Here is a 136,942-nt window from a genome sequence, read left to right on the forward strand (position 1 = left end):
TATAAATCAACATTTTTTTTTATAATAAAAGACAGAGAAAAAAATTCATCTCTACATCTATAGATAAATATATTTTATAAATATATACACATACCTGATCATTACCAACAGACGTTCCTCTGGTGACACACTGTTTCTCATATTGGTGTCCATGGATGCCAGACCAGGTCATACTTTTTCTAAGAGCAGATCAAATGTAAAAAAACTTGTCGGGGTAGGTACGCAGCTGCACATACATGTTTGTGTAATATCCAACAGACATTCGCTGTCCCATCAACGGATGGGTCCAATATCGACGAGCTCTGACTCTATGTGGAGTCACTTTTGTGCACAGGTCTTCTAACATTGTAAGGTGTTTCGTACATGAATGTGTTGTCTGTTTTTTGGTCAAGAAGTGTCTAATTTGGTTGTAATTCCTTTGTGAGATTTGTAATGATTTAATATCTCCATTAAGCTCGTCCCTGGAGAGTATTTTCCCATTTATAAAGAAGTGTTTGGTTAAAATTTGTTTGTGAGGCCAACTATGTGTAAAGTAGTTTTTGTCTAGACCTGGTGGGAAGTTGGGGGTGTTGCTGAGTGGTGTGAGGGGGGCTTAGCCAGGGTGTTGGATTGGTAGCTTTGAATGCTTGTCGGAAGATTTCTAAGGTGGGGCCTATTAAGGGGTGTGATTTGATGTCCTTAGAGTGAAATTTGGGGTGAATCCAAGGTAGAGATTTAATTTCATGGAGGAATTGGATTTGTTCTAAGGTTACCCAGTCTTTTACTGTTTGATGGATATTCCAATCCACTATACGTGTTAGGAGGGTTGCCTGATGGTATTTCCTGAGATCAGGGAGCGCTATTCCACCTTTGTGTTTGGGTAGGTTCAGCCTGGCGAATTTTATTCTGGGAGATTTATCCTTCCAAATGAAGCAGGAGCAAGCTTTCCGAAAGGCTGCGAAGAATGAGGGTGGTAGTCTAATGGGGATGGTTTGCATGACGTACAAAAAACTGGGTAGAATTGTCATTTTTATTAGTGAAGCTCTTCCAAATCAAGATATATTTAAAGAATTCCATCTCCTCAAGTCTTCATGTGTTTCTTTCAGAATGGGTAGATAGTTTAATTGGTAGAGATTATTTAGATTTGAGGGGATTTCAACTCCCAAATATGTGAAGCTTTGTTTAGCCCAAGTGAATGAATTTTTTTTTTTTGCATAGTTCAACTGTGTCAGGTTGTAGTGTGATGTTGAGTGCGTTAGATTTAGAGTGGTTTATCTTTAGGTTTGAGAGCAGGTGAAATTGACCTAGATCCTTTAGAAGGTTGGGTATAGATATGTTTGGTTCAGAGAGAAAGAGGTCGTCGGCAAAGGCTGCAAGTTTATATGTATTGTTTTGAATCTTGATACCTTTGATGTATTTGTTGGCTCTGATTTTGTTTAGTGGTGGTTCCAGGGTTAGGACAAATAAAAGTGGGGATAAGGGACATCCCTGTCTGGTGCCATTTCATAAGATGAAGGCGTTCGACAGGTGGCAGTTAACTCGGACTCTTGCTGTTGGATTAGAATATAGTGCTTTTATGTAAGCTCTCATCAGAGGTAAGATGCCTATATGTTTTAGAACTGCATCTATGAAATCCCATGCCACCCTGTCAAATGCCTTTCCTGCATCTAGGGAGAGGAGGAAACCTTGTTTTTGTTTTGAAGTTAACCAGTGGCTAATGTTTAGAGCTTTAATTGTGTTATCCCGTCCCTCTCTACCTGGTATAAAGCCCACTTGATCTAATGCAATAAGGGAAGTCAGTAAAGGTACAATTCTGTTAGCTAGTATTTTGGCATATATTTTAACGTCTACATTGATTAAAGAAATTGGCCTATAATTTGTGACTTGCGTTGTGTCTTTTCCCTCTTTGGGTATCACCGTGATGTGAGCTTCTAATAACTGTTTCTGGGGTTTTTTTTCAGTGTGTAGTGATTGGAAAGATTTCAGAAATCGCGGTTTCAGTATTTCCGTGAATGTCTTATAATTTTGAAGGGGCACTTCATCAGGGCCTGAGGCTTTTCCTACTTTCATCTCATTTATAGCTTTGTCGAATTCTGGGGCTGAAATTGGTTCCTCAAGTTCCTGTGCTTTGTTTTCTGGGATTTTGGGTGAGCTATATTTTTCTAGGAAGTCTTGGATGAGGTTGGCTCTCATGTCTGAATCTCGTGGGCTTTTGGGATTTGATGGTATGTTATATAGGGAATGATAGTAGAGTTTGAATTGTTTAGTGATCTCCTCATTCGAGGACTGCAAGTTACCTTGTTTATCCTTTATTTGGTGTACTGTTGCTGAGCTTTTCTTGTTTTGGACTGCTTTAGTGAGCAGTTTACCACTTTTATTTCCTTGCTCATAGTAGATCTTGTGCCTTAATATATACTGTCTTTTAGTTTTTAAGCTTAATTCTTCCTCAAGGAGTTTTCTCGCATTGGTTAGGTCTTCGAATGTGGAGATCGCAATAATTTTTTTTATGTGAGGCTTCTAATTTGTGGATAAGTTCTACCAGTGACTTTATTTTGGATTGTTTTTCTTTCTTGAGTTTGGCTAGTTTTTTGATAAACTCCCCTCTAATAACACATTTGTGTGCCTCCCATTGTGTAATTGATGAGGTTTCTTAATTTTCGTTTCGTGAGAAGTAGTCATTTAATTTTTCCTTATATTCCAATACATCTAGGAGGTCTTTTAGAACAGTAGTGTTAAGTCTCCAAGTTTTAGTACTAGTATGTTTCTCTGGAAAGGTAATTGACATGGTAATTGGGTGATGCTCTGAAATAGTCATTGTTTCGATTGTAGAGTTAGTTAAGAGAGATAGGTCTGGTTGTGATATGAGAAAATAATAAATTCTTGAGTATTTTGATGGGCGTTGGAAAAGTACGTGAAGTCTTTAGTCCAGGGGTAGGGAACGTCAGCTCTCCAGCTGTTTTGAAACTACAAGTCCCATAAGACATTGCAAGACCCTAACAATCACAGGCATGACTCCCAGAGGCAGAGGCATGATGGGATTTGTAGTTTCAAAACAGCTGGAGAGCCACGGTTCCCTACCCCTGCTTACTCTGAGGGTAAAGGGTTCTCCAGGTGTCATGTAGCATTAGATCTTGTAGCTGGATTTTAATTTGTTTCCGTGCTCTGTATGGAAGGCTTGATGCTCCATTCGATGTATCTATGGTGGGGTTCAACGGTATATTGAAATCCCCTCTTAGAATGAGAATTCCTGAGGCAAATGTTGTTAGAGGGTCTTTAATTTTGTGAAAAAAAGCTACCTGTTTTGAATTCGGGGTGTAAATGTTAGCAACGGTTATGGGGCGATTATTTTCCCCTTATATAATATGTATCTGCCACCGGGATCTAACATAGTGTCCTGTAGTTGAAATGCAGTCTGCTTGGATATCAATATTGAGACACCTTTTGTTTTCCCTTCTGGGTTTGTGGCATGGAATGCTATTGGGAATCTTTTATCTTGCAATTTCGGGATTTTTTTGAGCATGTGTTTCTTGAATGCAAATTAAATTAGCTTTTTGTTTGTGAAATTCATTAAGGAATTTGGATCTTTTTTCAGGTATGTTGAGTCCTTTACTGATAATAGCTTAAGCGTTAATGGGATGGTTGATCGTGATTGGCCATCTTTGTGCTATAGCTCTAAGGGGAGCGGTACCTTGTTTGTCCTTGAAGGGGGTTCTATTTTTTAAGTGAACCTGATATGAGGAAAAAGATGAGAGGAAAAAAAAAAAGTATTTCGGGGGTAGATATAGACTTGCTAGTCTACCCTAATAGAGATCCGGTAAAGTCAAAGGGTAAAAGAAAAAAAAAAATAATCTCTTACCCTTTTTGTGGAAACGTGGTCTAATCCGGATGAAATGGAGTTACCTTTTCTTACCTTAATAAAAGGTTTTTTCCTTTCTTATAATTTTCTCTTTTTTCTTTTTCACTCCCCTTTCGGTTCTTTTTTTTTTTTTTTGTTTCACAAGTTTTTATTGGTTGAAAAAGTGGATAAAATACAACTTAAAGTAACAAAATACATAGAAGCGCATATTGTATATGTAACACATGTCGGGTACAATTGCATTGTTACAAATGGACAATATTCAAATAGGTAATACATTAAGTAAGAGATCGAATAGTCATAATAATAAACCGTATTAATGGGGAATAGCTGTTTGTTAAATTGAGTACAAATAGATAGGGAAAGGGGGGGGTTGGGGAGGGTTGAGGAGAAAGAAAAAAAAAAAAAAAAAAGCAATAATACTGAAATTTACAGATACAATTTCGTTAATAAACGAGTACATCTCCTAAAACCTTGCTTCATTACTGAGTAATAGTTGATTTATATTCTTGAGAATTCTTGTATTCTATCCATTCATGCCATGTTGCATAGAATCTGGTGATTTTTTCCTGAGAAATACTAATAAGCTCTTCAATTTGCTCTATCTTATTTATTCTCCGAAACCATTCCTTTTTCGTTGGAACGGATTCGGAGCGCCAGTGGAAGGGGATACAATGACGTGCAGCGTTGACCATAAACATTGGTAATGATTTTAGATATTTTTTCCTAGGGATATCGTTTACATGAATGAGGTACTGTGCGGCATTAAAGCTCAGGGGTTCTGAGGATATCTTGTTAATGGTATCATGAACCGCTTCCCAGAAAGTCTGGATTCAGGGGCAGGACCACCATATGTGGATCATCGACCCTTCCTCTCGGTTGCATCTCCAGCATTTTTCTGAGATTGTGGGGGAAAATTTGTGTAAGATGGAGGGTGTCCTATACCATCTGGATAGGATCTTATAGCTGCATTCCTGAGTAGCTACATTTAGAGACCCTTTGTGTGCATAAATATGTACTTTCTCCCACTGTTGTTCGGAGATCGAGATGTCGAGGTCTCTTTCCCAGTTTTTGCATGTTGTACTGGCTAAGTCTGGTGCACCCTCGAATAGTGAGTTATATATGATTGAGATGAGGTGTCTATGTGGTGTATTTTTCGAACAAAGGTCTTCCACTGTCGTTAGGGGTTTTGTCCAATGATGTGTTAACTGTTTGTTGGTTAGGAAATGTCTAATTTGGGTATAAGACCAAGGGGGTATTTGGAAGGGTGCTATAGTGTCCTGTAGGTCTTCTCTAGAGAGTAATTTCCCATATTTAAAGAAATGCTTGGTGAGGATTTCCTTATATGGCCAGTTCTGTTTGAGAAAATTTCTTTCTAGACCTGGTGGGAAATCAGGATTGTTTGCTAGGGGGTGAGGGGGCCATACCAGGGGGTAGAGTTTTTGGATTTGAATGTACTGTTAAAGGTTTCTAAAGTGGGTCCAACTAGGGGATGTGTCCTAATATCGCTAGAATGAAATTTAGGGTTAATCCACGGGAGTGATTTAATTGGTAGGGGAAATTGGGATTGTTCTAGCGTCACCCAATCCTTTACAGATTGATGAATGTTCCAATCCACTATACGCGTTAAAAGAGTAGCTTGGTAATATTTCCTAAGATCTGGGAGAGCTATGCCACCCTTGTGTTTAGGGAGGTTTAATCTGGCAAATTTTATTCTGGGGGTTTTGCCTCTCCAAATAAACAAGGAGCATGCTTTACGGAAGGCTGTGAAAAAAGATGAGGGCACTCTGATGGGAACTGTCTGCATAACGTAAAGGTATCTAAGTAAAATTGTCATTTTTATCAGTGAGGCTCTGCCGAACCACGAGATGTTTAGGGCATTCCATCTTTTCAAGTCTTCTCGAGTTTCTTTTAAAATGGGTAAAAAGTTAAGCTGGAATAGGTTTTCTAAGTCCGAGGGAATTTCAATGCCCAAATAAGTGATGCTTTTGTCTGCCCAGGTAAATGGATGGTTTTTCTTACATAGTTCCACTGAGCTCGCCTGTAATGTAACATTAAGTGCATTTGACTTGGAATGATTTATTTTGAGATTAGAGAGAAGATGGAAATGTTCCAGGTCTTTAAGGAGGTTGGGTAGGGATGTGTGTGGTTCTGATAGGAAGAGGAGCATATCATCCGCAAAAGCTGCAATTTTGTAGGTGTTGTTCTGAATTTCTATTCCTTTGATGTCATTGTTAGCTCTGATCCTATTTAACAGTGGTTCTAGAGTAAGAACAAATAGGAGTGGGGAAAGCGGGCATCCTTGACGGGTGCCGTTTCGTAAGTTGAAGGCGTTCGATAGGTGGTTATTTACGCAGACTCGTGCTGTAGGATTGGAATAGAGCGCCTTGACGTAGGATCTCATTTGGGGTAGAATCCCTATATGAGTTAATACTGCGTCTATAAAATCCCATGCCACCCTATCGAACGCCTTCTCTGCATCGAGGGAGAGAAAGAATCCTTGTTTTTGTTTCGAGGTTAGCCAATGGATAATGTTTAACGCTTTGGTCGTATTATCTCTACCCTCTCTGCCGGGTATAAAGCCCACTTGGTCTAATGTTATTAAGGATGTTAGTAAAGGTAAGATTCTGTTTGCTAGGATTTTTGCGTATAATTTTACATCTACATTAATTAATGAAATTGGTCTATAATTTGTGACTTGGGTTAAATCCTTACCTTCTTTGGGAATTACAGTTATATGTGCTTCTAATAATTGTTTAGGGGGATGATTTTCCGTATGTAGAGAATGGAAAGAATTCAGGAAATGAGGTTTTAATGTTTCAATGAAAGTTTTGTAGTATTGTAGGGGTAATCCGTCAGGGCCTGGGGCTTTTCCTATCTTCATCTCTTTTATTGCTTTATCTAATTCTGTGCCAGAAATCGGTTCTTCTAGTTTTTGGGCTGTTTTATCTGAAATTCGGGGCGGACTATATTTACTTAAAAAGTCCTGAATGAGGTTGGCTCTTAGGTCAGAGTTTTGTGGGCTTTTGGGATTGGAGGGGATATTGTAAAGAGATTGGTAGTAGAGTTCAAATTGTTTTGCAATCTCCTCATTTGAGGATCGTAATTTACCTTGTTTATCCATTATCTGATGGATCGTTGCTGAGGACTTTTTGCTTTGTACTGCTTTAGCGAGTAGTCTCCCACTCTTGTTGCCTTGTTCGTAGTAAATTTTGTGTCTTAGTATATATTGCCGTTTGGTTTTTATATTAAGTTCCTCTGCAAGCTGTTTTCGTGCGTTTGTAAGTTCCTCAAATGTTGAGACTGCAATAGTTTGTTTATGCGTTTTTTCCAGATTGTGGATGTGGGATATCAATGAGTTTATTTTGGCTTGTTTTTCCTTCTTTATTTTGGATAGTTTTTTTATAAATTCGCCCCTAATAACACATTTGTGAGCCTCCCACTGTGTGATTGAAGAGGTCTCCCCGTTGTCGTTTCTTGTAAAGTAATCTTTTAATGTGTCATTAAACTCGGAAATATCTTTGGGGTCTTTCAGTAAGGATGTGTTCAGTCTCCATGTTTTGGTGCTGGTAATTTTCTCTGGGAAGGTCAGTGTCATGGTGATTGTATGATGGTCGGATATCGTCATCGGTTCAATAGTGCTGTTGCTCAAAAGGGGAATGTCCGGTTGTGTTATAAAAAAGTAGTCAATTCTTGAATATTTTTGGTGAACATTGGAGAAAAATGTGTAGTCCCTGGATAGGGGGTTAAGGGTTCTCCATGAATCATGTAGCATAAGGTTTTGTAACTGAATTTTGATTTGTTTCAGTGCTCTATATGGGAGACTCGATGTTCCATTTGAGGTGTCTATTGCGGGGTTAAGGGGGGTGTTAAAGTCTCCCCCTAGAATAATAATTCCCGACGCGAAGGTTGTTAGAAGGTCTATGGTTCGGCGAAAGAAAGCTACCTGCTTAATATTAGGGGCATATATGTTAGCAATGGTTATGGGATGATGTCCTATTTTGCCTTTCAGAAAAATAAATCTGCCTCCAGGGTCTGTCATAGTGTCTTGGAGTTGGAAAGGTGTCTGTTTGGAAATCAGAATCGAGACCCCTTTTGTTTTACCTTCTGGGTTTGTGGCATGGTATGCGAATGGGAACCTTTTGTCTTGTAATTTTGGGGTTTTTTCAGATTTGAAATGTGTTTCTTGGATACAAATAATATTTGCTCTGTGCTTATGAAGCTCATCAAGAAGTCTAGACCTTTTTTCAGGTATGTTAAGACCTTTGGCATTAATTGAGAGAAATTTAATCGTTAGTGGAGTTAGTGTTTGTTTGTAATCAGGCATCTTGGAGTTTTGATGTTCAGTTCCAGATACAAAAAAAAAAAAAGGAGTGGGGATAGGGTGGGAGGGGATAGGGGTATGTGATTGGTGTTAGACCGGGGGTAGATATAGACCTGCTAGTCTACCCAACGAATAATCCGGTATGTTCAAAGGGCAAAGATAGTTGCCCTTTGTGTGAGTTCGGGGTCCACTCGGGGTTCAATGGATGCTAATGTTTGCTTGTTAATTATTGAAATATTAATCAAAAGGAAGTGATTTCTTTTAACTCTTATTGTACTTTTCCTTTCTTTTCTTCCTTAAAGATACTTTTTCTAACAGATAGTAACTTCCTGCACTTGGGAGAAGTCATTTAACATAAAATTGGGTAGTTCAGGACATTTATCAATATTGTAGGCCAGGGAGAGGGGGGGTGTTCAACCTCGTATCAATTGGATGGCTTTAGAAATGATATGTTGTGTTACAAACTTATGTGTATACCTGTAGAAACATATTTGGAAGCTTGTTTTTTAGATGTACCAAAACGTATACCTTTTAACGATGCATTCTTGTATGACTAGCGCCCTAAGGGGATTAATAAAGCGATAAACTGGTCTTTGGAGTATGGCTATAGGTCCGGTCTAAAGGATGGTTTCACCAGATGAATATCGTGATGAAAACAAGGAGCCCGCTTTAAGCCACTCCAGTGACCCATATTTGTAATCAACGTAATAACATTAGGAACAAGTGTTTGACCATATCTTTGTGTTTATTTTAAAACATTGGAGATGGTGTGTGTTGTGTAATGTAGTCACAGAAATTTTTACCAAATGCTAGTAATAACTGTCCAAAATGGAGAAACTGATTGTGTTGGCTCCGTTCTGAAAGTAGTGTCGCTCCTGGTGGAATACAGGAGGGAAAAAAAGGAAAAAAAAAATGGATTTGGGTTGCTTTCCAACGACTAGTGGAACCGCCTCCATACTACCTAGGGGGCAAGTCGCACCCTCGGGGTTACCACTATTAGAAACAACTCTATTGCCATTTCGAACTGCACAACAATATTAACCCGTAATAACATTGTAAACATCGTAAACAACTTATACCCAGTTTTCTTAACTAGATAGTCTTAACTTTGAGATAAAGAGCGTGTAAGAAAAGAAAAAAAGAAAAAAAACATTTCGTAAAAAGCAAATATATATCTATTAATTTGTAAGCTGAGCGATATGTTCTTTAACCTTAATGAGTGTGGTACTGCACACACCCTCCCTTCTTTTTTTTTTTTTCTTTTTTTTTTTTTTACCTTTGTTTTCTTCCGTTAACCCTAAAATAAGGTCCCTGAGGGTTAGTGAGAATTGCTGACATAGCAATAAGGTAATCTAATTGCCTTAGAAATCTCTGTATTCCCTGTTTTCCTTATTCTCCTTGCCCTCCTTATTTCTTTTTGGTATCATAGCATACCATTAAGCATTGGTTATCTAATCTGGGGTTTGGCACGTCTGGGTTGTTTAGATAATTATCTCAACTACCGGGGTGATTATTACCATGAATGATCGAAAGATCCACATCAGATGGAGGGGAGGGGATGTTTCTAAACTAAGTTAATGGGGTGATCTAAAACCACATTTAATCAACGGGGATCATAACAGTTAAGTAAAGAAGATATGCCCTCACACTTCCCCTCCGCCTCCCCCTTAAGAACCTTTGATCCCTTCCCAAAGTTTTTTACCAGTCGGTGCTTAAGGAGTCCTTCATAGAGAGAGGGAGAGAAATGAGAGGAATAAGCCAGCACGGAGCTGAGTAAGGAGCGACAAAGTGGAAATATAGCAATTAGAGAGAAAAGAGGTGAGACTTAGTAGCGTGAGGTGAACAAAGTCAAAGTTATTAAGGGTTTCTAAGAGTAAAACTTATCCTGGGAGGTAAGTATTCAGGTGTCCATTTGCTCTCGGTGATCTATGCGATCTCTGCGTCTGGGTGGAGAAATTCCGGGACTTCTTTGGTGAGCGTTTCTTCTGCTGAAGTGTGGAGACGGTGATCTGCGACGGCGGTCTCTATTCCTCTGGGATCTTGGAGTGAGGTTGTTAGAGATTGCAATCCAGGATTCGTTCGGAGTGAAGGTGTTGTACCAATCCGGAACTTCAATTCTGGGAAGATCTAGAGTTTCAGAGAAAGTCTGGAGGTCTTCTGGTGTGCGTAGTAGTGCTGTGTGGCCCCTCCATGTAGCTGAGAGGCAGAACGGAAATTTCCATCTGTATGGAATGCCTCTGGTGCGCAGTTGTTCTGTGATCGGGCGTAGAGCTTTGCGCTGCTGTAGCGTGATATTTGATAGGTCTTGGTACAGTTTGATTTCATTTCCATTAAATATGATTCTACCTTTTTCTCTGGCTTTCTTGAGGATTGCTTCCTTAAGGGGAAAATTAACAAGGCAGCATATTATGTCTCTAGGGGGATCATCATCTCTACCCCTGGGTCTAAGAGCTCTGTGTATCCTCTCAAATTCAATAGGGGAGTCAGGGGGTCTGTCCAGGATGTCATTGAATAGAGCGGCTGCCATTTGTTCAACTGGGTTTTGATCAGCCATTTCAGGGACCCCTCTGATTCTAATGTTGTGTCTCCTCCCCCTATTGTCCAAATCTTCTATGCGACGGTGCATATCAATAATGTGATTGAGATGGATGTCTGCATGTCTTTGCACCTGCTTTATTGCTTCTGCCTGGTGAGCTGCTGTTTGTTCTATTGCTCCTGTCCTGGCTGCAATGCTCTGTATGTCAGATCTGATGTCATTAATAGCAGCAGAAAAGGAGGCTTTTATGTCCATTGACATGGCCTGCAGGTTGGTCTGGAGGTCTGCTAGGGTGAACGAGTGTTGTTGATATGCCCCTTGATTTTGAGCGCCGTTCGCGCTATTACCGGCGTCCGCGGAGGCCGCGGAGCCGCCGGGCGGCATGGGCGGTTTAGGCGAGGCCGCGGCTTTGGGGCCTTCTCCGTGCGCTGTCCGGAACATCGCCGGAATGCTTACCGGCGGCTGCTGCTGCTGCTCCATCTAAGCCTGGGGTGCTGGGGGACTCAGATCTTATGTTCCCTGGCGTGGATGCTGCAGGATTCGCCCTGATTGCAGAGGATTGTACTCCCGAGTGCCGGAGCTAAGGGATCAGGCATCCATCTTCGTCCGGAGTTAGGCCACGCCCCCCTCGGTTCTAAATTAATTATCTTATATTATTGTAGATAATAGGGAGGTGTTATTCAACAGGTTTCTTTTGAATTATCTAGCACCCCGAAGAAACTAGCTAAATATGTTATTTTATGATTACAGGGTGTTTGTAAGGTGAGGTGGACTCTAGAAAGGGTTGAACATTGATCTGCAGTAGATTAAATAGTGTTAGGCCTGGAGTGGAGTGATTCGAACACATATGGAGCAATAAGAAAACATGCTGGTGCAATTCTTATAAAAGTCAAACTTACAGTATAGGACATTAGAGGTACCTGAGTAGTTCATTGAGCTGTAATCCTCCTGTATTAGAATAGTTTAGCCACTATAGAAGGCCTAAGTACTAATGTATTATGTAAAAAGCATGGATTAGTGTGTATTAATATAGAAACCATTAACATAAACAAAGATTGTACCGTTAACCAAGGTAAGTATTCAGAGTACTAATAGAGATAAAAGATATTCTTCACCTCTATTTTTGCATTCTTACTTCTGATCCGGTTTTCAAGCATGCAAGGTACGATGGCCTGTGTGATCATACACCGTGTAATTTTGTTTATAAAGTTAGGCAAACTTTGACTATTTGGTACTATATCTTTAATCAGAGCTTAAAAGCCTGTCTGTAGGCTATTGTGGTGAATGCGATTCTGATTAACCACTTGCTTACTGGGCACTTAAACCCCCCTCAGTCCCAGACCAATTTTCAGCTTTCAGTGCTCTCACATTTTGAATGACAATTACTCAGTCATGCAACACTGTAACCAAATGATTTTTTTGTCATTTTCTTCATACCAATAGAGCTTTCTTTTGGTGATATTTGATCACCTCTCGGTTTTTTATTTTCTGCGCTATAAATGAAAAAAGACCGAAAATTTTGAAAAAAAATGAATTTTTCTTCGTTTCTGTGACAAAATTTAGCAAATTAGCAATTTTTCTTCATAAATTTTGGCCACAATTTATACTACTACACATCTTTGGTAAAAATAACCCAAATTTTTGCATATTATATGATCTGTGTGAAATTTATAGAGTCTACAAGCTATGGTGCAAATCATAAAGATTTGCAAAAAAAGATCACATCTGATGTACTAAGGCCTATCTCCATTCTTGAGACCCTAACAAGCCAGGAAAGTACAAATGCCCCCCAAATGACCCCTTTTTGGAAAGTAGACATTCCAATGTATTTAGTAAGAGGCATGGTTAGTTATTTTAAGTTGTCATTTTTTCCCATAATTCTTTGCAAAATTACAATTTTTTTCTTTTTTTTTTCCCACAAAATTTTCATTGTAATAGCTTATTTCTCCCACACGGATTGTGCATACCACAAATAACACCCCAAAATACATTCTCCTACTCCTCCTGAGTATAACAATACCACATGTGTGAGACTTTTACACAGCCTGACCACATACAGAGGCCTAATTTTGAAGTAGCACCTTCAGGCATTCTAGGAGCATAAATTACACATTTCATTTCTCAACCACCTATTACAGTTTTGAAGGCCCTGGAACACCAGGGCAATGGAAACGTCCAGAAAATGACCCCATTTTGGAAAGCTAACACCCAAACGTATAATCTATGAGGCATAATGAGTCTTTTCAATGGTTCATTTTTTTCCAGAAGTTTTTGGAAAATGTGGAAAAAAATGAAAACGCATTTTTTTTTACACAAAGTTGTCCGTTTATAAGATATTTCCAACGCATAGCATTTACATAGCAAAAATAACACCCCAAAATACGTTCTACTACTCCTCCTGAGTATAACGATACCACATGTGTGAGACTTTTACACAGCCTGACCAAATACAGAGGCCTAATTTTGAAGTAGCACCTTCAGGCATTCTAGGAGCATAAATTACACATTTCATTTCTCAACCACCTATTACAGTTTTGAAGGCCCTGGAACACCAGAGCAATGGAAACGTCCAGAAAATGACCCCATTTTGGAAAGCTAACACCCCAACGTATAATCTATGAGGCATAATGAGTCTTTTCAATGGTTCATTTTTTTCCAGAAGTTTTTGGAAAATGTGGAAAAAAATGAAAACGCATTTTTTTTTACACAAAGTTGTCCGTTTATAAGATATTTCCAACGCATAGCATTTACATAGCAAAAATAACACCCCAAAATACGTTCTACTACTCCTCCTGAGTATAACGATACCACATGTGTGAGACTTTTACACAGCCTGACCAAATACAGAGGCCTAATTTTGAAGTAGCACCTTCAGGCATTCTAGGAGCATAAATTACACATTTCATTTCTCAACCACCTATTACAGTTTTGAAGGCCCTGGAACACCAGAGCAATGGAAACGTCCAGAAAATGACCCCATTTTGGAAAGCTAACACCCCAACATATAATCTATGAGGCATAATGAGTCTTTTCAATGGTTCATTTTTTTCCAGAAGTTTTTGGAAAATGTGGAAAAAAATGAAAACGCATTTTTTTTTACACAAAGTTGTCAGTTTATAAGATATTTCCAACACATAGCATTTACATAGCAAAAATAACACCCCAAAATACATTCTACTACTCCTCCTGAGTATAACGATACCACATGTGTGAGACGTTTATACAGCCTGGCCACATACAGAGGCGCAACATGCAAGAAACACCGTCGGCGTTCCAGGGACACATAGCCTGCACATACCAAGAATTACACCCCCAAATACATTATGCTGAGCAAAGGGTAAAGAAAAGATTACCTGTGGTTTTAGAAGCGCAGTTGTCCACAGGAGGATATCACTGGTCCAGGCAGCAGGCAGGGACTTGGTCAGCAACAGCGAACACAGTTTTTCAGGCAGCAGGCAGGGATACTGTCCATATTACAGTCCAGGGTTAGTGCAGAGATGTCAGCAGTGCCAAAAATATTGGTCCTGGTAGTAGGCAGGTCCTTGTGGTGTGGTCAGTGCGGCATGATGGCAGTAAGTCCTACAGGCAGCAGACAGAAGTAGAGCCTCGTTCAGGACAGAATGGGGATAGGGGTAGAGGCTTCTCCCTTCCAAATCTCTTTGAAGCCTCCGAGTCTCCAGACCCTAATCTAGGAATAAGAAAACAAAGAAAATTGTTTTCTTCTTCCAGAAAAACTATACTGGAGCCCCTCACATATGTGAGACCCCGTGTTGAATCCCACTAGTCCAGTTGCAGAATACAAGATCAGTCCAAGAGGCAGGCAAATATCGTGGTCAAACAGTCCAAGGTCAGTTCCAGATCAGGCAGAGATATGTACAGAAGCATGGTCGAATAACAGTCCAGGGTCAGTTCCAGATCAGGCAGAGGTATGTACAGAATCGTTAGGCAGAAGCGTGGTCGAATAACAGTCCAGGGTCAGTTCCAGATCAGGCAGCGGTATGTACAGAATCGGCAGGCATAAGAGTGGTCAAATAACAAGCCAGGGTCAGTTACAAAGCAGGCAGTGGCATAAGGGGTGTGAAGGTGTATGAAGGCAGGAACTGAGGATTATGTTTACCATACTTCACAAAAAATTTATTGAAGTATGGTAACGCCGAAAACAGTCGCCTATACAGAGGCCTGGTTGGGAAGGACATTGTGCACAATAATAAGATGTGTCTCCTGCTTTGGTACACACCTTACATCTTTTTTGGCGTCTTTTGCCTGTTGGTGTGGGGGGAATTTTATCTGGAAAGTGGCGCTCGGAGAGTCGACTAACAACGTCTGATCTGATATTTTCTGGTGGGCCGTTTGGGAAAATAAGGGCTGTGAAAACTTCCTCCTGGTAGCCAAAGAAACGTTTGGGGTTTTGGGTGGCGTTGCGGTAAATTACATATGAATTATAAATGGCCAATTGAAAAAAATAAATTGTTACTTTTTTGTACCAATGATATGTCCGTCTTGTGACCAGATATGGTTCCATCATTTGGTCGTTGAAGTCGACTCCTCCCATGAACAAATTATACTCGGAAATACATTTGGGTTTCTTTACGGGGCCATTCCTTCTGGGGATTTCCACGAAGGTATCGTTGTGGATAGAAGACAACATATACACATCCCTTCTGTCCCTCCACTTCACTGCCAGAACCTCCTTGTTTCTTAGACTTGCGGTTTCTCCTTTCCGCAGCTTCTTGTTCACCAGACTTTGAGGAAAGCCCTTCCGATTCTTTTTTACAGTGCCACATGCTGGCGTCTTTTTCCGGTGAAGGTTGTGGAACAGGGGCAGAGATGTGTAGAAGTTATCTACATAGAGGTGGTAGCCTTTATCCAGTAGGGGGTATATGAGGTCCCAAACAATTTTTCCGCTGGATCCCAAATAGTCCGGACAATTACGGGGCTGTAGCTGGGTGTCCTTCCCTTCGTACACCTTGAAGGAATATGTGTACCCTGTGGCTCGGTCACATAATTTGTAGACCTTCACCCCATAGCGGGCCCTTTTGCTGGGCATAAATTGCTTCATCCTAAGCCTGCCACTAAATTTAATAAGGGACTCATCCACACATATGTGTTGGTCCGGGGTAAACAATTTGGGGAATATTTCTGAAAAATAATTTAGTATTGGTCGAATTTTGTAAAGGCGGTCATAATTTGGATCATTTCGTGGAAGGCATTGGGAATTGTCACTGAAATGTAAGAACCTCAGGATCATCTGATATCTGGTTCTGGGCATTACCGCGGAGAAGAGCGGTGAGTGGTGGAGGGGGTGGGTTGACCAGTAGGTACGTAATTGTTTTTTTTTGTTGAGTCCCATATTAAATGTGAGGCCTAAAAAAAGCTTGAACTCCTCCACCGTTAGGTCTCTCCATTCGTAGGGACGGGCATAATAGGAGGTCGGATTTTGAAAAATAAATTGTTGTGCATACAGGTTGCACTGGGCCACAATTGACGCCAACATGTCCTCCGTAAAAATTAAATAAAAAAAAACGAGAAGGGCTAAAATTCTCCGTGTCCACCTGGACTCCTGGCTGGGCGGTGAAAGGGGGAACATTGGCCTCTCCTGAATTAGGAGGAAGCCACAAGGGGTTCTGAAGGGCATAGGGAAGGCCAGCATGGCTCCTAACCCTTTGGGGCCTTTCTTGCTGGGGCACTGCGGTGCTGGTGGACGGCACTGTGGTGCTGGTGGACGGCACTGTGGTGCTGGTGGACGGCACTGCGGTGCTGGTGGACGGCACTGCCTCACTAGAACGCCTTCGCTTGATGGGCCGGATATCTTCCTCCTCGGATTCATCAGTCAGTGTTTCACTGCTGAGGACTGGCTCATAAGTTACGTCGGCTTCAGAATCCGAATCCAAAAAGGAATCGGAAGAGGAGAGCTCCCCGTTGCTCTCGTTGGCCGCGGAAATAATTTGGTACGCCTCCTCAGCGGAAAAGACGCGTTTAGCCATGGTAGCACTGATGGGCGCTTTTGAGGTGGCACAGATGGGCGCTTTTGAGGTGGCACAGATGGGCGCTTTTGAGGTGGCACAAATGGGCACTGATGGGTCGGCACAGATGTGCACTGATTTATTGCACGGCTGGGCACTGCTGAGGCGGCAGATGGGCACTGCTGAGGCGGCACAGATGGGCACTGCTGAGGCGGCACAGATGGGCACTGCTGAGGCGGCACAGATGGGCACTGCTGAGGCGGCAGATGGGCACTGATGGGTCGGCACAGATGTGCACTGATTTATTGCACGGATGTGCACTGCTGAGGCGGCAGATGGGCACTGCTGAGGCGGCACAGATGGGCACTGCTGAGGCGGCACAGATGGGCACTGCTGAGGCGGCACAGATGGGCACTGCTGAGTCGGCACAGATGGGCCCTGCTGAGTCGGCAGATGGGCACTGATAGGTCGGCACAGATGTGCACTGATTTATTGCACGGATGTGCACTGATAAGGCAGCAGATGGGCACAGATGGGCACTGCTGAGGCGGCACAGATGGGCACTGCTGAGTCGGCACAGATGGGCACTGCTGAGTCGGCAGATGGGCACTGATAGGTCGGCACAGATGTGCACTGATTTATTGCACGGATGTGCACTGATAAGGCAGCAGATGGGCACAGATGGGCACTGCTGAGGCGGCACAGATGGGCACTGCTGAGGCGGCACAGATGGGCACTGCTGAGGCGGCACAGATGGGCACTGCTTAGGCGGCACAGATGGGCACCGATTGGTACAGATGGGCACCGATTGGCACTGGCGGGCACTGGCGGTGCACAGATTGAGCACTGGCGGTGCACAGGTGGGCACAGGTGGGCACAGGTGGGCACAGGTGGGCACAGGTGGGGTAGATCTGGGCACAGGTGGGGTATATCTGGGCACTGGCAGGGTAGATCTGGGCACTGGCAGGGTTTATTAGTATGACTGGCACTTTTTATTTCTGACTGGACTGGCAGAGAAGCTCACTCACTGTTCGCTGTCTCCTCACACGCTATCGCTGTGTGAGGAGACACATTCGGCAATGGGTGATGATCTCATTTGTTTACATTTGAGATCATCACCCATTGGAGGAGGCGATCGCGCTGTAAACGGCCGCTGTGATTGGCCGTTTACAGCGATCTGTGATTGGATGTGTCCAGCGGACACGGCCAACACAGATTTTCCCCGATGCGCGCTCCCGGGAGCGCGCGGGGAACTCTTAAAGGGGACGACGTCAATAGACGTAGTCCCGGAAATTGAGATCCGCGCTGTAGCGTCATTTGACTATAGCGCGGATCTCAAGTGGTTAAACCATCCCATCTTGCATGTTCAAATCCAGACCTTAGCTTTTAGAAAGTCCATCTATTCTTGTCATTACATTTATAACATCAACTGCGTATCTGGGCTATGGATGAACTTAGCCAGTATCAACCTTGTTTGTATATTTATAACCATAAGTTGAACTCAATGTTACAAGCATATAAACTTTGTTCTCTCATAGTGAGAAAAATATCACTAGTAGCGTGGAAAAACGTATTTGTCACACAGAAAATGGTCAGCTATTTTCAGTTCCTTATGGTTCATCTAGAAAAAGCGCTCTCTATTCTCGTTCATTGGTCTTAGTTGCGGTATAGGAGTCAAACTATATAGTAATGGTTCTGTATGACTTAAAAATATTGTTGGGGGGTGTTTATACCATTAGGAAGTTGTATGTATGAGCACCCAATACCTATTCAAAATTCACATTTTCCATTTTGAAGATCTTATTGTTATTTGTCATACTTACAAGTTTCTCACTCAGTTTATGTAAAGTATGCTTACTGTTGTGTTGTAGTCCCCTTCTTTATTTCAGAGTTATTGTGAGACCCTTGTAATGTTGTTCCTGGTTAGGGATGAGCCGAACACCCCCCTGTTCGGTTCGCACCAGAACCTGCGAACAGACCTAAACTTCGTGTGAACTTTAGAACCCTATTAAAGTCTATGGGACTCGAACGTTCACAATCTAAAGTGCTCATTTTAAAGGGTAATATGCAAGTTACTGTCCTAAAAAGTGTTTGGGGACCCGGGTCCTGCCCCAGGGGACATGGATCAATGCAAAAAAAAGTTTTAAAAACTGCAGTTTTTTCAGGAGCAGTGATATTAATAATGATTAAAGTGAAACAATAAAAGTGTAATATTCCTTTAAATTTCATAGCTGGGGGGTGTCTATAGTGTGCCTGTGAAGGGGCGCATGTTTCTGGTGCTTAGAACTGTCCCTGCACAAAGTGTCATTTGTGCAGGAAAAAAAGTTTTTTAAAATCACTTGTGGCTAAATTGTCGGCTCCCCGTAATACAGAGAACACTCAATGAGTGTTCTCTGTATTAGCCGACAATTCATTCATTCATTGATAAAAAAAAAAAAAAAGCGTGGGGGTTCCCCTAAATTCAATTAACAGGCCTTTCAGGTCTGACATGGATATTAAGGGGAACCCTGGGTCAAATTTTTAAAAAAAATTGACGTGGGGGTCCCCCTAAATATCCATACCAGACCCTTTATCCGAGCACGCAACCAGGCAGGCTGCAGGAAAAGAGGGGGGACGAGAGAGCGGCGAGAGTTATTTTAAATGACTTTTTTCGTTAAATGTTATTTTGTGCAGGGACTGTTCTAAACACGGGAAACACGTGACACTTTACAGGCATACTATAGACACCCCTCAGGCACAATATTTAAAGGAATATTTCACTTTAATCTTCATTACAAATAGTGCTCCCGAAAAAACTGACATTTAAAAAAAAAATTTGCATTGATCCATGTTCCCTGGGGCAGGACCCGGGTCCCCTAACTCTTTTTAGGACAATATCTTGCATATTAGCCTTTAAAATTAGCACTTTTGATTTTCGAACGTTTGAGTCCCATAGACTTTAACCACTTTCAGACCGGACCATTTTGCTGGCTTAAGACCAGACCACTTTTTGCGATTCGGCACTGCGTCGTTTTAACTGACAATTGCTCGGTCGTGCGCCGTGGCTCCCAAACAAAATTGATGACCTTTTTTCCCACAAATAGAGCTTTCTTTTGGTGGTATTTGATCACCCCTGCGGTTTTTATTTTTTGGTCTATAAACAAAAATAGAGCGAAAATTATGAAAAAAACGCATTATTTTTTACTTTTTGTTATAATAAATATCCCCCAAAAATATATGAAAAAACATTTTTTTCCCTCAGTTTAAGGCCAATACATATTCTTCTACATATTTTTGGTAAAAATAAATCACAATAAGCGATAATTGATTGGTTTGTGCAAAAGTTATAGCGTTTAGCGGCGATCAGCGATTTTTATTTTGACTGCGACATTATGGCGGACACATCGGACATTTTTGGGACCATTGTCAATTATACAGTGATCACTGCTATATAAATGCAGTGATTCCTGTGTAAATGACACTGACAGTGAAGAGGTTAACCAGGGGGTGGCAGTGTAGGGGTTAAGTGTTCCTAGGGGCGTCTTACTAACTGTGGGGGGCTGGGCTTTGTTTTAGTGAACACTGATCTCTGCTCCAATCACATGGAGCAGAGATCAGCGTCACTTGTTGCTAGGCAGAACGGGGAGAGGTTGTTTACAATGGCATCTCCTCATTCAGCTGCCCCATGAGACGATCGCGTGAACCCCTGCGGCAATCGAGTCCAAGGGACCCGTGACCGGACTCACTGGGGTCCTGACCGGCACGTGAGCGCGCCGTCGGCGGCGCGCACACGATGTCAGGACGGCATTTAAAAATGGACGTACCTGTACGCCAATATGCCTGCCCATGCCATTCTGCTGACTTACATAGGCGTGCGCCGGTCGGGAAGTGGTTAATGGGGTTCTAAAGTTCATGGAATTTTCGGTCCGTTCAAAGGTTCTGGTGCGGATTGAACCAGGGGTGTTCGGCTCATCCCTACTCACAAATATCAGTGTTTTTTTGTCTGTATACAAGGATTTATTCAATTTCATTCACTTCACTGGACTGTTTCTTCTTTATTCTTCAAATTAAAATTTTTGGAGGATTTGTTATTTATTATTTATTATTCATTATTTAATAATCGTATTTAATATTCATTTATTATTCATTGTTATTTATATGGGTTGATTAGTTGGTGGAACATACTACATTTTGTCACTTCACATATAATTTAATTTATTTGCGCAGCTTTTTCCTTTTTCCCAAGATCACTTTGCATATATCTTACAAATTTGAGCTGCAGCCATTTATTTTCATTTTAGTATTATTTTTTAGTCATAGCACAGTATTCATTTCCTTTCAATCCTTTTGGATGCCTAGAGGAGGAGGCAGAAGACGCATGGTGGAAGCCACTGTGATACAGAGGAGGAGACGCCTGCCCACCACCCATCACCTGTTGGGACGCTGCCTACAACCTACATGGGGTAAGGGTGGGGCTGGATGACTGGCTGCAAGACTCCCAGGGGGGAGGGTGACTCAACCTATTGGGAGCAGGGGGTGGAGCCACTGGCCAACCAGGGGGGGTAGTTATTTGCCCCCCTAAAAAAAATACCAGCTGCCACTGCACATCATACTCCCCCCTCCACCAAATGATTTGGACTAGTGCACAAAGCAAGGTCCAGAAATACATGGATGAACACGTTTGGGGTAGATGAACCTGACTGGCCTGCACGGAGTCCTGACCTCAACCCAATAGAACACCTTTGGGATGAATTAGAGCAGAGATTGTGAGCCAGGCCTTCTAATCCAACATCAGTGCCTGACCTCACAAACACTCTTCTGGAAGAATGGTCAAAAATTCCCATAGACACACTCCTAAACCTTGTGGACGACCTTCCCAGAAGAGGTGAAGCTGTTATAGCTGCAAAGGGGTGGGCCAGCTCAATACTGAACCCTACGGACTAAGACTGGGATGCCATTAAAGTTCATGTGCGTGTAAAGGCAGGTGTCCCAATATTTTTGGTAATATAGTGTTTCTTAGTGCTGTTGGCTGATTGCAAATGATAATATTCCGCCCTGACAATCAACTCAGTTTGATCAAATCCTATCGAAATTGATCGGATGAGAGCTTAAGGCTATTAAATTGTTTGTGCACTTGATTGTTTTGATGGAATCATACAAAATGCAGAAAGCTGTACTTTTTTTTTAAATGCGCATAAAGGCAACACAATGGTATAAACAAGGTTTATTGAAATACATAAAAAAGTGCATTTGTACTGTGTTAAAAAAAAAAAAAACATTTGAGTGCATCTGAGTGTTGTAAACAAGTTTAAAGTGATTGTGCACCCTGCACACCCTGCGCACCCTGCGCACCCTGTATACCCTGCACACCCTGTGCACCCTCCACACCCTGTACACCCTGCACACCCTGTACACCCTGCACACCCTGCGCACCCTGTACACCCTGCGCACCCTGCGCACCCTGTACCCCATGCACACCCTGTGCACCCTGCGCACCCTGTACACCATGCGCACCTTGTAAACCCTGTGCACCCTCCACGCCCTGTATACCCTGTACACTCTGCGCAACCTGCACACCCTATACACGATGCGCACCCTGTACACCCTGTGCACCCTCCACGCCCTGTATACCCTGTACACTCTGCGCACCCTGCGCACCCTGCACACCCTGTACACCCTGCGCACCCTGTACAACCACATTTACCTACAGATAAGCCTATATTAACCTCCTGTACCTTTTGTATTGTACTGTAATTGTGTTGTCTCCCCTATACATTGTAAAGCGCTGCGTAAACTGTTGGCACTATATAAATCGTTATTAATAATAATAATAATAATAATAATAATAATAATAATAATATTAAGGCCTACATTAAGGCTTACCTGTAGGTGCTGGGAATATCTGCTAAACCTCCACGGTTTAGGAAATATTTACAATAAAGCCGTGTGCCTACTATGTCTACGGGCAGATTGTGCTGTTTTCTAAAGGGGTCATGCTGTGACTGGTGGCTCCCATGCACAGGAGTCGGAGTTTGTGACACCCGGAAGGAAGAGGGGTGAAGATGGACACTCGCTGCTGGTGGGGACAGCAGTGACATTGCAGGCTTCGGTTTCAGGTAAGTGACACATAATTGGCTACTATGCGATGCGATGAGATGCATAGTAGCTCATTATCCTTTACTTTTGCAGGGAAATAAAGAAAAAGTAAATCCATCAGGGTTTACTTCCTCTTTAACCTCCAGCTCTGTACATGGCCCTCTCGGAGACCACAGATTAGGAAACATGCGATTTCCTGCTATGGGTGTGAGAGAGATATACAAGAGGCTGTTGTAAGGAAGTGAAGCATTGCGAGATTCGTCTGAGCGTGTCACAGAGGTAAGAATTTGTTGTATCTTTCTGACTTTTCAAGTCTGAGATGAATGAGGGATGGAGGGAGAAAGAAAGAAATAGGGAGGGAAGGAGAGAGAAGGGAGGAAAGAAAGAGGGATGGAGGGACAGCATTTTTTTCCTGGGGGGATTCAGGTCTTTCAAACTTAAAGGCATCATTTACACTTTTATGTTGGGGGAGGGAAGATAAAAACATGTGACAGCAAAGTGGAGCCACAAGGCTTTGCAATGCAGTGCAGCAAAAATGATCCTCATTCTACTGGATACAACACAATGCACTGGATAGAAGGCAATGCACTGTATAGAAGGCAATGCACTGGAAGAAGGCAATGCACTGTATAGAAGGCAATGCACTGTATAGAAGGCAATGCACTGGATAGAAGGCAATGCACTGGATAGAAGGCAATGCACCTGATAGAAGGCAATGCACTGGATAGAACACAATGCACTGTATAGAACGCAATGCACTGTATAGAACACAATGCACTGGATAGAAGGCAATGCACTGGATAGAACGCGATGCACTGGATAGAAGGCAATGCACTGGATAGAAGGCAATGCACTGTATAGAACGCAATGCACTGGATAGAACACAATGCACTGGATAGAACGCAATGCACTGTATAGAACACAATGCACTGTATAGAACACAATGCACTGGATAGAACACAATGCACTGGATAGAAGGCAATGCACTGGATAGAACGCGATGCACTGGATAGAAGGCAATGCACTGGATAGAAGGCAATGCACTGGATAGAAGGCAATGCACTGGATAGAACGCAATGCACTGGATAGAACGCAATGCACTGGATAGAAGGCAATGCACTGGATAGAAGGCGATGCACTGGATAGAAGGCAATGCACTGGATAGAAGGCAATGCACTGTATAGAACGCAATGCACTGGATAGAACACAATGCACTGGATAGAACGCAATGCACTGTATAGAACACAATGCACTGGATAGAAGGCAATGCACTGGATAGAACGCAATGCACGCAGTTGTGGTGCGGTAGTGTACTCATTAGTACAGCGTGCTCCTCCTAAGCTCCCTAGTTTTTTTTTTTTCTTAAGCCCACTGAGTTGGAATAAAAAAAAAACGTACTGTGTGAACCAGGCTTTAGATCTCATTCATATGTTCTAATTGGCCATGGAATGGCAAATACACCATGAATACCTACAGCCAGGATCCCAGATGTTCAGATTTTTGTCAGCTGATCAGCCTGTTCACCTGAGTGATGAACTGAAAAGAGCCACTGCTGGTAACATGTATCTGCACATCTAGTGCTCCCCATGTTTAAAGCGGTAGTAAACCCTCCCACATCAATAAGATTTTCACAATATTATGAAAGACATGTTAATTAACCACTTTCAGACCGGACCATTTTGCTGGTCAATGACCAGAGGTCTTTTTACAATTTGGCACTGCGCTGCTTTAACTGGTAATTGCGCGGTCATGCAATGTTGTACCCAAACAAAATTTGCGTCCTTTTTTTCCCACAAATAGAGCTTTCTTTTAAAGGTATTTGACTGACTCGACTGCGATTTTTATTTTTTGCGATATAAACGCAAAAAGACCGCAAATTTTGAAAAAAAATGATATTTTCTACTTTTTGTTATTAGAAAAATCCAATAAACTCAATTTTAGTCATACATTTAGGCCAAAATGTATTCAGCCACATGTCTTTGGTAAAAAAAAAGTCAATAACTGTATATTTATTGGTTACTGTATTTATTTATTGGTTTGCGCAAAAGTTGTCACATCTACAAACTAAGGTACGTTTTCTGGAATTTACGCAGCTTTTAGTTTATGACTGCCTATCTCATTTCTTGAGGTGCTAAAATGGCAGGGCAGTACAAACCCCCCCAAATGACCCCATTTTGGAAAGTAGACACCCTAAAGAAATTGATAAGAGGCATGTTGAGCCCATTGAATATTTTATTTTTTTGCCTCATTTTTTTTTTTTTTTACACAAAGTTGTCACTAAATGATATATTGCTCACACATGCCATGGTTATATGTGGAATTGTACCCCAAAATACATTCTGCTGCTTCTCCTGAGTATGGGGATACCACATGTGGTCGACTTTTTGGAAGCCTAGCCGCGTACGGGGCCCCGAAAACCAAGCACCGCCTTCAGGATTTCTAAGGGCATACATTTGTAATTTCACTCCTCGCTACCTATCACAGTTTTGAAGGCCATAAAATGCCAAGATGGCACAAAACACCCACAAATGACCCCATTTTAGAAATTAGACACCCCAAGCTATTTGCTGAGAGGCATGTTGAGTCCATGGAATATTTTATATTTTGCCACAAGTTGTGGGAAAATTACTAACTTTTATTTTATTTATTTTTTTCACAAAGTTGTCACTAAATGATATATTGCTCACGCATGCCATGGGCATATGTGAAATGACATCCCAAAATAAATTCTGCTGTTTCTCCTGAGTACGGGGATACCACATGTGTGGGATTTTTTGGGAGCCTAGCCGCGTACGGGGCCCCGAAAGCCAAGAACCGACTTCAGGCATTCTAAGGGCGTAAATTTTTGATTTCACTCCTCACTACCTATTACAGTTTTGAAGGCCATAAAATGCCAAGATAGCACAAAACCCCCACAAATGACCCCATTTTAGAAAGTAGACACCCCAAGCTATTTGCTGAGAGGCATGTTGAGTCCATGGAATATTTTATATTTTGCCACAAGTCGCGGGAAAATTACAAACTTTTATTTATTTATTTTTATTTTCACAAAGTTGTCACTAAATGATATATTGCTCACACATGCCAGGGGCATATGTGAAATGACACCCCAAAATAAATTTTGCTGCTTCTCCTGAGTACGGGATACCACATGTGTGGGATTTTTTGGGAGCCTAGCTGCGTACGGGGCCCCGAAAGCCAAGAACCGCCTTCAGGCTTTCTAAGGGCGTAAATTTTTGATTTCACTCCTCACTACCTATTACAGTTTTGAAGGCCATAAAATGCCAAGATGGCACAAAACCCCCACAAATGACCCCATTTTAGAAAGTAGACACCCCAAGCTATTTGCTGAGAGGCATGGTGAGTATTTTGCAGCTCTCATTTGTTTTTGAAAATGAAGAAAAAAAAATAATGTATATTTCTTTTCTTTTTTTCAATTTTCAAAACTTTGTGACAAAAATGAAGGTCTGCAAAATACTCGCCATACCTCTCGGCAAATAGCTTGGGGTGTCTCCTTTCCAAAATGGGGTCACTTGGGGGGATTTTGTGCTATCTGGGCATTCCATGGCCTCCGAAACTGTGATAGGCAGTGAGGAATGAAATCAAAAATTTACACCCTTAGAAATCCTGAAAGTGGTGCTTGGATTTTGGGGTACTGTACGCAGGTTAGGCTCCCAAAAGGTCTCACACTTGTGGTATCCGCGTACTCAGGAGAAGCAACAGAATGTATTTTGGGGTGTAATTTCACATATAACCATGGCATGTTTGAGCAATATATAATTTAATGACAATTTTGTGCAAAAAAAATAAAAAAAATAAAATAATAATGTCTTTTTTTTTTTCACACGGTATTTGCACAGCGATTTTTCAAACGCATTTTTTGGGGAAAAAACACACTTTTTTTTTTTTTAATGCACTAAAAATCACTATATTGCCCAAATGTTTGATGAAATAAAAAATATGATCTTAGGCCGAGTACATGGATACCAAACACGACATGCTTTAAAATTGTGCAGAAACGTGCAGCGGCGACAAACTACATACATTTTTAAAAGCCTTTAATGCCTTTACAGGTGACCACTTTAGATTTACGGAGGAGGTCTACTGCTAAAATTAGTACCCTCGATCTGACCTTCGTGGTGATACCTCACATGCATGGTGCAATTGCTGTTTACATATGACACCAGACCAACGCTTGCGTTCGACGTTGCGCCTTAGCAGGGGGGACAGGGGTGTTTGTTTTGTTTTTTTATTATTATTTATTTTGCTTTTTTATTTTATTTTTAAACTGTTCCTTTCATTTATATATTTTTTTATGATTTTTATTGTTATCTCAGGGAATGTAAATATCCCCTATGATTGCAATAGGTAGTGACAGGTACTCTTTTTTGAAAAAATTAGGGTCTATCAGACCCTAGATCTCTCCTCTGTCCTCAAAGCATCTGACCACACCAAGATTGGTGTGATAAAATGCTTTCCCAATTTCCCAATGGCGCTGTTTACATCCCGCAAAATCTAAGTCATGAAATGCTCATAGCTTCCGGTTTCTTAGGCCATAGAGATGATTGGAGCCATTCTGGTCTCTGATCAGCTCTATGGTCAGCTGGCGGAACCACCGGCTGCATTCTTAGGTTCCCTGTTGGGACAGGAGAGCCTGAGAAAACCATGGAAGATGGTGCGGGGGGGACATTCCCTCCCACTGCTTGTAAAAGTAGTCTAGAGGCTAATTAGACGCTAGGATTGCTTTTACATAAAAGCCGACCGCTGGCTGAAAAGAATGATACCAAGATGATACCTAAACCTGCAGGCATCATTCTGGTATAAGCACTCAAAGTCCCGCAACATACCAGTATGTTGCTGGAACTGGTTGGGCATATATTGTAATTTTTTTTTCATGCAGCCTGTGGGCTGAACGAAAAAAAAATATTGATCGGTGGGTATGCCTACCATTAGATACCACCCTTCATCCATCCACTTCTAATGGTGGGCATACATGCACCATTTATATATGCCGAAGCATGGGGGCATCCTCCCACAACAGGTAGGAGCAGATCGCTCCTCCACCCCTTATGCCCCCATGCTTCGGCATATATGCTCTTTTTTAACTGTGGTGGTGATATCACCTCCGACAGTGCTGGAGTCGCGGCTTTATGTATCGTGGGAGCAAAACGCTGTTGCTGTCAAGATAAATAAATCCGCGCTGCAGCAGAATGGCATACCTGCTAAGCAAATGATGGTTAACAATAAAACAAAGTAACATTACACTATAACAGTAGGACTTACCATACTTGCAAAGCAAATACAAAAAAAATAGCAAAAAATAACACATTTAACACAATCTGTGCCTAAAATATATATATGCCGAAGCATGGGGGCATCCTCCCGCAAAAGGTGGGAGCAGATCGCTCCTCCACCCCTTATGCCCCCATGCTTCGGCATATATGCTCTTTTTTAACTGTGGTGGTGAAATCACAAAAAATGGTTAACAATAAAACATTGCAGAAAAAAATACAGTACAAAGGAGCAGAACAATAGAGAGAGAATAGAGAGAGAGAGAACAATAAAAGGACAACTATTTTTGTTTTTTTTTTATTTTATATATTTTTTTTTTTTACTTTTTATTTTTTTTTTTAAAACTTTTTTATGTAACTTTAACACTTCTGTTGTAACGTTTCCAGTGGTTTGGGTCTCTCAAAATGCGATGGCATCTTGGGAGACCCTGTGAACGTGTGCCTAGCCTGTGCAATGCTGTACCCTACTCTAAAACTCAACTAGTTCATGGTAGCGTTCAAAACATTCACCAATGCAAAGACCAGGATTGTCAGGGCAGAGGGGACAATAATGACGGGTGTCACGCCTATATCCGCGCTTTCTGCAGACACAACATTTTCTTTGGGGGGCTCGTTGGGTAGGGGTACTCGGGAGGACATAAGGATAATGCCTCTCATGCAGCCGGCTTACTGCATCTGGTAGGGGAAGGTGAGGTGGAGCACCGCCTGGATACAGAAGGGCTCTGACGATATCCTCCTGGAATTTAAGGATCCAGTCCGCCCTGAAGCTTTGTGTAGTACATAAGCATTCAGTATAGCCAATTGGAATAAATAAACAGACACTTTTTTTGTACCAGCGTCTGGCCTTACGGGCAACTAGATACGGCGCCAACAACTGGTCATTGAGGTCCACCCCTCCCATGTTAAGGTTATATTTGTGGACACAGAGGGGTTTCTCCACAATACCAGTCGCCGTAGGAATTTGGACCGTCATGTCTGCATGAAGGGAGGTAAGAACGAAAACATTCTTATTATCCCTCCACTTCATAGTGAGCAAATTATTACTGCGCAATCAGGCTCTCTCCCCCAGCCTAAGACGGGACTCTACAAGCCGCTGGGGAAAGCCCCAGCGATTAGGTCGCACGGTGCCACATGCTCCAATCTGCTGATCAAACAAGTGACTAAACAGTGGCACGCTTGTGTAATAATTGTCCACGTACAAGTGGTACTCCTTTCCGAATAAGGGTGACACCAAGTCCCACACTATCTTGCCAGCGCTTCCTATGTAGTCAGGGCAGTTCTCCGGCTCTACGTGACTATCTTTACCCTCATAAACCATAAAACTACGTGTATAGCCTGTGGCCCTGTCACAGAGCTTATACATCTTGACCCCATATCTGGAACGCTTGTTGGGAACATATTGTTTGAATGACAAGCGACCAGAAAACTTAATCAGGGATTCATCAACGCAGACAACTTGATGGGGAGTAAACAAGTCTGCAAAACATTGGTTGAAGTGGTTTATGAGGGGCCGAATTTTGTAGAGCCGATCTTATTCAGGGTCTCCACGAGGACGACAGAGTTCATTGTCGCTGAAGTGCATGAACCGCAAAATCATCTCGTATCGTGCCCTGGACATGGAAGCAGAGAACACGCGCATATGGTGAATTGGGTCAGTGGACCAATATGACCGCAACTCACTCTTTTTGGTTATGCCCATGTTGAGGGAAAGGCCCAGAAAGATCTTGAATTCGGAAACCATAATTGGTTTCCATTGTCTGGCAAGGGTGGACTGGGGAACAGTGGCGATGTGTTGACCAGCGTACAAATTGGTTTGGTCCACAATAGATCTATAGAGATCTTCGGTGAAAAACAGTGAGTAAAAATCAAGTGTCGTAAAATCAACTGTTTCCACGTTAATGCCAGGTTGGCCAGTGAATGGGGGAAGTATGGGTTCTGCAGAAGTGGTGGGCACCCAATCAGGATTGGCGAATTCTGCAGGAAGGGCACTATGGGTACGACGGGCCTGTCTTTGTCTTTGTCTAGGTGGCAGCGGGACACTACTTGTGCTTGCCACCTCGCCAGCTTGAACTGCACTTATGGGACTCGCCACGTCACCACGTGTTACTGCAGTGCTGGATGTACATCCAGGGTGTACTAGGCCGCTGGTGCTTGCCAGTTCACCAGAAGGATGAGCGTCTCTAGTACGTCTCTGCTCCATACGAGTGACCTGCGGTTCCTCCACCTGAACAACAGAATACATTCGGGATCGGGTACACCTGCCCTTAACAGGGACCTCATCTCCGTCGCCAGAGCTATCTGTCATGGAGCCGCTGTCCTCTACAGGATTGTATTCTGAGCCTGAATCTGACAGATGAGTGACGTCCTCTTCACTATCTGTCATGCTCAGAAACATGTAGGCTTCTTCACTAGTGTACCTTCGCTTTGCCATTTTGGGCTCTAAATTTAGGGGTACACTAGTGAGACTCACAGGTAAAAAAGCACCTAGGCTGTCAGCGACTGTATCAAAACGCTACAAAAAAAACTGTTAGCGATGGCAGGGATCAGGCCTGACTCTGCGAACGCTGCAGTTATGTGTGTTGTGTTTTGTAAGTGACAGTGATCGATCGATACTGCACTTGGGTGGGCTGGGCTGGGCTTGGCGGAGGGGCTAAACGCAGGTGCTAGCAGGTATCTGGGCTGATCCCGCTAACAATGCGTTTTGGGAAACCTAAAATGCTGGCAACGCTAATATAGATCTGATCAGATACTATATTACTAAGGGAGGTGTATGCTTTGTGCGTGGGTGTTAGCGGTACTGGCACTAACCTGACGCTGCCTGGGGCGACGCAGACCTTATCTGACCCTCAAACTTATATCACCCGCTGGGTGATCAGGGGGTTAAACCTTTATTAGGTAATAAATGGCGGGTGCCCTGAAACTATAAAAAAATAACTAACCAACCAGCGTCACCTGTAACAGTCATATGGTGATCACTGGTGAAAGGGTTAACTAGGGGGCAATCAGGGGGCTTTATGCGGTAGTATATGGGGGTCCCTGACGCTATAAAAAGCTGCGGCGAACCTAAATACTTACCTGCCTAACTAGCGTCACCTGTGACACTAATACAGCAATCAGAAAAACGATCGCTTATTAGTGACACTGGCGATGGGGGGTGATCACGGGGTTAAACCTTTATTGGGGGGGTTAGGGGGGTATCCTAGAGCTAAAGGGGGCTAACCCTAACTGCCCTAACAGTTATTGCAGGCACAAATGACACCAATGCAATAATAAAAAAAAAAAAAAATGCAATTGGTGTCACTGTGACTGGGGGTGCAGGGGTGATTGGGGGGTGATCGGGGGTGAAGGGGGGGTGAAAGTGTGCCTGGCATGTTCTACTGTACGTGTAGTGTGTTGGTGCAACTCACCGATCCTCTCTCCTCGGTGCTGGAACGAAAAAGACCGACACGGAGGAGAGATTACATCACTTCCTCTGCCTGTGTTTACAGGAGAGGAAGTGATGTCATGCTGCACTTCCATTCGTCAGGAGCGATCGTGAGGGGGTGGCCATGAATGAATGGCCGCCCCCTCATCCCGGATCGCTCCTGAACGGATTCCGACCGCCGCTGGCAAGGGGGGGGTCCCGATCGGGCCCCCCACCCGCGGGAAGGCAGGGACGTACATGTACGCCCATATGCCTGCCCGTGCCATTCTGTCGACGTACATCGTCGTGCGGCAGACGGCAACTGGTTAAGAAACAATTGATCACTGTGTATATTCATAAAAAGTTTATCTTACTGCATTTATAGATTTTTTTTCCACGTTTATCTTGCATATTAGCTAGAGCCATCTCCACTGTGGTCTTCCGCGCCCACAGTACATAATAGTCTCGGTAATCCCACGCATGCACACTAGTAACAAAGCCAAGCCTCTTCTTTGTTTCCGGTTACTACGAAAACGAGGCATAGCAACTCACAGCTTGCTCACAAGGTTACCATGATCCTCTTGGAGATGAAAATTCAGAGAAAGCATCACGGGATGCCGGGCCTGATGTCTACAAGAGGAAATGACGCAGCCCCGACATAGACACAGAATGTTTCCGGCAGGGTCTCGGCTTGCTGGAATTATCGAGGATGCGTTAGACGTAATCACTGTGCAATATATCGATAAGTCGGAAATGAAGCAGGTAGGTAAAAAATAAATAATGGCAATACATTGGTATTATTATAATACTGTATAAAATGAAAATCATCATTTTGAGTATACAACCGCTTTAAGCTCCGGGGGACAAAGAAGAACACATTGGGGTGTGGCCTGGCGGAAACCCAGGCTGAGGTCTCTCCCATCACTACTACATTACCATAGGACTCCGTGCGGCACCAGGGATTGTTTTCTCCCTCTTCCCTTCAGTGACTACAGGATCTGGGATGAGCTCCATCCCTCGCCAGCACTCCTGCAGCACATTCGGTATCCTCTACATTACTCCCCACATCGATTGAGCCTGAGCGACACACTAACAAACCTCAGGTCATAGTGGTTACCGGCTGTTGGGGACAATTTTCTGACCCTGGATGCAGAGAGATTTTATCCAAGGGCAAAAATGTATCCCTACCTGCAGATCACCACTGGATGTCCAGATACAGGTGGATACATGGTTACAGCAGCAGACAGCCTTGGCTCTTTTCATCACTCAGGTGTACAGGCTGAGCAGATATTGGAACATCTGATCCCGGGTGAAGGTACTTGCAGTATACTTGCTGCGCCATGGTTATGTAGGATGTATGAATGACACCCAAGGATTTTAGCTAACCTTACTGGGCAAGTTGAGCAGGTGCAAGGGGCAACATATTGTGGTGGGCAGTAAATTCAGTGATTTATTTAAACCTTAAAAACTGTCCTAAAAAAAAAAAAAGAAATGTTTTAAGAGATAAAAAAATATTGTGCACTGCCTACCACAGGATGGCGCCCTTTGCATCTGGTCAATATGGTTTGCTTTTATTCAGTCTTAAAGTGCTTGAAAACACCCTTACAACCAACTTTAACCTACAGGTAAGCCTAGATTAAGCCTTCCCTGTAGGTCCAAGAAATATTTCCTAAACCTGTACAGTTTAGGAGATATTTATCCGAAGACAGCCACAGGCACCCTGGGCAGGCCGCAGATTGCGGCGATATGCAGTGAGTGTCGGCTCCCGTGTGCATGCGCGGGAGTGACGTCATCGCGGCTCCGGCGAATCACAGCGCCGGAGCTGCAAGACCCGGAAGTCGCTCCGGGATCCATGGCAGCGGCGAAGAGGAAGGCGGAGGACCGCTTCGGGGGCTTCGTTCTCAGGTTATTCATAATGAGCTAGTATGCTATGCATACTAGCTCATTATGCCTTTGCCTTACAGGGTGTGCTTTTAAAAAAAATGCCTTTACTACTTCTTTAAACTGTAGCAAACCCAGCTTTTGAACTTGTACCTACAAGTAAGCCTATAATAACTCTTATCTGTAGGTATAGTGAATATCTCCTAAATCTGGTGGTGTTTAGGGGATATTCACATGGAAAGCAGCCGGTGATGTCATTGGTGCATGCGCTCTGAAGGGACGGCATACCGCTTGGTTGTACTGTTCCTGGGGAGGAGCGCAGTTCGTTCTACACTTTTGTGACCCATTTTTATCCGACAGCCAGCTATAGCCCGTCGTCAGCTGATATCGCTCAGCAGGTCCAGGCTGTGGAAAGATCCTAACTTTAAAGTCAGGATTCACCCAGATGCCTGGTCCAGCAGCTCACTCAGCCTCTCAGTGAGGGACGCAGAGACCCTGAGCCAGCCGCTCCTTCCTCCTCCACAGCCTGGTATTCCAGTGAGTTTGGGGGAGGGGGGGCAGAGCCAGGGACTGACAGTCAACAGGCCTCTTTGCTCACTGAAGGCTGGGAACTGAGTAATCAGTGGGGACAGATGCAACATTGGATCAATGCTCTATCCACCTAGGTAAGTATAATTAAAGAAAATACCTCTTTTAAAGAAAAAAAATCCCCCTCTCCCTCCTAAGAACCCTTTCTCCCCAAGCAAAGATTCCTACTGTAAAATATCTCCCACTCTCAAATATCCCCCCTAAAAAAACTAAACCCCCCTGTCTCTCGCCCGACCCAGCAATGCAAAAATATCTCCCTCAATCAATACCCTCTCCCCCAGTAAATATTTATAATTATGAAAAAATCTCCCTTCATCCAATCAACCTCCCTCCCAGAAGCAAATCCCTGCCATTAACCACCCCCTGTAAATTTCTTTACAAGAAACTCCCCCCTTCTCCAAAATCAAACACACACCCCTTTCCTTAACCCCAAAAAAAGAAACTCCCCAGACTGCAATTCTTACTTCCTCCTTCCAAAAACTTTCCTAAAATTGATGTCTCCCTTATTTTTGGGGGGCGTGACCGGATGGTGATGGCGGCGGTGTGTGAGGAGTGAGTGTGAGAGAGATGTGTGCTCTCACTGCACGCTGACGGGAGCTGGTATCAGCTGCGCCTGTGACATCCCCGTTTGATCTCCCTAACGGAGAAGGCTCTGGCTCGGTGTGCTGGGGAGACCTGTGGTGCCCAGCAGTGGTTGCTGACGGTCGGGAGAGGCAGAGTGTGGCGGAGCGGTGGGATCTTTTGAGCACCGGCGGTGTGTGGAGGAGGGTGAACGGAGGGGAGATCTCTCAGCTCAGCCCCTGGAGGTGAAATCCCGTGAGATCCGCTCGAGAGAGGAGCCACATCACTGAGACTGGGGAGGAGGCACAGCCACTTCCAGGTAAAAGCCAGCTAAACCCAGCGAAGAAATTTAAAGGCATAGATATATTATATATTGTTATGCAGTGACTGTGGAGAGACGTTTTATTTCAAGCCAGATCCCCCCCATCATTGCCCCGTTTGAGTTGATTTAAAGGAGAAATAAGAGGGGAGTTGTTGTGAACGCTGTATTATCCTTGGGGAAAGCGTTGCAGTAAGAAAGAAATATACAAATACATATACTGGAAAAAATAGCTCCTGCTGCTGCTTTCCCTTTAAGAAATTAGTTCAAATCAAATCCACTCATGTTTGAAGTTCTGGACCGACTGCGGAGTAGCTGAAGCCGACCTCTCCTCCTTTTTTTTTTTTTTTTGCCTTGGCCTAGGGAAATTACCCCCCTTCAAAAAACGTTATTGTTTTTTTTTTTTTTTTTTTTCCCGGGGACACTTACGGATCTGAACGATGTCTGCAAGGAGGAGGGGGGAGGAGCATGCCAGGCAGGAAAATGTGGGGGCGCAATCTTTGAGATCCGCCAAAGAAAAAGATAAAGAAAAAGATCCCCAGTTCACTGCAACAACCGCTGGGATAGCTGCTGCGGCCAAGTTGGAAAAATATGCCCATGCTCATACTCCCGATAATACGCCAACCAAGGGGGGACAGGGGAGTCTAGTAAAACCTCCAACGGACAGAAAGAGTCAAGGGCAACTGTCACAAACAGGCGTAAAACAAATAAATAACAAAAACGCGGGTGCAATTGGAAGATCAGAGTCAGATCCCATGCTGGTACACCCAATAAATGGTGAAGAAGAGCCGACGCTGAAGGAGGTCCTTGGGGCTGTTAACGTTTGCAAACAATCATTATTGGAGCTATGCGATCAAACAAGAAGTATTAAAGAAGAGCTGGCCTTTATACGGCAGGAACTTCAGTTAACGGTTGACAGATTAACAGCAGCAGAAGGTAGAATTTCTCAGATTGAAGATGAGGTGTATCCATTAAATCAAGAGGTCAAAGATTTAAAAATACAGATGGGCAAATATGAAGGGAAACTGGATGAATTGGAAAACAGACTCCGCAGGGACAATATAAGACTGGTAGGCCTCCCCGAGAAGTGTGAAGGCTCTGATACAGCTGAGTTTCTGGAAAAATGGCTTGTTGAAGTGTTTGGCAGAGAGTCTTTCTCCCAACAATTTGCTATTGAAAGGGCACATAGAGTTCCGCCTAGAATTATGCATCGGGGGGGTCAGCCTAGATCTGTACTAATCAAATTTTTGAACTTCCGGGATAAGGTTGTTTTGCTTCGGAGGGCCAGGGAGATGGGGAGTGTCAGCTACAAGGGCGCTAAAATCTCGTTTTACTCTGACTTTTCCCCTGATTTGCAGAAGCGCAGAGCGGAGTTTATAGAAGTCAAGCGTAGACTCCAGAAATTGGACATTACATATGCTCTGCTCTATCCGTCAAGGTTACGGGTAGTAGCATTGGGAGAGACTTTATTTTTTGATACGCCTGCAAGGGTAGAAGCATGGATGCAGGAGAAGGGAGATCAGTTATTGAAGAAATGATGTGTTTTTCTTTTTTATATATGCATGTGTATGACCCCCTTTTCACTTCATTTATCCTTTCTTTTCTTTTTTTTTTTTTTTTTTTTTTTTTCTCCTTTCCCCTCCCTCTTTTATCGGGAGAGGGGAAGATTAGCGAAGGGGGGATGTAATGGGTGCACTGTAAATGAAGTAAGGGAAGATGACACACTAAAGTCAGGGTGCAGAGAATGACACACAATATAGTAAGAATTTATGCTTGAGGAAGGGGAGGGTCAAAAGGGGGGGTTGTTGAGTATTGGGGGGGAGCGGGAGGTGGGTGGGGATGGAAGCATGAGAGAAGGAGTGGGGAGGGGGGAGCATGAGGGTATGTGTGGGAGTGTAGTGGTCACGGTAAAAACCCCTAGGGGTAACCTAGATAGGTATGGAGAGGGTAGGGGGGAGGGAACAGGGAAGATGGAAGCATACAAAATTCAGGAAAAGGAAATAGGTAATATTTGCACAGTCATAGATGTTAATTTAAAAGTAATGAGTAAATACGGGGTAATGGTGTGTGTAGATAGAAGGTTTGGATCTCACGCTCACAAGAGGAGACTGAGAAGGGTTGACACTAGGGAGTATAAAAGATGGTATAGCTTTATTAAAGTACTCACTAAGTGGGATTGCACTTTTCTTTTTACATCCCCCCATTGCATTCGCCTCTTCGGCATGAACTATAGAGGGAGAAGCAGGGATTATTTCTGCTCAACGTCAGGGAATTCAAGCAATTTAAATGTTAATTTTGAGCCTTCAGGTTTTACTCTTTTCTCGCTCTTCTTTTTTCTTTTTCCACACTTCCTAGAGTTATGCAGTCCAGAGTTTTGAATATTGGCTCTTGGAATGTCCGAGGGCTGGGAGCCTCTGTAAAAAGAGCAGTAGTGTTCGACACCTTGGAAAAGTGTGGAGTAGGATTGATCTGCCTACAGGAGACACACCTAAGTAAAGAAACTATATTAAAAACTCAGAGTAGGAAATTTCAAGTCCAGTACCATTCAGTCCACACCTCTTACTCGAGGGGAGTGGCCGTGTTGGTAAGGAGAGAGGTGGCGTTCTCCTGTCGGCAGATCAATATAGATAAAGAAGGGCGGTTTATCTTTTTACACTGTGTAATTGAAAATCAGGAGTATGTTTTTGCAAATGTTTACATTCCTCCCCCATTTAAAATGGAAGTTTTATATTATTTGATGGAATTTATAGCGGACAAATCGGGGATTCCTGTTATAGTAATGGGAGACTTTAATGAGGTTATAAATAAAAGCCAGGATAGGTTTCCACCAGGAATATATATGCAAACGGAGGCTGAGACTCGGCTGTCTCGATTTTTGCTGGAGGGGGGCCTGTCTGATATATGGAGAAAGCGTAACCCGGACCAGTTACAATATTCATGTTTCTCAAGCTCATACTCCTCACTCTCAAGGATAGATTTAGTCCTTGGGAATGAGGAGGCAAGCCGTGTAGTAAAGGAAATAGTTTATCAACCTAGAGGGGTGTCAGATCACTCGCTAGTGACAGTTTCGGTAAATCTAGGAGGGATAAAGCCCCCAAGAGTATGGAATATGAATCCAGTGTGGTTTGAGCTAATTGGGGACCCCGAGAGGGTGCTGTTTAGTGTGGCAGAGTTTGTGGAGTTTAACAGCGGGTCTGCAGAGATTGGAGTAATATGGGATGCATTGAAGGCCTATCTTAGGGGTATTCTTATCCAACAGGTAGCGAATGTTAAGAAAACATCTAATGAATGGGAGGATAGGGTTGAAAGGGATCTAGTAATAGCAGAGAGAGCCTATATAGAAAACCCCACCCCAGAGAAAAAAAAAACATGGTTAGAGAAACAACGGGAACACAAGGCAGTGGTTATTAGGAAAATAGAGAATAAAAAACTGTTCCAGAAACAAGTGGAATATGGGGAAGGGGAAAAAGTAGGAAAGATGTTGGCACAGATTGTAAGAAGTAACTCCTCGCCATCCACTGTCCCAGTAATAAGGACTGAGAAAGGAGAAATATCAGCACAGAGCTCAGTGATTACTGATACCTTTAGGGTATTCTATGCCAAACTGTATTCTTCACGGGGGACAGAGGTTGGCGAGGATATGGATAGGTTCTTTTCGAATATCAAAATGCCTTCCCTAACAAAGGAGGAGAATGAGATAATGGAAGCCCCATTAACAATTGAGGAAATCCAGTGCGCAGTAGCAGCAATGGCCAATAAGAAATCCTCAGGGCCAGATGGTCTTCCTTTGGAAACCTATAAATATTACAGTAAAATATTGCTTCCAGAGCTCCTGAAAGTATTTAACTGGGCAAAAAAAGAGGGGAGATTGCCAACTTCAATGACTGAGGCAACAATAATAGTCTTACACAAGGAGGGGAAGGACCCATTGGAAACACAGTCCTATCGACCCATTTCCCTTCTCTGTGCGGATGCTAAAATATTAGCCAAAGTATTAGCCATTAGATTGAATAAAATTATTTCCAGGCTGATACATCCCGACCAAACAGGTTTCATCCCGGGCAGAACTACAAGCACAAACATAAGAGGACTATATCTTAATATGCAGGTACCTATAGAGAATGATGGCAATAAGGCAATAATGGCTTTAGATGTAATCAAAGCCTTCGATAGTTTAGAATGGCCCTATATCTGGCGGGTACTGAGGGAATTTGGGTTTGGCCCTAATCTTATTGCATGGGTAAAAACTCTGTATAACGGCCCTAGTGCTAGAATTAGGGTCAATAATGAATATTCAGATAGGATTTTTCTAGAGAGGGGGACAAGACAGGGGTGCCCTTTGTCACCCCTGATCTTCGCCCTAGCAATAGAACCATTAGCTATTGCAATTAGATCCAGTAGGAATATGGTCGGTTTTCAAAGGAGGACGAGGGAAGAGAGGATAGCGCTATATGCGGACGATATTCTCCTCTTTCTGGGGGACACAGAGCAGTCCCTCAGACAAGGGATGAAACTTATTTCAGATTTCGGGAGGTTCTCTGGCCTGGAGATAAACTGGGAAAAATCAGTTCTTATGCCATTGGATAAAAGTAGGGCCCAAAGCCCAGGGACAGGCGCGCAGCTGGAAGTTGTGGAGCGCATGAAATACCTGGGGATACACATACAAAAAGATCCTAATAAATATATAAATGATAATTTGGTTCCATTAATAGCTAAATTCAAGAAGAAAATCGAAATCTGGAAAAGACTCCCATTATCGAATGCAGGGAGATGTAACTTGATTAAAATGGTATGGATGCCTCAGTTGTTGTATGTGTTACATAACTCCCCGATTTGGGTAGACATAATGTGGTTTAGGAAAATAGAGGTACTATTCCGAGAACTTATATGGAAAGGGGGAGTATCCAGGATAGCTCTACAAACCTTGCAATTACCTACAAGAAAAGGTGGAATGGCAGTTCCACATCCAAGGAGCTATTTTTTAGCTGCGCAATTACAACACCTGGACATGAGTGAGGAGATGGGTGGAGGAATTAATAAGGCCTTAATATTAACGGAGACACCCCATAAGAATATGGTAGAAGCTCTGGAGGCAAATTCATTTCCCAAAAAAAAAATACCCACAATAAAACTAGTAGTAAAGGTGTGGAAGGCAGTTAAGGCGATTAAAGGCCTGGGAGGCTTAACTCAGTACACCCCATTGTGGGACAACCGGAACCTGCAGGAAATGGAAGAAATAGGGGTATATAAAGATTGGGAAGTTAAAGGGATAGATAGGTTGGCCCAGTTATATACAGGGAAAATATTAAAAACATTTAGTGCTTTAAGATCAGAGTTTGATATACCCAAACAATCATTTTATAAATACCTTCAAATCAGACACGCCCTAGGGAAACAATTTAATAGGCAAGGTCCTGTGTGGAATAGCTCCCCTATTTTTACCAGATTAAAGGCCCCAGTGAGGACAAAAGGATTTATAGCGGATGTATATCCAGTCATATGTGAAGGAAGTATAGGAAGCCCAGAAGGGTTTAAATGCAGAAGGAAATGGGAGGAGGAGTTGGGAACATTCACGGATGAACAGTGGAGGAAAATATTGGAGGATGGTTACTCAATCTCAGTTTCGCCCGCCCAGAAGATGTCACACTTAATGCTGCTGCATAGGGCCTATTATACGCCAAAAAGACTGTTCAGTTTTGGACGTAGAGCAGATGATAGGTGCCCTAGATGTCAAGAGTCTGGAGACCTAGCTCACATGTTCTGGCGATGCCCAAAATTGTTTCGTTACTGGTCAGAGATTGTTATCACCTTGAATGAAACATTTGGTGTAACGATCAGAGGTGATCCAAGGATATGTGTGCTGGGCCTGGGTGAAGCAATAGGGAGATCGCGACATACCAATAAAGCAATACTGAGATGTTTGTTTCAGGCAAGAAGATTGTTAGCTCAAAGGTGGCAAGCAAAAAATGCTCCTTCAGTAGTGGACTGGCAGACAGCAACTATGGAGACAATATGGAAAGAGAGGGTGATATATTTGAGAAGAGGAAATTTTAAAGAATTTAAAAAGATGTGGAAACCCTGGCTGGATAGAATGAGATACCCAGAATGAGGTATGGGAGAGGTGAAAGCTGGGTAGAGAGAGAGGAAGTAGGAGGGGAAGGAGGATTATATGAGCAATGAGCGAAAAGAGGGGTTAGATAGAAGAAATATTGACACATCATGGATAGGAATGTTTTCTAAAGGTTTTTTTATTACTCACTAAAGTATTACTGTATTTGTAAAGGTGAAATAAGTGCTACACATGCTATAGAGAATGCTTTTTTTGCTTTTATTATGTAAAAGTATGTTGAAAATGAATAAAGATTATGAAATTAAAAAAAAAAATTGATGTCTCCCCACTTACCAGACCTCAGATTCAGCACAGCACAGAAGTAGGAAAATTTCTGCATCCCCAGTCTCTCTTCAGCTGTGTCATATGATACCTCGAGGAGGAGTCTAGGAGTTCCCTCAACTGTACACAGTCAATTGCCGGTGTTCTGCTGAGAACCGTCCCCCATCGGATAGTGTCCGCCCCATACTGCGCAGGTGCAGCACTTGCGCAGTACAGAGGACAAGGAGACACAGAAAGTATTCAAAGATGAACAACGCCTGTACACTTTGTGCCCTGAGTCCAGGTTCAAGCCCCACCATGCAAGTGGACATACAGTAGATGATGAAACAGCACTTAGTAAGAGGGCCCCTCGTGAGCTCACTTCGCTCGCCATGCTTCGGGCATGGCCTCGCTTCGCTCTGCAATTTTTTATTCTCTATGTCCACTTGGATGGTGGGGCTTGAACATGGACTCAGTGCACAGGTGCCATTCATATTCGGAGACCTTTGGCTTCTCCTTGTCCTCCGTACTGCACAAGCGCAGTATAGGGCAGACACTATCTGACGGGGGACAGTATTCGACAAAACACCGACATCTGACACCTCACAGTAATTTAAGTAGTAATTTAATGCTTTTCAGGGGGGGCCCTTATTAAACTGAGGGGATGGGGCACAATAGAAAGGTGGCTGACTGTTGCACACCAAAACTCTTAATGCTTCTACTGTTCTGATTCTTAAAATCACTGCTCCCAAAAAAACTGCCATTTCTAAAGCTTTTCTTTTTTTTTTTTTGCATTGATACATGTCCCCTGGGGCAGGACCCGGGTCCCCATCACTTTTTATATGCACCTTTTTTCCCTAAGCCTTAAAAATGAGCACTTTTGATTTTTCACGTTCGTTTCCCAAAGACTTTAATGGTGGTTGCGTGTTCGAACAAAAAAAAAAAAAAAGCCAAAACCGTTCCGCCTCCATGGGATGCTCCTGCTGAGTGACACTACTTCTGGGTGACAGTTCTTATATAGCTGAGGGCCGGGCGACCTGGTGATGTAAACTGGTGATCCTGCCCCCTCTGACACCCTGTGTGCTTCCTGGAGGCTTCCTTGCTCCTCTGGATCCCCCTGTGTTTCTCTGGTTCCCCCCGTGCTCCTCTGGTCCCCCTCCTCTGCCCCCCCTCCACTGGTAACCCCGCAGCACTCACCTCCTCTCCCTGGCTAGTTGTGTGCACTGCAGGCTGAATAAAAACATGATCATCATCATGGAGAAGCTCATAATATGATCAGGAAGACAGCCAAACAAAGTTATAACCTTCCTTGGCACCCATTCTCCTGGTCTTTCCTTCCCCGCTCTCCATCTAGATTCCCGCAGCAGCAGATAGGATGGATAGTGGGGGAAGGAAAGACCAGGAAAAGTTATAACTTTGTATGGCTGTCTTCCTGATCATATTATGGGCTTCTCTGTGCTCAGGATCATGTTTTTATTCAGCCTGCACTACATGACTAGCCAGGAAGAAGATGTGAGCAATGCAGGGGTACCAGAGGAGGGGGACAGAGGAGTGGAGGGGGGCATGATCTGAAGAAGGGGCAGGAACCGGAGTGGCAGCTGGGTCAGCTTTGACGGGTATGTACTGATCCCTGAATTTTCCTCCAGGAGCAGTTAAAGGCTAGCGGGAGGTAAAGGAAGAGAAGCAGCCTTTCAGCTGTTGCAGGAGGATCAGTACCAGCTGCAGCACCCCTCTCAATGCCGCACCCGGGGCAGCCTCCCCCTGCCCCCTAGTTTCAGCCCTGGCCAGGAATATTAATAGGTCATGAATAATTATATAAAAAAAACCTTACATATCAGTATACTGTACAGTATAGTCTGGGCTGAAGGACACACACAGATCCCACCCATTAAAGTGTACTATACACCTTTCCCTGACAAAGTGGCCACTAAAGAGACACAAAATTCATTAATGGTGTTTAACCTTTTTATGAACAATAATTACCGACCTTCCTTAAGAATCCACTTAGAAGCATCTTATTATTGAATGGAGGTCTCTGCTGATCACACATCGCTTCTATTTTGAGGTATTCTCATTTTTATTACCTGACCTCTCTGTAGACATCTTACTGGTTGATACTTTGGTGCTGGTTAGTACCAGTCTTGGCTATGAATGGCACAGATTTGTGGAGGGGACACCTAAATATATGAGCCTGTAAAAATTGGGGCCCTTAACAGAGTGACATTCCTTTGTGACCCCCGAGATACCAATAGATGAATGCTGGGATTAAGTTATTTAGTGACCATCATAGTTATGGGCTGTAAATGACAGAAGTTAGTGATGGACGAACTTCCGACGGGACGTTTCGCGAACGCGGACTGCGAACGCGGCCGATAGTTCGCGAACCGGAACGTTCGCGGCGGACCCCATTGACTTCAATGGGAGGCGAACTTCGCAAACTTACAGGTCAAATTTGCAGCCACAAAATAATTAATAGCTGTGCAAACATAGTCCCACCACATGGCCAATGACATAACACATGTATGAGGTGAATCTGGGATCAACAACTACAAGCATTATTTTTTTAAATGGGAAATTGTTGTGACAACTCGGGACTGTGGAGCGCATGAAGGCAATGGAGGAGAGGGAAGGTCAGGGTAGGCAAAGAAGAGGGTGCAGGAGATGATCACCAGCAGCGTGACATACAGCAATGACACCAGCACCGTGATAGAGTGATCTGACACCAGCACCGTGATAGAAAGCACTGACATCAGCAGCGTGACATAAAGCACTAACACCAGCACCGTGATATACAGCACTGACAGCAGCACCATGATAGAGAGCACTGACATCAGCAGCGTGACATAAAGCACTCACACCAGCACCGTGATATACAGCACTGACATCAGCGCCATGATATACAGCACTGACACCTGCACCGTAAGCAGCCCCAGGAGGAAGTCAGCATAGCACAGGGATGGTGGGAGCCCCTCATAATAAGCAGCCCCAGGAGGATGTCAGCATAGCATAGGGATGGTAGGAGCCCCTCATAATAAGCAGCCCCAGGAGGATGTCAGCATAGCACAGGGATGGTGGGAGCCCCTCATAATAAGCAGCCCCAGGAGTAAGTCAGCACAGCACATGGATGGTGGGAGCCCATCATAATGAGCATAGCACAGGGATGGTGGGAGCACCTCAAAATATGCACAGCAGAGGTACAGCCGCAGGAGGAAGTCAGCACAGCACAGGGATGGTGGGAGCCCCTCATAATATGCACAGCAGAGGTACAGCCCCAGGAGGATGTCAGCACAACACGGGGACAGGACACTGGATGAGGGGCAAGCCAACAGTTCGATTGCAAATTGGGCAAGCTCTGGCCAGAGGTCAAGCCTGCCCACCCAGTAGTCCAGGAGTTCATCACTCCTCAAAGCGTCCACATCCGCCGTTAACCCGATGTAGTCGGACACCTGACGGTCTAGGCATTCCCTGATGCTGGATCCTGATGACACCTGTCGATGGGTCGGCTGAAAGAATGACTCATATCTGAAGTCAACAACACATCTTCAAACCGGCCTCTTCTTGCAGGCGCTGTTGGATTGGTACCCGCAACTCCTTCTCTGGGAGTGGGAATTGCTCCTCTGCCAGCGCACGCAAAAGCAGAATGCAGCATTTCTCGAAGCAAGGCCTGGAAGTGCTGCATGCTGACAGCCCTCTGTGATGGCGGTAACATTTCTGCCATTTTGTGTTTGTACCGGGGGTCTAAGTACGTTGCCACCCAGTACTGGTCCTTGACCCTTATGCTTTTTATATGGGGGTCCCTATTAAAACACTGGAGCATGAAGGCCCCCATTTGCACTAAAGTGGAAGCAGTGTGGTGGCCTGGCTCCTGCTCATCATCCAGGATAATGTCGTCCTCTTCATTCTCCTCTCCCCATCCACGCACAACAGGGATCCCAGAAAGGATTAAAGCATGCTCTTGTTGCTCCTCCTCATCCGCCCCGGCACCATCCTCCTCTGACTCCTCTTCAGACTCCTGTTGTTGACTTGTCTCAGATAGAGTAGCCCCCCCCTGGGAATTCATCCAGCATTGCAACTTCCTCATCTTCCCGCTCCTGCTCCTCCACAGCTTGATCAATGACACGAAGCAATGCACACTCCATAAAGAAGGCATAAGGTACCATGTCACTGATGGCGCCATGGCTGCGACTGACCAGTTTGGTGATCTCCTCAAATGGGTGCAGAAGTCTGCATGCGTCGCGCATGAGCAGCCACTGGCGCGGTGAAAAAAACCGAGCTCCCCAGAGCCGGTTCTGCCGCAGAGTTCATACAGGTAGACGTTAACTGAACGTTTCTGCTGGAGCAGCCTATCAAGCTTATAGAAGGTTGAGTTCCATCGCGTCGGGCAATCGCAAATAAGACGTCTGACCGGCAGATTATGTCGCTGCTAAATGTCAGCAAGCCGAGCCATGGCCGTGTAAGATCTTCTGAAATGGGCCGGGATTTTCCTTGCCTGTCGCAAGATGTCCTGGACCCCAGGGTATTTGACAAGGAATCGCTGCACGACCAAGTTTAAGACGTGTGCCATGCATGGCACATGCGTGATTTTGCCCTGTTTCAATGCGCTAAGCAGATTGGCACCGTTGTCACACACCACTTTACCAACTGTCAAATTGAGCGGTGTTAGCCACTGATCTGCCTGTGAACGCAAAGCTGAAAGGAGTGCCGGGTTCTTGGCTTCCAGCACAACAGACGCAGCACGGCATGGCAGCGTCTCACCTGGCATGTCAAATAGGTTCTGGGGAGCTTGGGCGGCGCAGTGGAAGAGACGCTAGCAGTGGAAAAGGATGGAGTAGGAGGAGGAGGAGAAGAAGAGTCAGGCCTGCATGCAATCCGTGGCGGTGAAACCAAATCTACACGGGTGCCACGGGTTACATGCTTGACGGCCGTCAGAAGGTTCACCCAGTGGGCAGTAAAAGTGATATACCTTCCCTGCCTGGTTTGCTAGACCACGTGTCTGTGGTCAGATGTATCTTGGCACCGACACTGTGTGCCAGAGATACATTCACTTGCCGCTGAACATGGCCATATAGCTCTGGGATGCCCTTCTCTGAGAAATACTTCCTTCCTGGGACTTTCCATTGTGGTGTTCCAATGGCCACAAATTTGCGAAAGGCCTCCGAGTCCACCAGTTTATATGGCAGTAGTTGGCGGGCTATGAGTTCTGACAAGCCAGCCGTCAACCGTTGGGCAAGAGGGTTATCCGGCGTCATCATTTTTTTATGCTCGAACATTAGGCCCACGGAAGCCTGCCTTTTTGCAGAAAAACGTGAGCTTGGCGTGATGGAAGGTGGAGTGGAGGACAATTGTGAGGAGAGAGGAGAAGGAGAAGTAGAAGACGAGGCTGAACGGTGAGAGCCTGGAGTGTGGCTTTGTGTGTTCCGTTGCTCCCACTGGGTTCGGTGATGGCTGCTCATGTGCCTTCTTAAGGCGGTCGTCCCTAGGTGAGTGTTGGGCTTACCGCGACTAATGCGTTGACTGCAAAGATTGCAGATGGCAACGCTATTGTCAGCAGCGGACACGTTAAAAAAAGCCCACACTGCGGAGCCATGTGCCGGTGTCCTGGGAGCGCCAGATCTGACCGTACATGGTCGATGACTCTGACCTCTGACCTCTGACTATGACCTGATACATTTGCAGTCTGCTTTGTCCCTCCTGTGCAATGTAAGTTATTCCTGCTTCTCCTCCCTATCTGCTGGTCCATATCTCCCTCTGAACTCCCCTCCTCTTCCTCTCTTGTGGGCATCCACATGACATCACTAGACACGTCATCATCAACGTCACCTTCCCCGTCGCTATAAGTAGAGATCTCGGAGTAGGCAGCAACACCGGGGATCAACCTCCTCCTTGGGCTGATCTGGGTACTGTCGTCAGACTGCTGAGTAGCGGTTGTTGCTGCCTCCTCTTCCTGATGCAATACCAAGAGTGGCTGCGCATCAGAAATGTCTTGATATGGATCGGAAAATAATTCCTGTGACTCAAGCGGAAGGTATGTGGTGGTGGTGGTGATGGTGGTGTTGTTGTTGGTGGTAGTGTCTTTGGGGGTGCACATAGCAGAGAGTGAAGAAGAGGGTGCAAATCGAGAGGATGAGGAGGGTGCAGAAGAGTAAGGCTGAGCGAGCCACTCAACCAAGTCTGGTGCGTCCTTTAAAATAATTGAACGCACCTTCTGCAACTTCCCAATTTGGCTCAAGCCTGTTGCTTCTGCCCTACTCCTACCACCCATGCGGAAGGGCCTGCCTCTTCCTCTGCCTGTCATTTTTTAAATGACCCTGTGACAAAACTCTCAGTCCCTATACCAATGAAGGACTGCTGCAGTATTGGGCAGCGGTCAGCAGTAGTGCACCTCAACCCTATGTATTGTGGACCGATACCAGTCCTTATAGAATGGCAGACTGTACCTCACTCAACCCTATGTACTGTAGTACCCTATACCTTACCAGTCCTTATAAGGACCTTTGTGGACCAAGTAGGTTGTGTGCGAGTGATTAGCAGACTGTACGTCAGTCCCTATACTGCTGAAGGACTGCTGCAGTATAGGGCAGCGGTCAGCAGTAGTGCCCCTCAACCCTATGTACTGTGGACCTATACCAGTCCTTATAGAATGGCAGACTGTACCTCACTCAACCCTATATACTGTAGCACCCTAGACAGACCAAGTTACCAGTCCTTATAAGGAGCTTTGTGGAACAAGTGGGTTGTGAATGATTAGCAGACTGCAGCAGAAGGGCAGCAGTCAAGTATAATATTCTTTCTATATTTGGAAGAAAGAATATTATACGTGTACAAGCCTATTACCATACCACTGATACCAGTCCTGAAAAGAACCTTTGTGGAACTAATAGTAACAGCTACTGATTAAACTGACCCTCACTGCCTCACACACTGCTTCCTGCCTGTCCCTATATAAACTGACAAAACAGAGGCTACTGGAACAATAATTGAAATAGCACTTTTGTGGACCTGATACTAACAGCTAATGACTAAACTGGCTGTCCCTGCAGCACACACCGTCCTGTCCCTTTCTCTAAACTGACAAAAGACACTCAGGCTGCTGCAACAATCACTAGCACAGCACTGCCTATCCTGAACTGCACCTAACACCTATACTAGTCCTGAAAAGAACTTTTGTGTACCAAATAGCTAGCGATTTGGGTCACTGTAATCTCTCCCTGCTCCACATAGCAACCTCTCCCTATAGTGACAGAAGAAAAAATGTAAAATGGCCGCTGGATCGGGTGTATTTATAAGTTAGGGGGAATGTCCAAGTGTCCATGTGCTGTAATGTTTCAATTGGTTGTCCTGTACCCCATGATGGATGTGTCATCATAGGTCAAAGTTCTTTTACACAGTAAACACGGAAGTCCGCCGGGGCGAACGGCGCCAATAGTCCGCCGAACGGGCGGACCGCAAACAGCCGAAATTCGCCGCGAAACGACCGCCGGGTGAACCATTCGGCCATCACTAACAGAAGTCAATTTCAGATCTTCCCAGATTGGACAACTAGACAGCCAATCGTTATTCACATAAGGAAGCAAATTCCTGTTCATTGCACTACAAATGAGATTGTTATTGTTTGGTCTCTTTCCAGGTGATGTCATCTCGGGTCATCTTCTGATGTAATGGGGGCCTATTTCTCCTCATCCTCCTCCCCACAAGGTATGACTGCTGATCCTGACCATCCTTTCCAATGTGTTCCTCCATCTCACATCTCCAGAGATTGGAATTAGAGGATAGAAAGTCTTATGTGTCCGTATTCTGGACATTTCCTGTAGACATCTGGTCAGTCCACCCATTAGAAGAGTTCAGGAGCTTTTCATCAATTCCACCATCACATTCCCATCTCTTCAGATTTTATTTATCATTGATGGAAATGATCTTCTGAGATGGTCCAGTGATCCATAATGACTGGAGGACCCCAAATGTTATGGCTGTTTGTGTAGTGGTCGGGGGAATTCTTTATCTATAACCCTAAGGAGAAAACATCCCTGTGTCACATGACACATACTGCTGGGAGATTTGGGGGTAATCAGAGTTCTTAGTTCACACTGATCAGACACATCATTATTCAGGGGGAAGGTTTCTTAAAGGATTGATAGTTTATTTTAGTTAACTACGAAACAATCAATAAACATGATGTTTAAAATTCCTACATATGCATTAGGAGATATATATATATATATATATATATATATATATATATATATATATATATATATATATATATATATATATAGATATATATATATATATATATAGATATATATATATATATATCTATATCTATATCTATATCTATATATATATATATAGATATAGATATAGATATAGATATAGATATAGATATAGATATAGATATAGATATAGATATATATATATAGATATATACATAAAAATATTATGAGCTTGTGTCATTTCTACAACCATCACTGATAATCCCCGTAATGTGTCTAACAGGTTTACTTCCTATAATCTTCAGCTCCATCTAGTGGCCATAATACAGTATTTTCTTGATATACCTCAACCAGTAATATATGACATTATGGCCACTAGATGGAGCTGAAGATTACAGGAAATAAACATATTACACACATTATGTGAATTATTCATGAAGGTACAGCATCATGAAGGCCAAGGAACACACCAGACAGGTCATGGATAAAGTTGTGGAGAAGTACAAAGCAGGATTAGGTTATAAAAAATATCCCAAGCTTTGAACATCTCACAGAGCTCTGTTCAATCCATCATCGGGAAATGGAATAAGTATGGCACAACTGCAAACCTACCAAGACATGACCGTCCACCTAAACAGACAGGCCGGGCAAGGAGAGCATTCATCAGAGAAGAGCCAAGAGGTCCATGGTAACTCTGGAGGAGCTGCAGAGATCCACATGTGGAAGAAGGTGCTCTGGTCAGATGAGACCAATATTTAACTTTTTGGCCTAAAAACCAAACGCTACGTGTGGCGGAAAATGACCATTTCACATCACCCTGAGCACACCATCCACACCGTGAAACATGGTGGTGGCAGCGCCATGTGGCGGGGATGCTTTTCTACAGCAGGGACGGGGAAGCTGGTCAGAGATTATGGGAAGATGGATGGAGACAAATACAGGGAAATCTTAGAAGAAAACCTGTTATGCCCCGTACACACGACCGGACTTTTCAACATCAAAAGTCTGACGGAATGATTCCGGCAGACTATTCGATCGTGTGTGGGCTGCAACGGACTTTTGATTTGCAAAAGTCTGACAGACTTTAGAAATGGAACATGCTTCAAATTTTTCCGCCAGAACTCTGCCGGACCCAGAAATCCGCTCGTGTGTGTGCTAGTCTGACGGACTAAAACCGACGCTAGGGCAGCTATTGGCTACTGGCTATGAACTTCCTTATTCTAGTCCAGTCATACGTCATCACGTTCGAATCCGTCGGACTTTGGTGTGATTGTGTGTGGCCAAGTCCGTTCATTCGGAAAGTCCGTCAGAACTCTGTCAGAACTCCGTCAGAACTCTGTCGAAAGTCTGCCGGACTTAAGTCCTGTCGTGTGTATGCGGCATTAGAGTCTGCAAAAGACATGAGACTGGGGAGGAGGTTCACCTTCCAGCAGGACAACGACCCGAAACATCCAGCCAGAGCTACAATGGAATGGTTTATATCAAAGCATATCCATGTGTTAGAATGGCCCAGTCACAGTCCAGACCTAAATCGAATTGCAAATTTGTGGCAAGACTTGCAGCTGTCATTGCAGTGAAAAGTAGTTATACAAAGTATTGAGTCAGCGTAATACAAATCCCCCCACACTTTTCACATATTTATTTGAAAACCATTTATCATTCTCCTTCTACTTCACAATTATGTGCCACTTTGTGTTGGTCTATCACATAAAATCCCAATAAAATAGATTTACGTTTTTGGATGTAACATGACACAATGTGGAAAATTTCAAGGGGTATGAATACTTTTTCAAGGCACTGTATCTGCTGTCATGTGTCAGAAATCATCCAATCAGAATTAATTTTTATAGTTGTTGCTTGTTCTCTCTGCAGGGTCGGCTCCTGGTGTCCCGGGAAAGGTCCCACAAACCCCCGGGGATCTTCTCATATATTCTCTGGAGGATCTGAAAGGAAGTGACTTCAAGAGATTTAGGAACAAATTGTCTGATTTCACCTATGGAGATACACGTCCCATCCCCCGAGGAAGACTAGAAAATGCAGACTGGATCACCACCAAGGACCTCCTTATAGACAAATATGGAGAAGAGGCTCTGGATGTCACCATTCATGTCTTTGAAGTCATCGATCTGAAGGGACCCGCAAATGAGCTCAAGGAAAGGAGAGCACAACATGGTGAGTTCCCATCTATAATGTTCATTTTCAACCAATTCCCGATCAATATCTGTGTGAGGAAGAACAAGGAATGTCACCCAGGGAAAGCCAGTGACCAATCAGGAGCTTCCAACTGGATGAACCACTTCCCACTGACAGTACACAAATATGAGGCCTCAGGGAAGTATACATACAGAAGCCATTATATAATAAGTTGTATACACACAGCATCCTCTATATAATGGTATATACATACAAGATATATTATATAATACATTGTATACATACAGGATCCATTATATAATACATTGTATACATACAGGATATATTATATAATACATTGTATACATACAGGATCCATTATATAATACATTGTATACATACAGGATATATTATATTATACATTGTATACATACAGGATATATTATATAATACATTATATACATACAGGATATATTATATAATACATTGTATGCATACAGGATCCATTATATAATACATTGTATACATACAGGATATATTATATTATACATTGTATACATACAGGATATATTATATAATACATTGTATACATACAGGATCCATTATATAATACATTGTATACATACAGGATATATTATATAATACATTGTATACATACAGGATATATTATATAATACAGGATTGAAAACAAGCCAATTATGTCTCTCACAGCAGAGCACGCTATGATTGGCCAAAGCATTCAGGTCAGGTACATACTTTGGCCAATCATCAGACGTCAATGCACTGCGATCTCGTAGTGCATTATGGGGCATTCCGCGGTGCTCAAATTTGCCGTGAACGCCCCATAATGTTCGCTATTCGATGAAAGCGTGAACACCCAATGTTTGGGTCAAACTTACGTTTGACTTGAACCTCGGGCCTATCCCTAGTGATGATATGTACATGTAGCGCACTACTCCCTTGGGAGCTGCTGTGTGTTCATACTTTACTGCTAACTGTGACGGATCTCGGATACTCCTGCTGAGCATCTCCACCAGACCTGTGTCTCCTGTCCTCCAAATGCACACGCAGCCTGCAGATTCGCCATAACCAGCCTTTAACCCCTCAATCACAAGACAAGCCACACAGGTGTTGAGGGTTAAACATCCAGAGTATAAACTGTTTATTAAGTGCCAAATATACACTTTTAACATAGATAGGGACACCCCCTTAGCCTGGTCATAGAGGGGGTAGGGGACAAGGAAGAACCAATGGAAACTCAACACTTGTATATTCAAACAACTACAGTTGGAGCATATGAAGGGATTATGACAAGCAGGCAGCCCCTCCTTACACATCCCCTGCTGAGATGTGTCTCCAGACCAGACCTTTTGTCTACATGCCATGACCCAACACAATTAACACAACAAGAGGGGGGGAGAGAAGGGATGCAGCATTACATTACATTATCTCTGTGGCATCTTGTATATGTCTTTATCAGCTAAAAGTACATTGTTTGTGGAATAAAAGTATATATTTAACCCAGCCGGGCCAATAAGTTTAGGTAGCCAGGAATGACTCCACAAGCCCAGCCACAGATACCACATTCACCCGGTTCCGATGAACTGGCGACTCTGGACACAAATGTCTGGAGGTGGCATCTTCTCCAGGTGGGAGATGGCAAATAACCCTCTAAACCCCAATGTTCTCTGCTGGGCCATAGTCTGTGGGTAGGAGGTGAGCCCACAGCCCCCTCCAAAACACACAGTGACAGTGGGTTCTGTCACACTAACATACCTCCGTTCTTCCACCCCTGCACGATTCACCACAGAAGCAATCAATAAAGGTTGAACAGATAACGTTATTCTTCTTGGTTTCAGTCATTACAAGTGTGTTAAAGGAATGTATGAGTTGCCTCTTCCTTATGGTTTCTTAGAGTATTTAAGTCCCTTTCCCTTAATGAACTGACGATGCCCCTCTGAAAAGCCCCTTGGTATTTGGATGCTGGAAGTCCCAGGCCTCACCTGCCTTTCTTGCCTCCTGCGATCCTCCCAGGTCAGTTCAGGAAAGTCCGGGTTAACATCCTGGTCTACTCCATCCTCCTTGCAGCTACTTCCCGTTTCTTGTAGTTAGAACCATCCCAGCCGGGATGCCTGGTTCACTTCTCCCAGGGTTTCTTTGATGACTTGGTGTAGTTGAACCATCCAGCACTGAGGTCTCTGAACCCTCAGGCCTTCAGATTTGGTTCCTGCTCTCCAGCATTGGGGTCTCTGAACCCCTAAGCCTTCAAGCCTGCTCCTTGGAGTCACATTTTGTCTGTTTCTCTGGACTCAGTTTCTTCCCATCTCCCCCAGGAAGCATGTGACCTCAGTATGTATATCAGTCCCACCCCTGCCCATACAAATTAATGATTGGGCCTGGGCCATATAAACTGCCTGCACTCCAGTCCCTGACCCACCTCCTTTCCAGAACATTTCTTGGAGAAAGCAAAGGAGATCTTTCATCTCAGAGTACAGGTGGTCACACCCCCCTCTATTCTACTACTCCTCCCCAAACCAAATTAACAACCAGACCTAAACAAAAAGGGTAAGGCACTGGCAATTTACCTAACACTTACCTACTAGCACCCACCTAAAGGTGGGGGGCGCTACTTACAGATTTACTAACACGGGTCAAAGTTGCAAAATTGTGTTCAGGCATTAACATTTGTTTTCCCCTCAGTCACCAAGGGGTTAAATAATCTTTACTGAGGGAGTTTACAGAATACAATGTATTTGGTTGCAAAATTGTGGATGAAGGAAAGGCTACAGAGTTCAGGAACAATGTAAAAGGGAAGCGGAGTAACACTTCTCCAGGATGCCGTCAGTCAGTCACCATAACACTATGACATCATTCAGCATGCCAGGCAGAGCAATACAATCACAGCCACTTGTTTATTATACAGAACCTCCATATTTATAGCTGTATTCCTAGGAGACCCTCATGATTGTTACTTGAGGTTCTGAGCCTTGTGCCCCATGTATCTACCTGAACCTCCATCAGAAAGAGGAGTCAAGGCTCCAGATTCTAGGTGTGTGCCTGTAATCCCTGCACAGAGAATTGGGGGCTTTTCTGGTCCCCCCACCATGGTCACATGTCACTGCAATGTGCTGAGATGTTACCAGGCAAAGACTCTCCCCATTACCTGGAGGAGGAGAGACTCCAATCTACAGGGGGTTGGTGGGATGATGGTGTCTGGGAGGATCTGCTACACTAATAATTCTCTTAGTTATTATTTTCTACATTTCAGAGGTTTGTCAGGACTAATCACTTCCCTAATCTTATTTCCAGCCAAACTGAAGAAGACGACACATAGCAAAACATTATCAGGTTAGTAGGACATCCATGTTTCATATGAAATCTCTTCTGGATGAACATTTTGTTTTTATTGTAGTCTGGATCAGTGGTGGAACTACCAGGGTCAGAAAGGTTGCACTTGAGACTGGGTCCTGGCATTCTGCCACTGTAGGGGGCCCAAGATGGCAGCAAGGGGACCCACTGCAGAACATGGGCTCAGTTCACACTGCTGTGATCCCAAAGTTGTTCAACTTGCTTGCAACCTGCTTGTGACTTGCTTGTGATTTTGTGATTTAACATTGTAGTCTATGGCACTCAAATCTTACCAAAGTCACAGAAAAGTATTGCAGGAACCTTTTTCTTTGTTACTGTGACTTAAGTTGCATTGATTAGGACATCACGCATGTGACTTTTGTTGCAAGTCCAATGATAAGTCACAGCAGTGGGAACCTGGGCTTATAAAGGGCTAGAGAAAAGCCCCCCCGCTTCAGAGAGAAGAGCCCCAGTCTTGGAGGGAAGGGCCCTGGGACCAGAAGAAAGGGCCAGGGACTGACAGAAATGGCCCCTGTGGTCAGGGGGCCTTAATGGTTTCTTGAACAAGTGCTTAATACATAAAATAGCCAGCAGCCGAGGACTATAACCCAGATATCGAGCACCAAGAAAAAAACAGCACTGTCACAAGCAGAGAGGGGAGGGACACAGGAGCAGCGAGTAGAGCAGATAGAAGGCTAATGATGGAGGTACGTAAACTGAGCACAGTGTCAGGTCTCAGCAGCCATGATACACCGTGGTCAGTTTACAGAAGGGAGGGCAGAAACTGGCAGGATCAGCCAGGTATTTCAGGTGTTACAAGGGGTCAAATGACACGGGACAAGCACTGTGCTGTATAACATGCTTTAAAGGAGCAGGATCAATTTTTTTGGGTTAACAAACACTTTAAATAAAAGTACAGCGATAGGGAAAAAAGTGCAATTCATGGGAATCACACAACACGCGTGATATGCCGACATCCAAATATGGTATAATAAAGTGCAATTGTGTAATAATTTATACCGTTTGAAATGAAATAAATCATAAGATGTGTACAATATAATATCACAATTGAAAACAAAAAGAAAAGTTCATATGCAGCTGATTTTCATCAGAAGAAGTCCCATGAAGAGGGGTGTATTGGGAATGACGATTGAATGCCCGTCAGCGTGATACCAATCAAATAAAATGAAGTTTTACCAGAAAGCCACCCCCTGAATTTCGCCTTCACAAAGGCACGAGACAGGGTTGCCCCCTCTCCCCACTCCTCTTTAACTTAGCTCTGGAACCACTCTCTAGATATCTCTTAACAGTTGCCCCGCTACATGGCATTCAAATAGGGAACCAAGAGTTGAGGACGTCCCTCTTTGCGGATGATGTCCTCATCTTCTCTGCTGACCCTTCCGCAGATATGCCCACAATAAAATACACTTTTGATTTATTCAGGAAATGATCAGGGTTGCGCATAAACTACTCCAAAAGCGAGATTATGCCCTTAGGATCCCTCCCCCCACCTGCCTGGGTTCAAAACTCCATCTTCACTACGGCCAAGTCACATATCACTTACTTGGGAATCAAAATAGGGAAACTCCCGTCCTCTCTCTACCACCTGAATTACCCCCCACTTTTTACTAAAATCACTCAGGAATTAGACAACTGGATGGATCTGCCCCTCTCGCTCCTGGGAAGATGTCATTTGGTGAAAATGGTCAGTTTCGCCCGCCTGTTATATCCTCTCCAGACAATACCCCTACTGCTAAGACACAAAGACTCCAAATTACTGAATTCTGCGATCTCAAAATTTATATGGCGAAACAAACGACCACGCATAGCTCTCTCAAAACTCCATATTCCCAGGACCGAGGGCGGTATTAGTCTCCCAAGCCTTAGAATGTATAATCTTGCTTGTCTTTTAAGGGTAGGTCTGGACTGGATAACCCAAAAATCCAAATGCTCTAATTACCAATTGGAGGCCGCAATGGTCCACCCCTACTCTCTAACAGCCCTTCTCCACTGTAAGTGGAAATCTCTACCAACACCATATCAACATAACCTTCTGCTGAGAGACACTGCTATAGCATGGAGGGAGGTAAGGAAAAGCCTCCGTCTCTCACCTTTCATCTCCAAATTTCTCCCGATACAAGGCAACCCGAGCTTCTCTCCAGGTCTGGAACATAATCCCTATGACTCCTGGCGGCAAAAGGGTCTCTCCACCTTCTTCTCCCTATGTGATCCTGCTACTGGCCAGGCTCTACCTTTTCATACTCTAGCTACCCGATTCTCCCTCACCGCAACCTCATCGTTTCATCATGGCCAATGTCTCAGCTTTCTCCGCAACACCTGCAGAGATGCATCCACGAGATTCACATCGTCATTCCTCGAGACCCTTATACAGAAGGACTCATACAAAATCTCAGATATCTATAAGCCACTACTCATCCAAACGACGCCTCCCTTGGATTCCTCATCAGTGTCTAATTGGGCTAAAGACTTCCCGAACGACGACATGGTGGACAAGATCCTTCAAGGTCTTCGCACAGTTTACAACTTGGTTCCTAATGAATCCTGGAGGGAAACACAACTCAAAATCGCTCACCGGGCACACATCCCCTTTCTCCATGCCAAACAACCCCACTCCACTCCGTCTTCACTATGCCCTCTCTGCCAACAACCTAAGCCCTCTCTCGCGCATCGTTACTGGACTTGCTCCTTTATCTCGGGGTTCTGGGACCAAATTCTGGCTTTCATCTTTAAGATCACACTGCTGAAGCTACCCAAAGACCCTTTACTTCTTATTTTTGGATATTGGGATGCCACACTACTTCCCTGGTCGAAAGTTTCTGTCCCACGGGACAAAGAATGGGTCCTGATATGCCTCCTGATGGCAAGACGGGCCATACTAGCCAATTGGACATCTACTGCTCCACCCTCAGTCGTGCAAGTTCACAGAGATCTCCTGCATCTCCTATTCCGTGACAAAATTAATGCTAATCTAGCCCACAAAAAGGCCGTTCAGTGCTTCCACAGCAGATGGGACTCTTTTGTGAAATCGCAACTTACTCCTCAGGAACAAGCCCACCTTGATGAACACTCTTTTATCTACAATGGCCAATGGCCCACCGCAACCCCCTCCACTATGGGGTAACTACCCACGTCAAGACTACAATTATGGGCCCCACCCCCCCCTCCTCCTACACCCCCCCCATTCAGAGCCCTCTTGATGATCTGATATATATATTGTTCTTCTCCCCGAGGTTGAGTTAGTGCCTAATTATTCCATGATCCATCCAGTTATTACTACCTCGTTTCTATATGACTGTCAGGGAGAGGGATACTCTCCATTATGTGGTTTATGGGACGGTGCCCTGGCACCAATTGTTGCTCAATGTATTGCTATTATATAACCTGTAAATTTTCAAAAATGAGAAAAATTTTGTACGTACTATTCACCCATTTGTAATGTACCCTTTTCTTTTCTCAATAAAAATTTTTTGAAAAAAAAAAAAAAAAAAAAAAAAGAAGCCACCCCCTTATTCAGGGAGGTCACAAAGCGCTTTGTTGGATCGGTGATCCCCAAAAAAGATCTCCTGACATCTCTCTCCGGTATCCTCAGAAGATATACACCAGGAATGTCAGTCGATCGGGGCGTGGTGTTATAGAAAAGCCTCAGAGCCGGAGTATAAAGAGACACAAAAGACCCCACATAGTATAAGATTGTCTCTTCTTTGCAGTTTATTAGCAGCAGTGCAAATACATAGGAGAGTAAAAAGTCCAAGCTGAGAACATCTCAATGCAAACACTTCCTTCAAATCCAGACAGCGATCGAATATGTGCTATGAAAAGGCTATGCATGGTCTTTTGTTTTTTGTTGAGTTTGGTATCCTTGTGTCGAAGGAGTAGAGGTACCGTCTGAAGAGGATATAATAGGAGTGCAAAACTGATCATTTTGACTAGATGACACCTTCCCAGAAGCAAAAGAGGCAGATCCATCCAGTTTTCAAATTCCTGAACAATTTTGGCAAAGAGGGGAGGATAATTCAGGTGGTAGAGAGAAGAAGGGAGTTTCCCTATTTTGATACCTAGGTATGTGATATGTGATTTTGCTATCATGAAAATGGAATGCTGTGCCCATGCTGGAGGTGGACGGGAGCCCAAAGGGAGTATCTCGCTCTTGGAATAATTTATACGCAATCCCAAGCATTTTATGAATTGGTCAAAAATATATTTAATTGTGGGCATGTCTGCGGATGGGTTGGCGGAAAAAATAAGAACATCATCTGCAAAAAGAGATGTTCTCAGTTCGTGTGACCCTATTTTGATCCCATGTAACGGGGCTACGTTTGACAGATATCTGTAAAGTGGTTCAAGGGCAATGTTAAAAAGGAGTGGGGATAGGGGGCAGACCTGTCTGGTTCCCTTATGCAGGCGAAACTCGTCTGAGAGGAGGCCTGCGGCGACTAGCCTAGCTGCTGGGGAGGTGTACATGGAGCTGATTAGGTGAAGAAAGGGGCCAGAGAAGCCCATCTCGCCCAAAACCATGGATAGCCATTCAAAGTTAACATTTTCAAAAGCCTTTTCAGCATCAAGGGTAATAATGGCTGAGTCACTGTTAGGGTTGCATCTAGCGTGTTCCAGCGCTATCATCACCTTCCTGATATTAATGGTTACTGTTCTGCCCTTGACAAAACCTGATTGGGCAGAATGTATCAGGGAGGGGATGACGTTGGCCAGGCGGTTGGCTACTATTTTGGAAAGGATCTTGATGTTGAGGTTTAGGAGCGAGATGGGCCTGTACGACCCAGGTTCTTGTGGGTCTTTCCCTTTTTTTTCTAGCAGTTTGATAATCGCTTGGTTACCTGATGGTATATAGGGGCTGCCAGACCATATGTGTTGGTAGACATCCGTAAGAGTCGGAGTCAGTAGAGGACCTAAAGATTTGTAAAATTCGCCTGTCAGGCCATCAGGGCCAGGGGCTTTGGAGGAGGCTAGGTTCCAAATCGTGGAGGATATTTCCGAAGGGGAGATGGGGGCATTTAGAGCGTCGAGTTGGGTGGGAGATATTCGGGTCAACTCGACTTTTCCAAGGAAGTCGCGTGCCGTGTGCTGGTCAATAGGGTCTGCTGCATAGAGGGCAGAATAGTAGCGCAGCATAGCTGCATTTATGCCTTTCTGCGTGGCCGTCACATGACCGTCTGAGTCGTGTATGGATGGGAAAACCGTCGGGTGGTAGGGACCTTTGCAAAGTCTGGCAAGAAGCTTGCCAGCTTTGTTACCAAATTTATGTAAAGTAGCATCAAGGTAAGCCCTTTTGGTGGTTTCCAAGGTTTCAGCCCATGTGTCAAAAAGACTGCTTGGCTAAGTGCCAAGCCGTCCGGTTTTCGGGAGAGTCATTGGTGTAGAGTACTGGCTGGGCTTGGTGCAATCTGGAACTGGAGGTCTTGTAGTTAAGAAGGGCGTGTTTTTTAAACGAAGATGCATAGGAGATAATGCGTCCCCTGAGGAACGCTTTGCCAGCATCCCAAAACAGGTTCGGATTATCAGTATGCGTCACATTCATTTGTGTGTAAATTACCCACTCTTTTTCCATGTATGATTGAAAGTCTGTGTTGTGTTGAAGGTAGGATGGAAAATGCCATATTTTGGGGTTGGTGTGAAGGTCGGGGGTCTCTAGGGTCAATGAGACGGGTGCGTGGTCCGATATAGCTATGTCATGGATGTCCGCTCCCGGGAGTATGGGAATTAGGTCGTTTGTACAGAAGATGTAGTCAATCCTAGTGAAGACATTGTGTGGATGGGAGTAAAAAGAGAATTCACGGTCGGTCGGGTGGTGTAGTCACCAGATGTCATGAAGGTGGAGGGAGTCCATCGTCGACGCAAGGCTCGTGGGATTAGTAGGGGCTGAAGATAAGACAGGGCGCAGAAGCGAGGACCTAACGTTGAGCAGGTGATAAGTGGAGTTAAAATTGCCCCCTACAATTTGTGGAAGGTGAGGAAAACACAGGAGCCAGCTAGTTAACGCGCTGAAGAATTGCTTTGTGGGGTTATTAGGGACGTAGACATTAGATATTACAAGCTCTTTGGTCCCTATACAGGCCCGAATAGAAAGAAGTCTGCCCTGTTGATCTGCGTCTGTAGATAAGATCTTACAGGGAAGATTCTTATTAATAAGGATAAGTACTCCCGCCTTATGGCCAATGGCCTCAGAGCCAACCACATCACCCACCCATAGCTTCTTCATCCGGTCAAAGTCAGGTGAAGAAAGATGGGTATCCTGTAATAACGCTATGTCTGTTTTAAGCCTTTTGAGGTGCCTCAGTACCTTCAGCCTTTTGGAGGGGGAACGAAGCCCTTTAACATTCCATGAGACTATCTGAAGCATAATGGAGCATTAAAGGGGACATGACTGGAACGTAATAGTATCATTTGTCTGTTGGGCCTAAAGAGATGCAAAAGTGAGGACGTTACATTATAGAGGGCCGACATGGCCCTCGGTATGGTAACAGCGAGTAAGGACTGCTCGAGAGCAAGCGTAGCGAGAAGGGGAGGGAAGTGGAGGAGGTAGGGGAGGGAAGGGTATGAGTGCCAGGTACATATATAAAGGAAGCAAACATGAACAATTACCAACTTCACTTTTTTCCGCATGAGGGTCACTGTGTAGACCAGCTCCCATAACCAAGCCTCGTGTTTGATGCAGGTACTGCCGCCCTACAAAAAGGGAACGGGGTACGCCATCAATCCAGGCAGGGTCCAGGGCGTGCAAGACGGACTGCACAGAGGAAACCCTAGGGGAAATGCAGGTGCAAACTTGTAGAAACAATTCAAGTAATAAAAAAGGAACAGTAAGAAAAAGAACAAACATCTGAAATGAGGAACAATATGAATTGCATAGGAGAACAAGGTACAAATCAAGATGGCTCAAAGCCCTTTTTACCCTTTTCTGATACTAAGAAGTGTGAAAGGCCCAGGAGGGGGAGGGTTCAAAACGGGTCACTTCATCCAGGCGAGAAAGGGTATGTGTAGGGCCTTAAACCCAGGAGAAAAGTGAGAGAACCTGCAGGGCACTGGAGCCCATCAACGTGAGGTTTGGGCATGTTGAGCTGGACCCACAGCCCTGAAGTGCTTGGGAGAGCCTTTCCGTGGGCTCCTTTGGTCCAGGGCTCGGTTGACTGGAGCCGTCTTGGGTGTGGGGCTGAGATGAGGGCCCGAGCATAGCGATTTCAGGAAGCGAGTTGCCTCATCAGGGTCATGAAAAGAAAGTTGTTCGCCATTAGGTGCTTTGATCCGCAGAACCGCCGGGAACGCCAGAGTGAATTTCAGTTGTCGTTGATGGAGTTCCATGAAGATGTGTTGGAAAGCCTTTCGTTTCTTTGAAACATCCACCGAGTAGTCAGCAAAGATTAAGATTTTGGCTCAATCAATCTGAAGAGATCTGGATTGTCGGTACTGCTTTAGAATGGAGGCTTTGTCCGAGTAGTTGAGATATTTAGCTATTATTGGGCGAGGGGATTTACGTTCCGAATTTAAAGCTAGCACACGGTGTGCACTTTCAACTGTAAAGGGTCCCCCGAGACCCAATGCCTCAGGGATGTGGCGTGCGCAAAGTTCTGACAAAGTAGACTGGGGAAGCGATTCGGGATTCCTACAAATCGCAGGTTGCTCCTCCTGGACCTATTTTCGAGGTCATCAAGCTTTTCCAGCATATTTATTGGTTCTGTCCTGGGCTTGTTCCAGGGACTGTGTCTGATAGAGTTCTTCCTCTAAATTGGAGATGCGGTTTTCAACCTCATTTAATCTAGAAGTATGTTCCCCTAATTAGGCTTGAAATTTCTGCATGCCTGTACTGATAGCTTTTTCCACTGAGGCAGCAATCATAGGGGAGAGGAGAGCAGCCACAGCCTGTGCCAAGAGTTCTGTGTGATGGTCTTGTAATGGTGGGGATAGCAGGGACTGCCGCATGAAGAGAGGTGAAGCAGAGCCAGGCAGATGCGGATGGGCTGGAGACTGTAGGGATGGTTTGTCCCTTGAAGCAGTCTGACCCGCTGCGTGTTCGCCTAACTCCATTTCAGGCACTGTCTCCTCCAGAGGGGCCGCGCAGGCCGGAGCTGAGTAGGCCGAAGCTGGGGCCTCGATTGGCGGTGAGGCCTGCCGTGCGGTGGTGGCCGCGTACGATCGCAGCCTGGTTTTTTCCACAAACCAGTCCATCGTGGAGCCGGTGAAGTGGGTGTGGCTGCCGGTCGGTGTTGGGGGCAAAATCGCCGGTGTAAATGCTGAGTTTCGAGGCCGGTGTGCGGGAGCTGTGGGAGAGGACAGCTACTCCATACGGCGCCGGAACCGGAAGTCCCAATAAACCGTCTTGTGCCATCTGCTGTCTGCCATCCTGGGACAAACCCAATTTGATCCTGGTGAATCAGGGTGGGGATAACTGTGGAAAGACGTTGGGCTATGAGTTTGGCATATAATTTTGTGTCCGTATTGAGGAGCGATACAGGGCGGTAATTAGCAGGGTTGTCCAGAGACTTCCCCGGTTTGGTAATAGTGACCACTAGTGCCTCTAGGGATTCTCTTGGGATGTTTCCCGTAGATGCGAACTGATTATAGGTTTTACAGAGGTGGGGGACAATAAGATTTGCATAATACTTATAATATTCGTGGGGGATGCCGTCAGGACCCGGCACTTTATGTAAAGGGAGCAGTCTAATGAGTTGATGTATTTCTTCAGGTAGAAAGGGGGCTGATATAAAGTCAAGTTGTTCCAGAGTGATCACGGGGAGGGAGATAGACAATGGAAATTTTGTGATGTCCGTTTGGTTTTGGGGGAGGGTCTGTATCCGCGAGATTATAAAGTTTATGGTAGAATTTACTAAATTCCTTTGCGATATCAAGAGAGTTGGATATACAAACCTTTTGGGAGTTTGTCAAGAATGAGATATTTTTATTAGCTAGTTGTCTTTTTAGTTGCTTGGCCATGTAGGCACTCGGTTTGTTAGCCGAGGAATACGATTGAAGTTTGAGGCATTTTATGTAGTAGTCAAATTTAGCTTGGAGGTGTTCACTGAGTTGGAGTCTAAGGTTGTTTAATTCGGCAGGGGCCTTATCCGAGGGGGATTGTTTGTTTGTGTTTTCGAATGTACGAATTTGCTGGAGCAGGGACTCTGTAGCGCCCGCTCTGCTCTTTTTTAAGTGTGCTCCAAGTTTTATAAAGAGACCTTGCAGGTGAGCCTTATGGGTGTTCCACACAATGGCTTGGTCCATAATCGAGTTTTCATTATTCTGGAAATATGAGAGGATTTACAACTGTATTTGTGGCTCAAGCAATGGGTTGTTAAGGAGGGAGGAATTTAGTCTCCAGAGGGTATGTCTGGGTACGTGGGATAGTGGGGCCAATTTGATGGTGACTGGGACGTGGTCAGACCACAAGATTGTTCCTAAGCGTGAGTCGGTTATGGACTGTAACAAATGTTTATTTGTAATGATCAAATCTATCCGCAAGTAGGACTGATGCGGGGAGAGAAGAAGGTGTAGTCTCTCTCCGAGCCATGTGCACACCTCCATGAATCGTAGAGGTCATCCAGTCTGAATAGGGCGGACAAGGAAGAGGGTCTGCGTTTAGAGGGGGATGATGAGTCTAATGAGGGGTCTGTTATATCATTGAAGTGTCCACACATAATTAGAGTTGAGGATCTGTAGGGGGCCAATTTGGCCATGAGGGTCACGAATATTTTTTTTCTGTGCCATGTGGGGGGCGTACACATGGACTATGGTCAGAGGACGGGCGTCAATTGTGATTTATAAAATTATGTATCTGCCCTCTTCATCAATCTCAGAGTGGTGTAACATGAAGCCAACTGAGGCGCTAATGGCTATCATTACCGTTTTTTGATTGCGCAAGGCATTCGCAAAAAAGGAGTGAGGGTAGCATTTGTGAGTGGAGACAGGGGGTCTGCTCTTGGAGAAATGGGTCTCCTGGTCACAAAGAATGCCAGAGCAGAGGGCCAATGCCTCCTTCCAGAGAAGATTGCGTTTGAAGGGGGAGTTGAGGCCTTTTGCATTTATAGTGGTAATTGTGAGGGCCATAGTCATGGGTTATGTAACAGAGAGCGCATATTCAGAGAAAGACCACACCTTCTAGACAAGTCAAGCAGATACCTCTGTACTACACTCTGTTCACAGTCTAATTGTCTTAACTACTTTCAGACCGGACCATTTTGCTGGCTTAAGACCAGACCACTTTTTGTGATTCGGCACTGCGCCATTTTAACTGACAATTGCGCAGTTGTGCGACGTGGCTCCCAAACAAAATAGACGTCCTTTTTTTCCCACAAATAGAGCTTTCTTTTGGTGGTATTTGATCACCTCCTGCGGTTTTTATTTTTTGTGCTATAAACAAAAATGGAGCAACAATTTTGAAAAAAATGCATTATTTTTTACTTTTTGTTATAATAAATATCCCCCAAAAATATATAAAAAACATTTTTTCCTCAGTTTAGGCTGATACGTATTCTTATACATATTTTTGGTAAAAAATCGCAATAAGCGATTATTGATTGGTTTGCGTAAAAGTTATAGCATTTACAAAATAGGGGATAGTTTTATGGCATTTTTATTAATATTTTTTTTTTACTAGTAATGGCGGCGATCAATGATTTTTATTGTGACTGCAACATTATGATGGACACATCGGACATTTTTGACACATTTTTGGGACCATTGTCATTTATACAGCAATCAGTGCTATACAAATGCACTGATTCCTGTGTATATGACACTGGCAGTGAAGGGGTTAACCAGTGGGTGGCAGTGTAGGGGTTAAGTGTTCCTAGGGGCGTGTTACTAACTGTGAGTGGGCTGGGCTTTGTGTTAGTGAACGTTTATCTCTGCTCCAATCACATGGAGCAGAGATCAGTGTCACTTGTTGCTAGGCAGAATGGGGAGATGCTGTTTACAACGGCATCTCCTCGTTCAGCCTCCCCGTGAGACGATCACGGGTATCCCCGCGGCGTTTGAGTCCACGGGACCCGCGACCGGACTCATGGGGGTCCCGACGGCACGCGAGCACGCAATGGCAGGGTGGCATATAGTAATGGATGTACCTGTACACCAATATGCCTGCCCGTGCCATTCTGACGACGTACATTGGCGTGCACCAGTCAGGAACTGGTTAAACAAGTTAAAGAAAAGAAAAACAAAATTATATGTAATGTACAATATGGTATATAAAATACAGTAGAGAACCAACAAATAAGGTTATGAGCAGAGCTCAATTAGAATAAAACCGTGTCAATACGGGTATCACTTGGTGTGCTTAGTACACCATATCCTGGGGGGTGGAAGAGAAGCACGGATTCTACCTTCATTTTTTTAAAGAAACCAAAGCAAAAAGGGTTGCGTGCATAGTGGGATGGCAGGGAGGTTGGTATGAGGATCGGGTGTAATAGAAGGTTAAACATCTCACTCTTGATGAGGCGTCAGCTTTTCAGCGGGAGGTGACTTGGGGTATTTTTTGGTTTGACAAGCATCTCTAGGGGTTAACGGAAGGAGACCCCAGTTGGTTAGCTTCTTGTATCCATCCTTAGGGGTAAGGATGGGGGCCATTTGCTGTTGATAGTTCACCAGGAGTTTTGTGGGGAATGCCCATATGTAGGTGATTTTCTTCTGTTGCAGGATAGAGGTGACTGGAGTGAAAGATTTGCGTTGCAGGGGAGAGATCAATAAACAACTTAATGTTTGTATACGGTGCAGGTAGGGATTTGGAAGCCCTGGCAGTGGAGAGAATCTGTTCTTTAATGTGGAAGAAATTAATCCGGGCCAGAATGTCTCGGGGGATGTCATCAGGCAGATGTGCGGGTTTAAAAAATCCTATGCGCCCGATCGATTAAGATGTCACTAGTGCCAAGGTGCGGTATTAGCGTTGTGAATAATTGCTGCAAGTATGGGATAATATCAGGTGATTTAATAGATTCTGGGACTCCTGTAAACTTTATATTATTCCCCCTGGCGCGGTCTTCCAAATCCACCATTTTTAATTTTAAATGATGAATTTCCTCAGTATGGTGCTCATGTGCGTCCAATAGCTCATTATGGGCTTTGGAATAATCCTTCAAGTTTTCTTCTATGACATCTGTTCTCTCCTCCAAGCAGTCTATGCTATCATGAATCTGAGACATGGAGATTTGCAGCTCTCTGTGCAGATCCTTCTGAAGGGTTAACAGCATGGATTTAAGCATTGCTCCAGATACTGGATTATCTGTGACAGGGACTGCAGCTAGTGAAGGGGGCTTGTTCTGTACTCTGCCCCCCTGCCACTACTGCTGACCATAATTGATTTTTAGAATGGGCTCTTCGCAGGGGGAGTTAGCTGGAGAGGAAGCCAGCCTCTTACCTCTGTCCATCTGAGATGTCCCTGGGGCTGCTGCTGGTGGTTGCAGGGTATCCATGTTTTCGTTGAGGGTGGTGGATCGTCCCTCTGCTGGGCGCTGCATAGCTGGCTGCATGATCTGCTGCGAGGGCCTGGAGACAACGCGGTGTGGGTCCTCTGCGCCGGCGCCATCTTGGGCTGTCTGCATGGCCACGGCAGCAGTATAATAATGAGTCAGGCAGCGCGGTGCAGGCAGCTTCTGACGCTTTTTTGACATACCCGCTTTTTCAACATATTTTGGTAGATTCTCAGCTCTTCCCTTCCCAGGCAGCAGGCTTGGGAGGGAGATCAGTTGCCTCAGGTTACCTGTTCTCCAGCTGTGGAGCAGAGCTTCGGATCTAGGCGGCCATTCCGGTTGGCAGCAGGCCACCCCCCCATAATTTTATAATTTTGTTTATCATTCCATTAGCGCAAGTTTTAGTTTGTATTGTGCATGGAGCCTAATTGATTTCATATCATTCATATTCAGGTTATATTTTGCTCCACAAGATAGCACAGTATATTCTAGTGCCTCTTGTATTGCTGTCTACAAGGGATCCGTTCATCCAGGATGATGGACATGTCATTCCACCAATGACTGCATAGGCCAGTCTTTTTCACTTCACCTATGACTGTCTACTAATGACTGTCCTTGAGTTAATCTTCGACCAATGGCTGTGCTTCCTTGTCTGCCTATTGTAGTTTATTTGGCATAGGTAGAGGTGTGTGTACATACCCCTGATGATGTCATTTATGACAAAACAATCATTGGGATGGATACGTACACACACTACTGCACATATTCGATCGATGTCTGGATTTGAAGGAAGTGTTTGGATTGAGACATGTTCTCAGCTTGGACTTTTTGCTCTCCTGTGTATTTGCACTGCTGCTAATAAACTGCAAAGAAGAGACAATCTTATACTATGTGGGGTCTTTTGTGTCTCTATATACTCCGGCTCTGGGCTTTTCTATCACACCACGCCCCGATCGACTGTGACATTTCTTGTGTATATCTTCTGAGGATACTGAAGAGAGACGTCCGGAGATCTTTTCTGGGGATCACAGACCCAACAAAGTGCTTTGTGACCTCTCTGAATAAGGGGGGCGGGGCTTTCTGGTAAGACTTAATTTTATTTGTGGTGATCGATATCACGCTGCCGAGCATTCGATCAAGTTTTCTTTTTATTTGCACGGTATTTGCACTTATGATATTATATTACACATATCTTCTGATTCATTTAATTTCAAACTTTACCAATTATTACACAATTGTACTTTATTATCTCATATTTAGATGTCAGCACATCATGTGTGTTGTGTGATTCCCATGAATTGCACTTTATTATCTCATATTTACAGTAGGTGACCGCGATATTGTGTCAATCTGGCCGCTTCTAGCGGCCAGATTGACACCCTACGAGCTCCGTCGTGGGAGCCAGCGCCGAGCTGGCTCGCATCGGGAAAGGAACATTTTTCTTTTCCTTTCCTGATAAGCGACAAGCATCGCTGGCCGGGTTGACACTGGTGCGGGGATCTGAATTGCATTCCTGCCAATACCAGGCACTGTGTTTGGTATGAATCCTAAGGGAGAACTCCATGCCAAATGTAAAAAAAACGGCGTGGGTTCCCCCTTGGGAGGCATACCGGGCCCTTAGGTCTGGTAGGGGTCCCCCCAAAATCCATACCAGACCCCTATCCGAGCACGCAGCCCGGCTAGCCAGGAAAGGGGGTGGGGACGAGCGAGCGCCCCCCTACTGAGCTGTACCAGGCTGCGTGCCCTCAACATGGGGGGTGCCTTGGGGAAGGGGGGCTGCATGGCCCCCCACCCCAAAGCACCTTGTCCTCTTGGGCACAAGAACTATTTTAACCCTTGTGTGTTGTGTTTTTTTGTACATTTTTTTCACAGGTGAATGGGTAGGGGTACATTGTACCCCATACTCATTCACATAGGTTGGGGGCTGGGATCCGGGGGCCCCCTTATTAAAGGGGGCTCCCGGATTCCGATAAGCCCCCCGCCCGCAGAACCCGACAACCAACGGCCAGGGTTGTCAGGAAGAGGCCCTTGTCCTCATAAACATGGGGACAAGGTGCTATGGGGTGGGGGGCCACGCGGCCCCCCTTCTCCAAGGCACCCCCCATGTTGAGGGCACACGACCTGGTACGGCTCAGAAGGGGGGGGCTCTCACTTGTCCCCATCCCCTTTCCTGGCCGGCCGGGCTGCGTGCTCGGATAGGGGTCTGGTATGGATTTTGGGGGGGACCCCACGCCGTTTTTTTTGGCGAAGGGGATTCCCCTTAAAATCCATACTGGACTTAAGGGCCTGGTATGCCCCAGAGAAGGCATGCGGGCTTCATGAGTGAGGCGACATTATCACCTCGCTCTGTCTGCTATAGGAAAATTACATTTTCTTATTGCAGCAAGCGCAACGGTATCGCGCTGGTTAGAGAAGCCTGTCACCGGGAACCAGCACGATACTGTCGCACTGGAAACACAATATCGGCGGCACCTACTGTAGATGCACAGCACATGTGTTGTGTGATTCCCATGAATTACACTTTATTATACAATATTTAGATGTCGGCACATCATATGTGGATGGATGTGCATACGCTGCGCAGCTTGTGTCAGATGATGGCCCCAAATGGGCTATTTAAACTGGATCAGTACCCAGGATCAGTGTTGTCTTGTCTACAACGTTCCCATGAATATCCTGTTCCCTGTTGCTCTTCTCCTGTTCCAGTATTTGACCCGGCTTGTTCTGACTACCCCTGCTCTCCACCTGCACCCACCCTGGCTCGTACCTTGACTCCTCTTCTGCCTCCTCATCTGTACCTGATCTGACGCCACGTGTATGACCTTGGCTTGTTTGACCCTGTCTAATTTCCAGTCCTCTTTGAAAAAAAATAGAATAGAAAATAGAAAAAAAATTAAAAGCTCTGCCTCCATGGGAGGCCTCCTGGCAACTGCTGTCTTTAACAGTTGTTATATAGGCAAGGGCGGGGCCACCCTGTGGAGTAACCGAGTGTCCCTGCCCCTTCTGAAGTCCTTTGACATCAGAGGGGGTGGGGTCATCAGGTTAATTCAGCGGGTGGCCCCGCCCTTGTCTATATAAGAGCTGTCAAAGCAAAAACTCAGCAGACGCTGGGAGGCCTCCCATGGAGGCCGAGCTTTTAATTTTTTTTCTATTTTCTAGTTTTTTTATTTTATTTTTATTTTTCGGGTCCTTAAGGCAGCATGATTGATGATGGATGGACATCGCGGGACACTTTTTTTTTAGATTAAGGAATTGTCAAAAACTGTATGTTGTGGTTTTTACTTTTTGACACTTTTTTTGGTGAATGAGTAAGGGTACAATATACCTGATACCTATTCACATATGGGGAGGGATCCAGGGCCCCCCTTGTCAAAGAGGGCTTCCAGATTACAATAAGCCCCCCCCCGCAGACCCTGACAACTACAGCCCAGGGTTGTTGGGAAGAAGCCCCTGTCCCCAACATGGGGACAAAGTGCTCTGGGATGGGGGTACAGAGACCCCCTGCCCCAAAGCATCCATCCCTCATGTTGAGGGTGTGATGGATCTCGATTCCCCTGTATGAGAACCTCCCGCCGACCTTTGTCTTCTGTCCTCCAAATGCACCCGCAGCCTGCAGATTCACCATAACAGCCCTTAACCCCTCAATCACGAGACAAGCCACACAGGTGTTGAGGGTTAAAACATCCAGAGCATAAACTGATTATTGAAAATACAAAATATCCAGCTTTAAAGCAGTTGTATAGTCTTTTTTTTTTACTTTTACCTACAGGTAAGCCTATAATAATTCTTACCTACAGGTAAAAAAAATATCTCCTAAACTTGTATGGTTTAGGTGATATTCCCCCTCGCAATGAGCCGCTGATTGCAGTGGCAAATGCACACCGGGGATTCTCAGCTGAAAGCCCGGCAGGCGCCGGACCCTTCCGGGAAGAAATCTCCTGCATGCATGCGCGGGACTGACGCTATCACGGCTCCGGCCACTCAGCGCCGGAGCCACGATAACTGGAAGACACGCCGAGGGAACATGTCAGCTCCCTCTGCATGGATCGGCCAAGATGTCGGGGCCTCGTTCTAAGGTAAGTATTTCATATTGAGCTAGTATGCGGTGCATACTAGCTCATTATGCCTTTTCCCTTGCAGGTCTGAAAAAAAAAATACCTCAGTGGGTATACAACCGCAACACAGTTAGGGACACACCCCTTAGCCTTGTCATAGAGGGGGTAGGGGACAAGGAAGGACCAATGGGAACTCAACAATTGTATATTCAAACAACAACAGTTGGAGCACATGAAGGGATTATGATGAGCAGGCAGCCCCTGCTTACACATCTCCTGCTTAGATGTGTCTCCAGTCCAGACCTTTGTCTACATGCCATAACCCAACACAATTAACACAACAACAAGAGGGGGGTGGGGGAGAAGGGATGTAGCATTTTATTATATTTAGCCGAGCCAATAGGTTTAGAAAACTAAACTACTCCAGGTGGTGGGAGATGGCAAATAGCCCTCCAAATTTCACGTTCTCTGCTGGGCCATAGTCTGTGGGTAGGAGGCGAGCCCACAGCCCCCTCCAAAACACACAACACTGACAGTGGGTTCTGTTACAGAGGTCATGTGGAAAAGGGTCTGATATGGATTTTGGGGCCCCCCGCAATTTTTTTTTACATTTTGGCATGAAGTTCCCCTTAAAATCCTTACTAGGCCCTTATGGACAGAGGAGACCCCACACAAAATTTTTATTGTGACTGTGACATTTAGTGATGGCCGAACAGTTCGCCCGGCTGTGTAAAAGAACTTTGACCTGATGACACATCCATCATGGGGTACAGGACAGCCAATTGAGACATTACAGCACATGGACACTTGGACATTCCCCCTAACTTATAAATACACCCGATCCGGCGGCCATTTTACATTGTTTCTTCTGTCACTATAGGGAGAGGTTGCTGTGTGGAGCAGGGAGAGATAAATCGCTAGCTATTTGGTACACAAAAGTTCTTTTCAGGACTGGTATAGGTGTTAGGTGTATATAGGTTTGCTGTGCTACTGATTGTTGCAGCAGCCTGAGTGTCTTTTGTCAGTTTAGAGAAAGGGACAGGAAGGTGTGTGCTGCTGTAGGGACAGCCAGATTAGCCATCATCATTAGCTGTTACTATCAGGTCCACAAAAGTGCTATTCCAGTAACCAGTTATTATTCCAGCAGCCTCTGTTTTGTCAGTTTATATAGGGACAGGCAGGAAGCAGTGTGTCAGGCAGTGAAGGTCAGTTTAATCAGTAGCTGTTACTATTAGTTCCACAAAGGTTCTTTTCAGGACTGGTATCAGTGGTATGGTAATAGGCTTGTACACGTATAATATTCTTTCTTCCAAATATAGAAAGAATATTATACTTGACTGCTGCCCTTCTGCTGCAGTCTGCTAATCATTCACAACTCACTTGTTCCACAAAGCTCTTTATCAGGACTGGTAACTTGGTCTGTCTAGGGTGCTACAGTACATAGGGTTGAGTGAGGTACAGTCTGCTATTCTATAAGGACTGGTATCGGTCCACAATACATAGGGTTGAGGTGCACTACTGCTGACCGCTGCCCTATACTGCAGCAGTCCTTCATCGGTATAGGGACTGACGTACAGTCTGCTAATCACTCCCACACAACCTACTTGGTCCACAAAAGTCCTTATAAGGACTGGTAACTTGGTCTAGGGTGCTACAGTACATAGGGTTGAGTGGGGTACAGTCTGCTATTCTATAAGGACTGGTATCGGTCCACAATACATAGGGTTGAGGTGCACTACTGCTGCCCGCTGCCCTATACTGCAGCAGTCCTTCATCGGTATAGGGACTGATGTACAGTCTGCTAATCACTCACACACAACCTACTTGGTCCACAAAAGTCCTTATAAGGACTGGTAAGGTATATAGGGTGCTACAGTACATAGGGTTGAGTGAGGTACAGTCTGCTATTCTATAAGGACTGGTATCGGTCCACAATACATAGGGTTGAGGTGCACTACTGCTGACCGCTGCCCTATACTACAGCAGTCCTTCATTGGTATAGGGACTGAGAGCTTTGTCACAGGGTCATTTAAAAAATGACAGGCAGAGGAAGAGGCAGGCCCTTCTGCAGGGGTGGTAGGGGTAGGGCAGGAGCAACAGGCTTGAGCCAAAGTGGGAAATTGCAGAAGGTGCATTCAATTACTTTAAAGGACGCACCAGACTTGGTTGAATGGCTCGCTCAGCCTTACTCTTCTGCACCCTCCTCATCCTCTCGATCTGCACCCTCTTCTTCACTCTCTGCTATGTGCACCCCCAAAGACACTACCACCAACAACACCACCACCACCACATACCTTCCGCTTGAGTCACAGGAATTATTTTCCCATCCATATCAAGAGGACATTTCTGATGCGCAGCCACTCTTGGTATTGGATCAGGAAGAGGAGGTAGCAACAACCGCTACTCAGCAGTCTGATGACAGTACCCAGATCAGCCCAAGGAGGAGGTTGGTCCCCGGTGTTGCTGCCTACTCCGAAATCTCTACTTATAGCGGTGGGGAAGGTGACGTTGATGATGACGTGTCTAGTGATGTCACGTGGGTGCCCACAAGAGAGGAAGAGGAGGGGAGCTCAGAGGGAGATATGGACCAGCAGATAGGGAGGAGAAGCAGGAATAACTTACATTGCACAGGAGGGACAAAGCAGACTGCAAATGAATCAGGAGCGAGTCATCGACCATGTACGGTCACATCTCGCGCTCCCAGGACACCGGCACATGGCTCCGCAGTGTGGGCTTTTTTTAACGTGTCCGCTGCTGACAATAGCGTTGCCATCTGCAATCTTTGCAGTCAACGCATTAGTCGCGGTAAGCCCAACACTCACCTAGGGACGACCGCCTTAAGAAGGCACATAGGCAGCCATCACTGAGCTGAGTGGGAGCAACGGAACACACAAAGCCACACTGCAGGCTCTCACCATCCAGCCTCGTCTTCTACTTCTCCTCTCTCCTCACAATTGTCCTCCACTCCACCTTCCATCACGCCAAGCTCACGTTTTTCTGCAAAAAGGCAGGCTTCCGTGGGCCTAATGTTCGAGCGTAAGAAAAGGATGACGCCGGATAACCCTCTTGCTCAACGGTTGATGGCTGGCTTGTCAGAACTCATAGCCCGCCAACTACTGCCATATAAACTGGTGGACTCGGAGGGCTTTCGCAAATTTGTGGCCATTGGAACACCACAATGGAAGGTCCCAGGAAGGAAGTATTTCTCAGAGAAGGGCATCCCAGAGCTATATGGCCATGTTCAGTGGCAAGTGAATGTATCTCTGGCACACAGTGTCGGTGCCAAGATACATCTGACCACAGACACGTGGTCTAGCAAACACGGGCAGGGAAGGTATATCACTTTTACTGCCCACTGGGTGAACCTTCTGACGGCCGTCAAGCATGTAACCCGTGGCACCCGTGTAGATTTGGTTTTACCACCACGGATTGCATGCAGGCCTGACTCTTCTTCTTCTCCTCCTCCTACTCCATCCTCTTCCCTCTCCTCCTCAGCTGACTCCTCCTTTTCCGCTGCTAGCATCTCTTCCGCTGCGCCGCCCAAGCTCCCCAGAACCTATTCCACATGCCAGGTGAGACGTTGCCATGCCGTGCTGCGTCTGTTGTGCCTGGAAGCCAAGAGCCACACTGGCCCGGCACTCCTTTCAGCTTTGCATTCACAGGCAGATCAGTGGCTAACACCGCTCAATTTGACAGTTGGTAAAGTGGTGTGTGACAACGGTGCCAATCTGCTTAGCGCGTTAAAACAGGGCAAAATCACGCACGTGCCATGCATGGCACACGTCTTAAACTTGGTCGTGCAGCGATTCGTTGTCAAATACCCTGGGGTCCAGGACATCTTGCGGCAGGCAAGGAAAATCTCGGCCCATTTCAGAAGATCTTACACGGCCATGGCTCGCCTTGCTGACATTCAGCGGCGACACAATCTGCCGGTCAGACGTCTTATTTGCGATTGCCCGACGCGATGGAACTCAACCTTCTATATGCTTGATAGGCTGCTCCAGCAGAAACGTGCAGTTAACGTCTACCTGTATGAACTCTGTGGCAGAACCGGTTCTGGGGAGCTGTTTTTTTTTTCATTGCGCCAGTGGCTGCTCATGCGCGACGCATGCAGACTTCTGCGGCCATTTGAGGAGATCACCAAACTGGTCAGTCGCAGCCATGGCGCCATCAGTGACATTGTACCTTATGCCTTCTTTATGGAGTGTGCATTGCGTCGTGTCATTGATCAAGCTGTGGAGGAGCAGGAGCGGGAAGATGAGGAAGTCGCAATGCTGGATGAATTCCCAGGGAGGGCTACTCTATCTGAGACAAGTCAACAACAGGAGTCTGAAGAGGAGTCAGAGGAGGATGGTGCCGGGGCGGATGAGGAGGAGCAAGAAGAGCATGATTTAAACCTTTCTGGGATCCCTGTTGTGCGTGGATGGGGAGAGGAGAATGAAGAGGACGACATTATCCTGGATGATGATCAGGAGCCAGGCCACCACACTGCTTCCGCTTTAGTGCAAATGGGGGCCTTCATGCTCCAGTGTTTTAATAGGGACCCCCGTATAAAAAGCATAAGGGTCAAGGACCAGTACTGGGTGGCAACATACTTAGACCCCCGGTACAAACACAAAATGGCGGAAATGTTACCGCCGTCGCAGAGGGCTGTCAGAATGCAGCACTTCCAGGCCTTGCTTCGAGAAATGCTGCATCTGCTTTTGCGTGCGCTGGCAGAGGAGCAATTCCCACTCCCAGAGAAGGAGTTGCGGGTACCTATCCAACAGCGCCTGCAAGAAGAGGCCGGTTTGAAGATGTGTTGGTGACTTCGGATATGAGGTCATTCTTTCAGCCGACCCATCGATAGGTGTCATCCGGATCCAGCATCAGGGAACGCCTAGACCGGCAGGTGTCCGACTACATCGGGTTAATGGCCGATGTGGACGCTCTGAGGAGTGAGGAACCCCTGGACTACTGGGTGGGCAGGCTTGACCTCTGGCCAGAGCTTGCCCAATTTGCAATGGAACTGTTGGCTTGCCCCTCATCCAGTGTCCTGTCCGAAAGGACGTTCAGCGCAGCAGGGGGGATCGTGACCTATAAGCGTACTCGCCTAGCTCACGACAGTGTTAACTACCACACATTTCTAAAAATGAATGAGGCATGGATCTCAGAGGAATTCAACACATGTGACCAGTAGACCATGTATATGTCTATAAACAATTTTTTTAATCAAGCACACAGACCTTCTTTCTTCATTTGGCTCACTTCCTTGTCCAAAAAAAGCACACTGTACTATATGCCCGTACCCTCCTCTTTGAAGAGGTTGAGCGGTGTCATATTTCTACTGAGGCTGCATATTATGAGGGGCTCCCACCATCCCTGTGCTGTGCTGACTTCCTCCTGGGGCTGTACCTCTGCTGTGCATATTTTGAGGTGCTCCCACCATCCCTGTACTATGCTCATTATGAGGGGCTCCCACCATCCCTGTGCTGTGCTGACTTCCTCCTGGGGCTGTACCTCTGCTGTGCATATTTTGAGGTGCTCCCACCATCCCTGTGCTATGCTCATTATGAGGAGCTCCCACCATCCCTGTGCTGCGCTGACTTACTCCTGGGGCTGCTTATTATCAGGGGCTCCCACCATCCCTGTGCTATGCTGACATCCTCCTGGGGCTGCTTATTATGAGGGGCTCCCACCATCCCTGTGCTATGCTTATTATGAGGGGCTCCCACCATCCCTGTGCTATGCTGACTTCCTCCTGGGGCTGCTTATGGTGCAGGTGTCAGTGATGTATATCACGGTGCTGATGTCAGTGCTCTCTGTCACAGTGCTGCTGTCAGTGCTGTATATCACGGTGCTGGTGTGAGTGCTTTATGTCACAGTGCTGATGTCAGTGCTCTCTATCACGGTGCTGCTGTCAGTGCTGTATATCACGGTGCTGGTGTGAGTGCTTTATGTCACGCTGCTGATGTCAGTGCTCTCTATCACAGTGCTGCTGTCAGTGCTGTATATCACGGTGCTGGTGTGAGTGCTTTATGTCACGCTGCTGATGTCAGTGCTCTCTATCACGGTGCTGCTGTCAGTGCTGTATATCACGGTGCTGGTGTGAGTGCTTTATGTCATGCTGCTGATGTCAGTGCTCTCTATCATGGTGCTGTTGTCAGAAGACTCTATCACGGTGCTGATTGCTGTATAAATGCCAATGGTCCCAAAATAGTGTCAAAAGTGTCCGATATCGATATGTCTGCCACAATGTCACTAGTGATGGACGAACTTCCGAGGGGACATTTCGCGAACGTGGCCGATAGTTTGCGAACCGGAACGTTTTCGCGGCGGGCCCCATTGACTTCAATGGGAGGCGAACTTCGCAAACCTATAGGTCAAATTTGCAGCCACAAAATAATTATTAGCTGTGCAAACATAGTCCCACCACATGGCCAATGACATAACACATGTATGAGGTGAATCTGGGATTGACAACTACAAGCATTATTTTTTTATATGGGAAATTGTTGTGACAATTCAGGACTGTGGAGCGCATGAAGGCAATGGAGGAGAGGGAAGGTCAGGGACCAGGGTAGGCAAAGAAGAGGGTGCAGGAGATGATCGCCAGCAGCATGACATACAGCAATGACACCTGCACCGTGATAGAGTGATCTGACAGCAGCACCGTGATACAGAGCACTGACATCAGCAGCGTGACATACAGCAATGACACCTTCACCGTGATAGAGTCATCTGACAACAGCACCGTGATAGAGAGCACTGACATCAGCAGCGTGACATAAAGCACTCACACCAGCACCGTGATATACAGCACTGACAGCAGCACCGTGATAGAGAGCACTGACATCAGCAGCGTGACATAAAGCACTCACACCAGCACCGTGATATACAGCACTGACAGCAGCATCGTGACAGAGAGCACTGACATCAGCACCGTGATATACAGCACTGACACCTGCACCGTAAGCAGCCCCAGGAGGAAGTCAGCATAGCACATGGATGGTGGGAGCCCCTCATAATGAGCATAGCACAGAGATGGTGGGAGCCCCTCATAATATGCACAGCAGAGGTACAGCCCCAGGAGGAAGTCAGCACAGCACAGGGATGGTGGGAGCCCCTCATAATGAGCATAGCACGGGGATGGTAGGAGCACCTCAAAATATGCACAGCAAAGGTACAGCCCCAGGAGGAAGTCAGCACAGCACAGGGATGGTGGGAGCCCCTCATAATGAGCATAGCACAGGGATGGTGGGAGCACCTCAAAATATGCACAGCAGAGGTACAGCCCAAGGAGGAAGTCAGCAAAGCATAGGGATGGTGGGAGTCCCTCATAATGAGCATAGCACAGGGATGGTGGGAGCACCTCAAAATATGCACAGCAGAGGTACAGCCCCAAGAGGAAGTCAGCACAGCACAGGGATGGTGGGAGCCCCTCATAATAAGCATAGCACAGGGATGGTGGGAGCACCTCAAAATATGCACAGCAGAGGTACAGCCCCAGGAGGAAGTCAGCACAGCACAGGGATGGTGGGAGCCCCTCATAATATGCACAGCAGAGGTACAGCCCCAGGAGGATGTCAGCACAGCACAGGGATGGTGGAAGCCCCTCATAATAAGCAGCCCCAGTAGAAATATGACACCGCTCAACCTCTTCAAAGAGGAGGGTACGGGCATATAGTACGGTGTGCTTTTTTTTGGACAAGGAAGTGAGCCAAATGAAGAAAGAAGGTCTGTGTGCTTGATAAAAAAATAGTTTATAGACATATACATGGTCTGCTGGTCACATGTGTTGAATTCCTCCGAGATCCATGCCTCATTCATTTTTAGAAATGTGAGGTAGTTAACACTGTCGTGAGCTAGGCGAGTACGCTTATAGGTCACGATCCCCCCTGCTGCGCTGAACGTCCTTTCGAACAGGACACTGGATGAGGGGCAAGCCAACAGTTCCATTGCAAATTGGGCAAGCTCTGGCCAGAGGTCAAGCCTGCCCACCCAGTAGTCCAGGGGTTCATCACTCCTCAGAGCGTCCACATCGGCCATTAACCCGATGTAGTCGGACACCTGATGGTCTAGGCGTTCCCTGATGCTGGATCCCGATGACACCTGTCGATGGGTCGGCTGAAAGAATGACCTCATATCCGAAGTCACCAACACATCTTCAAACCAGCCTCTTCTTGCAGGCGCTGTTGGATTGGTACCCGCAACTCCTCTGGGAGTGGGAATTGCTCCTCTGCCAGCGCACGCAAAAGCAGAATGCAGCATTTCTCGAAGCAAGGCCTGGAAGTGCTGCATTCTGACAGCCCTCTGCGACGGCGGTAACATTTCCGCCATTTTGTGTTTGTACCGGGGGTCTAAGTACGTTGCCACCCAGTACTGGTCCTTGACCCTTATGCTTTTTATACGGGGGCCCCTATTAAAACACTGGAGCATGAAGGCCCCCATTTGCACTAAAGTGGAAGCGGTGTGGTGGCCTGGCTCCTGCTCATCATTCAGGATAATGTCGTCCTCTTCATTCTCCTCTCCCCATCCACGCACAACAGGGATCCCAGAAAGGTTTAAAGCATGCTCTTCTTGCTCCTCCTCATCCGCCCCGGCACCATCCTCCTCTGACTCCTCTTCAGACTCCTGTTGTTGACTTGTCTCAGATAGTCAGATAGAGTAGCCCCCCCTGGGAATTCATCCAGCATTGCGTCTTCCTCATCTTCCCGCTCCTGCTCCTCCACAGCTTGATCAATGGCATGATGCAATGCACGCTCCATAAAGAAGGCATAAGGTACCATGTCACTGATGGCGCCATGGCTGCGACTGACCAGTTTGGTGATCTCCTCAAATGGCCGCAGAAGTCTGCATGTGTCGCGCATGAGCAGCCACTGGCGCGGTGAAAAAAACCCCAGCTCCCCAGAACCGGTTCTGCCGCAGTGTTCATACAGGTAGACGTTAACTGCACGTTTCTGCTGGAGCAGCCTATCAAGCATATAGAAGGTTGAGTTCCATCGCGTCGGGCAATCGCAAATAAGACGTCTGACCGGCAGATTGTGTCACCGCTGAATGTCAGCAAGGCGAGCCATGGCCGTGTAAGATCTTCTGAAATGGGCCGAGATTTTCCTTGCCTGCCGCAAGATGTCCTGGACCCCAGGGTATTTGACAACGAATCGCTGCACGACCAAGTTTAAGACGTGTGCCATGCATGGCACGTGCGTGATTTTGCCCTGTTTCAATGCGCTAAGCAGTTTGGCACCGTTGTCACACACCACTTTACCAACTGTCAAATTGAGAGGTGTTAGCCACTGATCTGCCTGTGAACGCAAAGCTGAAAGGAGTGCCGGGCCAGTGTGGCTCTTGGCTTCCAGGCACAACAGACGCAGCACGGCATGGCAACGTCTCACCTGGCATGTGGAATAGGTTCTGGGGAGCTTGGGCGGTACAGCGGATGAGACGCTAGCAGCGGAAAAGGAGGAGTCAGCTGAGGAGGAGAGGGAGGAGGATGGAGTAGGAGGAGGAGGAGAAGAAGAGTCAGGCCTGCATGAAATCCGTGGCGGTAAAACCAAATCTACACGGGTGCCACGGGTTACATGCTTGACGGCCGTCAGAAGGTTCACCCAGTGGGCAGTAAAAGTGATATACCTTCTCTGCCCGTGTTTGCTAGACCACGTGTCTGTGGTCAGATGTATCTTGGCACCGACACTGTGTGCCAGAGATACATTCACTTGCCGCTGAACATGGCCATATAGCTCTGGGATGCCCTTCTCTGAGAAATACTTCCTTCCTGGGACCTTCCATTGTGGTGTTCCAATGGCCACAAATTTGCGAAAGGCCTCCGAGTCCACCAGTTTATATGGCAGTAGTTGGCGGGCTATGAGTTCTGACAAGCCAGCCATCAACCGTTGGGCAAGAGGGGTATCCGGCGTCATCATTTTTTTACGCTCGAACATTAGACCCACGGAAGCCTGCCTTTTTGCAGAAAAACGTGAGCTTGGCGTGATGGAAGGTGGAGTAGAGGACAATTGTGAGGAGAGAGGAGAAGGAGAAGTAGAAGACGAGGCTGGACGGTGAGAGCCTGCAGTGTGGCTTTGTGTGTTCCGTTGCTCCCACTCGGCTTGGTGATGGCTGCCCATGTGCCTTCTTAAGGCGGTCGTCCCTAGGCGAGTGTTGGGCTTACTGCGACTAATGCGTTGACTCCAAAGATTGCAAATGGCAACGCTATTGTCAGCAGCGCACACGTTAAAAAAAAGCCCACACTGCAGAGCCATGTGCCGGTGTCCTGGGAGCGTGAGATGTGACCGTACATGGTCGATGACTCTCTCCTGATACATTTGCAGTCTGCTTTGTCCCTCCTGTGCAATGTAAGTTATTCCTGCTTCTCCTCCCTATCTGCTGGTCCATATCTCCCTCTGAACTCCCCTCCTCTTCCTCTCTTGTGGGCACCCACGTGACATCACTAGACACGTCATCATCAACGTCACCTTCCCCACCGCTATAAGTAGAGATATCGGAGTAGGCAGCAACACCGGGGACCAACCTCCTCCTTGGGCTGATCTGGGTACTGTCGTCAGACTGTTGAGTAGCGGTTGTTGCTACCTCCTCTTCCTGATCCAATACCAAGAGTGGCTGCGCATCAGAAATGTCCTCTTGATATGGATGGGAAAATAATTCCTGTGACTCAAGCGGAAGGTATGTGGTGGTGGTGGTGGTGTTGTTGATGGTAGTGTCTTTGGGGGTGCACATAGCAGAGAGTGAAGAAGAGGGTGCAGATCGAGAGGATGAGGAGGGTGCAGAAGAGTAAGGCTGAGCGAGCCATTCAACCAAGTCTGGTGCGTCCTTTAAAGTAATTGAACACACCTTCTGCAACTTCCCACTTTGGCTCAAGCCTGTTGCTCCTACCCTAACCCTACCACCCCTGCGGAAGGGCCTGCCTCTTCCTCTGCCTGTCATTTTTTAAATGACCCTGTGACAAAGCTCTCAGTCCCTATACCAATGAAGGACTGCTGCGGTATAGGGCAGCGGTCAGCAGTAGTGCACCTCAACCCTATGTATTGTGGACGGATACCAGTCCTTATAGAATAGCAGACTGTATCTCACTCAACCCTATGTACTGTAGCACCCTAGACAGACCAAGTTACCAGTCCTTATAAGGACTTTTGTGGACCAAGTAGGTTGTGTGTGAGTGATTAGCAGTCTGTACGTCAGTCCCTATACCGATGAAGGACTGCTGCAGTATAGGGCAGCGGTCAGCAGTAGTGCACCTCAACCCTATGTATTGTGGACCGATACCAGTCCTTATAGAATAGCAGACTGTACCTCACTCAACCCTATGTACTGTAGCACCCTAGACAGACCAAGTTACCAGTCCTGATAAAGAGCTTTGTGGAACAAGTGAGTTGTGAATGATTAGCAGACTGCAGCAGAAGGGCAGCAGTCAAGTATAATATTCTTTCTATATTTGGAAGAAAGAATATTATATGTGTGCAAGCCTATTACCATACCACTGATACCAGGCCTGAAAAGAACCTTTGTGGAACTAATAGTAACAGCTACTGTTTAAACTGACCCTCACTGCCTGACACACTGCTTCCTGCCTGTCCCTATATAAACTGGCAAAACAGAGGCTGCTGGAACAATAACTGGTTACTGGAATAGCACTTTTGTGGACCTGATAGTAACAGCTAATGATGATGATGATGACTAATCTGGCTGTCCCTACAGCAGCGCACACCGTCCTGTCCCTTTCTCTAAACTGACAAAAGACACTCAGGCTGCTGCAACAATTAGTAGCACAGCAAACCTATATACACCTAACACCTATACCAGTCCTGAAAAGAACTTTTGTGTACCAGATAGCTAGCGATTTATCTCTCCCTGCTCCACACAGCAACCTTTCCCTATAGTGACAGAAGAAAGAATGTAAAATGGCCACCGGATCAGGTGTATTTATAAGTTAGGGGGAATGTCCAAGTGTCCATGTGCTGTAATGTCTCAATTGGCTGTCCTGTACCCCATGATGGATGTGTCATCATAGGTCAAAGTTCTTTTACACATTAAACACGGAAGTCCGCCGGGCGAACGGCGCCAATAGTCCGCCGAACGGGCGGACCGCGAACAGCCGAAATTCGCCGCGAAACGACCGCCGGCCAAACGGTTCTGCCATCCCTAGTCCCAATTCCCTCCCATACCCCATTGTGGGTTTTTCTGCATTGTAATATTTCATGTGTGTATGAGGAATAAAATATTCTCCTTTCTCTCAAGACATCAGTAAGGAACACAGAGAATCTGAGAAGTTCCAGAGGATTCCAGAATATAATTCCCGTATGGGGGAGACTGTTCATCTACAGGAAAGATTCACCAATTTATTGATGATAAATGGACCCCAGAATAAAGAGGGAAAAGAAGAAGAAATAAGGAGTTCAGGCAGAAGACATCTACAGATCATGGAGAAAAGATCCCCAACCACAATCCAGGCCCTCTTTGACCCTGATAAATATGGGTTCATCCCTAAAATTGTGGTGTTACAAGGACCTGCTGGGATTGGAAAAACAATGACCTCCAGGAAGATCATGCTGGACTGGGCCTCTGGGGATCTCTACCGAGACAAGTTTGATTTTGTGTTTTATCTGAGCTGTAGAGAAATCAACACCATCCCTGAAAACATAAGTCTTGTGGGACTTTTATCCAGAACCTGCAGACTGAGTTCAAATGACCTGGTGTCTATTCTGAAGGATCCTGGAAGTCAGAGAAAACTTCTCACCATAGTTGATGGGTTTGATGAACTGAGGTGGACTCTGGAGGAGAAATCTGAGGGTTGTCCTGACATTTCTATGGAAACCCACAAAGAAATAATTCTCCAAAGCTTGCTCAGGAGACATGTTCTCCCAGAATCTTCTCTGATCATCACCACAAGGTCACTGGCCATGGAGAAACTTAACACATTCATCGATGATTCTCGCAATGTGGAAATCCAGGGATTTACAAGGGACGATCGAGAGGAATATGTCCATAAATTCTATGGAAATAAAGAAGATGCAGACAAGGTTCTCAGTATAATAAAAGACAATGACGTTGTGTACACCATGTGTGCCGTCCCCATCACATGCTGGATTGTCTGCACTGTAATGAAACAAGAAATAAGAAAAGATTTGGATGCAATTCAGTGTAAGACAACGACTTCAATTTATCTTCTCTTCCTGGAGGTTTTACTAACCCATCACAGCAAGAAGGAGCAGTCTGTACACCGGAAACAAACCTGTCTGAAGAAGCTGTGTGCTCTGGCCAATCAGGGGCTTCTGAACCAACAAATCTTATTTGAGAAGAAAGATCTAGAAAGACATGGACTTTCTCTGGATGAGGTGGAGTCTGTATTTCTGAATGAGAACATCTTTCATTGGGACGTCCGTCACCAGACCTGCTACAGCTTCATCCACCTGAGTGTACAGGAGTTCCTTGCCGCTCTCTATTATGGGATGGATGATGGGTCGGGGTCTATGGAAGGTACTTTCCTCCCGGAGATCTGTAAAGGGAAATCACTCCGTGACTTCAGTCCACATTCCTCACATTTATCATTATCTGTACAATTCCTGTTTGGTCTCTTAAATGAAAATCAGGTGAAGACATTTTCAGAGGTCACAGGAATCCCCATCTCACTCCGAGCCAAACCTGCAATCATAGAATGGGCCATGAAGGGCAGTGATTGGACTTTCTATACTCAGACCATCTTCTGTCTGTATGAGACTCAGGATGAGGACTTCATTAGGAGAGTCATGTCGGGTTGTACAGATTTGTTTCTGTGGGGCTCATATACTGATCACTTGTGGATGGACAGGAATTATTCCAAGCAGCTGAACTATTGCTTGAAGACTTTGAAGAGAGAAAGTTTTCAGTCTTTACATTTTGATTCTCTCACTGTGGATCCAGAGTGCGGGAAACTTCTATCTCCATTCCTACATAGGAGTAAGAAGGTCAGGTAAGTAAGTGTGAGGATATCCTAACTGAATTCAGAGAATGGGCAGGAACCTGCATACAGTATAACGGTGATTATCAGACATGTTCTCCATCTACCACACTTGTTAGAAGTCCTGGGAACTCACACTTTCCTCAGCCCTAAGCCCTGCTTCACACTACAGCAATGTTCCAGCGACATTCTGATGACATGTAAAGTCGCAGGTCAGGTGAAAACACAAAGATTTTATTGGGCGTTGTCTTAATTGCTGCGATTTGAGTCACTGCAACAAAAGAAAATACTTCCGGCACTACTTTTGTGTGATTCTTGTGCTGCACGACTCCCATAGACTTCAATGTAAATTCACCAGAAAGTCGCACATTTGTCTGAATCTTTAAGACTTTGCTGAGACTTCTGAGGCTTCTTTACCCCCCACCTCTCCTCCCTGGTCATCCTTGCTGCCTAAAATCTTCCTCCAATCACATCCCAGTCACACCTGAGCGTAGCGCAAACGCACATTCCCACTTCCATTATTTGTGTATTTTTCATGTGTAATCACACATTGTGTATAGGGAGCCCATTCACTGGAATGTTCTGCCCGACATGCAACAAACACCCCAAAGTAGCTCAAGAATCTTCTCAGTCATGGAGCGTCATGCATCTTGGCAGCAAAACATGCGTCTGATAACTGTGATTGGGGTGTCATTAACAATCAGCCGACATTCATATCTGCGTGTTTCCGAATACGAGGCGACCCACACAGAAAATGTGCGCTTTTTCATATGTCTGAAAAATGCACAACAACACACGCCACGCATGCACAGATGTAAATGAATGGTAATGCAAAAGAAATGCTCCTTGCTGTGCTTTTTTGAAACATACTGCAAAGCGCATGTATTCTTGCAGTCTGCCATGCATTCAAAAATGTGCAGAAGCAAATGAATAATAACACAAGTGTGACGCACATTGTCGCACATTTATGAAACGCACAGCAAAGCATGAATTTTCTTACAGGTTGCTGTGCAATTGGAAATGTACAGCTGTGAATGAATGGAAACGTATTTACAACTGACAGCAACCCGCAAGAAAACGCATGATTTTCTGTGTGTTTTGTGTGACAATGCACATCACACTTGTGTTACCATTCATCTGCATCTTCATGTTTCTGAACGCACGCCAACCCATAAGAAAACGCATGCTTAGCTGTGCATTTTGAAAATGTGTGACAACACACGCTGCACTTGCGACACCATTCGTTGGCGTCTGAATGTTTCTGAATGCCCGGCAACCTGCAGGAAAACGCATGCTTTGCCACACGTCTTGGAAACATGCATCGCACTCGCCTTGCCATCTTTGCAGTACAAGCGTGACACACGGTCGCAGCTCATTTCTGAAACATGCGGCAAAGCACACAATTTCTGGCGGTGGATGTGCATTCAGAATCATGCAGATGTAAATGCAGCCTGATTGTTAATGATGCCCCAATCACGGTTATCAGACACATGTTTTGTCATGTGATAAAACACGCTATAAACACGGATCATCAAAGTCACATAGGAATGCTTCTCAGTAAAGTCACTTTGAAGTCGCACCTGGTCGCCGGGAAGTTGTAGAGCAAAGTCAAGCTGGAAGTGGCTGTGACTTTCATGTTGTGCTGTGTGAAACAGAGCTAAATGGTGGTTCCCACATATCACCTTCTACACAACTTCTGGGAACAATCACATCATTTACATCACATTAACCCTTTCCCTGCCCCCAATTATACCATTTATCACACAGAACATTTGGAGGGAAAGCTTTGTGTTCAGAGATGTGGGGGAGGGAAATAATGTCAGGGGTGTGACATCATCATCCCAACATTGGAGGGGCCAATTGTCTGCAGAAGTGGGCGGAGATGGGAATGTCTGGACTGCATTTTATATCTGAAACCAAAGTGGTGTTCCAGGATTTCCCAGAAGCTGAATGGAGACCCCTGTGTAGGAAGGCCGGAGACCCCGTATACATATCAGGGGCCTCCTTTAAGTTTTGTCTGGAGTGTGACTTCAAAGACCACTCATAGCCACCAATGAGAAGTCCTCATCAGGTCCAGTATGAGGCTGTAGAGCCGGAGGGAAGGCAGCCATGTGGAAGGGAAATGTTGGGGGTTACATTGTTATTCTTGGGGTCAGAGGTCATACATTCTTGGTGATAATTATTATCTCATTATTGCTTTTAGATTTTGGTGGTGTAATATTTCCAGTAAAGATTGTCCGGGAGAGGACAAAGCAGAAGAAGAAGATTCCTCTTCAGGATATGAATGGAAGTCGGATTCTCTTTCCTTTCTGATGAACCCGGAGAGTAAAATTCAGGAATTACAGTAAGAGAAATGTGTGATGTGCCGTGATGGGGAAATGTGACGTCTTGTGATTGTTCCCGTCTCTCAGTGTCTCCTTCTATCTCTGGGTGTCCTCCATCCTCACCCATGTAGAATCTTCCATCACCTGTCCTCTTCTCATGTCTTCTCCTCTCTCTGAGGGAATCTTTCTCTTTGTAATCTCATCCATGGGATTTGGGGTTCCCCTTATAGTAGAACAGTGACCAGGCTCTGTACATATGGAATGACCATCCATATTCCTAACAAGCAGGAAATAGGATGGAATAGACCCCCTTAGGACTCGCTCACACGTCTGATGATTATGTAGAAGGAAGCAATGCTCAGTAACACTTCTATGACATTTATCATGTGTCTTCATTGTGTTTATGAAGCTCTGAAAACACTATAAGAATGCTGGAGAAATGTCCGGGGGAGGGGTTGTTCTTCTAGTGGGAGGAGCCTAAAGGGGAAGTGATATAGAGGAAATGATCTCCTCTGATATGTGGATTTCGGATATATTACAATAATTCTATAGAATGAAAACCAGCCGCCATGTCATCATCCTCACTATCACTCTGCTGCCCCCTGGAGGACAGATTTCCCGGTCTGAGGATAATACCCGCTTGGTGACTTGTTACCACATCTGTTTTATTTGTATGTGTCACAATAGCTGGGATACTCGGGTCATTAATAGTTTATTAATAATAACATGTAATATATCCTCACATAGAATCACAATATATCCATGTAAGAATGCACAGAGCGCCCGGCGACCCTCCTCTCCTTCATAACAGTATAGCAGCGGCTCTCCTAGTGTATCTGACAGGCGTGATGACGTCTCCACCTTACACGTTACGCCCTAGGCAGGGCTTCATCATGTATATTTGTGTTTGTTTAAAATATGTAAATATTAACACTGGCACTGTCAGTATTGCCGGCTGGTTGGTGATTTTGCCGGCACACAGAAGCTATTGGAGTTACCACACGGCTGTTCTGTACAACCAGAAGTGACTGGAGCTGCTCTGTCCTACTTCTCTATTATTTCCCAGTGCATTCTGGGATACCGGAGCCTCTGCTGTCTATCCTCCAATGCCCAGCGATTATTGGACATCACCATGAAATGAATGGAGGCGACTGACAAGCGTGGATGTCTCATGACAGCGACATGCGGCTTCATTTATAACACGACACAACGCTACCGCTCCTGTGTGACCAGCACTGTGTGCCGCCATTGTAATATTCATGGCAGGCATGGAAGGCGGTTATCAGGCTTTAAAAATGCTGAATAAATGTCTCATAATCACATGGTACTGACACACGTGTGAATGAGACCTCACTGACCCCTGTAGCTACAGACACCACTGATTAATTCATCCTCAATTTTCACATAATGTCCAGTGAAGTCCCTCTGGTGGTTTTCAGGAATCTGCTCCTCCTCCCCCTCCTCTGAGTCATTCAGTTATGAAGGGAAATTACAGCTTGAGCTACTGAGCTCTGTAAATAACATGGATTGTACAGTGATCCGGGAAGGACAGGCAGGTAAACATGTGGAAAAGAGATTTCAGCTCCACCTGCTGGCTGAAAATGAAAATGCTAATTATTTATATATACAATATTTCATATTTATAAATCTATGAATGGAATGTTTTGTCCTGACCATAATAAAGACAGAAAACATGATCCATTCCAATGATCTCTGGTCTGGACCTGCTGATCGGTTCTGGTGAATGGCAGACTGTCCTCTACATGTGTAATGTAAACACAGGCAGAGGAAGTGATGTAATTTCCCCTCGTGGAGACCTTTTAGTTTCCAGCAAGTGAGGAGAAGACATCTGTGAGTACACCAACACTACTCTGACACCAGGACACGTAGGCACACATTTAACCCCTTGATCACCCCCTGATTGCCCCCCAGTTAACCCTTTCACTCCCTGTCACAGTCTCACCAAGTGCAGTTTTCAGATTTTTCACTGGTCACTATTGATGTCAGTTGTGACACCAATCAGTGTTAGGGCAGTTAGTAGTAGGCCCAGGTAGGTTTAGGGTACTCCCCATTAACCCCCTAATAAAGGTTTAACCCTCTGATTACCTCCCCCCGAGTTAACCCTTTCACTCCTTGTTACAGTGTCACTATATAGTGTACAGATCTCTTTTCTGATCACTGTATTAGTGTCACGGGTGACATCAGTTTTAGTGTCAGTAAGGGTCAGCGTCAATCCCAGACAGCATCAGATTAGTGCCAGGTACACTAACACACACTCACACTATATAGCTCCATTACTAGTATAGTATCTGAATGGATCAATATCTTTGATCTGATCAAATCTATATTAGCGTTCCCAATAGTATAATGTTCCCAAAAATGTGGCGTTATTAGAATCAGCCCAGATACCTGCCAGCACCGGCATTTAGCCCCTATTTAGCCCCCCCCAGCCCAGCCTTCCCAAGTGCAGTATCAATAGATCACTGTCCCTAACAAAACACAGCACACAAAACTGCAGTGTTAGCAGAGTCACGCCTGATCCCTTCTAGCGCTAACAGTTCATTTTTTGTAGTGATTGAAGCAGTCGCTGACAACCAGATGCTCTTTTACCTGTGAGTCACACTAGCTGTACCTATAAATATACAGCATTGAAGAGACCTCGCTGTCAGATTCAGGCTCAATATAGAAACTGGTAGAGAGCACCCTGACAGATAGCTCTGGTGATGGGGTACTGGTCCCCGCTAAGGTCAGGTGTACCCGACTGGTGCGGTGGCTAGCACAAGAAGTGCCCCGCAGCCACCAAGAATTCAAAGAAAAGCCCGTAGAGCCCAAAGTGCCCTTCCTGATGTGTTTGCTAATCCTGACTAGCAGCCCATCATTTCTGCAGTGCCTGTACCTCCCCCATTCATTGGCCAGCCCAGAATTCAGGTGTAAACAGCAGATTGTAGTACCCTTGACTAGGGATGAGCCAAACACCCCCCCCCCCCCCCCCCCCCCCGTACGGCTCTCACCAGAACTTGTGAACACACAGAAATTTTGTGTGAACATGCAAACACCATTGGGACATGAATGTGAAAAATAAAAACTGCTAATTTTAAAGGCTTATATGCAAGTTATTGTCATAAAAAGTGTTTAGTGACTTGGGTCCTGCCCCAGGGGACATGTATCAATGCAAAAACATTTTTAAAATGGCCATTTTTTTCAGGAGCCGTGATTTTAACTGCTTGCCAACCAGTGCACGACGATATACATCGGCACAATGGCATGGCTGTGCAAATGGGCATATAGGTACATCCCCTTTAAGATGCAGCATTGTGGGTGCGTGTGCATCTGCCACATGCTCTGTGCCTGCGGGACCCCTGGACTCGATGTTTGACTGTGTCCAGTGATCATGTCACGGATCGGAAGAATGGGTAGATGCCTACGTAAACAAGGCATTTCCCCATTTTGCCTAGTGACATGACAGAGATCTACTGCTCCTTGTCATTGGGAGCAGTGGTCCCTATCTTGTCCTAGGTAGCCCATTCCCCATAGTTAGAATCACTCCCTAGGACACACTTGACCCCTTGATCACCCCCTAGTGTTTAACCCCTTCACTGACAGTGTCATTTATACAGTAATCAGTGCACTTTTATAGCACTGATTGTTGTATAAATGACAATGGTGTCAAAATAGTGTCAAAAGTGTCTGATGTGTCCGCCATAATGTTACAGTCATGATAAAAATTTGCAGATCACCGCCATTACTAATAAAAAAATAATAAAAATGTCATAAATCTATCCCCTATTTTATTTTAATGGTTTTTATTGAAGAATTACTGATTACAGAAGAATTCCATTTACAATCTTAACAGAATAAGTAGTACAAAAATTATAACAATGAACAGTATGAGGTGGTCTTAATTGTCACGGGTAATCTACTTTCAAGATTTTTTTGCTCCAACATATATTCTGCTTCTTTAGGAATTACCAGGATCTATCCCATGGTCACAGGGATAAGGGCACCCCCCCAGATACCCCTTTTGGGGGCACACTGTGTCTTCAGGGGGCACACTCCTCCCTCTATTATACTTATATAGTCTCATCTACTAAGTACTTACTGAAAATGGAGCCAGGATCACTGGATCTTGAAAGTACCGACACAACAAGGTGAAGTATGAATAAGGAAAAGAATAGACAAGATAACAACAAAAAATAAAAATGAAGATGAAAAGTAGCGTCCGCTCAGTGAAGACTATTTCTGAACAGGTCTCCCCTGGGCTTTGGAGAAATTCTTCCAAGAAGACCAATTGGACTGATATGCTTGGTATGTCCCCTCTCTGCAAGCTATTATATTTTCATATTCAGCAATCATCTTCACTTTAATTGAAACCTCAATCAGTTTAGGAATTTCGCTGGACTTCCATTTGCTTAGGATAGGATAATAGGATAATAGGATATGTGTAAATATGGATCTAATGGAGCAGGGATGATCCGCTGTGTTTAAACTCAGAATGGTTTGCTACAGATTTACACTTACCTTTGTCACTTTTGAAATCAGGTTAAATACATCTGACCAAAATTTATGGAGCAGAGGGCAGGCCCAGACCACATGTAAAAGAGCACCTACCTGCCCCCCCCCCCCCCCTAGCACAGATTGGAATTGTCCCTTGAGAATTTGGCTACAACGTATGGAGTAAAGTACCATCTCAGCATAAGTTTCTGATTTAATTCTTCATAGTTTGAGCATCTAGAGTACTTATAGTTGCATTTAATGGCTTTTTCCCATTGAGCTTCCCAGAAAGTCTTTCCCAACTCTGATTCCCACTTTATTATTGGATTATATTACTGAAAGACATCTTTAGAATGAAGAGAATTATATATTAATGTTATACCTTTAGCTTTGGTGTTGCAGGACTGAAGGAATTTCCATATTTTTTCTATGCTGGGGATATGTGTCACTTTTATGCTTTGAACCAAAGAAGCTCTCTGTGTGTAGATAAAGATTTCTGTGTTTGGGATTCGGAATTTTTGCTGAATGTATGTGAAAGGCCTTATTTTATCCCCTGTGGTGAGATTTGCTATATCACTTATTTTGTTCTCAAGCCATTTATTCAATGCTATGTTAGGGATGAGCCATTTGATGGATTCCAGAGGAATGGGGACTTTGACTATTGGGTAATGTGCTGAACCTTCTAAGCTGATCTCAGGCCATGCCCTACATGCTGCTTGAACTGTGGGGTGGTCTGTGGTTTGGTTAGCTGTAGGTATGACAGAGGCCATGAGAAATGAAAGGGGTGAAAATGATCGAAATCTAGTAAGTTCTAGTTGGCACCATGGTTTTTAATCTGGTCAATAACAAGTGCTGTGAAATAATCCTTCAGTATTGGCAGGCCCATACCCCCTGCATTTTTATGTTTATTTTGTATGAAAGGAGAGCACCTCACCCTGCTTCCCCCCACTCAAAACTCAACAGTTGTTTTTGTATTGTTGTAAAGAAATTAGCAGGTATTTGAATTGGCATAAAGTATTTCTTTCTGGTACATCACGGGACACAGAGACTCAGTAATTACTGGTGGGTTATAGGGTATTACTAGGAGATTGGACACTGGCACACCCTAGACAGGAAGTTCAATCCCCCATATAACCCCTCCCCCTACTGGAGGTACCTCAGTTTTTTCGCCAGTGTCTTAGGTGTTGGTCACAAGTAAAGATGTACTGTGCTGGGCTATGCTGGAATATCCTTACTGGGGCCAGCTATGCGACTGGATCCATTCAAAGTGTCTTTTCCAGACTGAATTGGATAGTACCCGGGCCTCCTGTCCAAAAAAACAAGGTTTTACATGTAATGCTTCTCTTTTTAGAGAGCTGGACCCTGGGATCCAGTATTTGTTTTTTCAACCATATTCCTGGCAGGGTGCTTTACGGGCCCAGAACTGCGGATTCCCCTATTCAAGGGGGCCCCAGTCTCTGAATTGTTTTCCTAACGGAGCCCACCGTGAGAGGTGAAGATTTGGGTCTGCTATTCAGACCCTGCAGCTGGATTAGGTAAGGGAGACTCCTCAAGAATTTTTCTAATTCTAGTAGGTTTTCTCCTTTTAAGTAAATGTAAGCTATGCCTATAGTCACCACCACGGGCTGCCAAGAGCACATACCTTTTCATGCCCGATCTGTCTGCTTGATGTCCACGCTCTATGCTCCTACAGCCTTGCTCCAGGAAGGATGAATCAAGGGCTTTTTCCTTCTGGGATTCTCCCTCCACGGGTTAGGGGGCTGAGACAGGCCTGGGCAGAAAGCGGTAATATACCCCACCACCCACTGCTGTCCACCGCCATTACAGTGGATTCACATCCACCAGCCCTTCCCTCTCCTGTGTCCCAGCCTCTGCTCGTGTGGGTTAAATAGGCTTTAAAGTGCACTCTTTTTCATATGCACACAGCCTATGGAAGGATACAGAGCTGATAGGCGCATGCGAGTGTGGGAGACACAGGCATTCCCAGGCAGCATTTACTTAGGCACCAGACTGAGTCTTAAGTAACAACGGCAGTTGCTGAACTACAGGGCTCAGCAGTCAGTGCATTTTTGTGTGGTACCTCTACCTTTTGTTGCTTTGCACTATGGGTAAAAGAGGCACAAGTACCCCAAAGAATAGGAGCTCTAAGGGGTCCCCTTCAGGCTCTGAGGACCCCCCTCTGCAGCACCTTCCCCCCTGAAGGACCCGGGGAGGCTGGCCAGGGAGAGCCATCGGGGTCAGGAGCTGGAGCTGCTTCTGGCACTTCAGCCCCTGTGTACATTACACAGGAGGTTTTTTCCTCAAACATAAACGGTTTAGAGGAAAGATTAGTGGCCTCAATCGCATCTTCACTCAGTGGAAGAAAACACATTAGGCCCCCCTCTGTCACCCAGGACCCTCAGAGGGAGGAACTCTGGGATAAAGGAGAGGAATCCCCCCCTCAGAGGATCGGGAGGAAACTGATGATTCCACTTCTGAGGAATCTAGTGGAGAAGGGCCCCTCTTTAGATTCTCAGGATGAGAAAATGTTGGTGACTAAAATTTAGTTTATTGGATTTTTCTTATAACAAGTAGGAATATAATTTTATTTTTTTTTCAAAATTTTTCGTCTTTTTTTCAATTATATTGCAAAAAATAAAAATTCCCAGAGCTGATAAAATACCACCAAAATAAATCTATTTGTAGGAAAAATGGACACAAATGTTGTTTGTGTACAGCATTGCATGACCGCACAATTACCAGATAAAGCAGCACATTGCCAAATTGTAAAAAGTTCTCTGGTCATTAAGGAGGTAAATCCTTCCGGGACTGAAGTGGTTAAGGTAAAAAAAAACCTTCATCCTTTACATCCTCTGTAATAATTCCTGTAACATCCTAGTATATCATTATATCTATGGAGATTATATCTGATTGGTGGAGACAATAAAGAATGGGGATGGGAGAATAAAGTGCTTTAATGTGAATTGTGAATGCAGAATCCCATTGTAAATGTGGAATATCCACTATTATAGTACTTGTATCTCTAATATATCCCAGAAATCTCAGCACTAAAGGCTGGAAATGTATATCCACCCCTCCCCCTACATTCTCTATAAGGGACCCTATTCCTGCCACAATCCGGTGATCTTAAATGGGAACTCCTGATTGGTGGACTTTAGGAAGGTGATGCAATATTGGGGTCACTGAGGTATCCACCATCAGAAATTCTGCTGTTTTATTTCATAAACCCCCCAGATCCTTTCCTTTATCAATTTCAGAAGCCCCTGTATGAGACACTATGTGAGGTCCTGCTTAATAACCAGGTACATAAGGGGGTGACTGAGCCGTCACAGCATCCCCTCTTTATACAGTGTAGACATAAGTACTACAACAGCTTCACCTTTATCAGCTTCCCTAATAACAAGATCTTTCCTCTGTATAACATTCTGTATATCCTGATATTCCGCTCTACTGATGTTATGTTACTTTTCACTAAATGGGAATAATTCCTCATATTCATCTTATAATATAATATCATGTGTCTGGATTTGTCTCTGCAGGTTGGTTGGATGTGGTGTGACTTCCTCCGGCTGTGATGATCTCCGATCCATTCTTATCAATAATCGATCCCTCACCAGACTGGATTTATCAGGGAATAATCTGGAAGACTCTGGAATAAAACTTCTATGTGAGGGGCTCAGAGATCCTGGCTGTACTCTGCAGAGGCTGAGGTGAGAATTATCCTATAAATGATATAATATTCTGCAGGATTCTGGTATAAATCTGTATGTGAGGGATCCAGACATGTCACCTAGATGAAAGTTATACAAAGACAGACTTCTGATTGGCCAGTTACACTGGGACTTCCCATCATAGTCCTTCAGGTCACTCGCTGTTATTGGCTTTCATCCCCTCCCCCTCCACTGACTATCAGAGATCAGACTTTGGCTGGGGTCACACTGGAGGTCAAAGCGGGTCACAGCAGGGGGTCCGGTGCATCTCCATTCACCATTTCAGGTCCGATTTCTGCCTTAATTTTGGACTGAATTCGGACCTGAAGAAGACGCACAGGACTCCGTATTCTCTTCATTCAGTGACCAATCATAGACAGATGGTCCTCAATTAGAATTTGGAAGCACAGAGCGAGTCTCTAGACCAGAAGTGATCCCTAGATGACAATAAAATCCCTCCATCCTTGTAGGTATAAAATTGTCACCTCACTGAGCCTCAAAGAGAAGTCCTAGTCATTTAATCTACAAGCCCAGCAGGGGATGAGGCCGATACAGGGAGAAGACCTCGAACTGTCTGCCGGACATTGATTTATATCAGAGATCAGAGGAATCTATTTTATCTCTCATACAAAATAAAATATTGGTTGCAGAGAGATGGAAATAATTGCCCCTGATTGTAGACATGTTGGGGTACATGTACATATAACATTGTATGTGTAGTGAGAATATAATCCAGGAGAACCCCCAGAATGGTTCTATGGGGTCTGATCACACCAGACAAGCACTGATTGGTCTTGTTGGGATCAGACTGACATGCCGCTGTTGGAAATCCAATCCTCATCCATCAGAACCATTCATGGCCCATTTAGCTCTGGTTCCTTCAGAACACAGGACCGGCTTGTGGGCTGGGCAGGGAACATCCCCCAGGGTTGATTGGCTGATGGCTAAACTCCACCCACATCTATAAATTGAGGATCCTGAGATATGGACGGGGTGATTCCCATGGTGCCGGTCTAACCGGTGAATAGCAGATGTTCCTGACTAGGGATGACCAGAACACCCCCCGGTTCGGTTCGCACCAGAACTTTCGAACGGACCCCAAATTCGTATGAACTTTAGAACCCCATTGAAGTCTATGGGACTCGAACGTTCGAAATTAAAAGTGCTAATTTTAACGGCTAATATGCAAGATACTGTCTTAAAAAGGGTTTGGGGACCTGGCTCCTGCCCCAGGGGACATGGGTCAATGCCTAAAATGTTTTTAAAAATGGCAGTTTTGGCGGGAGCACTGATTTTAATGACGATTAAAGTGAAAAAAGTGAAATATTCCTTTAAATATGGTGCCTGGGGGGTGTCTGTAGTATGCCTGTGAAGTGCCACGTGTTTCCCGTGTTTATAACAGTCCCTGCACAAAATTACATTAAACGGAAATAACATAATTTAAAACTGCTTGCGGTTTTAATGTTATATCTGGTTCCTGCAATATGGTTGAAAATCATTGAGAAAAATGGCATGGGTAGCCCTCCCTGCCCATTACCAGCCCCTTTGGGTCTTGTACGCATATTAAGGGAAACCCTGTACCCATATTAAAAAAAGGAAATGCGTGTGGCCCCCAGGCCCTATATACTTAGAAGAGCAGTATACAGGCGGTGCAAACAAGACAGGGACTGTGTAGGTTTGTTGTGTTAAGTTGAATCTGTTTGTAATTTTCAACTGGTACATTTTTAAAGTGTAGCTCCAGTCGAAAAAACTATTTTTAAGCTTTTTGGAAAACATAGGGAAGGGTTATCACCCCTGTATAATTTGTTTTGTCGTCTATCTTTTTTCATCTCACTTGCTGTTGTCTCCTTCCGTTTGCAAGTAGGAGATGTTTGTAAGTTGGATGTTTGAAAGTAGGGGCCTGCCCTATATGCTCTGCAGAAATGGCAGAACAAGGTGTTGGTTTTGCCACAACATTGTAAGCCCTCAAAGTGACTCTTGGTGGGCGCTGGAGCGCCCTGCTGTGAACGATTATATCAAGAATTGTAATTACATGCCATTGTTGAACAGTGGTAGAAAAATTTACCTTTGGTGGTTGTGGTGCTGGTGCCACAACACTATAAGTCCTCACAGTTACTCTGGGTGGGCACAGGAATGGGCCCTCCTGTGAAATATTATATCAAGAATTGTAATTACATGTCCCTGTTAAACAGGGGCAGAAAAATTGGGCCTTAGGCACTGGTGCTGGTGCCACGACACTGCAACCTCTTCCATATACTCTAGTTTTAGTGCAGGAATTAGCCCTGCTGTAAAGCATTGCATCAAAAATTGTAATTAAACGCCCCTGTTAAACAGGGGCAGAAAAATTGGGCTGGTGGCATCACCCAGAACCAAAAATATTCTTCCAACATATCAGCAGAGGAGGAAGAGGATAGACAATCAACATAACAGGACAGTCACTCAGCATCAGCATAGGCAGTCTTGAAGGGATGTGATATTTAAAAAAAAATATTCGGTTACATCAGCTTCAGGTGCTTGGTAGCTGTGGGTGATCAAAGACTGATTTATCTTGATGAAGGTCAGTCGATCAACTGATTCGGTGGACAGGCGCACCCTGTGATCAGTAACAAAGCCACCAGCAGCACTGACTTCACTGAGGTGAAGTCTGACCTTGCCCCTAGGTATTCCTGCACCATGTAAATCAGACGCTGGCGATGGTTGCTGGAACCGATCATACCTTGGGGCTGCGGACTAAAAAATTGTCTGAAAGCATCAGGCAGACGGCCACCTTCTCCACCGCTCCTTCTGACCGATGCCTCAGCAACACGTTGTCCAGGACCAGGAGTTTGTAACCTCCCAATCTCTGGGAATGCATTGCACAGACCTTTCTGCAAGGCCTCCCGGAGATGTCTCATCCTCTGCTCCCTCTGCAATGGCAAGATAAGGTCGGAAACCTTACCCTTGTACCGTGGATCAAGGAGAGTGGCCAGCCAGTAATGGTCCCTCTCCTTGATCCGAAGAATACGAGGATCCTTCCGCAGGCTTTGCAGGATCAGGGAGGCCATGCAGCCTAGGTTAGCTGAGGCATTCGGTCCGGAGTCCTCTGGGTCACTAAGGGCAACATGATCCGCAGCTACCTCCTACCAGCCACGTACAAGTTCACGTGTTTCTTGGGACTGTAAATCATCCCTACAAGATTGCTGCTGCTGATGCTGAGTGCCAGCCTCCACCTCCATGCTGACACAATCATCCTCCTCCTCCTCCTCATCCTCTTCCTGTGTGATGGGTGGCACAGCAGGAACACTGTCTGGATAAAGGGGGCCTTGAGAGGCAAGGAAGTCCTCCTCTTCCTGCCTCTGTTCTGCCTCAAGTGCCCTGTCCATTATTCCAGGCAGCGTATGCTCCAAGAGGTGGGCAAGAGGTACAGTGTCACTGATGCATGCACTGTCACTGCTCACCATCCTTGTGGTCTCCTCAAACGGTGACAGGACAGTGCAAGCATCCCTGATCATGCCCCACTGGCGTGGTGAGAAAAAACCGAGCTCCCCTGACCCTGTCCTGGTGCCGTAGTCGCACAGGTACTCATTGATGGCCCTCTGCTGCGTGTGCAGCTGCTGCAGCATGGCCAAAGTTGAGTTCCACCTGGTGGGCATGTCACATATAAGGCGGTTCTTGGGCAGGTTCAACTCCTTTTGGAGCTCAGCCAGCCGAGCACAGGCATTAAATGATCGGCGGAAATGCACACAGACTTTCCTGGCCTGCTTCAGGACATCCTGTAAGCCCGGGTACCTGCCCAAGAACCGCTGCACCACCAGGTTAAGGACGTGAGCTACACAGGGCACATGGGTCAGTTGTCCCTGTCGGAGGGCGGAGAGGAGGTTGGTGCCATTGTCGCAAACCACCATTCCTGGCTTAAGCTGGCGTGGCGTCAACCACCTCTCGGCCTGCCCCTGCAGAGCTGACAAAACATCCGCCCCAGTGTGGCTCCTGTCCCTCAAACAAACCAGCGCAAGCACGGCATGGCATCATTTTGCCTGCGTACTTGCGTAGCCCCTGGAACGCCTACGGAGCACCGCTGGTTCTGAGGACAGAGCACTGGAAGAGGCCATGGAGGAAGAAGAAGAGGAGGGGGTGGAGAAGAGAGGTGTGTCACAACCAATAGTAGCATTTTGGAGGCGTGATGGCGGAACAACCTCCAACACCACTGCACCTTGTCCTGCATCCTTCCCAGCTGCCAGAAGAGTGACCCAATGGACCGTGAAAGACAGGTAACGTCCCTGTCCATGCGTCAGCGGTAATATGCACCTTACCGCTGACTGCCCTGTCCAGCGAGGCAAGGACATTGCCTTCCACATGCCGGTAGAGAGCCGGAATCGCCTTCCGTGAGAAAAAGTGGCGTTTGGGGACCTGCCACTGAGGAACCACACATTGTACAAACTCACGGAAGGGGGCCGAGTCTACCAACTGAAAAGGCAGCAGTTGAAGTGCTAGCAATTTAGCCAAGCTAGCATTCAACCACTGGGCATGTGGATGGCTGGGAGTGAACTTCTTTCGCCGGTCCAGCAGCTGGGGCAGGGACATTTGCCTGCTATAATCGGATGTGGGTGTACTGCTAGCAGAGTGCCCGGAAGCACTTGGCTGTGACACACCTAATTCTACACCTTCATTCCTCTCAGCGCAGGTTTCAGAGAGGACTGAAGGTCTAGTGGGGTTGGAGATGCCAGCTGATGAGGAGCAAGGAGATGTCCGCTTTGTTCTTTGGTGTGGGTCTTTGAGGTACGCTTGCCAACGAGCTGCATGGCAGGTCAACATATGTCTGGTCAAGCATGTGGTGACATATGTTGCAAATAGCAGCGGTGCGATCTGATGCACTCGTCTCAAAAAAGGCTCACACCAAAGAACTTTTAGAATAACGCGCAGAGGCAGCGCCCTGCACAGGCGGAGCTCTGCGGTGTGATTCAGTCGGTGTGCTGCCCCTAAGCTGGCCCCCGGCCTCCCTCCTACCAGGCACCCACGTGGAGTCAGTGCCCTCATCATCCCCTCCCTCTTCATCGCTGTAGCAAACCGGGCAATATGCTGCAGCTTGTGGAACATGACTGCCAGATTGCTGTCCTTCTTGAGCATCCCCTGTCTCTGCACTCACGCTACTGCCTTCCTCTAGCTGAGTGTCATCATCAGAGGCTACAAAACACTGGGCATCCTCCTGGAGCATGTACCCAACACTGTGCTGAAAGAGTTCAGGAGACTCCTCAGGAGGACGTGGTGGGTCTAGGGAAGGAGTCACTGATGATGACATTGAGACGAGGGAAGACGATGCATTGGCAGCTGCTTTGCTAGTACCCTGAGACTGGGTGAGAGAGGATGAGGAGGATGAAGAGGGCTTGGTCATCCACTCTACCAAGTCGTTGGCATGTTGCGGTTCAACATGTCCAGCTGCCGAAAAAAGAAGGACAAGCGTGTCCCATGGCCACGTGCTGATGACAATGCACCGCGTTCACGACCAGCAATGTTGTCTCTAGACACAGAGCCTGCTGATCTCTTATCGTCTCGCGCCTGTCTGCCTCTCCTTGCTGGCCTTCCAGACATGGTAATGGCCTGAAGGGAGTTGGGTAAAACAGCAGTTGGGTAGTGTATATTGTGCTGGAGGCACACAACACCCACTAACTCCTGCAGATGCCATTATTATAGAACACCAGAGATAAAGGGGTATACTGAACTGGAGGCACACAACACCCACTAAGCCCTGCAGATGGCTCTATTAGAGAACAGCAATAAAGGGTAGATACAGGTGTATATTGTACTGGAGGCACAAAACACCCACTAACTCCTGCAGATGCCTTTATTTTAGAACACCAGAGATAAAGGGGTATATACAGATGTATACTGTGCTGTGCTGGAGGCACACACAACTTCCAATAACTCCTGCAGATGGCAAGTGGGCTCAAATACAGAACAGCTATGTAGGTGGATATAGCGGTGTGTACTGGGTACAGAGCACGCAGACAGCACGCACTATCTCCTAACACTACTGACTGCAAGCTCTATTATAAAAGATAGATCACTAGCTATATAGGTGAGGTGAATATAGCGGTGTATACTGCGGTCAGTGCACGCAGACAACAACCACTACAGAAGAGCAAGATCGAAAATCGGCCGATAACGATTGGTGTGTACTGTGTTGAAGGTACACAGAACACCCACTAACTGCTTCAGACGCCAACACACTACACAAGGCCGCTACGCTGGCGGCCTTATATAGTGTGGGGCGTGTATTATACAGCCTGAGCTATGATTGGCCACAGGCATCCTGTGGCCAATCATGGCTCTCTTCGCTGCTGGCGCTGTGATTGGCCAAGCATGCGGGGTCACAGTGCATGCTTGGCCAATCATGAGCCAGCAATGCACTGCGATGACGCAGTGCATTGTGGGCCGTGAGCGCCACACGAATTTGGCGCGAACAGCCCATAACGTTCGGAATTCGCCGAACGTATGTTCGACTCGAACACGAAGCTCATCCCTATTGCTGACATGTTCCTGTCACAGGATAATCCTCACAAAGTTTATTTCTGTTTTATTCTCACAGCCAGACTGTGTCTGTCCTTTTGTCTTTGTTGTATTTTCTCTCATTCTTTATCTTTCTACATATTTTATACACTAAATAACAAACTAGTGTAGCTCTGCTCTATATTACACAGACAGACAACCTACCTGCAGACAGAGGTAAGTGTTACCACAACCCCAGTGTTACTATACGGCTGTGTAACTATGTAACAAACCACCTAACCACCTGATCCTGATACTTCCAAATAATAATTACACAACAAAAATGATAATACAAAGCAAATACTACATAGAATATATGTCTGCTACTACCACAACCTCAGTGCTGGAACAATGTGCTGCACAATAATGAATTGCTATTAATACACTTTATACAGAAAACTAACAACTTTATCCCGGTAATTGTAGAAATGGAGTCGCTGAGGATTTCCTCTCAGTAGTGCCACATCCAAAAACTTGTTAGAAGCAAAATAAATACCCCTAAGGGGGGCTTTTATGGCACTTGTATATATAAAGTGGTGCTCCGGAGAAATGTGACTTTGTAGATAAATCTCCCCCTATAATCCTCATGATTCATGTATTCTAGTAAAGGTTACGCTGTAATCCAAGGGCCGCTTTCTATTTTTGCAGCATTGATTTCTTACTTCTGTAAGTCCCAGCAGGCCGCCGCCATCTCATGTGTGGGCATCTGAAGCCAGACTGTATCTTTTCCTGTATTCCATGGTTACCCAGCATGCACCTCCAGATCTCGCACATGCTCAGAGCAGCACAAGCCATGTAATAGGTTATAGGTCGGGTCTCCAGAGCAACAGCCATGCCAGAGGAAGTTCCCGCCCCTTAGCTATGGAAACCTCCCCTCCCCCTCCAGGAAGCAGGAAGTTTATCTACATTTACAAAGATTATAAATCTAGAAATACAAAAATCTGCAAAAGGAAATTACTTTATAAAAGATGATAATTGTAAATGATATCCCTTGTTTATGTGCAGATGTGTGTGTGTATATAACATCTACACAGAAAGAGGGATATCATTTACAATTAGCATTGTTTAACCACTTGCCAACCAGCGCACGACGATGTACATCAACAGAATGGCACGGACAGGCAAATGGGCGTACATGTACGTCCCTTTAAATTTGCCGCCCTGCCATCGGGAGCGCGCCGCAGGCAGCGCGCTCCCGCGCTGGTCGGGACTCCCGTGAGTCCGGTCGCGGGACCCGCGGACTTGATCACTGCGGGCATACCCTCAATGGTCTCACGGAGCGGCCAAATGAAGAAATGCCGTTGTAAACAGCATTTCTTCATTCTGCCTAGCAACTAGTGACGCTGATCTCTGCTCCATGTGATTGGAGCAGAGATCAGTGTTCACTAAATGAAAGCCCAACCCCCCCACAGTTAGTAGCACACCCCTAGGAACACTTAACCCCTACACTGCCACCCACTGGTTAACCCCTTTACTGCCAGTGTCATTTACACAGGAACCACTGCATTTGTATAGCAGTGATTACTGTATAAATGACAATGTTCCCAAAAATGTGTCAAAAATGTCCGATGGGTCCCCCACAATGTCGCAGTCACAATAAAAATCGCTGATCGCCGCCATTACTAGTAAAAAAAAATAATATTAAAAAAATTATTAATAAAAATGCTATAAAACTATCCCTATTTTGTAAACACTATAACTTTTGAGCAAACCAATCAATAATCGCTTATTGCGATTTTTTTTTTACCAAAAATATGTAGAAGAATACGTATCGGCCTAAACTGAGGGAAAAAAATGTTTTTTTTATATGTTTTTGGGGGATATTTATTATAACAAAAAGTAAAAAATAATGCGTTTTTTTCAAAATTGTCGCTCTATTTTTGTTTATAGCGCAAAAAATAAAAAACGCAGGGGTGATCAAATACCACCAAAAGAAAGCTCTATTTGTGGGAAAAAAAGGATGTCAATTTTGTTTGGGAGCCACGTCGCACGACCGCGCAATTGTCAGTGCCGAATCGCAAAAAGTGGTCTGGTCTTTGACCAGCAAATTGGTCCGGTCTGAAAGTGGTTATAAAGTACTTACTTTTTTCCAGATGCTGCCCCATCATAACTGCCCCATCATACTGCCACCACCACAATTGCCCCATAAAAAAACTGTCCCATCCTATTGCACCATTAAAATTGCCCCATCAAATTTGCCCCATTATACTTCCACCGTCAAAATTGCCCCATCCTATTGCCTCAATCAAAACTGTCCCATCATACTGCCACCATCAAAATTGCCCCATCATACTGCCACCATCAAAATTGCCCCCATCAAAATTGCCCCATCATATTGTCACAATCAAAATTTCCCCATTATATTGCCCCATCATACTGCCAACATCAAAATGGCCACAATCAAAATGACCTCATCAAAACTGTCTCATCCTATTGCCCCCTTAAAGTTACCCCCAAAAAAAACGACCCCATCATAATTGCCCCATCATACTGCCACCATCAAAATTGCCCCATCATACTGCCACAATCAAAACTGCCCCATCATATTGCCCCATCATACTGCCACCATAAAAATTCCCACAATCAAAATTGCCCCATCAAAACTGCTTCATCCTATTGACCCATCAAAATTACCTGATTATACAGCCACCACAAATATTGCCTTATCCTATTGCCCCATAAAAGCTGTCCCATACTATTGCCCCCTCAAAATTGTCCCATTATACTGCCACCATCAAAATGGCCCCATCATAATGCTACCATCAAAATTGCCCCATCATACTGCCACCATCAAATTTGGCCCATCAAACTGCCACCATCATAATTTCCCCATAATACTGCCACTATCAAAATTTCCCCATCATACTGCCATCATCAAAATTGCCCCCTTAATGTTGCCCCATCATAATGCCACCATCAAAATGGCCACAATCAAAATTGCCCAATTATACTGCCACCACCAAAATTGCCCCATCCTATTGCCCCCATCGAAATGGCCCCATCCTATTGCCCTATCAAAATTTCCCCATTATACTGCCACCATCAAAATTGCCCCATCATACTGCCACCATCAAAATTGCCCCATCATACTGCCACCATCAAAATTGCCCCATTTTACTGCCAGTACCAAAATTGCCCCATCACATTGCCACCATCAAAATTGCCCCATCAAAACTACCCTATCAAATTTCCCCATGAAATTGCCCCATCAAAATTGCCCCATTATACTGCCACCATCAAATTGCCCCATCAGATTTTCCCTATTATACTGCCACCGCCAAAATTGCCCCATCAAAACTGCCTCATCCGATTGCCCCTATCGAAATTGCCCCATCAAAACTGCCCCATCCTATTGTCCCATCAAAATTTCCCCATCATACTGCCACAATCAAAATTGCCCCCATAAAAATTGCCCCATCAAAATTTCCCCATTATACTGCCACCACCAAAATTGCCCCATTCTATTGCCCCATCAAAACTGCCCCATCACAAATGCCCCATTAAAATTGTCCCATCTTATTGCCCCCATCAAAATTGCCCGATTATCCTACCACCACCAAAATTGCCCCATCAAAACTGCCTCATCCTATTGCCCCATGAAATTGCCCCTATCGAAATTGCCCCATCCTATTGTCCCATCAAAATTTCCCCATCATACTGCCACCATGAAAATTGCCCAATCGTATTGTCCCCATCAAAATTGCCCCATCTTACTGACACAATCAAAACTACCCCATCCTATTGCCCCCATCAAAATTGCCCCATTATACTGTCACCATCAAAATTGCCACAATCAAAACTGCCTCATCCTATTGCCCCATCAAATTTCCCCCTTAAAATGACCCCCATAAAATTGCCCTATCATACTGCCACAATCAAAAATGCCCTATCAAAATTGCCCCCATCAAACTTCCCCATGAAATTGCTCCCATCAAAATTGCCCCATTATTCTGCCACCATCAAAATTGCCCCACAAAAACTGCCCAATCATGCTGCCACCATCAAAATTGCCCCATCATATTGCCCCCATCAAAATGTCCTATTATACTGGCACAATCAAAATTGTGCCATGAAATTGCCCCATCAAAATTGCCTCATTAAAACTGCCCTATGAAATTGCCCCATTATACTGCCACCATCAAAATTGCCCCATTATACTGCCACCATCAAAATTGCTCCATCAAAACTGCTCCATCAAATTTTCCCATCAAAATTGCCTCATAAAACGGCCCCATTCTATTGCACCATTATACTGCCATCATTAAAAATGCCCCATCAAATTGCCTGATGAGGCTACACTGATTGGCACCACTGATTGGTGGGCACTGATTAATGGGCACTGAGGGCACATATGAGGTGGCTTTGCATTTCATTTTCTCAGACCCCGCCCACTGATTATTCATTGGATGTGTCTACTTCTGTCCCTCCCTGGAAGAACATTTCACCTCTTTCCTGCTTCTCCCTCCAGTGTTTGGGACTGTAAAGTGACATTACGGTGCTGTGATGATCTTTGTTCCGTTATCTCCACAAACCGAACTCTGACCGATCTGTTGATATCATTGGAGGATGATGAGAAGATGTCGGAGTCAGAAGTGAGACGACGTTGTGAGGTCGTCCGGAATGCCGGCTTCTCTGTGGATAGAGGGTAAGATCTGTTATAATGGAGGTAACACACATACTAAGTCTTAGAATGTGAATAGTAAAATGTAGACAACATTGGATGGGGATGAGATGATGGAGGTGAGATGACCGGGGTGAGATGACAGTGATGAGATGATGGAGGTGAGATGACCGGGGTGAGATGACAGTGATGAGATGATGGAGGTGAGATGACCGGGGTGAGATGACAGTGATGAGATGATGGGGGTGAGATGATGCTGGATGAGGTGATGCTGGATGAGGTGATGCTGGATGAGGTGATGGAGGTGAGATGATGGAGGTGAGATGATGGGGATGAGATGATGGGGATGAGATGATGGAGATGAGATGATGGAGATGAGATAATGGAGATGAGATGATGGAGATGAGATGATGGGGGTGAGATGACAGTGATGAGATGATGGGGATGAGATGATGGGGATGAGATGAGATGATGGAGGTGAGATGATGGAGGTGAGATGATGGGGGTGAGATGATGGGGGTGAGATGACAGTGATGAGATGATGGGGATGAGATGAGATGATGGAGGTGAGATGATGGAGGTGAGATGATGGGGGTGAGATGATGAGGATGAGATGAAGGGGGTGAGATGATGGGGGTGAGATGATGCTGGATGAGGTGATGCTGGATGAGGTGATGGAGATGAGATGATGGGGATGAGATGATGGGGGTGAGATGATGGGGGTGAGATGATGGGGGTGAGATGATGGAGGTGAGATGACCGGGGTGAGATGACAATGATGAGATGATGGGGATGAGATGTTGGGGATGAGATGATGGGGATGAGATGATGGGGGTGAGATGATGCTGGATGAGGTGATGGAGGTGAGATGATGGAGATGAGATGATGGGGGTGAGATGACAGTGATGAGATGATGGGGATGAGATGATGGGGATGAGATGAGATGATGGAGGTGAGATAATGGAGGTGAGATGATGGGGGTGAGATGATGGGGGTGAGATGATGCTGGATGAGGTGATGCTGGATGAGGTGATGGAGGTGAGATGATGGGGATGAGATGATGGGGGTGAGATGATGGAGATGAGATGATGGAGATGAGATGATGGAGATGAGATGATGGAGGTGAGACGATGGAGATGAGATGATGGGGGTGAGACGATGGAGATGAGATGATGGGGGTGAGATGGAGATGAGATGATGAGGATGAGATGATGGAGATGAGATGATGGAGGTGAGACGATGGAGATGAGATGATGGGGGTGAGACGATGGAGATGAGATGATGGGGGTGAGATGGAGATGAGATGATGGAGATGAGATGATGGGGTGGGACGTTGTTGGGAGGTCTTCTGACACCCGGGCTGCTCTGTAATGAAGATGGAAGGACGGGTGACAAACATTCTATACAATTTCTGTAGAGCCCATTGGAGGTCTCTGTAGTTATACAGATAATGAGAGAGATGATTGAGATTTCCTGTGCCAGTCACAGATTTCCCAGATGATGGAGAATTTATTCCTCATCCCAAGTTTTATCATTACAGATGGGGGATGGGAAAATCAGATCCACCAATAATAATCTTAGTCAGGTCCTACAATCTTCCACAAGGTTTTACCTTTACAGAAAAATACCCCCCATCCCCCGAGGTCCATCCAATGTGTCAGTATAACTGAGCCAATCAGATGTGTGTTCTCAGGCTGTACACATGACAGCCCAGCACACCCGGCATACAGTCTGCTATCCCAATGGTTGGATGGAGATGAGTGTGTGGCCCCTGCCATGGTGAGGGCCCCTCACTTTTCCATCATTTCTTACAGAGCTCAGTATGAGCCCCTCCCCCTTCCATCATCACAGCAACATTTCCTCCTCTAACACTCTCATTTTATTCTTCTATGAAGGTATGAAGGAAGAGGCTGGAGTGTATCTATAGAGAGAAGATAAGAAGATGGTGTGTGGGAGCCCCTCCCCCTCTCAGGTAATACACGGATCCGGATATGAAGAGAATGTCCGGAATGGATGATATCAGAGTAAAGTCACATCAACTCTCAGCTTTTATTTTCCCTTTCTGATCCTTAAATATAGAATTCCAGTAATAGTAATTGTGACAGTGGGGTCACTTTGGACACAGGGTGAATAAAAGAAACCCCCGATATGGTCTGTGATAGCCATATTCAAGGCTGTATATACATTGTATATAGATTGGATGTATATTGTATGTGGGGGTTAAGTATCATTGCTGTGAGGAATTAAGTTGTTTTGCATTTCTATTGTTCATTTAAGTCTGTCCTTGTGTGTATTGTAAAGTGCCAGACAGACTGGCTGCCAACCCTTTGTGAAAAGATGTGTATTGGGTGGGATCGTTTGAAGCCTAGCAGACGTCAGGATGAGGTGTTGATTCTTGGGATGTGTGGGTGGAGCTGGGCCCTTGTTCATGTTAAAGCATATGCCTTGAATTGTGTATAAAGTTACAATGTTTCTCAAAAATAAAGTCATTCCTACTACAGAAGAGACAGAGTGCGTCTCGTCTTTTTGTCAGAGGGGTCGGCTCCTATAGGAAAGGGTCGTTTAGCTGTGGATATTGGTCGCGAGTGGATGTGTGTCTAGGAGAGGGAACATCGTAAACGGCGTTAACCCCTTTATATTAGGGGTGCCGTTACAGTAATCTTTCTCTTCTTTTCCTCTTCTAAATGGCGTCATTTCTGCTCAGTCTTGCCCACTTCCTGTGTTGTTGTGTGACCAGTGCCCCCTTCACAGCACTGATCTGATAGGGGCACCCGCGCATGCGCGCTCCCATCTATTGTACTACAAGCCTGCGGTGACACACTGGCTGCACCGCCCATCACATCACTGCTACAGCTCCGCCTCCATTGTCATCTGATTGGAGCCCCACCTCTGCCCCACCTCCTCTCTATGAGTGACAGCGGCCCCCCGCACTTTCAGAGCTGCAGGTGGATTGGCTCCTGCATGATGTTCTGTGACAATGGCACAAGGAACAAACATTACAACAAACTTTATTCATACAAGACACTGTCCTGTTGTGTCAAATTTACTGACAATACATTTTACTGACTTAATTTTCATTGGAAAAAAAGTTTTATTTTAACCATCACCTCCAATCATTCTGTGTCACCCCTAGGAAGATTCTGTGTCACCCCCAGGAAGATTGCGTCACCCCCCCAGGAAGATTATCTGTCACCCCCCAGGAAGATTCTGTGTCACCCCTAGGAAGATTCTTTGCCCCCCAGGAAGATTGCGTCACCCCCAGGAAGATTATCTGTCACCCCCCAGAAGATTCCGTGCCACCCCCCAGGAAGATTCTGTGTCACCCCCCAGGGCATTGTGTGTGACCCATCTATTCTAGCAGCATTACATGTCACCCATCCCACTGAAGAGTATTACATGTCACCCATCCCACTGCAGAACATTACATGTCACCCATCCCACTGCAGAGCATTACGTGTCACCCATCCCACTGCAGAGCATTACGTGTAGTGATGGGCTGAACACCCCCTTGCTCATTCAATATCAGAACTTTTGAACAACACAAAAAATTCGGCCTAAATGGCAAACCCCATTGTCCCAATTTTGAAGGCTTATATGCAAGTAATTGGCCATAAAGAGGGTATGGGGCCCGGGTACTCCCCTGGGGGAGATCAATGAACATTTTTTTAAAAAAACAATCTTTTTTTAAAGGAGCAATGATTTTAATGATGCTTAAAGTGAAACAATAAAAATGAAAAATTCCGACTTCCGGTTCCGGCGCCACATGAGGAGGAGGTGATCACCCTCAGCTCCCGTGTCCCTCCTCGCCAATACTGCTCTAAATTCCGCTACGGACCTCGGAGAGAACCGACCCCTTACCTGCGGCAGGGTGACCCCTCATGGATCGTTTTGTGGAGCGATCCTACGCTAAAGCAGCCTCGGCGGGGCTCCCGCCTGGGGGAGAGACACACGCGGCCAACATGGCGGCCGCGCCGCACCTGACTGAACAGGCCCCGATGCCTTCTGACTCGCCGATTGCCGCGGCGCCACCACAGGCAGACCCAGCATCACCGGAGGGCATAGCTCACGCCGTTGTCCTCCTACTGGGTCCCACGCTCACAGCCACAGTGGATGCAGCAGTCAATAGGGGGCTGGAGCAGCTTCACCTGGAAGTACGGGCCCAGGCTCAGAGACTCCAACAGGCTGAGGATCGTATTTCGGCCCTGGAGGATGAAGCTGCAGGTACCTCTGCTACGCTAAACAGGGTCCTTCATACCCAGAAGGAGATCTGGGAGAAGCTGGACGATTTGGAGAATAGATCCAGAAGGAACAATTTACGCATAATCGGCCTCCCGGAATCGGTTTCCTCGGCCCAATTATCAGCTTTATGCGCCATTATGATTCCCGAACAACTGGGCCTTCGTACGCCGTGCACAGTCGAACGAGCGCATCGTATCGGTCAGCCGTCTGAATCACGCTCCAAGCCCCGGCATGTCATCGTGAAATATCTCAATTACGCCGACAAGACGGCTATTATGCAGAAATTTCGTACTTCACGTTCGTTAGTGATCGACGGGGTCAAACTGCTCCTATTCGCTGACTATTCTGTGGATGTTATGCACAGACGCAAAGCCTTTTCACCGGTCTGTACGACTCTCTACAACCTTCGTGTCAAGTTCTCTTTGGCGTATCCAGCCACGCTACGCCTCCAAAGCAACGAAGGAGAGCAGCTCACCTTTACTACGCCGGGAGCAGCCGAACGGTACGTTGAATCGTTGGGCTCTGCCATGGATCAATCGAACGTGTCAGACGCATCTTCTCCAAACTTAGGGAACAGGTCGACTGCATCTCCTAAGTCTCACCGCAGTACCATTAACCCTCCACACAAGCGCATAAGGGTCACACCCAAGGACGATCGTTCCGGAAACCGCTGACAAGTTCTTCGTTTCGCCGAATATGGGAGGACCTTATGGTGAGACTCTATGTTCAATTGAGCTCCCCCCCCTCTTTCTCTTCGACCCTTTTAAAAAGTCGTGGAACTAGCCTATGCATACGAAGGGATGCCGTCTGAACGCCTAGTGCCCCAATGACGGCTTCATGACTTCAGCCCGCCTTTGATTTTGGACTTGCACTTTTTCTTCTGCTTCTAGTTTTTTCTGTTTCCGCTCTGCTTGGACAAGCAGAGGCTGCATACACCACAGGTTGCCTTGTTGATTGCCACTTTTTACTGTCACTACTGTTTGCTAAAAAGTTGTACGTTTTATGTAAATGGGGATCGCAGTTTTCACCTCGGCTCCCTCACCCTCTACCCCTACCCTGCGAAATTGGGGTTTCATTGCTGGTATATTTGCCCTCCCTAGGGTTTTGCTTCTCCTCTCAATTCACTCAGTCTTGTGTCCCTGTGGGGTACTGGGTACACTCGCTACCCTGTTTATCTTTTGTTTTCTCTTTTTATCACCCTTAAATCCGATTCATTCTCTCTGAGTTCCACTGTCTCCCTTTTTGGCCCCTTTACTGCCATCTGGGGAGGGACGGGACGGGGCTGGTAGCCGAGTCTGAAAGTTGTGACTCATGTGGAAAAAAGGAAAGTTCATATATGTTGGGATGTTACCACACACATTGTGTTCCTTATCGATGCATAGATACCTAGTTTTTGTAGTTGTACACCAGATGCTGACACCTGTTTTAGTTTCTAGACCTTTGAGGCCTGTTGATTGTATATTGAGACATACGAACGCGGGGACTCTTGAGCACAGCAAGACTGTCCTTGCACTAACCACTAGTATTTCTACCCGGCTATCTTTCCTGTCCCATCAATCACTGGTGGATGTGACGTGAAAGTTATCTCGTGGAATGTCAAGGGGCTTAGATCTCCGTGTAAGCGCATGGCTGTACTGAGGCACCTGAAACGCCTCCGAGCGGACATAGCTTTACTGCAGGAGACTCACCTCACGGTAGAGGATTTACAACGGCTACGTAAATTATGGGTGGGTGAGGTTTATGGCTCGCCTGCCACTGGACGTAAGGCTGGTGTAGCCATCCTAATACATAAACGTCTCCCGCACGAAATAGTATCTGTTAAAGCTGACAATGAGGGTCGTAAGGTGACAGTACAGTTGATCATTGACTCAACCCCCATGGCCATCACGAATATTTACGCACCTAACTCTCCGAGTTCGCCATTCTACCAGGATGTCATTCAATGGATTTTAGCCTTCCCTGACTCACAGCATCTGGTTGGAGGAGACTTCAACTCGGTGATGTCCGTCATAACTGACCGTTCTAAGACTGGCACCGGTAGTGGGACTGCACTGACTTCTACTGCACCCAAACCTACTCCATTAGCCCAAGCCCTGTCTTCCATAAGCTTCACTGATATATGGCGCTTACAACACCCTACGAGCCAAGAATATACCTTTTTCTCTCCTCCGCACCAGTCTTTCTCACGCATTGATTATTTCTTTGCATCACCCGCATTGACGCCATTCATTAGAGATTCAGAAATTCTAGATGCCAGGATATCGGATCACAGTCCGGTAGTAGTGCAGTTATCACTCACAGGTACCCTTCGAGGGCCGAAGTTATGGAGGTTTCCCTCCTATTTGGCTGACAGCCCGGACTTTCAAGACATGCTTAGGACTGCATGGACTGACTACTCGACCACGAATAGCGCGCACGTCTCGGATCCTAATCTTTTTTGGGACACGGGTAAAGCTTTCATGAGAGGCAGAATATTATCATACACTGCGCAACTGAAAAAACACAATCGACGCCAGTATGAGGCCTCTAGTAGAGTGCTTAAAGCAGCTCATGAGCGCCTGCTCACACACCGCACGCCGAAGCACATTCAGGACTGGACCCAAGCCAAAAGGGAATTTGACCTTTGGGCTGAGCAACAGGAGTTGTCTCAACTGGCATACTCCAAACTATACTTTCATAGATACGGGAACAAATCAGGCAAACTCCTTGCGAAATTATGCGCGGGACCCAGGAAAACCACTCGCATCCATTCTATGCGAGATTTAGACGGCTCAGTTACATCAGACGCGGATAGAATTAATGCCATTCTTACCAACTACTACTCTAATTTATACAAAGCTGACTTAACTAATATAGATATGGCCGACGCTTTTTTGTCCTCCGTTAATCTACCGACCATACAGGATGACCACCTTACTGAACTCAATGCCCCCATTACTCTCGAAGAGGTCAAACGCACTATATCGATCATGTCCGCGGGCAAGGCGCCTGGTCCGGATGGCTATTCGGTGGAATTTTACAAATCTACAGTGGAATACTTGCCGGATACCCTCCAGACTGTTTATGCGGGCATGTGGCAGGGAGGTCCTTATTTGCCCACGGGTTCGCATGCTCACATAAAACTGATCTCCAAAAAAGGCAAGGATCCCACTATGCCTGGCTCCTATCGGCCAATTTCACTTATAAATGTAGACGTGAAAATTTTATCTAAAATAATTGCCGCTAGACTAGCCAAATTTCTCCCTTCGCTGCTCCACTCGGCCCAATCAGGATTTGTGTCTGGACGTTCTGCTACCCTTAACATTCGCAAAGTCCTTCTAGCCCTTCACTATGCCAAAAGTCACCCCACACAAGACGTAGCCATAATCTCTCTAGACGCGGAAAAAGCATTCGATAACGTGAGTCTACCTTGGCTGTTCAGGGTGCTAGAGCAATTTGGCTTTCGGGGCCCCGTCCTGCAATTTTTACGCCTGATGTATTTGTCCCCCACAGCACGGTTGGTTACCCCAGATTCCATGTCTGACTTCATACCTCTATCCAAGGGAACCAGACAGGGGTGCCCACTGTCACCACTACTGTTTAACTTGGCGATTGAACCTCTCTCTCGCTGGCTCAACTCGGAGGCTGGGATCAGTGGTCTACCGATAGGTCAGCACACACTGCGATCCGCTCTTTTTGCGGACGATGTCCTGTTGTTCACCACTGATCCCACTTCGGATTTTGACAAGCTGCAAAAAACCCTTGCCACCTTTCGGGAATGCTCGGGGTTTCGAGTTAATTTTGACAAGAGTGAAATATTACCCCTGAACCCCAGGATGTCCCATAAATGGATACATTACTCCCCGTTCACTATAGCCAAACATCACATCACATATCTCGGTATACACATTGGACGGGAACCGACGTCGTTATACGGGTTGAATTACCCTCCACTTATTTCCAAAATAGTGCAGGAATTAGATCTATGGACAGCTTTGCCTATATCACTCTTCGGGAGATGCCATTTGTTTAAAATGATATCATTTGCTAGACTGCTATACCCCATGCAAACTATACCCCTTCTGCTGAAACACACTGATGTCCAGAAAATTTACAAGGCACTGTCGGCCTTTTTGTGGTCTCGTAAAAGAGCACGTATAGCTCTCCGCAAACTGTGCCTCCCGAAGACTGATGGCGGGGCAGGGGTACCTAACCTTCGCTTTTATAACCTTGCATGCCTCCTACGTCAGGGTCTAGATTGGTTGTCAGGCAACTCTAGGTACTGCAATGTTAGACTGGAAGAGGCTATGACGGCACCATATTCATTGGCAGCAATTCTTCACTCCAAAATACAGGCTTTACCGTCTCATCTGAAATCTAACCTGCTGATTAGGGATACTGTTGTTGCCTGGAGGGAGATCCGCAAACTACTGGGATTGCCAACATCCGTGTCAAGTTATCTTCCTATTCAGGGGAATCCCATGTTTTTACCGTCCACGCTACATGTTATCTTTGAGCAGTGGAGAATAAAGGGTCTTACATCTACCAAAGCTGTCTTTAACACTGGTTCTCGCAAGTTTAAATCATTTGCAGTCCTATCTCGGGAATTTTCGCTTCCACCGACCCATCTTTTTTACTATTATCAGCTGATTGACTACTTGGGCTCCCTTTGCGGTCCGCAAACGGACCCCTTTCAGAAGTCTTTCATCGATACGGCGGTGGCCTCTGGAGACTACTCGATCACCAATCTTTACTCTCACCTCATTCAACATCAGGCTGACAAATATCATCTCACTCCATTCCGGCAGTGGGCGACCCTTCTGCAAGACGAAGATATTCCAGATAAATTATTGGAGGGATACAGACGGGTACGGAAACTTACCCTTTCTGAAACATGGCGTGAGACGCAATTTAAGCTGCTTCACAGAGCGTACTATCCTGTATACATAGATAAGGATAATGGCAATTTGAAAATTTGTCCTTGGTGTTCTGAGCCTCACCCAACGTTGTTGCATCGTCTTTGGGTCTGTCCTACCATTGATACCTACTGGACTGATGTTACTGACTATATTAGCTCTGTCTCTCACCAACGGATTCCGAGAGAGATTACACTATGCCTATTTGGTTATATTCCTCAAACTGCTCCGCCGGGGGATCAGAGTTGGACCCCAGTTTCAAAATGGGCCCAACTGAGCCTCCTTGTTGCCCGCAGAACCATAATGCAAACATGGATCTCCAAGACACCACCTTCACTATCAATGGTTCAAAAGGCCATTGAATCGCTTTTCTACATGGAGAGACTGGACACCATTACCAGAAATCCTAAACCCACCCGCCACTTTTTTGCGAGGTGGCGCAATTACATGGAAACCACGCTGTCCCACTCAGATCTTCAGGGGGCCATGCAACCGTTTCGCTACACGGAATGGTACCTCCGACACGACCTAACAGATTCTTTGGGTAGACTTAAATTACTTTCAAGCGGAGACCCGGCTATCTTCAAGCCTCCTTGAGGACTTCAACTTTCTACTGTGCTGATATTTGTTTTATTTTGACTATTTTCTATCATCTGTCTCACTTTCTATAACTGTATGTCTTCCAAGGGTTACTCTGTTAACATGTTGAACTGGTGTACGGGTATTGTCAGCTGCTTTATTGTGTAGATTTTTTTTTTTTTTTGTTTCTGTCAAACAATCTGGTTATTTAATGTGATCTTTGTTTGTTTGTAAAACCGAATAAACATTTTTCAAAAAAAAAAAAAAAATGAAAAATTCCTTTAAATATAGTGCCGGGGGTGTCTTTACTCTGCCTGTAAAGTGGCACATCTGTACCATGTATAGAACCTGCTGCAGCAAAACTGTACTACTTTATAAATAAAGAAAATGTAATTTAAATATTTTTTTCCTGCAAGCTTTCTTTTATAAATAATGGCTTGGGGCCAGTCTGTATGATGAGGTCACAATGCAGTGCACTGGGAACAAGATTAGAGGATTGTTGGATACATTCTGGTGTCTCTTTGGCAGACTTTGGATGGAAATAACAAATTTGTTTCACCACTTTGAGCAAGCCTTACTACTCTGCATCTGGTGGTGTGCTGCTGGCAGATGTGCGGACAGACTGAGGTGAGGAGGAGGGGCAGATTTGTGCCCCTTTTATGTGGATTTTAGGTGGGAGGGTAAATTCCTTTGTTAAGCATGTGGTACCCAAATGGTTGGAGTTTTTGCCACGCTCAATGTGCTTGAGGCAAAGTTTGCAAATTGGAACAGTGCGATCGGCTGCTAAAAAAACGTCCAGACATCTGAGCTGTGGGAAGTGGGCCAGGGGATAACAGCTCCACAATGTGATGGAATAGGGCGGCTGCTCTCTACTCTTCCATGATGGCTGCCTTGTTAGGGTTGTGCTCCACCCTCACTTTCCTCCTTTGCTCTATCCGGCACCCAAGTCACATCAGTGACCTCATCATCATCATCTCCTCCATCCTCATTACCACCGGAGACAACTTGGCAATACGCTGCAGCTGGGGGAACATGACTGCCAATTTGTGTACCAGTGTTCTCCCCTCTCTGTAGGCTCATGTTCCTGCCTTCCTCAACCTCAGAACCAACATCTGAATCCAGTAATGGCTGTGCATCATCAAGGAGCAAGTGGCTGACGCTGTGTTCAAATAACTCTGCTGACTCCTCCATGCCTGATGCTGGGGCTAGGGCAGGAATAGATGTGGACAAGGAGGCAGAATAAGCTGCTCTGGCAGCTGCAGGGGACTGTGCACTAGTCTCTGCTAGGGTGACGGAGGATGATGATAATGAGGAGGATGACAGAGGATGAGGAGGGTTTAGTAAGCCATTTCACCACCTCCTCTGCATGCTGTGGCTGGATAGCACGGGCACCATCACTATACAGAGGAAATGATGTCCTGCCTGAGGACTGACCACGTCCACCTTTGCCTGTGGTCACATACGCTGCTGGACCCCTCACAGTGCCATGGGGAACGTCTGCCTCTCCTTGTTGTCCTCCCAGACATGATGGGGAATTATTACCCAAACTTATTATAAACTGGGAAATGTGTGATTGGATGCACTTTATTCAATGAGAAGTGGTGTTTGGTGCACTTTAAATTGAGGACTTCCGCTGACAGAAATGTAAAAACTATAAAAAATAAAATAAAAAAGGGAACATCAACGTCACAGTCAGAAAAACTACAGCTGACAAAAAAGGGGACAGGAAAAAAAAAAACATGCAGCAACCAAGAAGAAGGATATACAGCACTAAATGTTATGTGGTGTTAAACACTTCACTACACAACACTATACTCACACACTATACTAACAGTATACTACACTATACTGACACTACACTATACTCACACTCTACACTGACACTACACTATACTAATAATCCACTCACACTCTACACTGACACTATACTATACTCACACACTATACTAACAGTATACACACACACTACACTGTACTCACACTCTACACTCGGAGTCACAATAAATTAGCACACTAACTCACTAGCAGTAAACTGAGTCCGGCTCTATCTATCGCCACTGCAAAGGCTTCCTATGAGAAGGAATCATTTATAGTGGGGGTGGGACTATGAGCACTGAGCCCTGATTGGAGAAAGTCATCATCACTTTGTCCAATCAGGGCCCTGACAGTGCTGATTGGCAAAGCCTTGCACCTGACCGCTGGCTTCATCCAATTAGGTCCTCTAGAATGCAGTGCGAAGGGCATAGTGCATTGTGGGGCGCTCAGCAGGCGAACATCCCGCCAAGCTAGTTTGGCGAACGGGTGAGCAGGTGATGTTCGGGGGGAACTTTTGCTCGGATAGAACTGTTGGCCCATCTCTAGTGCTGATAAGTCCAGTTCCTGGATCCCGCTTCTCCTCTCTATAAATCTGGATCACTTCCTAACAGAAAATAATAAAACCCGTCCTGGCTGTTCCAGGGATGGGAATGGGGCCGACCTTCAATATTCTGAATACAATCGTCTCCTCAGTCGGCTCTGCTGCTGATATTGGGATCTGCAGATCTTCCTCAGGTCACATGATCCCAATTCTTCTGTGGATGGAAAGTAGCCAAATTACTGATATGACGAGTCCCTGTGTAACATGGAATGATATTCACATCACATTCACATATACAGTGGTGTGAAAAAGTGTTTGCCCCCTTCCTCATTTCCTGTTCCTTTGCATGTTTGTCACACTTAAGTGTTTCGGAACATCAAACCAATTTAAACAATAGTCAAGGACAACACAAGTAAACACAAAATGCAATTTGTAAATGAAGGTGTTTATTATTAAAGGTGAAAAAAACTCCAAACCATCATGGCCCTGTGTGAAAAAGTGATTGCCCCTAAACCTAATAACTGGTTGGGCCACCCTTAGCAGCAACAACTGCAACCAAGCGTTTGCGATAACGTGCAATGAGGCTTTTACAGCGTCCTGGGGGAATTTTGGCCCACTCATCTTTGCAGAATTGTCCTAATTCAGTTACATTAGAGGGATTTCGAGCATGAACGGCCTTTTTAAGGTCATACCAGAACATCTCAATAGGATTCAGGTCAGGACTTTGGCTAGGCCACTCCAAAGTCTTCATTTTGTTTTTCTTCAGCCATTCGGTGGTGGACTTGCTGGTGTGTTTAGGATCATTGTCCTGCTGCAGAACCCAAGTTCGTTTCAGCTTGAGTACACGAACAGATGGTCGGACATTCTCCTTCAGGATCTCTTGGTAGACAGCAGAATTCATAGTTCCTTTTATCACAGCAAGTCTTCCAGGTCCTGAAGCAGCAAAACAGCCCCAGACCATCACACTACCACCACCATATTTTACTGTTGGTATAATGTTCTTTTTATGAAATGCAGTGTTCCTTCTACGCCAGATATACTTGGACACACACCTTCCAAAGAGTTCCACTTTTGTCTCATCGGTCCACAGAATGTTGTCCCAAAAGTCTTGGGGATCATCAAGATGTGTTGTGGAGAAATTGAGATGAGCTTTGATGTTCTTTTTGCTCAGCAGTGGTTTTCTCCTTGGAACTCTGCCATGCAGGCCATTTTTGCCCAGTCTTTTCCTGATGGTGGAGGCAAGTGAGGCCTGAAGTTCCTTGGACGTTGTTGTGGGGTCTTTTGTGACCTCTTGGATGAGTCGTCGCTGCGCTCTTGGGGTAATTTTGGGCGGCCGGCCACTCCTGGGAAGGTTCACCACTGTTCCATGTCTTCGCCATTTGTGGATAATGGCTCTCACTGTGGTTCGCTGGATTCCCAAAGCTTTGGAAATGGCTTTATAACCCTTTCCAGACTGATAGATCTCAATTACTTTCTTTCTCAATTGTTCCTGAATTTCTTTGGGTCTCGGCATGATGTGTAGCTTTTAAGGATCTTCTGGTGGACCTTACTGTGTCAAGCAGCTCCTATTTAAGTGATGCCTTGATTGTGAACAGGTGTGGCAATAATCAGGCCTGGGTGTGGCTAGAGAAATTGAACTCAGGTGTGGACAACCACAGTTATAGTATGTTTTAACAAGGGGGGCAATCACTTTTTCACACAGGGCCATGATGGTTTGGATTTTTTTTTTCACCTTTAATAATAAACACCTTCATTTACAAATTGCATTTTGTGTTTAATTGTGTTGTCCTTGACTATTGTTTAAATTGGTTTGATGTTCTGAAACAAGTGTGACAAACATGTAAAGGAACAGGAAAATGAGGAAGGGGGCAAACACTTTTTCACACCACTGTATATATGTATTGATGACACATTTCATGGAATGTATACAATGTAATATCTCTGTGTAATTGTACAATTATCTCCTGTAGACGGCCAGAGATTTGTCTGGTGATTGTGTCCCGGTGTTGGGTCTGCTGGACCTCTTCCATGTATAGAGGATCTCCTCACCGACACCTCGGACTTCTCTGCAACCCTCTAAAGGAAAGTCTTCTACTCTTCATGGATATAATGGTCGCCTCCCATTGTGAATTCCCTCTTCTCCCCTCTGTGGGATTCCGCACTTTCCAATATTATCAATACTTACTATGATGGTGATGAGGATCCGACTCATTATTAGGACTCATTCATGGCGGGAAAAATACATTTGCTAAAGTTTCTCATTAATAAAAGCTGACTGGAGCAATCACTAATATAGAGAAAGAGATCGCATCTTCCTCTTACTGCTGTCCTACTCCTCTCCATCCTCTTCTCCACCCTCCCCACTCCTCTCCATCCTCCATACTACTCTCCATCCCCCATACTACTCTCCATCTTCTGTCCTCTATACTACTCTCCATACTCCTCTTCATACTCCTCTCCGTCCTCCATACTCCTCTCCATCCTCCTCTCCGCCCTGCATACTCCTCTCCGCCCTCCTCTCCCCCTCCATACTAATCAAAAAAGAAGCTGCAATGAAAAACCATAAAGATACGTGATATACATTCATATGACAAATAATGTTATAAATTATACTGAATTAATTCACTACTAACGTGCCAAAAATACATACATTTTCCACATGTAGTAAGCTATATAGAAAATCATAAATTTAAGTAAAGTGAAATGACAATAGTGAAAACCAAGTGCACATAGTCCACAAATATATGGGAAATCCACAATTAAATTGTAGAAGCAGGAGGATACGGAGATAAAACTTCAGTCCTGTTAGGTGATACACCCTCAAACTGTGAGAAAGGTGCATCAAAGAGAAAATCCTCCACCAATAGATCCACTGAGGCTTACCAGCTGACCAGATCTCTTTTTAAAGCGGAGGTCCACCCTAATTAACAGTCCTAGGTCTACAGTATGTGATCCCCCCTTCCCTAATTGCTAGGTAACCCCCTTACCTTTCTGCTGTCTTCTTCTGTTTTCTTCTTATTTCAAATTTTCTGCCTCTGGAGATTCCGGAAAGGGGCGGAGCCGCTGCGGAAATGGGCGGGGCTTCAATGGCAGGTCACTTCTTCCTGTTGGCCGCAGGGGCTCCTGGGATCGTTGTTTTTATTTCTCAGGAGTCTGTACGGCGCCCAGGCTCGAGATCTCGCGCGACCTGAGTGGTTGTCAGCGCTCGAGCGGATTGATCTGCACATGCGCAAGATCGCAGCTCATAGGGGCGGTGCATGATGGGAGTTTAGGAGGACTGTGCCCCGGAAGACAATGCCTGTGGGCTTCACATGCCCACAGGCAAAATGGAAAACGCCTGGAGACATTTTCCTAAGCAGTTTTGAACAAAGAAAAACACTTGGAAGAGACTCGGACAGCACTTAGAAGTAAAATATTTAGAATACTTAATTTCAAACATTATTGCGGGAAAATAAAAAACCGGCGGTGGAACCCCGCTTTAAGGATATAAAATTGTGCCTGAAATTCATCAGCCTATGGGACCTTTTCTGTTTGTTCTGTCCTAATAACATCCATCAATGTGGCTGAGATGAGAGACATATAAAGGAGGAGGCACACGAATTTGAGCTACCAGTGATTGCATAAAGATCCTGGCTGGGGGATGAGTTTCAGGCATGATTTGTTCTCCTTAAAAAGAGATCTGGTCAGCTGGTAAGCCTCAGTGGATCTATTGGTGGAGGATTTTCTCTTTGATGCACCTTTCTCACGGCTTGAGGGTGTTGTGTGCAGTGTCACCTAACAGGACTGAAGTTTTGTCTCCGTATCCTCCTGCTTCTACAATTTAATTGTGGATTTTCCATATATTTGTGGACTATGTGCACTTGGCTTTCACTATTGTCATTTCACTTTACTTAAATTTATGATTTTCTATATAGCTTACTACATGTGAAAAATGTATTTATTTTTGGCACGTTAGTAGTGAATTAATTCAGTATAATTTATAATATTATTTGTCATATGAATGTATATCACGTATCTTTATGGTTTTTCATTGCAGCTTCTTTTTTGATTAGTATTCTATTGTGTGTATCTCACATTAAGTTGCAGCAGAAATCTTTTCTTTTCCATTTATTATTTTTTTCTGTTCACTGATATTTATTTATTTATAGACAGCGCTGTTTTTTTTCACCTTTCACATCCTCCATACTACTCTCTGTCCTCCATACTACTCTCCTCTCCTCTCCCTGCACTCTCTCCTCTCCTCTCCTCTCCCTGCACTCTCTCCTCTCCCTCTCCCTCTCCCTCTCCCTCTCCCTCTCCCCTCTCCCTCTCCCCTCTCCCTCTCCCCTCTCCCTCTCCCTCTCCTCTCTCCTCTCCTTGGATGTAATAAGGTGATGCGGCTCTATCTAACATATACGGCATTCCCGGCTCCCAGTGTCTCTCTGCAATGTCTTTCTCCATGTTGCTGACATTATCTTGTATAAGAACAGAACCCGATCCATCAGCAATCCCAAGGAGAGACGGAGATCTCATAGCCGGCTCTCTGCTGCCTTATATCAGAGTTTTTCTTCCACAACCAGAACTTTATCCCCCTGAATGACAAGCTTAGCCAAGTCATCCCATTTCTAGAAGTTCATCTTTACTTCTGCCAACTCCCCCATCTCTGCTCTGCATGACTCTCTGCCAACACGGCTACTAAGATTTCATTGTGCCGAGTCCGTTCAGCCGCTTCGCCTTTCACTGACAACTTGCTTCAATTTTTATTATATCATCTAAATGGATTTATCCACCGATTGTTCTGATTACATTTCATGTCTGATATATTGTATATGAGGATCATGTATTATTCCCGGAGGATTTCATGTCATGGATCATTACCCAAAGGGACGCAATTATCCCGATTGATTATTTGGATACCAATATTATTACCTGGTTATTGGAAGGTGTTATTCTCTATAGATTTACCCCATTGAGGGTTTTTACTCATCAATAAAGTTGTGTATATTTTATTAACATTATTCTGCGATGCTGTGATTATTACCAACTTCTCAGCTTGTTCTCCACAACTGATACCCTCTCACCTCTCCCTTCCCCCACTCACCACTCCCTTCCCCCACTCACCACTCCCTTCCCCCTCTGCCTTCTCACCTCTCCCCTCTCCCTTCCTCCTCTCACCTCTCCTCTCCCCCTTCCACCTCTCCCTTCCCCCTCTCCTCTCCCCCTTCCACCTCTCCCTCCCCCCTCTCTACTCTGCCTTCACCCTCTTACCTCTTCCCCCTCTCTCACCTCTACCTTCCTCCTCTTACATCTCCCTTCCCTCTCTCTCCTCCCCTTTCCCCTCTCACTTCTCCATTTCCCTTCCCCCCTCTCTCCTTTACCTTCCCCCCCTCTCTCCTCTCCTTTCCTCCTCTCTCCTCTAACTTCCCCCCTCCCTCCTTTACCTTCCCCCCCTCTCTCTCACCCCTCTTTGCCCTCTCTGCATTCTGTCCTTTCCTTGCACTCTCTTCTCCCTGCCTCTCTATATTTACCACATAATATGTTCCTCTCACCTCTCCCTCCCCCTCTCTCCACTGCCTTCACCCTCTTACTTCTTCCCCCTATCTCATCTCTACCTTCCTCCTCTTACATCTCCCTTCCCTCTCTCTCCTCCCCTTTCCCCTCTCACTTCTCTTTTCATCTGTCTTCCCCATTTCCCATCCCCCCTCTCTTCTCTCCCTTCCCCCTCTCTCTCACCCCTCTTTGCCCTCTCTGCATTCTGTCCTTTCCTTGCACTCTCTTCTCCCTGCCTCTCTATATTTACCACATAATATGTTCCTACCATATACTGTATATATTACATAACATTTGTACCATAAAATGTATGCATGTTTCCTATATATAAGTCCCAAATTGGATGCACAGAATACAGGTGGAGCATTGAGGACACCTACTGGTGGGTGAAGAAATTACAGCCCAGTCCAATCACACCTTGCTATGGGTAGTAAGAAGATAGGTACAGGCAGGAGAAGCAGGAATCTCTTGAGGTCTCTGGTGCAGCACCTTCCCCTTCTATGGAAATATGAGTTGTCAGAGCTGCAGCCAATGCTATAGGTAGGAATAGGGAAGAGATGTCTGTGCTGTGGACAGTTGGAATAAGAGATTGCAAGATATCATACACAAGGTGGAGGGGATGGTATTAGGTGAGGCGGGGTCTCCTCAGGTGGAGGGGATGGTATTGGCTGAGGTGGGGTGTCCTCATGCAGGGAGGACAGTATCGGGTGAGTTGGGGTCGCCTCAGGTGGAAGGGTTAGTATTGGGTGAGATGGGGTCTCCTCAGGTGAAGCGGATGGTATTAGGTGAGGTGGGGGTCTTCTTGGGTGGGGGACGGTATTGGGTGAGGTGTGGTCTCAGGCAAGAAGGACGGTGACAGGTGAGGTGGGTTCTTGGGCGGGGAGGATGGAATCCGGCAAGGTTTTCTCAGGAGAGGATGGTAATGGGTGAGGTGGGGTCTCCTTGTGCAGGGAGGATGGCAACCCGCCTCCTGTATACTCCCACAAAACTAAGGCACACTGGGAGTGGGAGTAGGAGGGGCTATACTGGGCCACAGTTTTTGTTTGCCAGTGTTCTATTGGGGCGGCAGTATAACCCAACAGTCTATAAATTATTGGGCCCCCTCAAAGAAGAAGAAATAAATACAGATTTTGTTTTCCTTGACAGAGAGAATCCAATGGTAATGGAAGGGTCATCAGAACAGCTGAGGCACCTGGAGAGATACAGCACACCAGCCAGGGGCCCACCTAGGGCCAATGATTCCACCTGCTGCTAATGAGACACTGAAAGAGGACATATCACAAATGGGGTATCTATGGTGTCAGCTGGATCAATATTACCCAGATGGGTTCCTATCAGAACACTGGGATCTAGTCATTGGTGGACAGGAGAGGGGCCCCAGTGCAGATCCAGGCCATCTTCTTGCAATCTATCCATGGACAGGTCCTCTTATCTTCACTATTCCTCAGCAATGCCACTGCCTGTCCTTGTTATACATAGAGAAAATATGCATCTGCATAGGAAATTTAGCCATGGAAATATGGGACAGCAAAGCACATTAATAATGTGAAAGTCAAACCCAACAGCAGTAATGTAAATCTGAACTCTGATTTCATTGGAGGGCCCAGGATGGAAGGCCAGCCTCCATCTTTGTCCATCCACAAATCACTGTGAGATGTGATGACACTGGGTGAGGCTCCTTGTGTACTGATTGGCTGGATATAAATTGGGCCCCCAATATGGTGGTACCACACCCAGCTGACGTGTTCAGGGACATGACTCCTCCCTATAACCCCATCTGCAGCATCCCAATATACACGTATGATCTCCTGTGTGATGTCCACAGCTGTCACATGACCTCTATGTCCACCACCAAACTCTCAGATTTCATGTAGTTGCACCATTTGGGCACCGGGGAGGTCAGTTCTCTCCCGCCCGCCATGTATCATGTCCGGCGTCGCTGAGTTTTGTCTGTGCGAATTTCAGTGCCACCTCCAGAACTAATGGGAGATGACAATACGGGAGGTTCTCCAACCTCTGATGACTTCACTCCCACACCATTCCCTGACACTCTATTGTCCTTCCATGCTCTTCCACCTCACTGTTTATCATCAGGCGGCTCTCCTGAGACCGGATGGAAGCAACAATCAGCCTGCTGATACGGAGCATGCCTGAGGAGCACAGAGGAGGCGTTCCAGGAAGGCAGAGGGAGGGGGAGTTCCAGGGAGGCAGAGGGAGGGGGAGTTCCAGGGAGGCAGAGGGAGGGGGAGTTCCAGGGAGGCAGAGGGAGGGGGAGTTCCAGGGAGGCAGAGGGAGGGGGAGTTCCAGGAAGGCAGAGGGAGGGGGAGTTCCAGGAAGGCAGAGGGAGGGGGAGTTCCAGGAAGGCAGAGGGAGGGGGAGTTCCAGGGAGGCAGAGGGAGGGGGAGTTCCAGGGAGGCAGAGGGAGGGGGAGTCCCAGGGAGGCAGAGGGAGGGGGAGTCCCAGGGAGGCAGAGGGAGGGGGAGTCCCAGGGAGGCAGAGGGAGGGGGAGTCCCAGGGAGGCAGAGGGAGGGGGAGTTCCAGGGAGGCAGAGGGAGGGGGAGTCCCAGGGAGGCAGAGGGAGGGGGAGTCCCAGGGAGGCAGAGGGAGGGGGAGTCCCAGGGAGGCAGAGGGAGGGGGAGTCCCAGGGAGGCAGAGGGAGGGGGGAGTTCCAGGGAGGCAGAGGGAGGGGGAGTTCCAGGGAGGCAGAGGGAGGGGGAGTTCCAGGGAGGCAGAGGGAGGGGGAGTCCCAGGAAGGCAGAGGGAGGGGGAGTCCCAGGAAGGCAGATGGAGGGGGAGTTCCAGCGAGGCAGAGGGAGGGGGAGTTCCAGGGAGGGGGAGTTCCAGGGAGGGGGAGTTCCAGGGAGGGGGAGTTCCAGGGCGGGGGAGTTCCAGGGCGGGGGAGTTCCAGGGCGGGGGAGTTCCAGGGCGGGGGAGTTCCAGGGAGGCGGAGGGAGGAGGTGTTCCAGGGAGGAAGGACAATATTCTCTATATCAGGAGAGGAAATGGTGATCTCTCATTGGAAGAGACTCCTCCTCCACACAGTCCACGATGATGGGACGCTGGCCATTCCTCTCCAGCAGACTCAGGACTCTCTCTACAGCCTGGTGGAGGGGGAAAAGGAGCATTTGAATCTGATTGGTGGCAGGAGATCTCCCAGGACTGAAGTCTGCTCTATGCCAGGATATCCTATACCTTGGAGGATTCCATCCAATGAATAGCTGTAAAGGCATCCGACCAGACAGTATAAAATATATTATCCCCATGTGCAAGATATCCCCACCTCTCCTTTACCCATCTCCTTATCCCCCATGTGTAAGATAACCCCACACCTCTTTTAGCCATTTCCCTATCCCTGCCCCTCCTTTAGCCGTCTCCTTTTGCCCATGTGTAAGATAGCTCAACCCCTCCTTTACCCATCTCCCTATTGCCATGTGTAAGAAAGCCCCGCCCCTTCTTTACCTTTCTCCCTATCACCTTCCTCACAGCTATGTTGGTCGATCATTGCCAAGCAATGACACGGTTATGGTTACGGCTTTGTTGGAGCTTCCAGTGATAGATTGTCTCCCTCGATCACACATCTCCCCACCAATGTGAAACTTCTTATTTTTATTTTGGTGTCCATCATTTTTTTTTCCAATCGGTACCCCTTCTATTTAGTCTGTAAGTCAGGTGACCACATTTCTCCCCTCTGCTGTGGGTTATAGAATCACCCGTTTCCTAACACCCCCCATTTTCACTTACATCCATCACAAGTCCGACCTCCGAGCGTCGTTCAGGGAAGGAGTTATCATCTTCATCCGCTCAACAATGGAATCCACTTCCCTGCATAGAACCTGCCCCGTCTCCCATGCCTGGAGAGAAGGATCAAAATAACAGTACATTTCAATGATTTTTAATTCTAAGGCCGCGTACACACGGGCAGATTGTCTGCCCAACTTAGTCCGCTGAACAGTGTTTCAGCGGACAATCCGCTCGTGTGTGGGCTTCAGCTGACTTTTTCAGCGGACAATCTGACGGACAAAGTCTTACGGAATTTCCGTAAGACAGTCCGTTCAAACTTGGTTTTGTCCGTCCAAACTTGGTTTCAGTGGACAGTCCGCTCGTGTGTAGGCAAGTTGGACGGACTAAGTATGGCGCATGCTCAGAAAGGATTTACACGGCCGAAGGTTGCATTGCAGTGTATAGGACGTCGTTTTTCTAGTCCCGTCGTACCTGCTGTACACGTCATCGCGCACGCTTTCAGCGGACTGTCTGCTCATCGTGTGTGGTCAAGTCCGTTCATGCAAATTTTCATGCACTGTCGGATTGTCTGACGAACTTAGTTGGCCAGACAATCCGCCCGTGTGTACGCGGCCTTAATCATCATCAATAATTACAAGAATTATAATTAAATTGTATCACAGAATTGAACACAGAAAGTAAGAGCACAGCGCAATGTTTCCACTGAGTGAGGGAACTGAAGTGGGAACCATCAGGACTTCAGAGGATTATTTTTCTCTCCAAAAGGTACAGTCAAGACTCCGTCCCCTTCACCCACGCCATGGCTTGTTGCCTATGACTGAATTATACACAGCTAAATCTGATCATCTTCATTGATCATGTTAATCACATTTGGCTGCTATATATTTCAATGATTATCATGATAGTCACACAGTACAGGTGCTTGACTATAGGATCTGTCAACCTTGGGACTTACCATTAAATTAAAGACACAAACTGCGTGACATGGATTTTAAATGGCCACAGCAGCCATGTTTTATTAACCAAAGAATAAAATAACATTACTTAAAACATGTAAAACAATACCGATAACAAGAGGTCTTTGGGTGTCTTTAAGGCACAATTTTAACTCTAATGATCTATGTCTATGCCCCGACCGGCTCGAGGACTCTCTGACGTCACCCATACTTCCATATTACCTTCCCCCAGGGGACCCAGCTCCTGGGAGAACCACCGCTAACCAAGTGTAAGCGCCATACACCTTAGATGGGCCCCACTAATCCTGTAACAACGTAATCCCTCACTGACCCCCCAAAGACCCCTTGAACCACCACATGAGCTTGATTGAACTCTCATTCATGCAAATCCCTCCACACCCACAAGGCCCTCACCACCCCTTTCTGAAGGCCCAGGGACCAGAAGTCAATGCCCACTGCATTCAAGTGAACACCACCATCTCACCACTATGCCCCCAAGCCGAGCCACAAACCTCCCAACTGCTCTATTCAACTTAATCCTCATTTTGTTCCAGCGGCCAACTGAGCGAGTAAAACGCCACACCTTTCTAGCCACAATTTCCGACCACACAATGATGAAGACGGGGAACTCAAGCAGTAAGTGCAAAATGTCAAATTTGCCCTCGCCAGGTCCCTAGCGGCCCGGACACCCAGATCATTACCTCCTGCCTGCAGTACTAAAACATCCCGGGGCTTGTCAACTCGGGAATAATAATGAAATTCTGGAAGGACCTGGCCCCAAATCATGCCCCGCACTCCCAACCATTTGAGCACAGCTTCTACCCCCAGAAAAAATATGAATCCCCCAAGATCTTAAAAAGAAGATAAAAGAACATGAAACCGACAACACCCATTAAAACATATCACAGTAGATAAGGGTGAACATAAATCTTAAAACAATCCAACTCCCACTCCTATGCATCTCACCACCCGTGCCTCCAAACCCCGTCTGGCCGCCTTGGTAGCCGCCGCCACCCGGAAAGAATGAGTATTAAACTGGGAAACGTCTCTACCCGCCATAGCTAGACAACGGCGGAAAACCATCAAAAACTGAAAATGCGGCAAAGACAAACCGTCCTTGTGCAGCAAAAAGGAACCCACCCCCGAACCCCTCACCCTAAGGTACTGTAGGACTGCAGAAACGGGGCAAACCGCTTCTGGCAGCACCCGAAACAAACACACTGAAACCCCTTTACCCAACTCATCCGTTTTAGACCTCCCAATATGAAGCCAGATGCAATCACCGGACACAGTAACATCTGATAGTTGGAGATCCCCCACACCCCGCTTGTTTTTGCTCACCAGCTCCCCAATGCGCAATGCCCCAAAAAAAGCCAAAGCGAAAGCCACCGTGAACAAACTCACCTCATAAGCAGAGGTACAAACCTCAGGCAACCTCTCCACCAAATCCTGCAGTAACTCAAACGAGACCGGGCATCTAGTATCCAGCAGCACCCGCCCACGCCTGAAAGCCTTCATAGCCTGCCTCACCCTAAAGTCCTTTGTCATGTCGACAAGGCCGTGCATCCGAAAAAAAACGCCAATGCCGCCAAATTCCTGTTCATTTTTGAAACTGATATTCCCTGGGTGAATCCTGTCCCAATGAAATACAACAGCAAAGACAGTTGGTCCAGTGTAGAAACACACCCCCAACCGACCTTACCAAATTGGACCACTCACCCCAAACAGATGAGTATGCAGCCCAGGTGTTCTCGCTCAGCGTTCGATGCAACAACCCTTCCGCTACTCCAATGCCAGACTCCACAGCCGCTCGGGACAAGGAACCCCCTGTTGCTCTGCCTCCGGGGCCAACTTCCGGAACCTCTCCCAATGGAAACGAGACAAGGAATTAGCAATGGAATTTAGAACACCCAGAACATGAACAGTTTGTACAAAGAAATTCAAGCTTAAACAATGCAAGACCAGATGACGCAGCAAAGCGCACCACTGGCCGCGAAGAAGCGGACAAACTAGACACCACCTCTACCACCCCCATGTTATCACAATGAAAACAAACGCACCGATTCTGAAATTTTGGGGTCCCAAATTTCCACAGCCACTAGAATTGAGAAGAGTTCCAGTAAAACCAAATTACACAAGAACCCCGCTTCACGCCAAGCCTCAGGCCATGCCACCGCACACCACGCCCTCTGACAAAATGCCCAAACCCTGAACTGCCCACCACGTCAGTGTAAAGGTCTATGTCAGAAGTCGCCACCACTGGGGCCATCCATAAAGACCTACCATTATAAAAGAGGCCAAAAACACACCCCACACCCTCAAATCATCCTTCAACTCACGCGAAAGCCTGATTATGTGGTGAGGCAAGAGAGTTCCCGGAGTGGCACCACTAAGGCGATGGCTTAAAATGTGACCCATAGGCATGATGCGGCAGGCAAAATTGCGTTTTCCCAACAAGGACTGCAATTGCCTAAGCCTGACTTTCTTCGACCACCCTCTCCCACAGATCCTCCAGCTTGTCCATTGGTAAGCGACATTCCATGCGCCGTGTATCAATGACAATGCCCAAAAACTGTATGGCCATAGCTGGACCCTCTGTTTTCCCAGGCGCCAACGGAATCCCGAACCGCGTCGCAATAGCTTCCAGTGTGTGCAACAATACTGAACAGACCAAGGAATCGGGAGGGCCAATGCAAAGGAAATCATCAGCCGCGTCTCCTCCCGGACCACCCATTCCACAAAGGTGCTAAATACCTCAAAATACAGCAGCCCATCGGGAGACAACGGTCAAGAAAAAACTGCCCTTCTCAACAACAACCCAGCAAGTGCTGGCTCTCCGGGTGTACCGGCAGCAAGCATAAGGTGGATTCAATATCCATCTTTGCCAACAGCGAACCCTGTCCATAACACTGCACCCAACCGACTGCGGCATCAAAGGAGGTGTAAAACACCGAAGACAACTCCGGATCAATAGCATCATTCAACGAAGCCCCCTTTGGATACGACAAATGATGCATTAACCAAATTTTGTTGGGTTCTCTTTTGGGCACCACCCCTAACGGGGACACATGTAAAGACAGAATGGGAGGATGATCAAATGGTCCAGCCATCCTCCCAAGCTCCACCTCTTTCGCCAACTTATCAAAGACAACCTGGGGAAATTGCCTAGTTGATTTTGGATTTTTTTAGCCGAGGGGGCGTGGCAACTGGCCCCGAACTTGGAATCCGAAAACCATGTGCAAAACCCTCCACTAAAAAAACTTGCCGCCCCCTCCGCTGATACCTATCTAGATATGGCACCATTGCGGGAAGGCTTAATGGAGTCCTCTCTTTTCGAAGCAGACTCACCTGGCTGTTTTTTTCCTTTTTTGAAACATTTGGCATAGCTGTGTGAGCCCCCGCAACCAGAGCACTCGTGACGGAAATGACAGGCCACGCCAAAATGGCATGACCTCTCATTAAACTGCCAACAAATGCCTCTCTTAGAAAAGGCTGACTGTCCAGCGGTACCTGAACCGCTGGCCCCTCTGAAAAAGGGCTGACCCGGAACCCTCGCCTGCACCATGAGCTTCATCCAAAACCCAATGTCTTTATGATCCCAGCGCAAGCTAGGCCGCAAGGCCTTGCGCTGATGGAACTGCTTGTCATAGCGCAGCCAAGCAATCCCACCATAAACCCTGTACGCTTCACCAATGGCATCCAGATTAGAGGTTGACCGATATATCGGCCAATATTTGACGTTTTTTAATTAATTGGCATCGGCCGATTTTGCTGATAAAAAGGCAGATTTAGAACTACAGCAGGACTTACAAACCACTTCTGTCTTCATAGAAGAGACTTTCCTCCTCTCTGGGCAGTCTGCCAAGAAAAGAGCAAAGAGATACAATGTTTACACTTGAATGAATGAACTCATCTCAGTGTGTAGAGTTCTCAGTTTAACCATTTAAAGACTAAATATTTTCTGACATTTGTTGCTTACAAGTAAAAATCCTGTATTTTCTGCCAGAAAATCACTTAGACCCCCCAAAAATTATATATATTTTTTTAGCAGAGATCCTAGGGAATAAAATAGCGGTTGTTGTAATATTTTATGTCACACAGCATTTGCGCAGAGGTCTTTCAAATGCAATTTTTTGGGGGAAAAAATACACTAATGATTTTAAAAAAAATAAAATAAAACAGTAAAGTTAGCCCATTTTTTTTGTCCAAAAGTTTTGACTACCTGTTTTTATTTAATATATAGTGTTTTTTTTTTGTTTGTTTTTTAATCTAAATCATACATACAAGTAAACTGATTGGAGGTTTGTTTTGTTTAATAAATGTTTAAATGTAAGAAATTTTCTGTATCACTTATGAAGGCGGCTTTCACACTGGAGCGGGCAGATGATGATGGTACAACGCTGCTAGTTTTAGCGGCGCTTTACCATCATTCTAGTGGTGCTATTTGGCTGCTAGTGGGGTGCATTTAACCCAGCTAGCGGCCGAGGAAGAGGTTAAATGCGCCCGAGAAGCACCGCTGCCAAATCACATTGCATGCGCTTCGGCAGTGGTACCCATTAATAGCCATGGGCAGGAGTGGTGGAGGAGCGGTATACACCACTCCAAACGTGCTGCTTGCAGGACTTTTTTAACATCCTGCCAGCGCATCGCCTCAGTATGAAAGCGCTCGGTCTTTCACACAGACTGCAGGGGAGCCGTTTTGCAGGCACTTTACAGGCGCTATTTTTAGCCCAAAAGCGCCTGAAAAACGTCCCAGTGGGAAAGGTGTCTGTTAGATTTTATGAGATGGAGGGGGATAGGAAAAAAAAAATCGGCCTAACATCAGCCCAAAAAAATAAAATCAGCATCATATACGCCGATGCTTGCCACGCTGTCTCCACCGGGGGGACAGATACAGATGCAGATCTGAGGCGGTGACTGGCAGAGGAGGATTGGGGCACCCCCCAGTGTGTCTTCTCCCCTCATGCACAGCATGCCCTTCCGAAGCAGCCAAGGGGCGGTGGCGCCCCGCTGCGTTTCCTCAGCGGGGGAGGAGGGGGAGGCGGCCGCAAGCTCCGGCTAGCACGAGGGGGATAGGAAGGGCTCTGGGGGCTCGGATTCCTCCCAGAGACCCCGCCAAGGCAGAGAGCAGGCGCCCGGCAGTAAGCCCTGGAGGGTCCCTGCGCAAGGGGCTCCTAACTGGGGATGGGCTCCAACAATCCGGGGGCTCCTCTTCCTAGCCTATTTTTGGCCTGGTGAGATGCAGTGGAAGCCCCCGACCCCCCAAGAACTCCAGACAGCTGCTGCTGCAGCCACTGAGGGCCCCGTTTGGCCCTACCCTGATCTAACAAGGCCTCTAGATCACTCATCCCCCTTTCTTTTCTACCTGCAGATGGAAGCTGGCTGTCTTGAAGCTGTCTTGTCCTCCTAATCCCTGGAATGCTGCGTCAAACTCCCCGTCCACCTGACTCCCTCCACTGGACCCAGCCCCCTCTTCCTTTGACCACCAATCAGGTAAGAGCTCCCTTCCTTGTCCCAACACTGACCTAGCTGACCGATAGCTGACCCCTTGGTCCTCCCCCTAGTCATGCAGCCCCTCTGTCCATCCTTTCCTACAGGTCTCACTTTAAGTCACATGACCTGTACTGTGTGTGTAATTCTCATGGTGATGATGATGGGCGGTGAAATGCATCCTTGGCACTCATTTAGGGCTCATTCACACAGGGCACAGACATCCATCTGCCATGCACAGACTTTTACCAGCGCAGTGTTGTGTGTGTCCCCATGTCAGTGTCCCGTTCATTTATTTTGGGACACATGGCTGCATGGACACAGAGACTGCGCCCCAATATGTCTGGAGGGGGCATGTCCTGATAGAAATGGAAGATCGGCATGATGATGTACACAGCACTGTGCTGGTAAAGGCCTCTGCATGAGACATGGGTGCCGGTGCCCTGTGTGAATGTGCCCTCACACTTGTGTTTGGGAGGGTGGTAAAAATGTCACGCGTGTCTTTTTACCATCCCCAACCACTTCCCCTTATTTTGTAAATCAGCCGAAGGTGGATACTATATGCTGTGGCCATGAAGCGTTTTCCACAGCAAACATGATCCCTGCTGCGTTCAGCCCCCCCCCCGTTCTCCCCTCCCCCGTCCTCCCCTCCCCCATTCTCCTCTCCTCCGTTCTCCCCTCCCCCGTTCTCCCCTCCCCGTACTCCCCTCCCCCGTTCTCCCCTCCCCCGTTCTCCCCTCCCCCGCTCTCCCCTCCCCCGTTCTCCCCTCCCCCGTTCTCCCCTCCCCCGCTCTCCCCTCCCCCGTTCTCCCCTCCCCCGTTCTCCCCTCCCCCGCTCTCCCCTCCCCCGTTCTCCCAGTCTCTCCCATTCCATCTGGTGGGATTGGCAGCACACAGAGAAGGAGGAACGTCAGTTTCTCCCTCTCCTCTGTGACAACTGAGGCCATGAAGATCTCATCACTTCCACTATCAGTTCTGCATTTCCCTGGCTGCTCCCAGCTTTCTCCATAGGATATGTCACTGCCCAACGTATCACAAGGATGATAAATATCACTGGAAGACAGCTCAACTCTTTTATGAGGTTAGGGCCGGGTCAGGGATGGGCCCAGGGGTGGGGTCATGGACCCCATCAGGTAGGCTGTAGGAGGCCCCATGGTATCTAACAGTTGCCCCCTGCCTCTGATAAGAAGGGAGGGCACAGACTCAGGCAGTGGCTGTGTATGTGCAGTCATCCTTCTCAGTCACACTGTGTGGGGGGCGCTAGGGAGCCACAGAGAAATAAGAGCACAGACTACTATGCTGGAGTTTGTAGTCCCATGGAGGTGGGGAAATGCTCACACATACTGGGGAGGGGGAGGGGCTGGACATATAAAGTAAAAGGCTCTGTGCTGTTACAGGGCTGCCATGGCTGACCTGACCCCTGTCTAGAAATACTTATTGTCTGGCTGTCCTTTCCGTTAAGGTTTTGATGGGGCAATTTTGATGGGACAATTTTGATGGGGAAATATGATGGTGCAATAAGATGGGGCAGTTTAGTGGGGCAGTGTAATGGGGCAATTTTTATTGTGGCAGTATAATGGGGAAATTTTGATGGGGCAAATAACATGGGGCAATAGGATGGGATAGTTTTGATGAGGCAATTTTGATGGTGGTAGTTTTGATGGGGGCAATTTAGATAGGGCAATTTTGATGAGTTTTGATGGGGCAATTTTGATTGTGGTAGTATAATGGGGCAATTGGGATGGGGCAGTTTCGATGGGGGTAATTTTGATGGGGCAGTTTTGATGGGGAAATTTTAAAGGGGGCAGTTTTGATGCAGCAGTTTTGATGGAGGTAGTTTTGATGGGGCAGTTTTGATGCGGCGATTTTGATGGGGAAATATGATGGGGCAATAAGATGGGGCAGTTTTGATGGGGCCAATATGATGGGGCAGTTTTGATGGTGGAAGTATAATGGGACAATTTTGATGGGCACAATAGGATGAGGTAGTTTCGAGGGGAAAATTTTGATGGGGCAACTTGATGGGGCAGTTTTGATGGAGAAATTTTGATTGTGACAGTATAATGGGGCAATTTTGATGGGGGCAATAAGATGGCAACATTTTATGGGGCAATAGGACGGGGCAGTTTTGATGGGGGCAAAATGATGGCTCAATTTTGATGGGGCAATTTTGAAGGGGCAAATTTGATGGGGCAGTTTTGATGGGGCAAGTTTGATATTGCAATATGATGGGGCAATT

The 136,942-nt window shown here is 45.9% G+C and overlaps 1 protein-coding gene across 2 annotated transcripts; it reads left to right on the top strand.

The window, feature by feature from the left end:
- The first annotated feature begins 48,773 nt into the window (after positions 1-48,773).
- On the top strand, positions 48,774-121,439 carry LOC143973896 (NACHT, LRR and PYD domains-containing protein 3-like). Of its 2 annotated transcripts, XM_077474775.1 has the most exons (9): positions 48,774-48,841; positions 51,229-51,528; positions 54,799-54,837; positions 83,552-85,262; positions 87,454-87,594; positions 95,605-95,775; positions 106,766-106,942; positions 108,814-108,890; positions 120,958-121,095. In XM_077474775.1, the coding sequence occupies exons 1-8, from the start codon at positions 48,805-48,807 to the stop codon at positions 108,854-108,856; spliced, it is 2,619 nt and encodes an 872-aa protein (XP_077330901.1). In that variant the 5' UTR covers positions 48,774-48,804; the 3' UTR covers positions 108,857-108,890; positions 120,958-121,095. The 2 variants fall into 2 exon arrangements, with proteins under 2 accessions (XP_077330901.1, XP_077330900.1); XM_077474774.1 differs by lacking the exon at positions 108,814-108,890 and having other exon boundaries at positions 120,958-121,439.
- The last annotated feature ends 15,503 nt before the right edge of the window (positions 121,440-136,942 follow it).

This window comes from Lithobates pipiens, unplaced genomic scaffold (assembly GCF_037356315.1).
Source record: "Lithobates pipiens isolate NorthernLeopardFrog02 unplaced genomic scaffold, aLitPip1_a1.2 Scaffold_13, whole genome shotgun sequence".
Classification (NCBI taxonomy): domain Eukaryota; kingdom Metazoa; phylum Chordata; class Amphibia; order Anura; family Ranidae; genus Lithobates; species Lithobates pipiens.

Bases quoted from the DNA above. Each gene is read 5' to 3' on its own strand.
- LOC143973896 (XM_077474774.1), top strand. From the start codon at position 48,805: ATGGGGGCCTATTTCTCCTCATCCTCCTCCCCACAAG. The intron at 87,595-95,604 runs GTAAGAGAAATG...TTGTCTCTGCAG, and splicing joins AGTAAAATTCAGGAATTACA to GTTGGTTGGATGTGGTGTGA. The intron at 95,776-106,765 runs GTGAGAATTATC...TTCTCCCTCCAG, and splicing joins TGTACTCTGCAGAGGCTGAG to TGTTTGGGACTGTAAAGTGA.